Genomic DNA, 137,845 nt, shown 5'->3' with positions numbered 1-137,845 from the left:
GTTATTGGCAAGAAGCTCTCCGGTAAGACTAAGGTTTGCGGTTCTGCTGCAGGAAACACCGTGAATTCCACCCCGTGACCATGTGTGGGGCTGCCCTGCAATGCGGGGCACAGTGGCTGGGTACTTGGCAAGGACCCTAGACAGCCTGGGCTCACATCCCTGCTCCGTGAACTGGTTAATCTCAGAGCAAATTACTTCACTTCTTTGTGCCTTAGTTTCTTCATCTGTGAAATGGGCAACAGAGGGCGGCTGATCTGGGAAGAGCTGCTACACAGGAGAGGATATTAAGGATCAGCACCATTCTCAGGTGCACGGTGAGAACCTAATTTCCTTATTGTCTGTTTGTTATAGGAAACTGAATTTACTCACCAGTGTTGGAACATTCCATCCGCTGAGTCACACTCACTTCTCTTATCATCATTAACCCCACGTAGGGGCTCCTGGCGCCAGGAGGAGCCACCCAAAGCTCTTCGTCTTGGTGAGGCTGATGCAAGTAAAAATAAGTGGTGATTATAAGTGATTCATTTGTCAAACGCAAGGTCAAGGGTCCCAATTTGTACATGTCACTAAGGCAGCATCAAGAAGCTCCCCACATCCCAAACTGTCTCCCCTCTGACACTAGTGGAAATTTCACCATCAGAGCCAGAGAACTCCGAGGAGGAGAAGCAATTTCAGAGCACAGCGCCTTAGAGTAAATGCACATATCGAGGTCAGCTGTGGCGGGGTCGGGGCGGGGCGGGGGGTGTGAATCATGGCAAGGAAAGGGAAGGAAGGCCACGGGCAAGTATTTGGACCCTCTCAGGGTGGTTGAGGATTCCGCAGTGACTAAAGGCGTGCGTGCGCGCGCGCACACACACACACACACACACACACACACACACACACACACACACGCTGGTAATCGCTTTACCCCAGTAGTAGAGGCTTAAGCCTCTATCTAGGCTAGCCCCACCCCCACCCCCAGCTGCATTAGCCACCTCTGTCCCAAGGCAGGATCCCCAGAGGTTCAGCAAGGAAACCCTGCAGGGCTGGAAGCCGAATGCAGCCACCAGTGGTCACACACAACTCACACGCATACACACTCATGCACTCATACACACAGACAACACACTAGACTCAGACACCCACCGAGCTGTCCTCCCAAAGTAGTGACAAATCCAGAGAGATGTCCACAGAATTGTCCTATCCCAGAGAAAGTCACAGAAACACAAGAAGCTGGGCACCGAGATGCTCATACTCTGCCCCCGGGATCTCTCTGACTGGGTGCCCCCATTCCTGCCCCTGGATAGACATTCTGCCCCCGGGAGCCAACCCCAGTCAGGGTTTCTTCTCCCCACCTCTCCTTTCCCAGGTACGCAGGCCCCCAGTACCTTTTCGCCTCCCATACCTCCATTCGTGCCCCTCCTCGCCCAGGGACTGTGAGAACCCAAGAACAAGGACAGTCTGTCATTTTCCTGCGACCTCCCCAGCCCCCATGGCAGGAGCCGCAAACCTCCCCCAACCCTTCTCAGGGTTCACGCCTCATTCCAGCTCCTCAGAGAAGCTGGTGGCTCTTATTTTCCAGTGAGTGCGTGAAAATACAGATTAGACCAATTAGGGAAAAGCCATCAGAGGGCAAGGCCAGAACCACCACTGCACCTAATCGTCAGGTCCAGCAAGGCACGATGAGGCAGAGTCACAGATTACAAGTGCACACAAATTCCGGAGCAGGAAGGGGGTGGCAGGAGGGGAGCGGGCGAGCTCCATTTTAGATTCCCTTGTTTTTGTTTAGATGGCTCTCCCCTATTGGCAACACACTTCCGCGTTCATGCTCCCAGGAGAAGCAGGTAGGGTGGGAATGATTTCAGTCCCATCTTGCAGAAGGGGAACATGAGGCCCAAGGGACTGGTAAAGGACAGTTGCAGAAGGCCCAGGCCACCTGGACTGGCCTTCTCCTGGCTGGGCTGGAGGTGGGATTAAGGGGGCCAGTCCCCAGGAGAGCCCCCATTGGCCCAAAGTCCTGCTCTCTGTCCCACTCCTCTCCCTACAAAGAACCAGCATATGCCCAAGAGGCAACCTTGGCCTTCACCAAATGGCAGGATTATTTAACTGATGGCTGCTGTCCCCCAGATGGTCATGTTTGTTAAATCTGGTAAGGAGATGTGCTGTGTGTTTTCTTCCCCCTGGCTGGGGAGGATTTTCTCAGAATCTGAGTGCAAGGGGCCCACTTTCATGCCCTTTTATCCCATAAGGCCCCTCCCAAGCCTGGCCTGGTACCCCCCAGCGGCACCCCAATCATCTTAACCTTCCAGCCAGGCCTGCCTTGCCCTGGCCCAGGTGAGAAGCCAGTGGTGATACATGAGTGCCCCCTGCTGGTGATATTCTGCACTGTCCACTGGGACACCAAGCCCGGATCCAGCCAGGTAGCAGCATTCCCCACACACCCCTCCAGGACTGCCTGGCTGGCTGGAAGGAAAGGGTGGGCACCTGTGGGAGGAGCACAGCACCCTAAGACTGTGCTTCCTAAAGGCCCGAAGAATCTGGGAACAGCTCCATTCCTGTTCCAGCAGCAGGGAGTGTGACTGTGGGTGGCAGGTAGACACTGAGCATTTTCCAGCAGCGGGCAGGGGAGGGTCCCTGTCATTGAGTATGGACTGCCAGAGAGCCTCAGGATATGTGGGATGGATGAAGGAAGGAATGAGTGAATGAGGAATGAATGAACTCATTATTTCCTAAAAGGTTGTGTGAATAACACTAGTAAACGATCAGGGTAATTTTTAGATAATAGTGATGAACTTCTGTAAGAGTTATGTATCTATTTTGATTGTATCTGACCCATCACATTCATTAATATTTAAAACAAATGTCTTTAGATACAAAAGCATCCATGTAAAGAAAGACATTAGGTAAATAACATGTATGTACTCTCAGCTCCTAGCATAGGTATTCAATAAATGCTAGTAATGAATGAACAAAGAAGAAACAAATGCATGTACAGCTGACAAGGCAGATCATGGATGATCATTACAGGGCAGTCGGTCCCACACTTAGCTGTACCTTGATATCACCTGGGGAGTTTTAAAAATTATCTATGGGCGACTCTGTCTCTGAATCTCAGGGGGCGGGGGAGGAAGATGGTGTACCCTGGACAACCCTCAGAGGAGGAGAAAATCACAGGCACCCAATTTGGGCAGCGAGTCAGAAGCAGCATGGATTAACTGCCTTTTGAAATAGTGAGGCCGGGGTGGTGGCTCACGCCTGTAATCCCAGCACTTTGGGAGGCCGAGGCGGGTAGATCACGAGGTCAGGAGATAGAGACCATATTGGCTAACACGGTGAAACCCCCTCTCTACTAAAAATACAAAAAATTAGCCGGGAGTGGTGGCAGGCGTCTGTGGTCCCAGCTACTCGGGAGGCTGAGGCAGGAGAATGGCGTGAACCCGGGAGGCGGAGCTTGCAGTGAGCCGATATCGCGCCACTGCACTCCAGCCTGGGCAACAGAGCGAGATTCCATCTCAGAAAAGAAAGAAAGAAAGAAAGAAGAAAGAAGGAAGGAAGGAAGGAAGGAAGGAAGGAAGGAAGGAAGGAAGGAAGGAAGGAAGGAAGGAAGGAAGGAAGGAAGGAAAGAAGGAAAGAAAGAGTGAAACTGCCGTCATTGGAGAAAGGCAAACTCTGCTGGGAGAGAGGTTGAACTAAGTGAACTTGAAGGTTTCATGCAAGGAAAGAGAAGTGAGCTCATATTTATGTAAACCAGCTTCTAGATTGACACTAAGTATAAAGCTAATGTGTATTTACTATGGCTTTAATCTATACCAATTAAGAATGTCTCATTTGGCCGGGCGCGGTGGCTCAAGCCTGTAATCCCAGCACTTTGGGAGGCCGAGACGGGCGGATCACGAGGTCAGGAGATCGAGACCATCCTGGCTAACACGGAGAAACCCCGTCTCTACTAAAAAAATACAAAAAACTAGCTGGGCGAGGTGGCGGGCGCCTGTAGTCCCAGCTACTCGGGAGGCTGAGGCAGGAGAATGGCGCAAACCCGGGAGGCGGAGCTTGCAGTGAGCTGAGATCCAGCCACTGCACTCCAGCCTGGGCGACAGAGCCAGACTCCGTCTCAAAAAAAAAAAAAAAAAAAAAAAAGAATGTCTCATTTATTCACCTGCACATCATGTTTTACTTGGCGTATGTCTTTATTATAGTTAATATAAATATTACATTAGTTGCTTACAGAGCATATAGAATTTGCTGTCCTGAGTTTATTTACAAGTTAGTATCTCGCTTATGATACTTTTTACCCCTTGAGAACATCCACCTTCTTCTTGAAAACTGTGACTGGTTCATTATAAACATATATTCATATAATGGAGTTAATGTGGTTATTATCTGTTTATCTCTTTTAATTAGGCCCTGATTTGCCCATAACAATTTCAGTTACTTTCTTGATTACAGTCGGAGGAGCATGTGGTTTGGTGTGGGCTTGGTAAAGAGCTGCTGTCTACTTCTCTAAATCCACATATAGCATACTACGTGCAGGTTGAGTTAATATTTGATACGTGAGTTATTCCCTTATCTTGCTAGATACTCCTGATAAAAGAATTCCCACTCATGAATTTTCATGGCTATACCTCTGGGAAGGAATTGAGAAAAATAAATGTTGTGCTATTTGGAAATATTGGGAGACACGTTGCAATTGAGTCTGAGTTTTGATATCAGCTTAATGGTATTTAAATAGTAGCTTTTTTTTAGCTTTGAGCGGATTTTTAAAACATAAAGCATAAATAGATTTGTCACACTGCAGGGTCAAAATTAGTTCTGTCGATGGCAAGTTATGCAATATTAATTCTGTTTTATGAACAAATGCAATTAAGTTGCAAATCCCTTGACAGAGTGAAATGTTAGGCCAATGTTTTCATCAGTATGAGGAAATGTCAGATTAGCCTCCCCAAGGAAGACAAAATCTTTGGCACGATCCCGAAAACATACGTGTTTGTTTTGTAGCTGTGCCTTGCTCTCTTACATGGCTGGTGGGAATAAAAGTGGACATATTCACTCTCAAGGACAATTGGACAGCGTCTACCTAAATGATAAATACACCTCTTCTCTCTGTCTCTCTCTCTCTTTTTTTTTTTTTTTTTAGACGGAGTCTCACTCTGTCACCTAGGCTGGAGTTAGTGCAATGGTGCGATCTTGGCTCACTGCAACCTCTGCCTCCCAGGTTCAAGTGATTCTCCTACCTCAGTCTCCTGAATAGCTGGGATTACAGATGCACACCACCACGGTTGGCCAATTTGTGTGTGTGTGTGTATTTTTAATAGGGACAGGGTTTCACCATGTTGGTCAGGCTGGTCTCGAACTCCTGACCTCATGATCCACCCGCCTCTGCTTCCCAAAGTGCTGGGATTACAGGCGTGAGCCTCCGCACCCGGCCATAGATGCACCTTCTTTTTAATCCACCAGTCCTCCAATGGTACTCACACCTGCACTTAATAACACATGTATGAGAAAATCCACTGCAGCATTGTTGGGACAGCACATGATCGGAAAAACCATCCAAATGCCCATCCGTAGAGGACTGGTCAATAGAAAACTGTACATCATCTATTATATGGAATGCCATGTGGCTGTCAAAAAAAGAATGAGGACTCAACAACAACAACAACAAAACCACCTGAATAAAAACTGGGCCAAAGAGTTAAATAGACATTTCTCCAAAGAAATTATACAATGGGTGGCCAGTAACACCTGCAAAGATGCTCAGCATCCCTAATCATTAGGGGAATGCCAATCAAAACCACAATGAGGTGCCGTTTCATACTCAGGACAATGGCTATTTTAAAAAAGAAAAACAGGCAAGTGTGATGACTCACGCCTGTAATTCCAGCACTTTGGAAGGCTGAGGCAGGCGGATCACCTGAGGCCAGGAGTTCGAGACCAGCCTGGCCAACACAGTGAGACCCTGTCTCTACTAAAAATGCAAAAATTAGCCAGGTGCCATGGCACGCACCTGTAGTCCCAGCTACTTGGGAGGCTGAGGCAGGAGAATCACTTGAACACAGGAGGTGGAGGTTGCAGTGATCTGAGATCATGACACTGCACTCTAGCCTGGGTGACAGAGTGAGACTCCGTCTCAAAAAAAAAAAAAAAAAAAAAAACACAGAAAATAAGTGTTGGCCATGATGTGGAGAAATTAGAACCCTTGGGCATGGCTGGTAAGAATATAAAATGATGCTCTGCTATGGAAAACAGTATAGCAGTTCCTCAAAAAAAATTAAACATAGAATTCCCATATGATCTAGCAATTCTGGATATATGCCCTGAAAAACTTGAAAGTCGGGACTTAGACAGGTATCTGCATACCCATGTTCATGCCAGCATTATTCGCAATAGCCAAAAGATGGAAGCAAGCCAAATGTCCATTGATACGAATGGATGAGCAAACTGAGACATATCCATTCAATGGAATAGTATGCTGACATAAAAAGGAATGGGGTGCTGATGTATGCTACAGCATGGATGACCCTAGAAAACATTATGCTTAAACATTACAAAAAAGTTGTTGTGATGGTCACACAACATTGTGAATAAAATCAATGCCACTGAATTGTACACTTAAAAGTGGTTAAAAGTCAAGCACAGGAGGATTGCTTTGGCAGGAGGATCGCTTGAACCCAGAGTTCAAGCAAAATGGTGAGACCCTGTCTCTACAAAAAAAAAAAAAAAGAAGAAGAAGAAGAAGAAGATTTAAATTAGCCAGACTGTGGTGGCATGCCCCTATAGTCCCAGCTACTCAGGAGGCTGAGGTGGGAGGATGACTTGAACCCAGGAATTCAAGGTGGCAGTGAGCTATGATTATACCACTGCACTCCAGCCTGGGCAACAGAGTGAGAACTTGTCTCTTTAAAAAAAAAAAAATGGGCCGTCGTGGTGGCTCACGCCTGTAATCCCAGCACTTTGGGAGGCCGAGGTGGGCAGATCACGAGGTCAGGAGATCAAGACCATCCTGGCTAACATGGTGAAACCCCGTCTCTACTAAACAAAATACAAAAAATTAGCCGGGCGTGGTAGCGGGCGCCTATAGTCCCAGCTACTTGGGAGGCTGAGGCAGGAGAATGGCATGAACCCGGGAGGTGGAGCTTGCAGTGAGTGGAGATCATGCCTCTGCACTCCAGCCTGGACAACAGAGCGAGACTCATCTAAAAAAAATGGCTAAAATGGCAAATTTTGTTATATATATTTTAAAGCAATTTTAAAAAATTAATCATGTCATTTTTAAAAGTGTGGAAGTCTAGGGCTGAGCACAGTGGCTCACTCCTGTAATCCCAGTACTTTAGGAGGCCAAGGCGGGTGGATCACCTGAGGTCAGGAGTTCAAGACCAGCCTCGCCAAGATGGTGAAACCCCTTCTCTACTAAAAATACAAAACTTAGCCGGGCATGGTGGCGTGTGCCTGTAATCCCAGCTACTTGGGAGGCTGAGGCATGAGAATCGCTTGAACCTGGGAGGTGGAGATTGCAGTGAGCCGAGATGGCGCCCCCGCACTCCAGCCTGGGCGATAGAGCAAGACTCCATCTCAAAAATAAATAAATAAATAAATAAATAAATAAAGTGGGAGTCTAAATCCCTTCCCTTCGAATATGGGCTGACCTTGGTTACTGGATTCTAATGGTATGATGCTGCCTATCTTCCTAGACCAAGTCATAAGAGGCCCTTTGGCTTCCACCGAGCTCTCTTAGCTGGGAGCCCTGAGCCAACATGTAGCAGTCCAGCTACCCTGCAACAAGATACTAGAGAGCACTCATAGTCATAGGAAATGATGCCTGCCCAGTGCTGGCCCGATAGGACCAGCTGTTCCAGCCCCAGCTATCAGGGTCTGCCCCACCTGGGCCTCAGACAGGTGAGAAAGCCTCCTGATTGTCCCACCCCACTTGGGGCCACCTCAGTCAACACGGTGCAGAGGTGGATGGAGCAGAGACGAGCTTTCCCACGGAGCCTGCCAAATTGCGGGTTCATAAGCAAAATGAGCGCTGGTGCTGTTTTATACCATGAGGTTTTGGGGTGGTTTGTAATGCAGCGGTAGATAAATGGAACAGTGAACATATTACTTATGTATTTGAATTTGTTTCAATTTAATTTAAAAAGCATCAGATTTAAAGAAAGTGGATTTAAACTACATAAATGTCTCTTGCAAACCAATTGGTAAATTGGATGGTTTTCATTCTCATGGTTTGCATCTTGCCTCTATAAAGCTATTAAAGGTACAAAAATGTTTTCACCTGATTACTGAACAAAGCTTGCAGTTGGGGGGCGTCGTCAGTGAGGTGGAGTGAGGGGGAATATAGTTCAGAGGGCTCTCTACCCAGAAGGCAAGGGCGGGAAGGGGAAAGGTGGCTGGGGTTACATACCATGAAGGGGCAGATTTCCAACCCAGAAAACGAAAGACAAACCTAGTCAGCAGGTGCTTGGAATAAAACCCAGAATGTGGAGAAGTTAAGTGAGTGATTGACACATCACCTGAGATGGGGTTCCAGGAGGCTTGAGAAGGGAAGGAAGTTATATGGCCTAAAACCAGGACCCCTGAGGAGTTAAAGGTTTATTCGTTAAGCTTAGAAGAATTTAAAAGAAATCCAGCTGGGCGCGGGTGACTCCCACCTGTAATCCCAGCACTTTGGGAGGCCAAGGCAGGTGGATCACCTGAGGTCAGGGGTTCGAGACCAGCCTGACCAATATGGTGAAACCCCATCTCTACTAAAAATACAAAAATTAGCTTGGCATGGTGGCAGGCGCCTGTAACCCCAGCTACTCAGGAGGCTGAGGCAGGAGAATCGCTTGCAGTGAGCCGAGATCGTGCCACTGCATTCCAGCCTGGGTGACAGAGCGAGACTCCGTCTCAAAAAAAAGAAAACAAAGGAAATCCATAATATATCCTCCCCAAGGATTCTCCACTGTCCCCTTCCTGTGTATTTCCTCCATCACCCCATCATCTCTGAAACTCCTGCTTGTTTGCACCTGCTTGATGTCTGTCTCTCTGTATTTGTCAGGACAGGCTAAGTGCTGCAACAAACACCCCAAAATTTAGGGCCTCAACTCAACACTAGTATGTTTCTGCTGCTCGCAACAGTTCAGTGCCACTATTTGGTGAACAGACTTCCTCCTGCTATTTCTGGTTCTGGGCCCCTCCTGTCTTTAGGCTCTGCCCTTTTTGCACCCGAAGTCTTCTCTCACCAGCCAGGGATGAAGACGAAAAGAGATCATCTCATGGGGGAGGGTTTTATGGGCCAGCCCTGCAAGTGGGGCACATCCATCAGGCGGAACTCAGTCACATGGCCACCCTCACTGCAAGGGAAGCTGGAAACGTCGCCCAGCTGGGGGGGTACAGGAGCAAAAGAGAAGGAGCCATGTCTGCCTACTCTCCCAGTATCAGATCCCTGGGTGCCAGTTCTCATCCGCCTTATTGTCCGTGTCTGGCACTGTACCTGGCATATAATGGATCTTCAGCAAATGTGGAGTCTATGAATAAATGAATGGTGCTGAGGTTGGGTCCTGGGAACCAGGCCAGGTGGGCACTTTCCTAGTACATGCTGGGGGGTGGGGCAGGGATAGAAGGAAGGATGCAGTCACTCCCAGTTCTCAGATCAGGAAACTGAGGCTCTGAGAGCAAAGACACATGCACAAGGTCACACAGCTTGTCAGTGCCAGTTCTCAAATGCGGGAAGCCTCTGCCACCAAATGTCTGTTCTCTCCACTCCCCTGGCTGCCTCTCTAACACGTACACTGACCGGACTCAGGGTCTGCTTATCTTCAAGGCTGCTCTCCTTTCTAACAACCAGTGAACCATGTTTGACAAGCTGCAGGTGGCTTAAGGCGGCGGCTGTATCTCTCTCTCATCGCTACATGCCCTATGGCTACCAGCACAGCCCTTGAACACAGTAGGTGCTCAAACCATGTTTGGGGGATTAATTTGTTCACACAGGCTCAGGCTTCATGCTTTGCTGCTTGCACAGTATGGGGGTCGCTTACAACTTACAAAGGAAATCGAGGGGATATTTATTATACGGCTCCTCCCTGCGCAGAGTCGAAGCTGTCTCTGCAGTGAGACTGTTGTCCTTCCTGAAATTTGCTCCCGAAGCAGGGACCGAGGCTGTGTCATGCGGGGGTCAAGACCACAGGTGTCACCTGGCCCCCATCAGGATTAGACTGTGGATCCCTGCCACATACAGAGACTGACCTTCCTTGCCCCCAGCTAGTCAGTCCCAGGAGAGTCGATGGAGGCGGCAGTGTGGCTCTGTCCACGGTGCTGAACTCTATTCTAATTCCCTCACCTCCTTCTCTAACCCAGCAGCAACTTACGACCTTCTGGGTGGGGGGTGGGGGGGGCAGGTAAAAATACAGATTCCCTGGCCCTTTCTTTTTTTTTTTTTTTTTTTTTTTTGAGACGGAGTCTCGCTCTGTAGCCCAGGCTGGAGTGCAGTGGCCGGATCTCAGCTCACTGCAAGCTCCGCCTCCCGGGTTCACGCCATTCTCCGGCCTCAGCCTCCCGAGTAGCTGGGACTACAGGCGCTGCCACCTCGCCCGGCTATTTTTTGTATTTCTTAGTAGAGACGGGGTTTCACCGTGTTAGCCTCCCTGGCCCTTTCTTTAAAGACTTGAGCTCTGAGGGTCTAATATGGAGCCCTGGGATCTGTTTTAACCAACTATCCTAACTGCCTGTGATTCTATCCAGCCATTTTGGTACTGGCCTGAGTTTGAACACTGACCTCAATAATCAGTTGGTCTTCATGGATTGCCTGCTATGTACCCAGCACTGTGCCAGATACTGTGAGGCACAGAGCTGCATCAGGCAGGGTAGACGTGGGGAGGGAGGGACAGAGGGAGCCCCTTCTGTTTTGTGTAGACACAGCACCAGGCACATACCTGGTCTTTATCCTTCGAGATGAGATACAAAGGCACATGAAAACAGTAGTTATTATAACCATAACCAGCATCTGTATCTTTCCTTGGAGTCTCCATGGCCCTATCTGCAAGACGGAGTATGACACAGTCTGCTCCTTCAGATCTCCTCGTGGCCTAGGACCCAGACACAATGCCACTTCACACAACAATGTGCCTGATTCCTACCACCCTGAACCCCCCAGAATGTAGTCCACCCTCCCTGCACCCCACGGTTGCTGATTATCATTGTTTACATGATGTGCTATTTATTTATTTGTTTGTTTGTTTGTTTGTTTGTTTTGAGATGGAGTCTCGCTCTGTTGCCCGGGCTGGAGTGCAGTGGCATAATCTCGACTCACTGCAACCTCTGCCTCCCGGGTTCAAGCGATTCTTCTGCCTCAGCCTCCTGAGTAGCTGGGATTATAGGCATATGCCACCATGCCTAGCTAATTTTTGTATTTTTGGTAGAGATGGGGTGTCACCATATTGGCCAGGCTGGTCTTGAACTCCTGACCTCATGATCCACCCGCCTCAGCCTCCCAAAGTGCTGAGATTACAGGTGTGAGCCACCGCGTGGCTGCTATGTTTTCAATCATGTCCCAGCTGGGACTGGGACTCCCTACTGAGAGCAGGGCTTGCACCTGATTGTCCCGTGTAGCATCTGACACAGGGACCCATCCCATCCCCACTTCTGCCACCCTGACCCCTGCCAGAGAAGGTAAGCAATTATTGGAGGATGAGTGGGGAGAGGAATGTGCCCATGGGCAGTGCTCGTGGGTTACAGAGCAGCTGAGACAAGTGCTCAGAACCCAAAGAAATCAGGGTGGGCCTCCGGGAAACCAGGCAACAGGCCAAATGCAAATCAGGCAGAGGCCAGCATTGAGTCAAGGCCTGGCTTTCCTTTCTCCGGGTGTTTGGGGCTAACGGGAAGTGGGGCCAGGACAGCTGTGCCTGGTGAAAACAGATGTTCTCTGGGCCTGAATGTGGGGCATGGAGGAGGGGAGAACTGGAAGGGGACGGCCACAGCCAGAGAAATGAAGTATGTACAGACCCACTTTTATTTATTCCATTTTACTTTTATTGTGGAAAATCTCAAACCCCTACAGAAGTAGAGGGACTGATATGAGGCACTCCCACGCACCCCTCACCCATCTCTAACCGCCATCTCCACTTTGCCATTCTCATTCCATTCCTCCCTCAAGCCCCTTTTTAACAAAAATGTCAGACATCAGATCATTTCACCCATTAATATTTCAGAATGTATCTCTCACACATTAGCACATTTCTAAAAATAAGTCCAACATCATCACCACACCTAATAAAATGAACCATTCCTTAAGATCCTCTAATATGCAGTCCATCTTCAAATTTTCTCATTGTCCTGAAAAATGCCATTTTAGGGTTTGTCTGTTTGAATAAAGATCTAAACAAGGTCTTGTTGGCCAGGCTGGAGTGTAGCGGTGTGATCTTGGCTCACTGCAACCTTCGCCTCCCAGATTCAAGTGATTCTCCTGCCTCAGCCTCCCGAGAAGCTGGGATTACAGGCACCTGCCACCACGTCTGGCTAATTTCTGTATTTTTAGTAGAGATGGGGTTTCTCCATGTTGGCCAGGCTGGTCTCAAACTCCTGACCTCAGGTGATCTGCCCACCTTGGCCTCCCAGTGTTGGGATTACAAGCATGAGCTACAGTGCCTGGCCCATACATTGTATTTTGGTGCTTTATTTCTTAAATCTCTTTTCCTCTCTAACAGTCCTTTCTCTCTTCCTTTTTATGCCCTTTTACTTGTTGAGGAAACCAGGCCCTTCATCATGTGAGACTGTCCTCATTGTTGATGTGGCGGACCGAACCCTCATGGTGTCATTTAACATGTTACACTGTCCTCCTGCTTCCTGTGGACTGGCGTTTAGGTCCAGAGGGTGGATGTGATGTAGTGTCAATTATTCTAGCTAGCAGACTTCCTGGGAAGTGTTGCATCCTTCCTATGGGATCACATCTGAAGCATACTAAGAATGCTTTCTGGGCGATACTAAGAAGGTGTGGGGCGCTGGTGCACTGCTCACCCTTAGGGAAGAATGAAGGCAAAGGGGCTCAAGACGCCGGCCACGGCCAGCACATGAAATCATAGGATCAGCCGGGTGCAGTGGCTCACACCTGTAATCCCAGCACTTTGGGAGGCCAAGACGGGTGGATCACAAGGTCAGGAGATCAAGACCATCCTGGCTAACACGGTGAAGCCCTGTCTCTACTAAAAATACAAAAAATTAGCCAGGCGTGGTGGTGGGCGCCAGTAGTCCCAGCTACTCGGGAGGCTGAGGCAGGAGAATGGCATGAACCTGGGAGGCGGAGCTTGCAGTGAGCCGAGATCGCGCCACTGCAGTCCAACCTGGGCGACAGAGCGAGACTCCGTCTCAAAAAAAAAAAAAAGAAGAAGAAGAAGGTTTGGTGCATTCTGCTATTGCCAGTCTGATCCCTCCATTAAGAAGCCCCCATTGCATTGCCTCAGTTATTTCAGTACCTTTCACAGAATCTTAAAATACGGACAGAGATGGAAGAGATCTGAGAAGTCCATTCACTTACGTTTCTATTTGTTCCTCAAATATTTGTTAAGCATCTACTATGCCAGGTCACGAGCTGCAGGGAACAGAAGCAAGGGGATCCCTGATCATGGAGCTCACAGCTGGGTGGGAGTAGACAACAAACAAATACCTGGAAGGCAGGTCTGCAAGGGTGACGGGTTATGAGTGACTGTAACAGGAGGTGATTGATGACCACGAGTGGCTGCTCTGTAATGGGAGTGGGGAGCCTCCCTAAGAGATGGAACATGGGAGCTTGACAAGAACAAGCCAGCTGTGCAGGAATGGGGGGTGCAATACAAGGAGAGGCAAGAACTGGTGCTGGCAGAGAACGTGGCACCTGCCACAGCAAGCAAGGAGGCCCTTGTGCCTGGAGCCAGTGAGCAGTGGAGAGAAGACTACGGGAGCAGTGAGGAGGCTGCTGTGATGACAGCCCAGGCAGGGAGTGGAGGTGATGGCCAGCCCAGTACCCCTACCTCTTACTGCTGAGAACGTGAGCTCAGCAAGGACAGAGAGGTGCTACTTACTGAGCAACTACCCCGCATCAGGAGCTTTCTAGGCAGCATCTCAAAGCCTCACATCCTGCTGCATAGGAGTCACTGTGCCCATTTTACAGATGAAGCCAGTGAAGAGTGAAGCCACCTGCCTAAGGGCCTAGAGCCACAGGTGGGCAGCAGGGTGGAGCCCAGGCCTGAGGAGGTTCTCCAACTCTTCAAAGTCGTCCCACAGCGAGATGACCACTGCAGAGTCAGGCTGCCTCCAACCTTGGCTCTGGCACCGAGGAGACCTGTGACCTGGCCCAAGGACCTTCTCCCCTTCTGTGCCTCAGTTTCCCAATCTGTAAAACAGGAATAATGATTGCACCTACTTCAAATAGGTGGGAATGAAATGAATTAATTTATGTCAAGCACTTAGAACAGTGCCTGACCACCAGCATGCCCTTGATGGTAGCTATTTACATTTACAGTTCTGTTGGCATCAATACTTACAGAAGGGCAAAGCTGAGATGCTAGTTCACCAGCCTCCCGGGGTGGAGTCCACCTCACTCACAGCAGGTGCAGGTGCATCAATTAAGAGGTTGCCAGGGCCAGGCGCGGTGGCCCACATCTATAATCCCAGCACTTTGGGAGGCCAAGGTGGGCAGATCACTTGAGGTCAGGAGTTCAAGACCAGCCTGGCCAACTTGGCAAAACCCCATCTCTACTAAAAATACAAAAATTAGTCAGGCGTAGTGGCACATGCCTATAATCCCAGCTACTCAGGAGGCTGAAGCACGAGAATCGCTTGAACCCGGGAGGTGGAGGTTGCAGTGAGCCAAGATCACACCACTGCACTCCAGCCTTGGTGGCAGAGTGAGACTCTGTCTCAAAAAAAAAAAAAAAATTGCTGGGAGGTGAGGAGGTTTACCTTGGGCCCCCTGCACACTCCTTGCTGGGGATAGGGGCTGGATGAGGAAGCCATAGACCCCTGGAGAAGATCTCCAGGCTCCTTCTAATGTCTGCCCCAGGCCAGGGCTCCTGTTCTGGCATCACTCTCTGTCCCTGTTATCATGGGGGCCTACCCTCAGCCAACCAGCCGAAGGATCAGTGACCACCCATGGTCCTCAAAGTATCCCATCCACATGCACCCTAAAATGGACAGGCAGGGCTCAGGCTAAACGCGAGGACGCTGAGCGGCAGCTATGTGCCCAAGGGGCATGGCAAGGCCAAGACTAGGTGGCCTAACCTTGCTACCCCACCCCACACTCAGCCCCTCCCTCTGGGCCCCAGATGGGTCACTTCGGCACAGGGCACAGGGAGCTTCCTAACTTCCCAGGCAGACACGCAAAGGGTTAAACTCAGACTCCCTCCTTCCTCCATCCCAATTCTGATCCTTGCTGACTCTGCTCCCCCTCCCTACCCCCAGCTATTCTGGGACAATGGAGGCAGCAGATGGCCCAAGTCCCGTTCCCTCCACCCGACCCTCAGGATCTGGGAGCAACCCGAAAATCTGCTGCTGCGTCTAAATGTGGGCCGACGAGCAGCCTTCCCTGGGTGGGGTGGGGAGGACGGCGGCTATGGATGGCACCATTCCAGCCCTACCGGGCTGCAGGGCCAGAGGCTGCCCTCACTTGACTGGCATTCCATAAACCCAGCCCTGGGCCAGCCCAGAAAGAAACGGGGCTTTGGAGAAGCACAAGAGGCCGGCTGCACCCAACTCACTGTGTGACCACAGCACGTGGCAGTCCCTCTCCGGACCTCTCCTCCCTGGAAAACAAGGGGCCAGCTTCAGGTGCTCAGTGGTTCCAGATGTCCCCAACACAGATGTAGCCAGAAGACAGTTCCTGATTCTTCAGGGGTGGAGCCCCTGGCCCTAGCTCCCTGTGTCAGGGCCCCTCTGGCCCTCAGGATCCCTCCTCTTCCTTCCCCATCTGAGAGGCCCACTGTGACTCCAACTCCTAGCATCACTGGGCATGATACAGACCTGTCCTCTCTAACCCTTCCCTGCCTACATGCCGCCATACCTGAAATTTCACCATGATCACTTTCACTCATCCATCCACCTCCTTGGGATCTGACATTCCAAGGGCACTTGTGTTTATTCAGTTCCTGCCCTTTGCTGTCAAATCGCCCTTTGGCTGATACCTGAGGCTAAGTCCCTGAGCCCGGAGTCTCCATTCCGCCTTCCCTGATTCTCTGACCTCCCCCAACCCAGGGGCAGAGAAAAGGAGGAACCACTCCACACCTCACAGCACACACGCTTACATGTACACATCATGTACACATGTGCAACACAGCCACAAAAACACACACCACAGGCTGGGCGCGGTGGCTCACGCCTGTAATCCCAGCACTTTGGGAGGCCGAGGTGGGCGGATCTCAAGGTCGGGAGATTGAGACCATCCTGGCCAACATGGTGAAACCCTGTCTCTACTAAAAATACAGAAATTAGCTGGGCATGGTGGCACGTGCCTGTAATCCCAGCTACTCAGGAGGCTGAGGCAGGAGAATTGGGAGAATTGCTTGAACCCGGGAGGTGGAGGTTGCAGTGAGCCAAGATTGTGCCACTGCACTCCAGCCTGATAACAGAGTGAGACTCTGTCAAAAAAAAAAAAAAAAAAAACACATGTACATCTTTATGCACAGACACATGTAGAAGGTACATGCCACACACACACACACACACACACACACACACCTGCGCACTGCCTCACACACTATGACTCACAAACACACTAGTAACAGTCACCATCCACTGTGCCCTTCCTTTCTCTGTGCCAGGCTCTGTAACATGGTCTTTGCACGCATCATATCACACCACCAAAAGTGACTGCCATCTCCACTGTGATAGACAGATAAAGACCCTACCCTCGTCAGGAACATTTTGGCTGCATGTAACAGAAAACCAGACCAAGAGAGACTTAAACAAATAAGCATTTAATTTTCGTACAGAACCAGATGCTGGAGGGAATAGCTGGGATGATTGTCTTGGCCTTTCCTTCATGGTAGCAAGGTGGCTGCCCCAGATCCAGCCATCACACCCACATTCACAGCAGGAAGATGGGGAGTGGGCTGCAAAACCTTCCCCAGAAATGTCTCTATTGGATTTGCTTAGTTCCCTCTGGCCAGAGCTGGTCCCATGGTAACCCCTAACAGCAAGGGAGGCTGGGAAATGAGCAAAAAGGATCATCACGATTGGCTGGGACCCATTATGCTCCATCATCTGGGTCCTAGCATGCTGAGGATCCAAACCAAATCTGGTCCTGTTAGCAAGGGGTGGGGAGCAAGGAGCTTTGGGAGACTGGTTGGCAACAACAGCAGGTGCTTCAGAGCCTGGATTCCGCCATCATTTCCATATCCCTTCAGGAACCCAGGACCCAGGCGAGGGAGGCAGGAGTGGGCGGCCCAGTGCTTGAGCCCCACGGGAATGACTGAGAGACATGAGCCAGGGCCAAGGGCCAGACCCCACCCAGAGGCCATGTCACTGCCTAAAGGGTTAGGACCCCTGAGCCCCAGGCCAGCTAAGTGCCCCCTGCCCTTTTTCAGTTCAGCCTCCTGAGGGAGTCTGGCCCCTGGAGCTTCTCTGGCCATCACCTGGTCCACCTGGTCCCCTGGGCTGTCTAACTCACCTCCCAGGGGCCTGGGGTGCCTTCAGTGCCAATTGTCACCCAGATCCTGGGCTTGCCAACCACCCGAAGGCCCTGCCAGGGACTGCCTATCACAAGACACTTGCCAGGGACCCTCAGTGCCACCTTGCGAGCCAAGGCACACCCAGAAGCCTCTGCCCAACCTTTGCCCAGCAGTTCAGGATTCATCGGGCACCCAGCTGAGGACACCAGGGTGTATCTGGGTAGAGGAGACAATGGAGGGAGCGAAACCTGCAGAGAAACCAGAAAAGGAACAGGATGGTCACCCCCACTTCTGCTCTCAGCCCGCTCTCCTAGGTGGACACATGCCACAGAGACGATTTGGAGCAGGGTTTCTCTAACTCAACACCACTAACACTTAGGGCCAGAGAATTCTTTGTTGTGGAGCCGTCCTGTGCCTTGCGAGATATTTAACAGCATTCCTGGGCTCTATCCACAAGATTCCAGTAGCATCTTCCCGAATCATAATAATCAAAAATGTCTCCAACATTGCCACATGTCCCCTAGGAGACAAATCACCCCCACTTGAGAACTGCTGGTTTGGAGAAACTTCAAAAGCCAGAGAAGCCATAAAGAGACCTCAGCTAAGGCCAATCATCTGACCATATGCATCTGAATCTCTAAGTGGCTCCAGACCCATTTGACAGTAATCTATGACTTCTAAAATCTGTGGGCTTTGAGGAAATTTAACAGCAATTCTTAAACCTCTTGTCAGTATAGCTATGGCTTACACACTTCTGCTGACGGGAGCTCATTCTATTAGAAGGCAGCTTCATTCATCTTGGAATTTTGAATTTTTGTTCCTATATCGAGCCAAATTCTGTCTCCTTGTAATACCCAACTTGTTCAATGCAGCCTTGGCCGCAAGGGCCCTCAGCATCGTGGGAGCCCTCTGCCCCGGGAGAGGCAGCACTGCAGAATGTCAAGGCCAGGGGCCCTGGTTCCCCCAAGCATCGCAAGCGTCCAGACAGAGCCTACAAAGGCCTTGGAGAGGCCCCCTGCCACGTCCCCAACTAAATCTGACACCATTCCTTCCTCTTCTCCACATTCTGGTCACACAGGCTCCCTTTCCTACCTTGAGCAGGTCAAGGCCTGTCTCCTGCCACCAGGTTTTTGCATATGCTGTCCCCTCTGCGGGAGCGATCTGCCACCTGCTCTTCTCCTAGCGAACTCCTGCTAGCCCTTCAGGTCCCTCATGTTACCTCCTCAGAGAAGCCTTCCCCGGCCAGCCACTACTCCCCAGTCAATATCAGGGCTCTGGCTTACTCTCCCATAACAGCCTGTACCTGCATACTCACCCTCATCCCCTACACACACAGTCTCCTGGACTCCCCATCCCCCAGGAATCCGTCTGGATAAGTCTCTGTCACTCAAGTGGACCCAGAGTTCACCCATGCCCTCCTCTACTCATTACCTCCCTGAGTCCCTGCTCAGTCCCCAAAGGTAGGATCAGGCCTCCTTCCCCAGTTTCTAGACCTACTGCATGTCACTACAGGGAGCAGAAATGGAAATAGAAGGGCTGGGGCCAGTTCAGCTGCCTAGAGATGGAACAGACTGCCACAGGAGGGAGGAGCTCCCCATGGCTGAAGGCATGCAAGGTGAAGCCAGCCCATCAGTTGGTGGAGATGCTGGGAGGGGTCAAGCATCAGTTCTGGGGTTGGACTGATGGGCCCAGAGTCCATGTGTCCCCTCCCCCTACTCCTCTCCACCCCCATCCCACCACCCCTGGCCAGCATCACAAGCCATAGCTGGGCCGGGGGCAACGGCTCATGCCTATAATCCCAGCACTTTGGGAGGTCGAGGCAGGTGGATCACTTGAGGTCAGGAGTTAGAAACCAGCCCGGCCAACACGGTGAAACCCCACCTCCACTAAAAACACAAAAATTAGCCAGGCATGGTGGTAGATGCCTGTAATCCCAGCTACTTGGGAAGCCAAGGCAGGAGAATCGCTTGAACCCGGGAGGTGGAGGTTGCAGTGAGTTGAGATGGCGCCACTGCACTCCAGCCTGGGCGACAGAGTGAGACTCCATCTCAAAAAAAAAAAAAAGAAAAAGAAAGAAAAAGGAAAAAAAAACAGCCATGGCTGGCAGGTGCTGGTGTGTGGAAAGGAAGCTGCATATCACAGGCTATGTTCCAAGACTGCTCTAGACCAGTCAGGAGCGGATTTGAGTGGCCCATCTTCCCGTGGCCAGTTCTGGGCAGTACTGGAAGGCATTATTCCAACCCTTTACCTACCTAAAAGAAACATTTAAGAGTATCAAAGAAACAATAAGTCCAAAAGAGATAAAATAAAAATCCCCCATTAGAACCTGAAGTTCCACCATGAGAGCATTGCCTGTGCTCAGGGAAGGCATTTCAGCCTTCCAGGGACTCCTGAAGAACCCAGAGGATTGGGGCTGAGAGAGCTCTTCAGATCCACGATGGCCAGCGTCCAGGTGTTACTAATGGGAGACTGAGTCCCAGAGAGGGCAAGACACTTGCCCAAGGTCACACAGCAAGCCAGTGGCAGGGTCAGAAACTGAAATCCACTCCGTCCACTCCTAGCTCTGCGCTGTCAGCCACCAAAACCTGTCCAACTCCGCTCCCTCACAGCTCCCCCATGTTTGGATGCCTGGACTCAGCCCCCACTCCTCCCATCCAAGGTTCCAGCCCTCAGACCCACCTGGAGGGGTCCTCCTCCGCGGAGAAGGGGCCCTGTAGCTTAATGACGTTGAGTTTCCCCTCAAAGACACCGTAGCTGAGGGTGACCTGGGCAAGGAGATAAAACAGTGAGTGTTGGGGTGTCGCACTGGGGATCCCCACAAGGGGGCAGCATCCTGGCACTGGTAGAGGAGGGCGTTTAAGCTGCAGGGAAAGCTGCCCCGGAACCTGAAATTCCCCACTGGTGGTGGGAGCCCACCCCACGCCCCAAGGCACTTCACAGCTGGAAAAGCACTGCCATGCCCTTAATCTCATTTGCTCCTTCAAGAGTTGAGCTCCCCTGAGAGGCTGGAACAATACCCCATCTACAGATTTGGAAACTGAGGCTCAACAGAAAAAGGCACCTTTCCAGTAAGCTGCATGCCTGGACTAGAATGGAGGTTTTCTGAGACTCACTGGAGGGCCCTGGCACATCCCTCTTCACCCGGAGCCTGTACTGCACCAGTCAGTGACGACATGGATCATGATTTCAGCTCAGAGGCTGCAGAGCACAGTGGTTAAAGACTGCGGGCATAGGGACCACCCAGCTAGGGTTCCAGTGCCCCTCTGCCCCATATTAGCTGTGTGCCGTGGTCAGTTCAGCTCGCTGGGTCTCATTTTCCCCATCTATAGAATGGGGATAATGTTAGTACTGACCTCATGTAAATACTGTGAGGAAACAGAGAGTTAAAGAAGGGTGGCTGGGCTCGGTGGCTCATGCCTGTAATCCCAGAACTTTGGAAGGCTGAGGCAGGTGGATTACTTGAGGTCAGGAGTTCGAGACCAGCCTGGCCAACATGGTGAAACCCTGTCTCTACTAAAAATACAAAAAATAGCTTGGCATGGTGGTGGGTGCCTGTAGTCCCAGCTACTCAGGAGGCTGAGGCAGGAGAATCACTTGAACCCGGGAGGTGGAAGTTGCAGTGAGCCAAAATCGTGCCATTGCACTCCAGCCTGGGCAACAGAGTGAGACTCCATCTCAAAAAAAAAAAAAAAAAAAAGAAGAAGAAGAAGAAGGGAAAGCCCTCAGCGTGGTGCCTGGCATTGTGGGTACTCAGGATACCATAACCAGTAGGGTGCCCTGGTTTGGGCTGCCTCAAATCTGCCTCCTTTTCCTGGCTTCAGGCCCTGCCATCTTAATAGGACCAACCTCACACCCCAGTTCCAGGCCTGGCCAATCAACACTAACTCCAGGTGCTGGTAGGAGATCGGTCACGTGACCCAAGCTAAGTCGTCAGACCCATGAATGCCAGCCCTGGGATCTGAAGGAAGGAGACGCTCTCCTCCGATGGTGGGGGAACGCTGGGGCTGCCATCTTGCCAACATGAAGGCTGAGCCCGCTTGAGGACGGGCCAACTTGGGGGAGAGCGGACTAGAGTGGAGAAAGTGGGAGGCCATCTGCACGCCTAGACCCCGCCGGACCTAGCCAGCCAGGCCCTCAGCTTCTCAGTTATGTGAGCCAGCCATTTCCTTTTCAGGTTAGCCAGTCTATGTTGAGTTTCTGTCACACTGTTAGGCAGGAGATTCCGGGCACACTCCCAGCCAGGACCATCTACAGCGTCAGAGGGCAGCCTCTCCGAGGCAGAGCCAGTTGGACCTGTATTACCTGCCAGGTGGTGGGATGGGGGTCCCCCTTCTCCCCCAGCCTAACGTAATGCTGCGCATCCCCCCGAAGACCCACTCCATCCCGGTAACCTCAGGGTTGGCAGGAACAGCACTGAGCAATGGATAGGGGAGTTTTGATGAAGGAGGGGGCTCCCAACGGGGAAAATCAGAAAGGGCCAGCTGGGCTCCCCGGGAGGAATGTGGGGAGGATGGAAGACTGAGTAGAGGCAGCGGTGGGGAGCAGGGTGTTGGGAACCTGGAGACAGCCTCATCTCATCTGTTCAGGTCCTTCCGGCTGGCATTTGAGGACCAGATCAAAGAATTTCAGCTTCACAAATGCTAATCCTTGAGGGTTAGAGGTGAAGGGGTTGAGTCCCTGTGTACCCTTAGGGGGTCCTTTGCCACCCTAGGCCTCAGTTTCCCCATCAATAGGGAACAGCCAAGCCCCATAAGCTGGAGTTCCAGGTTTCTTTCACACACCAGGAGGGAGGGTTGGGGAGACCTCACGTTCCTTTGGTTCCCCCTTCCCATTTGCCACCTGCCCCAAGGCCAGCTCACCTGTTCTGGGAGCTGCGCAGTCCTCAGCAGCTGCAGGGTCTCCAGGTGGGAGTGGAAGAGGGGGCTGGGCTGCAGGCGGCCGCCCAGCTTGCACTCAATGATATAGCCCATGGTGCAGTCATCAGGCAGCCGGATGAGAGCGGATGTGTCCATGAAACGGGAGCCGCTGAGGGACAGAGCCAGACTGTAGACACTGGCCCAGGCCCTCCACACCCAAAACCGTGGGCTACCCTATGAAGGCCCTCCCGTGGGACAAGCTGGCAGAGTAGAGCACCTGCCTCCTGCTTACTGTATGACCTTCAGCAAGTTGGGAACCTTGGGGAGCCTCAGCTTCAGTCTCCTGTTCTATGAAATGGGGATGCTAATGGCCCTGTCTTCACGGGGCTGTTGTGAGGATTAAACAGGGAATGGGAAGGTGAGGCCCTTTATAAATGTAGCCTTTCCTTCTCTCCCTGTCTTGTTATTCATTCATTCACTCATTTATTCATTGCTGATGCCAGATACTACACTAGGGCTGAGGATACAGAGATGAGAAAGAAACGCTTCCTGCCCCCAACAGCAGTCCCTATTCTGGAGGGAGACAGAGCAGGGAGCAGGTCTTTCAAAGAATGGTGCTAAGTCAGAGGGAAGCACGCTGCCTGGGGGTATAGGAAGAATCAGGCAGGCTTCCCAGAGGAGGTGGTAGCTTTTTTGTGTTTGTTTGTTTGTTGGTTGGTTTTTGAGACAGAGTCTCCCTTCATTGCCCAGCTGGAGTGCAGTGGTGCAATCTCGGCTCACTGCAACTTCCACCTCCCGGGTTTAAGCGATTCTCCTGCCTCAGCCTCCTGAGCCCGCTGCCACACCCGGCTAATTTTTGTATTTTTAGTAGAGACGGGGTTTCACCATGTTGGCCAGACTGGTCTCAAACTCCTGACCTCAAGTGATTCACCCACCTCAACCTCCCAAAGTGCTGGGATTACAGGCATGAGTCACCTAAGCAGTCTTGCAGGATGGGCTGGAGTCAGCCAGTGCTGAGGGAAGAGAGGAACAGAGTCCCAGGCAAGGACTTCAACTGGCCGCACACACCTCATTTATGCTGCCGCCCTGGATGCTTGGCCAAGGGGCAAATGGGTGCAGAAATCCAGCCTGTACTCCCCTCCCCAGCCTGCGAGCCCTCAAGCTGCACCTGCAGGATTTGGAGGCAGTGGGCTTTTTCTAATTCACACAAAGGTAATTTAGAGGTTGGCAGAAGCCTGGGTGGGGGCATCCCAGGCACAGGGATGACCCTGGTCATGTGTACACACACAGCTCTGTGGACAGGCCCCAGGACAATGAGCCCACTCGTGTCCCGGGGGGCCCCTCCCAGCCAGGCAAGGCAGGGCAGGCTTGGGTAGTAGCAAGGCTTGCAGACCTTGGAGCCAAACCCAGCAGCTGAGTGACCTTGAACCTGGCTGACCTCAGACTGGCTTCATCTCAGCGCCTCAGTCGCCTGAGATCTAGAAACACAAGGCTAAGGCCACCTTCTCCCTGAGGCATTGTGATCCTGTTGATGGAGCACAGAGCTGGCTCAGAGTCAGCCTCAATACAAGAGAGTGGCCGCTGATGGTGCTGTTAATAATAACAACAGCCCGGAAAGACCTCCGGAGGCCAGGCCTTGCCACTTCTGGAATACCAGTGTCCCACCCCCACCCACACTGCGGCCTCCACTACCCCTGAGATCCCCTCATGATATTGGGAGTGATATCATCTCCCTTCGATGGTATGATGAGTAATATCACAGGGTGTACACCCACTGTGATATTAGGAGTAACATCATCTCCCTTAGATGGCCCAGTGTAGTGTACGTGGGGCTGACCCAGCTCAAATACCACCTCTTCCTGGAAGTCTTCCCTTCTGCCCTCAACCAGAAGGCCCTTCTCCCTCCTCTGAAGGCCCTTACATTCGGCCTTCGCCTCCCCTACGGCACTGACCAGTCAGAAAAGGGCAGCAAATAGCACCTACCAGGGCCAGCCCAGACATTTTCTCATTGAACCCTTACCACACCACTGGCCATTGTATTATCAGGCCCATAGGCAGACGGAGGCACTGGGGCTCTTGGAGATGATTGACTCGCCTGTGTGTGGCAAGTCATACACTCGGCCGCGCAGCCCCGAGGGCAGGTGGCAGGTGGTTTGCTCGCCACTAACTGCCGCACTGTGACACACATGAATGAGGAGCAGCTTCTCCTGAGCTCACTCTCAAAGCCCTTCCTGCTGCCAAGGCCCCTCCTGTACCCCAGCCGCCACCCCCCCCCCGCCTTCCTGCCCACCTCGGGGTCTCTGCTTACCTGGCCCACGGAGCCATCTTCAAAGCCAGTTTGCGATTGATGCAGAAGCCAGCACCCCCGGTGGCGAACCAGAACTGTACCAGCCTCTGAGGGAGAGGAGGCCAAGGGGCAGAGTGAGCCTGGTGGGATTTGTGGGGGAAAGGGACAGCCAGGCTACCTTTCACCCCCAACCCGCATGGCTCAAAAGCTCTTTATTTTGAATCTCACTAGAATCTTGCTACGGTCTGGCACTACTGTGCCCATTCTATAGATAAGAAAACAGAGGCCCGAAGTCACATAGTTAATTAGGAGTGATGAGGTCACTGATCAGACTCAAGTCCAGCTGGATTCCAGTTAAAGGGGACGAGTACTGGTTTACCCACTTGCCCCTTGGCCAGGCATCCAGGGCAGCGGCATTAATGGGGTGTGTGCGGTCAGTTGAAGTCCTTGCCTGGGACTCTGTTCCTCTCTCCCCTCAGCATTGGCTGACTCCAGCCCATCCCGCAAGACTCTGTTTAGGTGGCTCATGCCTGTAATCCCAGCACTTTCTTTGGGAGGCTGAGGTGGGTGAATCACTTGAAGTCAGGAGTTCGAGACCAGCCTGGCCAACATGGTGAAACCCTGTCTCTACTAAAAGGCCACTGTGCCCCTTTCCCCTGAGAAAGGTTTCTACCTCACTCCATGTGGCTTGGGAGGGGCTGCCAAACACTGCACCTGCTCTCCTGGGCCACAGAGGTGGGCCTAGGTTGACGGGGCCTGAGTGTGCAGAGGAAAGATGTGGCTGGGAAACGAAGGTCAGGCTGTGTCCAATACGGATCACTAACACTTCCTTTCTTTTTTTTTTTTCAGAGACAGAGTCTTGCTCTGTTGCCCAGGCTCAAGTGTAAGTACAGTGTTGCGATCTCGGCTCACTGCAGCCTCCGTCTCCCAGGTTCAAGCAATTCTCCTGCCTCCGCTTCCCAAGTAGCTGGGACTATAGGCGTGCGTCACCACGCCCAACTAACTTTTGTATTTTTTAGTAGAGATGGGGTTTCACTATATGTTGGCTGGCCAGGCTGGTCTCAAACTCCTGACCTCAGGTGATTCATCCACCTCGGCCTCCCAAAGTGCTGGGATTACAGACATGAGCCACCGCGCCTGGCCTCAGATCACTAACACTTTCTAGTGTTGACTTTGTGCCAGGTCTCATTCCAAGGACTTGGATAGATGACCTCATTTCATTCTTTCTTCTATGTTCACAACCACTCTTTGAGTACGGGCTATTATTACCCATTTCACAGATTAGGAAACTGAGGCACAGAGAGGTGAGGTGACTTCATCAAGGTCACAAAGCCAGGAGATGGCAGGGCTGCCATGTAAACCCAGGGAGTCAGGCTCCAGCGCGCAGTTCTCCACCCCAGAGGCAAATGGCTTAGGCAGAGGTGAGTGGCCAGTAGTGAAGTGGTATGGGAGCCTGGGGGACCCCCTGGCTCCCCTGGAATCACTCACACACAGAACCCCAGGGCCCAGAAGAATTTAATTAAGGCTCAGAGGCTGATTAGCTACTGATAATTAAGGTTTTGTGTTTTCTGCTCTTGTTTTTTTCCTAATGAAGCAGATGGTGACCTGAGAAGGGAGGTTGAGCCCTGCTGTGTGCCCAGCTCCTGCACCAGGCACTGCCTCTAGAGAGGGACCTCCCAACCTGCCTTTTTCCTTGGGCCAAGGGAGCCCTAGGTCCTGGACCACTCTAACACCTGATATCCAGTGGGTCCTGGGGACAGGGAAAGAACCATGCAATATTTGGGACATACTTATACTAAAAAATTCCTCATTATTTATTTGAAAGTCAAGTTTAACTGGATGTAGTGGTTTTTCATTTATTTGTTTAATGAATCTGGCAACCCGAATCAGCATCCATCCAGGTCAGGAACTGAGGTGGGTATGGAGCCCCCTGTTGTGCCAGGTGTCAACTCTTCAGTCACAGGCTAGTGGAGGTGTCTGGAGAGAGAGGGTGCCCAAGGAGGGGAAGTGGGGGAAGGGTTCTGGGGCTCAGGCAGCAGCAATTGATCACCCAGCCCCACAGTATTCCAGCAAATTTTTTTTTTTTTTTTTTTTTGAGATGGAGTCTCGCTCTGCCACCCAGGTTGGAGTGCAATGTCGCCATCTCAGCTCACTGCAACCTCTGCCTCCCGGGTTCAAGCGATTCTCTCTCTCAGCCTCCCAGGAAGTTGGGACTACAGGTGCCAAACCCACCTGGGGCCAAACCCACAACCCAGAACCCCTCTCACCTCTCTAGCACACCCCCGCCCCTGGGACTGGCCTGGCCCTGGGACCAATGGGCCAAGAGGCAAAGGAGGAGGAGAGGGACCCACCGTGCGGTTGTGGGGCTGTGGCTCTGAGGCGCGGATGGGCCGGTTCAGGCTGGGCCTTCCCACGTAGACGTCGCTGTCCAGCGGGAAGCCTTTCAGCAGCTGCAGTAGCGCTCTTGGGTTCACATAGTTGTCATCGTCCACGTGGCAGAACCACCTGTAGGGATGAAATGGGGAGAGTGAACTTGTTGCGGGGTGGGGAGTTCCAAGCCAGGGTCCCCAAGCACCCCCACAGTCGGTCAACAGTGACAGAATGGGGGTAGGGGTGGGGGAGGCTGACATTTAAGGCATCTGTTTTGTGCCAAGTTGCATATTGTGTAAGCTCGTGAGGAGGGTACCCACTTCACAGTTGAGGACCAAGACTAAGAGGTTAAGACACTCGCCCTGGCCAGGTGTGGTGGCTCACGCCTGTAAGCCCAGCACTTTAGGAGGCCGAGGCGGGTGAATCACCTGAGGTCGGGAGTTCGAGACCAGCCTGGCCAACATGGTGAAACCCCCATCTCTACTAAAATTACAAAAGTTAGCCAGGCGTGATGGTGGGCATCTGTCATCCCAGCTACTCGGGAGGCTGAGGCAGGAGAATCGCTTGAATCCAGGAGGCGGAGGTTTCAATGAGCCGAGACCGCACCATTGCACTCCAGCCTGGGCGACAAGAGTGAAACTATCTCAAAAAAAAAAAAAAAGTCATTTTCCCAAGGTCACATATCCAATCCTGAATGGCAGGACTGGAACCCAGCTGGACTTCATCTGCCCACTGCCTGCTAGGGGAGTGGGGGCTAAAGTCAGACCCCAGGAGGCCCACGGGTTATTTTCACTGGGCCCAGACCACACCTATCCCCAGAGACCCAGGAACACTTGCCTAAGCCCACTGGCCAAGAAGGTGTCGAACTCAGCAGCCATCTTGCAGGACAGAGCTGGGTGGCTGTGTTCCGCGGAGCAGTTGGTGACCACAAGGTGGGACCCTGGAGAAGTGAGGAGTCAGGGGACCCTGCCCAGCTCCCCCCTTCACAGCCCTGAACACAGAATACAGAGCAAGGCTGGACTACAGGGAGGCTGGAGCGGCCCACCCACTCCCATTTTACACATGGTAACACTGAGGCCCCGGGAAGGCAGACCTGCCCAGGACCACAGAGCTAGTGGACAGCAGGCTGGACTGGCACTCAGGTGTCCAGGGCCTTGTCCAGCACAGCTCCTCCCCTACCCACGCCCACACCAGTTTCCAGGGAAGAGGCCCACTTCCCTCCTGGGCAAAGGGGGATCCCCACATGCCAAGGGTGGGCAGCCCATTTCCTGGAAACCCTCAGGCCAGGACACAGCCACCCCAGCTTTCCTGGGCAACAGCTAAAGACCCCCACCCAGGCAAGGCAGAGTTACCCAGTCTCTCCTGGAGGCCTTTGTCTGGGCTGTCGGTGAAGACGAATGTCTAGGAAGGAGAAGAAGGGGTCAGGACTCACGTCGGCCCAAGCGACACCCCAGACCAATCCACAGCCTGCCAACACCAGGCCCCAGATGGACTCTGTACTCCTCCAGTGACACACACACCCCTCTCATGGTCACACGCTGCTTCAGGACAACATATAACACACACAACTCAGCCTTTATAGACACACAACTTCAGGGTGTACGCAGCCCACAGTCTAAACACATACCCTCGCCCCCTTTCCAGAGCAGCCACAGGGACCCAACCACAACCACACACCTGGGCAGCATCTCACCCTTTTCTATCTCACACACACACACGTGCGCGCACACACACGTGCACGCACACACACACGCACGCACATATGCACGCACGCACACACACACGCACGCACACACACGCGCACACACACGCACACACATGCACACACACACACGCGCACACACACGCACACGCACACACAGCTGCACTCGGCTCCTCCACAGTCACGTAACACAACCTTAAACCCATTATCAGGACACAAACTGTATGTGAACAGACCCACACCCAGGCCCTGGGACACCGCGCCACTAGGGAGACGTCACACCTTCACAGCCACACAAACCCCCTGTGAAAGCCATCTCGGAAATGCCGCCTCACAGCCCAGTCCAGCTCTCCCAGATTGGACATGCACCTGCCCCCAGCGACCCTCAAACCTCACAAGGCAGGTGTTTTCATCTGTTCTCTTCCCAGACGACGAAAAGGAGGCTGAGCGATGGACCAGGGTTGGCAAGTGCCAGGCTGACATTCGAACCCACGGACCTCTCCCCGCCGCCTCCCAGGCAGCTAAAGCTGCTCAGCCCCTACATAATCCAAACCCAAACTCTGAATGAGAGGTAGAGGAAGCACATGGATGCGACAAAGACAAGCCAGGCTGGGGACAAAGACACGCCAGGCTGGGGACTGTTGTCCTTCCCATTTCACGCCCGGCCCAACACGGGCAGAGCTTCTCAGCTGCCCAAGTGGGTCCTCTCACCCAGTGAGCACCTCAAGGGCCTTCGAGGGCCTCCCCGGCCCTGGGACTGCCCGGCCCAGGACTCAGGACAATTCTGGACCCTTCCCAAGTGCCCCACCTCTTTAAAGCCCCCAGACTCTCTCTCAGCCCCCACTGGGGCCACACTCGTGGCTTAGCCCTTTCCTCCCTCGAAGCTCAGGGCCTCCAATTGCAATGCTCCCCTCTGCTTATCCACAATCCCCTCCCTCCTTTCCAGGAATTAGCCCTTCAGATCAGAACAGCCCCCGCCTTGAGCCTCAGTTTACCCATCTACAAAAGGGGTAGATGGCTGTGAGTAGTGGCTGTGAGAATAAAACAAGATTGTGTGTAAAAGAGCAAGGAAGAGTTGACAGTGAAGTCAGGCTCACCTACTTGTATTTCAGGGGAAACTGAGGCATAGGAGGCCAGGAGGCCAGGAGCCAGGTTTGACACAGGAAGGGGCAGGAGGGAGCCAGGCTGTCTCCCAAGGCCCATGGCCACAGCCCTGCTTCTGAACCACTATCACCTCTCACTGGACTATTGCAAGACTGCCTCTATCCCTCAGATATGTTTTCCTGCCAGGACCAGAATCGGATAACATCCACCTCCACCACCAGCCACTAACACCTTCCATGGCTCCCTACCACCCTTGGGATAAAGGCCAGCCTCCCTGTGGCCAGTGAGGGGCCACCTGGCCAGCCTGCCTGATGTAGTCTGATCTCATTACTTCCTGCCCACTCTTGGGGCTTCTCTCTCTCTCTGTCTCTCTCTCTCTCTCTCTCTCTCTCTCTGTCTCACACACACGCACGCACGCACGCACGGGCCCACACCTCTGATCCTCTGCACATGCTGTGCCCTCTTTCCACCCTCTAGCTCCCAGCTCAGGCATCACCTCCCCCAGGAAGCCTTCCCTGACACTCCTCCAGCTACTTTAGGGGCCCCTGCTATGTGTTCCTCAGCCCTCTGTTCCTCCTGTCACTAACAGCAGTTAGCAAAACTCCCTGGTTACAGAAATTTATCTCTCCGTCTCTTCCACCAAACAATGGCATCCTGGAGGCCACAGGCTGGGTCCAATTTGTCTCCTTGTTCCGGCACCTGGCTCTCCTCGGGAAGGCCTGGGCAGTGTCCACCCTCTGAGCCTCTCTCCCTGGGGTCTGTCTCCCACCGTCAGATTTAGCAAATGCTGGAGGTCTCCGGATTTCCGCAGGGGGAAATGTTGGTGGTCCCAGCCTAGGCCCTGGTCCGCTTCTCCATGACGCCCACTCCGTCAGTGATGCCATGCAGCCTCTCAGCTTTAAACACCATCAGGGAGCTGGAGACTCGTGGACACCACCAGCCCTAGCCTCTCCCTGAGCTCCAAACTGTCAAATCCCCTGAAACCACGACGTCTCCTGGGGGCTGAACGCATCAAGACTGAGCCCCCGTGCTCCCCAAGAACTGCTCCTCCCTCTCACTGGTTGGAACCCAAAACCTCAGACTCTCTGCTCCCCCACTCTTCCTCTCACACCTCCCCCTGAGCCTATCATCAATTCGGCTCACCAGCCTCCAAATAGTCTGGGACGCTGCTCTTCCCTCCAGCCCGCCCCGGCCACCCGGGTCCCCTCCACTGGCCACTGTCATCACCTGCTGCCTGCTTTGCCGCAGGCCCTCCTGCTCCCACCCCAAGACTGTTTTCAACACAGCCTCAAGGGATCCTATAAAAGAAGCCAGGCCTTTCCTGCCCTGCCCTCGGCAAACTTTTGCCACCAAACAGCCACCAGATACCGAAGTACTCTCAAGCTTGGAGCATGGGCCAAATGGGCCGAGGACCGTTTCCGGGTGAAGATCTAGTAACCCGAATAGAACAGAATAGGCACTTTGGGAGGCCAAGGCGAGCGGATCACCTGAGGCCAGGAGTTCAAGACCGGCCTGGCCAACATGGCAACACCCCATCTCTACTAAAAAGAGAAAAATTAGCCAGGCGTGGTGCACATGCTTGTAGTCCCAGCTATTCAGGAAGCTGAGGATCGACTGAAACCAGGAGAAGGAGGTTGCAGTGAGCCGGGATCGCGCCACTGCACTCCAGCCTGGGCAACAGAGTGAGACTCTGTCTCAAAAAAAAACAAAAACCAAACCAAAACTAAACAAAACACAGCAGCCGTGAGCAGAGTGAAGGAGGGAGCCGGGAAGGCGAGCCCAGGTCCAGAGGGGGCGGGGGCACGGGAGAGGGCGGTGAGGCTGGTGCTTTCAGTCCCTGGGAATCCTAAGGTTGGCACAGAGCAATGGGCAGAGTTTCCTCGGAGCCAAGGGCTGTATTTGACTTGTTTAAGGAGGAGACCTGACAATGGGGAAAACTTCACAGGTAGCCGCGGGAAACAAAGGGATACGCAGGCTGCTAGGGCAGGGGAGGGGTGGCCGGGGACCATCTGCTGCAGACGAGGGGAGGTGTGGGGCTGCTGCCACGTCTCCTCCCAACAAGGGAGGAGAAAGGCTCCCCTTGAGCACAAAACCCGCTTCCCCCAGCCCACCCCTCGGCCCAGGACAAAGGCCAGCACACGAGTCCCGGCCCCTGCCACAAGACCCACCTGCCACCCGACTGCCCTTAACCAGCCAGGCAGGCGCCCAGCGCTGCAGTTAACCAGCTCAGGCCCGGTCCAGACACTCCTGCCCTGTGCAGACGGGGAAACTGCGGGCTGAAAGGGGAGGGCCTTGGCCGAGGTCACAGACAGAAGTGAGCCAAAGGGTGAGAGATGTGGGGTAGCGAGCGAGGGCCTCCCTGTCCTCCCACCTCCTCCTCTATCTCAGCATGCTTCCTTCTTTCAAGGACAAGATTTCTAGAGTCTGCCCCTCGCCCCTTGGGTCCAGCTGAGTGGATTCATCTCCCACCTCGGCCGAACCCTGCTCAGTGTTTGCACTGTAAGGCGGGAACATCACGGTCATCACAGCCGATCTCTGGGGCTTACTGTGAAGGTGAAACAAGCAACTCGCCTGATCTACAGCCCTGAGCGGCGGTAGAGCTGCCAGCACCCCCACTCCCACCCCACCGCCTGATTCGCATGTGGGATCAAGCTTGGGACAGGGAAGGGGATGTTCTTGCCTGCCTCTCCTGGCCTGGTACTGCCAGGCACAGCTGCCCAGGCTGAAGGCCAAGGACCCTCTCCTGTAGCCCAGTGACCCAGGCCTCACAGGGCTCCCAAGTCTCAGCAGGCAAGAAAAGCACCCAGCCAGGAGCAAGGTTCTAGGTCCCACTGGGCACTGCCCCCTCAGGCCTTCTGCGTGACACCACGCCAGCCAGCACTTCCTCCTCTCTGGCCTCAGTTTCCTCATCCGGGGCAAGGGCAGCACCGCAGTGATGGGGACAAGACAGGAAAGGGCCGTGGGCCACGTGAGGCCACGCTCCCGGGTACACAGACGCATAAACAGGAAGGCCTGCGGGAGGGCCCGCCTTGGCGGCTTCCGCAGGAAGAACCAGGATCTCCCCAAGATGAGAAGCCGTGTGGGGCCCAGAGAAGAGCTGGGGTGCTGGGGGCCAGTTGGGGAAGAGTTAATCCTGAGTATAAGGGCAGAAATCAGGGCAGGGTGCCCCTCCCCAGGAGGGCCTGGCCTCTGCCAGCCATCCTCTCCCCCTCCTTTTGGTCTTCCAGGAGGCCTCAACTATCTCCAAAGACTCAGTCACTTCCTCCCACTGAGCCAGCCGCCAAAGAGGGGACGGATGTGTGTGTGTGTGTGTGTGTGTGCGTGTGTGTGTGTGTACCCGTTTTCCACCTCCCCCATCAACGGTCCCTAACACCCGACATCACTGACTTTGCTTAAGGAAGATACTGGATGCGAGGAGGGGAAAGGCTGGAAGGGACTTGGCTTGCCGGAGCCATGCAGCCATGTGACAGACACGCCTCTTGTCACGCACATCTAGCACACTCCAGCTCCGTGCGTGTGAGCACGCGTACACACACACACAATCCCACCTACTGCCTCACTAAGGCCTCCCCGACCTACTGCCCACCACTGCCTCAGGCACCACCCTTGTGGCATGCGCTCTCCTTCCCTGCCTCGGAAGCAGCCCACAGGAAGCCAGCGCAGGAGACCAGACATGGCAGCCTCGGCACACCCAGGGCAGCAGAGGCACAGCAGGAGGGGCTGTCGGGAAGCCTGAAGGGATGCCTCCTCCAAGAACAGACCCCACCTAGAGATTCTCCCCCAGTCCCCCACCCTCAGAGCCTGGGCAGGACAGCACCTAAGGCCTGGGTGGAACAGCCTGGCCTGGGCACGGGTCAGGGTCAGGACCTCTTGGAAGCCTCCACCCCAGCTGCCCAACATCCACCATTACCCCCGATGCCAGGCTGGGTCTGGGTGGCTGGGGGTGAAGCCCTCACGGGAGCAGCTAGGAATAGAAGGACCCCCAGGAAGGACCCGGGAGCCTGGAGCAGGGGCCCAGCCTGGCCCCCAAAAGTGGTGGAGTGGAGGGACCTGGATGGACCTGGAGTCAGGACCAGTACAGGGCACAGGCAGGACCACAGGCAGCCCCTGAAGCCCGGAATAAGGAGAGGGGAAGAGGGTCCCAGATTAGGCAGGTAGCAGGCAGCTTCTCCCATGAGGCAGTCAGGGACCCCAGCCCAGTAGAAAGGCCTCTGAGAACCCCTTAGGCCAGGGGACACTCCCAGGGCCCAATGTCACCCACTTGTCACCTGTTCCCTGGTCCTGGAAACCCACGTGTCAAGCAGCAGCTCCAGGCGCAAGCGGTGGAAGGCCCGGGTCGTCTTCACTGCGATGAAGACATCGTGTAGCTGCAGCTCAGGGGGCCCCGGGCTCGGCTGGCTCAGCTCGGGGGTCTCCTGAACCCGCTGCGGGGACAGGTTCAAGTGGTACCGCAGACACAGGAGCCCCATGCACAGCAGGGTGAGGAGGGCTCCAGCCAGGCCCCGCGGGAGCCGGCACTGCATTGGTTGGCCCTGGGACCCCAGACAGCTCAGCCCCCAAATCCCAACCAGACAGGGAGGGGAAGCTGGTCAGGCAGGGGCTCCAGCAGAGGCAAAAGTCTGGCAGACATCAGGGGCTGGCAAGGAGGGAAGAGGTAGGAGCTGAGGCTCTGGACCCAGAGGCTGAGCCATGGCAGCACGATCTCGACCGCCGCCAGCCCTCCACCTGCTCCCGCTGTCCGGCCTGCCGCAGCCTCCGGGACCGCCTGGCCCCGCCCCGCTCAGCCCGAGGGGCGGGGCCAGACGAAGGGAACCCCAGACAGACGCGGCTGAAAGGAGGCACCAGCAGAAGGGGCAGCCCCGGCTCTGCCAGCTGCTGCGGTGGGAGGAAGTCACAGCAAACCCTCCGTGCCTGGTGGAAGAGAGGGTCCTCCGGCACCGTCCACTCCTGCAGAGAGCTGTCAGCTTGGCCCATTCAACACCCATTATTTTGGTGTCCTGCTTCATCCAGCCCCCAGCTTTTGCTCACCGGTTTCCTCCGGGATGCTCTCCCATCTTCCACCAGTCTCACCCACATCTCACCCACATTCCCTCCGCTAGGCTGAATTCTATCTGGACTTCAAAGCTTAAGGGTTCCCTTCTCCAGGAAGCCCTCCGTGATAACCTCTTAACCTTTGGGGCTCCCACAGTTGTTTGCTCAGTTCCTGTGGTCTTCACAACAGCACTAGGACTGTCATTCCCAGTTTATAGCTGAGGACATAAGGCACAAAGGTACAGAATGAACAAAAACAATCCAGCAACTCAGCCACAGAGCTGGTGGAACCCAGGTGTCTGGTCCTCTTCGGGTTCACAGGAGGTCCCCTGAGGGTACCTGTCAGCTGTGCCCCAGCCCATACCTGACTTCACTCCGCAGTCTCTGGAGCTGCCTCTCTCCCAGCATCCAGCCAGTGGACAGACAGAGGGCCTTCTCCAGCCACCACCTCCATCATGTCTCGCACAAGCTCACTCACACCTCCTCCCTCCTCCACTCAAGGCCTGCACTGGCTCCCATTTTCTTCAGAACAAAAGCCAAAAAGCACACAGCAGCCCACAAGGCCCTGTGTGAGCTGGCCTCCAAGTTACTCCCACCCCATCTCCTGCTACTCCACTCCAGACCCCTGGGATCCTGGCTGGCCCAGGCATGCGGCCGCCACAGGACCTTGGCACTTGCTGTTCCCACCTGGGCCCCTCCCTAGAGACCTGCACGTCTCACTCCCCCACTCCCTTCTGGTTTTTACACAAAGGTCACCATCTCTGTGAGGCCTTCCCTGACCACGTTGTTAACACTGCAACCCCTCGCCGCCTCCTTCCCAGCCCCCTAGGCCTGTCCCTCCCAAGCCACTTCTTCACTGTTTTCTCCATCACGCTTTTCATCTTCCAACATTCTGTATGTTTAATTTACTTATTGTCAGTCCTCCCCATAAGAATATCAGGGCAGGATTTCTTTTTTGATCACTGAGTCCCTAATCCCCAGTGCCTAGAACAGTGCTTGGCAGACAATAACTCAATCAATGTTAATTCAACACAACAAAGTACCAGGTGGCTGGCGAAGTGAACTGGCCCTGCTGGGCTCAACCCTGCATGAGGACAGCTTGGGGAGAGGAAAGGAAAACCAACCCTTTGAATCACCCTCTCATGGGCCAGCCCCCAGCCAGGCCCCTTCACAGGCCATATTCTCAGAATGGTGATGATGCCAGCCTTAGTGATGATCCCAGGCTCTGTGCTCCACAGACCAGGTTCAAATCCTGACTGGGGGCTGGGCGCTGTGGCTCACGCCTGTAATCCCAGTACTTTGGGAGGCTGAGGCAGGCAGATCACTTGAGGTCGGGAGTTTAAGATGAGCCTAGCCAACATGGTGAAACCCCGTCTCTACCAAAACTACAAAAATTAGCCAGGCATTGTGGCAGGCGCCTGTAATCCCAGCTAGGAGGGAGGCTGAGGCAGGAGAACCACTTGAACCAGGGAGGCGGAGGTTGCAGTGAGCCGAGATGTTACTACTGCACTCCAGCCTGGGCAACAAGAGTAAAACTCCATCTCAGAAAGAAAAAAAAAAAAAATCCAACTGCGCCACTCACTGGCTGTGTGACTAGGCAAGTTACATCATTTCTGAAATGGGGACCAAAATATGACTTGGCAACGATTACAGGATGAGTGGGCTTCTCCACCTCATAGAAAGGGTAACAGCCAAGTCACAGGGCCCTTGCATGTCCCCAGGCCAAGCACTGGGCCAGGCTCACTGTGGGGCAGGGGGAGGTTCATGTACCCAAATGCGCACAGCCCAGTTTCCATGCCCAGGGAGCCACAGACGTTGAGAGACAGCCACACAGATGCCCTCGTCCTGCCACAAGGCAGAACATGGCATGGCCCAGGAGAAGTCCCAAGGGCTGGGAGGACCTGGTGGTGGGCTTCATGGAGGTAGTATCTCAGCCAGGCTTCAAAGTTCAGGAAGATTCAGGCAGGGAGAGCAGCCCAGGCAGGTGTCAGATGAGCAGAGGAGCACAGCTAAGGGTAAATTGAAAGCCCACTGCCACCGCCTGAGGTAGAGAGGACGAGGCTGGGGGAATGGGAGGGTCAACACCTGGGAAGGCCTGGAGTGGAAAGGGGCATTGCCACTGACTCCCATGCAGGGAGGCTGCCCTTCCCCCACGGCACTGCCTTTGCCACTCAGGGTCCAACTCTCCAGCCCCTACCCCAGTGGTGACAGACTGGCAGGCCTCAAGGTCCAATCTGCACCTTGTTAAAGACACCCTGTCGTGGAGAGAGTGGGAAGAGCTGTTTCCCAAGCAGTGGCTCAGCCCCAGCCACACGTGCTCACCGAGCCGTGGCCAATCCATACCTCCACGCTCACTCTACCATCCTGGCCTCCACTTCACGGGGTGGGGCCCTGGGCCCAGAGAGGTCATCCGAGTTGCCAGGGTCACCTGGCTGACCAGAGCTTTGGTTTTCAACCAAACTACAGTGCCCTGCGCAGCCTGTACTCCATCCTGGGAAAGCCTCTCTGAGTTCCCGCGACAGCCTGGGCCCACCGTCCACCCTGGCCTCCATACCCAGGCACCGTCATCCTGCGTGGTCCAGTCTCTGAGACCCTCACCACCTCTCCTCTACACCCATTCCTTGTCTCCTCCCACTAAAAATGGAGCTGTGGCCCCCCAATCCCCTCTCTCAGCTTCCCCATTCCCTTCTCCACCCACCACCCCAAATCCCAGCCCTGACCCCTTCTTAAGCATTTTTCTTGTCAAACATGGAGATCCAAACCCATCCCTGGAGGCCACAGAGCCCCTCCTTCCTGTCTGCTCCTCTCTCCTCCACTGCCCCTGCCCCCCGTCGGCCTCAGCCCTCTCTGTGTCAACTCCCACAACCCTGCTCCCGCATCCCCAGAGGCTCCCATAGCCTCCAGGGCACAGCTGAAGCTCCCCTGTGCTCCCAACCCTCCACCCCTGGACTTACCCTTCCCAACCTCATTTCTGACCCCATCTAAGGTAGCCAGATCCAACCCGTGCTGCCTCTGAGCTTCTGCCCTTGAGGCTACCCTACGTAGTTAGTACACCCACACCCTAAGCCCCAGGGGCCTGCCCAGGCTCCTCACTGTGGCTGAGGACAGTCACCTGCACTTGGACACAGAGGTCCAATAGGTGGTTCTGGAAGGAAGGAATCCCAACTCCCAAGCTCAAGTGGCACCTCCTCCAGTAAGGCTGCCTGGATTGCTCCCAGTGGGAGCAACCATCCTTTCTCTAGTAGAGCTGTCTCAGGAACCTGCGTGCATACCGAGGGTTTGCTCTTGAGCTCCCGGGCTCAGCAGCCAGGTCCCTTCAGTCTGAGGCCACACGCTGCCAGTTTTGGTGCTCCACTCCGGGGGACACTCCTCTGATGGTCAGCTGTGGGCAGGGCTGAGCACTGGGGTGGCCCATCTGTGGGGCCCTACTCTGGTCATTCAGGGGCAGGTAAGGTGACGCCAGCACAGATGGCAGGCGGCCCTGGAAAGAGGCAGGCAGGAAATCTGACCCTCCCAATGGGCAAGCGGGGACCTGAAAGGTGGTATCCACCTGAGCTGGGAGACAAATGAGGAGAGTGGCGGGGGCCCAGGCCAGGGATACATGTGAGCAGAAGGCCACCAGCATCTATGACAAAAGTGTTTAATGTTCCATAATGTGCAGCTTCTGAGTGAAAAAGGCCCGTTAATCACCCACGGGCCGTACATTCTCATGACAGAGCAGCCGCCCTCCCCGGCCCCACAAGAGGGAGGCATAGGCAGGGAGTGGGCCCTGTGAGGCACGGTCCTGCGTGTGCCCACCAGGAACGCACGCGTGTTAGGGCCCACATGAAACGGGGTGGGGCGTGACATTTACACAGGAGAGAACCACAGACACCCACGTGAGGAGACACGAGGGGCACCGTGGGCCAGGGAAGCCCCCAGTCCATGCATGGCTGAATCCATGAGGAACCTGAGCTGGATGGCAGGAGTCATGCGGTAACAGGCTCGGCGCTCCTGGGAGCAGAACAGGCCCAGGTCCTCGGGAGATCTCGTGCCCAGGGCAGCGGGACAGACCTGAGCCTGCCCGTGAGAACTTGAGTGTGCAAACCTGTGCACAGGTGTGAGAACAGACTCCAGGGTGAGTGTTTAAGGAGAAGACACAGACACACATGTGAGACCCACTAGTGGGAATGTGGAGACCCCAGGACATGTGGGGAGGCCCAGAGCAGCAAGTAGAGGGGAATGGGCGCTCTGTCCCGGGGCTCCTGCAGGCTCGGCAGGGCCAGAGACAGTCTTGGGGGTGAGATGCCAGAGCCAAGGGCCCTGTGTCTGAGAGTCCAAGGGTCTAGGAAGGCTCAGGGTGGGAGGGCCCAGCTGCACCGCAGACACCAGGGTCCCCCCTGACTTGGGAAGAAGCTGCAGGTATCAGATGAACCTCAGGCCTCACTGCTGCCGGGGCAGCCTCTGCTGCTGCCGCGCTCCACCCACACGAGGCGGGCCTGCTCCTGCAGGATGCGGCCACGCACCACCTTGGCCAGCTCCTCTGCGTGGCCCCACTCATGGGCGGGCACCTGCACCCAGGAGCAGGGCAGCCCCCAGAGCACCTGCTCTGAGCCACGGCACTGCCTCAGCAGCTCTGAGTCCCGCCAGCCTGGCCGGCCCAGCAGACCCCTGCCGAGAGAGGAGTGGGCGGTGGTCAAAGTGGGGGACCAAGACGGACACAGAGACAAGGAGACAGGGACAGACAAAGGGGGAAGAGTCAGAGAGAGAAGACGGACAACTCAAGAGAGACAGATGGCAGATGGAGATAGAGAGAGGTGGGGGGAAGGGAGAGAGGGGGGTAGGGGAGGAGGGGGGGAGGAAGGGAGGAGCGAGGGGGAGGGGGGAAGGGAAAGAGGGGTAGGGGAGGAGACGGGGAGGGGGAAAGGGGGGAGGGAGAGAGACGGGGGAGAGATGGGGGAGGGAGAGAGGGGTAGGGAAGAAAGACCGGGAAGGGAGAGAGATGGGGGAGAGAGAAAGGGGAGGGAGAGGGAGGGAGAGAGGGGAAGGGAGGGGGAAGGAGGAGGAGGGAGAGAGAGGGGTAGGGGAGAATGAGATGGGGGAGGGAGAGAGGGGTAGGGGAGAATGAGATGGGGGAGGGAGAGAGGGGTAGGGGAGAAGGAGATGGGGGAGGGAGAGAGGGGTAGGGGAGAAGGAGAGAGGGAAGAGGGAGGGGAGAGGGAGGGGGAGGGAGGGTGGGGAGGGAGAGAGAGGTGGGGAGGGAGACAGAGGGGTAGGGGAGAAGGAGGGGGAGGGTGGAGGGAGGGAGAGAGGCAGGGAGGGAGAGAGTGGGGGAGGGAGAGAGTGGGGGAGGGAGAGAGTGGGGGAGGGAGAGAGTGGGGGAGGGAGAGAGTGGGGGAGGGAGAGAGAGAGGGGAGGGAGAGAGACATCCTCAAGGCACAAGCTCTGGGGTCTGAGTGCCCTGCCCGCTGCCCCACCCGCCCACCTGCCTCACCTGACTTCCCGGACATTCTTCTCAGTCACCTCCACATGGATGACGATGGGGTAGATCTCGTTCTGCACCAGCTCCCGCACACCCCGAGCGCCCAGCTCCAGCAGGCAGTGCTTCTGCTTGGAGGATCGAGGCTACACTGTACTCTCGGGCCAGAGACATCAGCCTCCCACGCTGTGCTCCCAGAAGGGTCCCCTATCACCGCCTTCCCAGATGCAAGTCCTGCCTCCCCACCCAGAGGGACCCTGGCAACGAGGAAGGAGCCCAACAGGACAGACAAGAAGCCTGGGCTCATGGAGCAACCTGGAGATACAGACCTCCCCCTCAGGACCCAACCTCCCCACCCAGAGGATGAAGCCGACCCAAACCCACCCGCCAGCCAACCGCCAGCTCCCAGGAGAGTGGCAAGTTCAGCGACAAGGACGTGTAGGTGAGCTGTGTCAGCCGGACACCTCAAGGGGGGCCCACATGCAGTCAACTGCCCCCACACACCCAGGCCACAGGTGAGGAAACTGAGGGCCACAGGAGGGAAAGGACTTGCCCAGGGCCGCCCTGCCAGTGAGCAGCAAGAGCACGGCCCGCACTCAGACGCCGGCGCTCAAGCCCAGCACAGCAGCTCCCACTCTGGGCCACCTCTCTGAGCACCCCAGACCAGCCCTCAGCACCCACCTTCCCAACAGACTCCTGGATGGCCCGGATCCTGCTGCCCAGCCCAGGGGTGGCAGGCTGAACCTTGGGGGCTCCAGGCGCTGAGGATGGGCACAGTTCCTCCCCGGAGAGGCTCTCTGCACAGGGAGTGGAGAGGGAGAGATGAAGGGTCCGTGGGCCCAGCTGCCCAGAGGGCCCCCCAGCCCTCCCCTCCACGGCACACGGTCTCACCCGCTGGGCACACTTGGAAGTCCAGCCTGGAGCTGGGCAGGTCTAGCAAGTTGCGGATGAGCCGGGGCGCCAGGCACTCAGGCAACAGCACCACGGGCCGCAGGGCAGACACCAGCAGCGGCCGCACCAAACTGTAGGGTCTGAGGCTCCGCTCTGGCTCTGTGGCAGGGGAGGGGCACAGAAGAGATAAGGGCACAGGCAGGCAGCATACCAGCTCCTTGATACCCCAAAACCCACACCGCCACCCATCCCTTCCTAAGTCCTGCTGCTGCTCCTCCTACACACACACACACACACACACATACACTCTCCCTTAGTAGGACCCACGGTGGCAGTAGGCTCCTCCCTGATTGTCTGCCTCATCCCTGCCCCCTACAGGTCATTCTCCACCCAGCAGCCACAGAGGCTTTAAAAAGCAAATCAGATCATGTTAACTCCCTTGCTTTCAACACACCAGTGACTTCCCAGATTCTCAGGAATAAAAACCACAGCCCCCACCCAGGTGACGCAGTCTTGCCTGAGAGCCTGGGGAGGCTGCCAGCCACTGACCCCACACCACCACCTCCACTCTCCCTTCAGCTGCCTCCAACCACAGGGCCTTTGCATGACCTGAGGCTGCCCAAAGCCCCACCCCCGCGCCACTCAGTCCAGTTAACCCTTGCCCTCCCTTCAGAGCCTAGGTCACACCTTCCCTGGTCCCCAGACAGCAGGGCCCCTGGCATGTGCCCCATGGCCCCCGGTTCTCCTCCACTGTACACCTCACACTCTCTAATTGTGTTCACAGGTGGGATTATCTGACCCCCTACCCCCGAGTTAGACGGCAAGCTCCATGAGGGCAGGGACAGTCACATCCCCAATGCCTGATGGAGCTGGTGCTCAATACTCACCTGCTGTACCCAAGACCCTCCAAACACACCACACACAGCCATGCCTCTGTGCCTTCTGCCTGGAACGAACTCCTCTTTATCTCTGAAGGCCCCAGCGGAAACTCCCTCTCTTCCAGGAAGTCTTCCCTGACTACCCACTCCTCTTGCCCAGATTTGCCACTCCCTCATCTGAGCTCCCACAGCCCCTTCTCCCTGTCTGGCCTGAGACCTCACCCTACTGCCTCCGGGAACCCCCCTGGGTCCTCACAGCACCTACCACTACACACACTCTGCCAGACAAGAACAAGCCCATGTTTGTCTGAACCCACAGTCGCAGTCACGCCTACATGCACCTCCCCGCAGGGTCTCCCTCAACCTTGGCGATCACCATGGCAGCAGGGTGGTCTTGTCTCTCAGGTCACCAGCATGACCCCCACCCCTGTTGGAACCCTCACAACAGGCCCTTCCAGGCCAAAGAGGCCACCCAAGCTAAAGGACACCCAGCTGCACACATCCCTGGACACCAGGAGCAACACGGATACAGCTTTGCCCCCGCGCACTCACCTGCACAGGGCTCCAGCAGCAGCTGCTCTGGGGAGTCCCCTGCGGGCGCCCCCATGGGCTTGGGCCTCACCAACCGCAGTTGGTCCAGGGCTCTCTTCTTCAGCTGGGAGGGTGCAGGGAGAGAGGAGCATCTGAGAGCTCAGCCCCGCCCGCTCAGGGAGAGAGGAGGAAACGGGACCCCTGGCAGAGTGGACCCCACAGCCACTGTGGTCCAGGCTTGCCGGAAGAGCCTGGGTCAGCAAAGATGTCCTCCTCAACCAGGCCCTCTCCTGCCCCTCCCTGGCCCAGCGCAGTCCCCCAGGCAGATGAGAGCAGCCATCCCTGTGGCCCCAGGAAACCAGCCCATCTGAGCCCGGTGGAGGAGCCTTAGGTCTAACCCCTAAGTTACAGATGGGGAGACTGAGGCCCAGAGACCAAGAGGAACCAAATGTCACATACGAGGCAAACTTTAGGGTCTCTTCCAATGAATTAGCAATGTGACCTTGGTAGGAACATTAATGAAACCAATAACGACATCTGACAGGTCTCCAATGCCTATGACATGACACTCACTCACTAAGCCCTTGAGGGGCAATAACTCACGGAGGCCATCTCCCGCCATGCACACAGCCTGAGAGGCAGTGCAACCCCCGCATTTTACAGATAGGGAAACAGCCTCAAGGAAGGCTCAGGTGATTGTCCAGTCACACAAGTGATAGTGGCAGAGCTGGGGTCGAATGCAGGCTGCCTGGCTGGGGCCCTGCTCTTCTGATGGTTCTGAGCCTCACTTGCCCTTGTGCACAGCAGGGCTGGCCAGTAGCCCAGCCACCATCCAGGCGTTGGAAAAGGGTATGGGACTGCTGTTTTTTGTTTTTTGGGTTTTTCTGAGACGGAATCTCGCCCTGTCACCCAGGCTGGAGTGCAGTGGCGCGATCTCAGCTCACTGCAAGCTCCGCCTCCCAGGTTCACACTATTCTCCCGCCTCAGCCTCCCAAGTAGCTGGGACTACAGGTGCCCACCACCACGTCCGGCTAATTTTGTTTTTGTATTTTTAGTAGAGACAGGGTTTCACCGTGTTAGCCAGGATGGTCTCGATCTCCTGACCTTGTGATCCGCCCGCCTCAGCCTCCCAAAGTGCTGGGATTATAGGCCTGAGCCACCGCGCCTGGCCTATCAAATGTGCTAGGGGTACTCCTGAGTATTAGGCACACTTTACCTCATTTCATCTCTAAACTACCCCGGATGGTGAGCTCTGCTGTTCTGTTTGCTGGGCACATAGTAGATGACCAATTAAATCACCAGGGAAGGAGGGAGGGAGTGTCTTCCTAGGTTGCCAGAGAACAGAGCCTGCTAGCTCCCTTTTGGGCTCCACCCTTGGGGCCCCCCCACCCACTTCCCGCCCAGCTGTGCTCACATTACTGCGGGGGCCTCGGTGCCGGCTGGAGGGCAGGCATTTCTCCTGAACTTCTAGGAGCTGCTGGGCTCTGTGGGACGGAGTGACATCATGTGTGTAGGAAGAAGGAAAGCACCGCATCTCTTCTCCTTGAATCCCCCGCCCTGTCCCAGAGGATGGTGAGGGACTGCAGGAGGAGGGAGAGCACCCCCATCTGGGCCCTGGCTCCCAGGAGGACCCCATCCCCAGCTCCTGGCTCTGCATCACCTCTGATAATTGGGTACGGTGCCCCGGTCCAGGTCCCGCAGAGTGAGGGGGTCAACCCGGGTGCAGAACCATTCCTGCCTCCGCTTGTAAGCCGGGTCCACAAGCCGAAGGATCTCTTGGGCTTTCACACAAAGGGCATGAGGATCTGCCCTCTCAGGCAGGGTGAGGTTGGCACGAATGTAGAAGGGCTCAGCACTTGGCCCCTTTGCCCAGGCTTCTAGGGCCTCGTGGAAGGACTGGCAGGCTGGGCATGGATGGGGCAAGGGGCAACAAGGAGGACGAGAGGAGGATGGTGAGGTCCAGGATCGGCCTCGGTGGGGCCATAGTCATGGCCCTCTCGAGGCCTGAGCTCCCAGGACTTCACCTTCCCCTTCTTAGAATGAGAGACTTAGGTCCAGAGGGAACAGGGACTTGCCCAAGGCCAGTGCCTTCTAGGAGAAGAGCCAGGACTCAAACCCAGGTCTCTGGACTCCTAATGCAGTGCTCCTTTTCTGTAAGCTGCTTACAGAGGGAGACAGAGAGAAAGGGCACAAGGACAGACAGAAAGAGGTGTCAGCAGCGGGAAAGCCAGGAGAAGGGCAACTGGGGCAAGGCTGGTCCCTTCTCAGGTCCTTGATCCCCCTGCCCCCATGCACCATGGGTTAGAGGACCCCTCTAGGGCCATCAGCTCCAACTCCCAAGCCAGACTTACCCTTCGAGTCCATCAGGAAGGGGAGGGTGGATCCCTGGTTCCAGAGCAAGGTTCTCTGCTGGGCCTCGGCTTCCAGGCACGCCCCCTCCAGACCAGCAGCTTCCACCCTTTGCTGGGAGAAAACCCAGGCAGGGAGGGAAAGAAGTGAGACTCTGAGAGCAGAGCAGCCCAGGGACTGGAGGAAGACCGGGTGTGGGGGTGATCATGCCTCACAACTCAGATAGCGCCCCCTCAGAAACTGCCATGCCCAGCCCAGTCAGACCCGCCCTCATCCACAGGACTCCCCAACCCACCCAGCTCATCCGACTTGAAGTGCAGGGATGTAACGTGCTGTCAGTTGGCTCCACCTCCCAGTCCCCGCCCAATCAGACTTCAATTAACCCTGGTTGAGCGGGCAACCGCAGCTAATCACAGCCCGCTTCTGCTTTGGCCAATCCCCAGAAGCTCCGCCCAGTGATCCTGATCCACCAACTAGGCGGTGTCCAGCCCGGGCCAAAGCACTGACCCCGCCCCCCAGCTCAGGGGGCGGGGCCTCACCTCTCTTGGTTCCATCCTGGCGGACCCAGGCCCAGACAGCACCCTGCGCACCACAGCCCCAGACCATCTGTCCCCATAAAATGACAGTCCATCTGGTCCCTTGTCCTGCGGCTCTGGGCCCCCTGGGGGGCTCCGGCCAGACACCCGAATAGCCAGAGACCTGAGAAGGGAGAAAGGAGATGAGAATTAGAGTCCAGTCAGTACTTGGATTCAGTTCAGCATTCTTGGAAAACCACAGTGATTCCATTTCCCAAGTATGCCATGACTGCCACCCCCAGGCCTCTCCATCTTCTGTGCCCTCTGCCTGGAATGCCCTTCCTTGCCTTCTCCACCTGGGAAATGTTGACCATCCTTCAAAGCTCAAATCACAAGCGGCCTCTCCCCTGAACCTGGGCACACGGTGCAGTGGAGCCTGCCACAGGAGCACTCCCAACTTTGCCTTGCCACGGCCCTTTCGTTTCCTCCATCACAACGAATGCCTCCAGGACCAAACTTCTATACTGTTACGCTCTGTATCCCTGGCACCAAACCCAGTGTCTGGCACATAGCAGATGACTAATAAAAGCTTGTTATACAGCCGGGCACGGTGGCTTACGCCTGTAATCTCAGCACTTTGGGAGGCCAAGGCAGGTGGATCACGAGGTCAGGAGTTCGAGACCAGCCTGGCCAACATAGTGAAACCCCATCTCTACTAAAAATACAAAAAAATTAGGGAGGCGTGGTGGCAGGTGCCTGTAATTCCAGCTACTCGGGAGGCTGAGGCAGAAGAATTGCTTGAACCCAGGAGGCAGAGGTTGCAGTGAGCCGAGACCGTGCCACTGCAGTCCAGCCTGGGCAACAAGAGTGATACTCTGTCTCAAAAAAAAACGCTTGTTATGCTCACAGTCTGAGGAGGGAGGTCGCCATTAGCACGTGGCACAGATCTGAAGGTGGTTACAACCAGCCATAGAAGCAGAGAGAGGCTTCCCACGGAAGAAGTACCTGGGCTACACACTGGTGAAGAATAGACGCACTTTGGTGACAGATGGAGGAAACGGAGTTCCAGGCTGAAGGAATATATCAAAGCAAAGGTGTAGAGGACAGAACACACAATGTGTGGAAGAATTTAATAACAACAACAGCAGCGAACACTTCCTGGGTGCTTTCCATGCACCAGACACCATGCTGAGCTCCTTGTCCTAATTCTCATTTTACATCCTGGGAAGCAGCTCCCAGGAAAGGCAAGCTGGAGCCACCCTTTGGAGAGCGTGGAACAGAGGTGTCTGGTTTTCCTCCCATGGGCAGGGGGACCACTGACAGTTAAGACATCACCAAAATCCCCTTCATGGTAGGGTTCTGCCTGTCCCTGGATGAGAAAAGGTGAGGCCTTGTGGCCAGGCTCAGAGACAAATGGACCCAAAGTCCCCTGCCAGACACTTTGGCCTGGAGGAGGTGGGGAGACCAAGGTCAGCAGGTGTGCTGGCTGGAGAGGCAGCAGGGCAAAGCATCTACATCCACCCAGGAACTGCAGCCCAGACACAGCTGCACTGCCCCCTGCTGCCAGCCTGGGGAGGGCGAGGCTGCAAGGACCTTCACCCAATCAGCACCGTTGGGGAGCAGCCCTGCCCCCTCAGGTAAGACACAGAACCAGGCCGAGGGGCTGGGCAGATGCAGGCGTGGGAGGCATCATTCAGTGCTCATGTCCTGGCTGCATCAAGGTGGCATGGAAAGGTGGCAGGCCTGAGACCCGGCCTGGCTATGCCGGCCCTGGGTGTGTGGCTGGAGCACACGGTCCGCTCCAAACCCCAGGGCAAACTGTACCCTAGCCTGGGCAAATGAGCCGGTTGCTGAGCATCAGTTACCGCATGCATAACACGAGGCTGACAGTGGCACCCCCTGCCCTCTGTGGGTGTGGGTGGGGGGGCACATGAATAAAAGATAATGCAGGGAGAAGGGGAAACCAGAGAGCTCTGGGGCCTCCAAACTGCAGGCCTGGCCCTTAGTGGGTGGTGACATTCACTGGGTTGTGACTGGCACAGCTAGATAATGCGATGGAATAGAAAGTACAAGGCTATCCCCCACCCCAGGAAAATCCAATTATTATCTCATGACCTTTTTGTTCCAGGCGTGTGTACCAGGTTTCTCTCACTGTGGGTTGTGGTCAGATGGTCTGAGAAGCACAGCACGCAGGGCGCCAGCAGGAACTCTGGGGTCAAATGGCCAGGCCGCTCAGCCGCTGAGCCTCAGCTCCACCTACCTCCCTGGCTACTCGCTGAGTTTAGACATGGGCAGCTCTCAGAATAGGGCCCAGGAGACACTAAGTGCTCTGTCAAAACTAGACATGGACTGGCACCAGATGTAATTCATAACAAATCACCTCTCTCGCCTCAGTTTCCCCACCTGTTTCAAACCCACAGACAACTGACCATCACGGCCTCCCCAGACCAGAGCCCAGTGAGCAGCCGGCACCCAGGCTCTTCCGCCAACCCCACCCACCCCACCCACCTCTACTCGCTCCCTCCCCCACACCCCTCCCCTCTGCAATGCAAGTATCAAGGCTGACCCCAGCCTTGACCACAGGTTTTTCAGGCTCTTCTTGACAACTCCTACAGATCCCTGAAGACCCAGCTCAGGCACCCCCTCCTCCAGGACACCCTTGCAAACCTCCTCAAAGGACCAGTGACTTCTCTGAGACTCCGCAGATCAGGAATACCCACTCCCAGCATCCTCGGAGTCTGCAGAGCCCACCTGGGGGCTTGCCAGGAGCAGGGTCCAGATAGGGTCCCTCCCAGCCGCCCCCCGCTCCCGCCCCGCCTCAGCAGGAGAGGTAGAGACAAGCAGGAGGGGTAGAGAAATAACATGGCAGGGAGAGGGGCTACCTGCTCCCCGCTCCTGGGACTGGCTAACCAGCTGGCTGCCTGTGGGGTGCTAGGAAGCACGGTGTCCCCAGCCACCCGCTCCCGGTCACCCGCCCCGAGTCAGGTCAGGTCACAGGCAGACAGGAATGGGGCAAGTCTGCCAGCTCTGCCAGCTCTGAGCAGTGACGGGCCACATGGCCTCAGTGAGTGTCCCCCAGGGCCCCGTGGGAAGATGTCTGAGTAGTCTGCATGCCTGCTTGGTACCAGGTCAGGGACCTGATGCTTACACTGAAGCATGCCACACAGATCACCTCAGTCAATCCTCCTGACAACCCGATGGTTGAGATAAGGGAAACTGAGGCACAGGAAAGTTAACTTGCCAAGAATGGCACAGCTAGTAGGCCATGGAGCCAGGCAATGACTTATGGGAACCTTCTCTTTACAAAGACAGAAAGTGCCAGAGATCCCCTGGGGCCACATGAGCGAGCTGGGGCAGTGGCGGGGCTATGCTGGGGAGACGACACCCCGAAACCCTCCAGTGCTCTCCATGCCCTGCCCCTCTCACCCAGCACCTCACTTGCCCCATGAGCTCTCCCTTGCTGTCTCCCACCTGGCTATCTGTTAGCCCATCCCCCTGCCTGCCCCAGCCCCTCACTATCCACCATCCCCCTCCCGGCACTCAGGCTCCAGGAGCTGGGAAAGACAGGGCAGAGGCTGAGGGCAAGAGATGGACAGGAAATGGGAAAGAGGAGAGAAAATGCCTAACATGGTGCCCAGCACACAGTGGGCACACAACACAGATGTGAGATCTCCAGCAGCTGAGACAGGGGGAAGGCATGTGGGAATCCCCAAACAGCTCCGAGGGGCCTATGACTTGGGACCAATTTCTTTTTTTTTTTTTTGGGACCGAGTCTCGCTTTGTCGCCCAGGCTGGAGTGCAGTGGCACAATCTCGGCTCACTGCAAGCTCCGCCTCCCGGGTTCGCGCCATTCTCCTGCCTCAGCCTCCCGAGGAGCTGGGACTACAGGTGCCCACCACCACGCCCGGCTAATTTTTTGTGTTTTTAGTAGAGACAGGGTTTCACCGTGTTAGCCAGGATGGTCTCGATCTCCTGACCTCGTGATCCGCCTGCCTCAGCCTCCCAAAGTGCTGGGATTACAGGCGTGAGCCACCGCGCACGTCCCTTGGGACCAATTTCTAACTGTCTCTGCACTTCAGTGTCCTGATCTGTGTAACCAGGTTAAAATTCCAGCCTTGGCCGGGCGCGGTGGCTCTCTCTCTCTCATTCTCTCTCGCGCTCTCTCTCTCTCGGTCCACCTCTGCGCCCTCCCCAGCCTGTGTTCTTTCCCAGAATCCTCTCTCCTCCCCAGGAACAGCATGGGCAGCAGAAGTGGCCCCATGTGACCGTGGGGCCTGGGCGGGACTGGGACAGAGGCTCCTGCCCCCTGGCTGCATGCTGGCGCCCCCTGGACAGCAGCCAGGACCCCTGCTGCAGCCCAAACTGGAGGAAGGGAGGAAGGGCCGAGACGAGCAGGAAGGGAGGCACCTCCACCCCTTCCCCGAGAAGCACGTCCTGCACAGGCAAAAACAATGTCTCGCTGGGCCCACTGCCGGGGGCCTGGTGGGGGCAGGGCCTGGACACTGGCCTGACAAAGCCGCTCCAGAGGCCAGAGGCCCCGGTCCAATGCTGCACTGATCTGCTGCGTGACCCGTCCCTCTGCAGCCAACACCCCCACATTCCAGCGCTGACAATTCACGTTTGCTACGCCCTTTCCAAAACCCAAATCTCATCAGGTCACTACGAACCCAGACCTGGTACTTCCCAACTGTGGGACCCTGGGCAAGTTGCTTAACCTCTCTGAGCCCCAGTTACCTCATCTATGGAACAGAGATCATCGTAATTATGCCTACTCCCAGGACAAACAGCATGCTGTAAAACGGCCAGCAGCTGGCCTTGCAGTTAATAACTAAACCCTCCCACATTTCCCAGAGTGTACAAGCCAAAGTCCACACTTTCCCGGCCTGACTCAGGAAGCCTTGATTTTCGCCCTTCCCCCTCACTCCTCCTCCACAGTCACCGGATGCTCTCCCTACCTGCCCTCTGCTCACAGCTGAGTTCCAAGACCACAATGGCAGTGCAGCCCCCGCTGTGCCTCACCCCTCCTTAGATACGCTGGCAAGTGTGAACAGCGGCCACGCACCGGCCACACCGACAGCATGTCGCCTACAGTGCACTCTGTGCTAATGGGCTTTGTGACTCCTGTTACGGGCCTGTGGCTGGCCCAGTCACAGGGGCTCCTGAGGAGACCCAAGCCCACCCACAGCATGAAACTTTGCTGGGTGGCTCAGTCCCAGGGACTCAGAGCCAAGGGACTGACAGCCAGGACACTGGGACAAGGATAGCTTGTAGTGACAACTATCACTAAGCACCTGCTATGTGCCTGGCAGAGCTGGGTGCTTTGCTTCTGTGAGCACAGCCCTCAAAAGACCTCCATGCAAAACGGGTCATTATCTCCCTTTAGCTACTCAGCAAATGGAGGCCCACAGAGGTGAAGGGACCACCCAAGTTACAGGGACAATCAAGAGCGGCAGCAGGATTTGAATCTAAGGGCTGCCAGTGTCTACAGACCTTAATCTTCAGACAGTTGCATAAAACAGGGATGAGGCAGTTGCTCCTCCCACCTCACTCCTGTTCCCCTCTCAAGCAATCACCCCAGCTCCACCCACCACAGGCAGCTACAGTACCTGTTGAGGAGGTCCAGGCCACAGCCCCGAGCCAGGAGGCCTTCCGGCTTTCCCAAAGGCCACACGCTGTCGGAGGACGAGGATGAAGAGAGGCCAGGGGACCAAGGCTTAAGTGTCACACTCCCTGGGGAAAAAGAACAACGTTCAGGGGTCTGGGACTGGGAAACAGGGATGGCCGGGGTCCATGACTGGGGCTGACCCCCTCCAGCCCAGGACCTGAGGGGCCTTGGCAGGTTGGAGGCCCCAGGAACACATCAGACCCACTGGGCTCAGAGACAGGTCAGGGCCCACCAGGCTGACCCCACAGTTTCCTGGAAGAGGGTGAAAGGTGGCCCAGAACTGAAGAGCCTTGTACATCACAGCCAGGAACAAGAGTGAGGCCCAGGACTGGGCTCAGGGTGAAAGGCCAGAACCAAAGCCCCCAGGGGCCTCCCAAGCACAACCTTCCTGCCTGGCAGGGGCCACAGTGGGGCTTCAGGGAAGGGGATGCAGGCCAAGGGTAGCGCGGGTGGCAGGCTTCAGGTGGACTGCAAAGTCACCTCCCCCCTCCCCAGAGGAGCCCTCCCCATGGAACCCAAGGGCTGTTACCTGTGATGTCTGACATGCTGCTGAAGGATCTGGGCAGAGAGAGGGCAGGGAGGGGGGGCAGGGAGGGGGCAGGAGGTGAGGCATGGTGGGCACTCTGCCCTGTTCCCTCGTCCTGCCCCCACACCAGATAAAGGTCTCACAGCCCCCAAGCAAATGCAGGCTGGACTCAAGGCAGGGTCCCAGGTACAGGGCATCCATGCCACCTGGCTCCCCTAAACTCACAGGGCAAGAAGTTAATGTCCTGGCCTCTGTCCAGTGTTGTTCCACCTACAATGCCCTGGCATGCCCTTCAAAGCCAGCTCTTTCGATGCCACCTCCTCCTGGAAGCCACCCCTGATCTCTCACCCCTCACCTCACCCTCACTTGCCACCTTTGTGGTTTGTGGCTCCCAGGTACGCCTCCTAAACTAAACCATGGCCTCCTCATCAGATGCCTCCTTGGGACAGATTCACACAGACCAAGGCCATACTGACCACAGCCTCCCAGGCCCAGCCTCTCACCAGTAAAGGAAAAAATCAAGGGCTACTTACAGGGGAAAAGTAGTGACAGGGATCGCGCCCCAGGAGGCAGGCTATCTCCCGCCCTTGGTCTTGCTACCAGAGGGTACGCCTTGGTCCCTATTTTCTGGTCCCTATTTGCTGCTGATGCCCAAACCTGAGGCCTGGCTTTCTTGCTCGAGGTCCCTGACACCTTGAAACATTCTTCACGCCCCCTAGTCCTGAACCATCAAGCTTCTCCTTGGGTATAGGATCTTCGAGGCTTGACCCCCAGTGACTCCCCTGCCAGGATGCTTGGCTAGGACTGAGTTCGCTCTGCCCATCGGCCTTGTCTTAACCCTAACCTTGGTCGCCCCTGTGTCTCACAGGGCCTGGGTTTCCAGAGCTCCAGCCATCTGAGGGCAATAAAGGGAAGTGCCTGCCTGGACCTGATTTTGGCATTGCAGATTCTGGGAGGTGGCTGTTCAGGACACAGCAGCCCCACCTCCCTGGGTGTCTACTGCTATCCCCAGCCATCTCACCTCTTAGGGGGTGCGGGGTCCTCCTCACGCTGCCGGCGGAGGATGGAGCCAGCACTAGGGGGGAAAGGCAGGATGGAGAGCCGGTTGATCTCCTTTTCACTGTCTGTGGCTTCCTCCTGCAATGCCATGACAGGGCCTGGGTCACCCCCACTGCTCAGCACCACCCCAGTCCTCAGCACACCTGGTTTGTGCCCATTCCACAGATGAGAACTAGGGCCCGGAACAGAGGAATGGGGTCTGCAAGATTACAGTGTGTGGGTGGCTCCCCAGGCCTCCTGGCACCCAGGCCTGGCAAGGAAATGGTTCTGGGTGAGCTTCAGTAAAGTACTTGGCCTCCCTGCGCCTCAGTGTCCTCACCTGTGAAATGATCCTTCAGAACGCACTCTCTACGTTAGTAATAATGCTACAGCAGCGTCCCCCCTTATTTGGGATGGGGCAGTTGTCTTACCGAGTTGTGAGGTTCAGGTCCCCCCATGACAGCGGCCTCCCCAGGTGCTTCTGGGCCTCCCAGAGGGGAGGGGAACTCGCTCAGGCTCCAAGTGCTGCTGAGGTTGGAGCACAGGGAATGGGAGGAGGCACAGGCCTGGAAGAGGGAGAGGGGAGGAAGGAGGTGAGCAGTGCTAGGCCCAGGACAGTCAGTCCTTTACTGAGCACCTGCCATGTGCCAGCACAGGGACAGATCCCTGTCCTCAGGGAGCTCACAGCCTAGACAGGGAGACAAACTGTAAACCAAGAGACATGTGAACAAAATAGCCTCAAGCTAAGACGACAGCAAAAGGAAGGTGCCTGGGGTGTGGAAAACATACAAACACCCCATCCAGCCTGGGAGTCCAAGTACTCTCCAAAGAAAGTGTGGTTTGAACTGAGAACTCAAGGGTATACAGGCACTAAGTAGGTCCGGTTGGGATGGTCCAGGCAGACCAACGGCATGTGCAAAGGCCCTGAGGCAGGACTGTGATGCATTCCAGTTGAAAAGCTGAAACCTACAGAACCAGGCGAGAGGACAAAAGGAATCCCATCCGCAGGGCCTCTTGGCCATGAAAAGGGACTCTGTCTTTACCAGATAGCAAAAAAGCCACTGGGGGTTTAAAAAAAACAAGTCATGGATTAATGCTGACTTTTCCTATATATTCCTCCGGGCCTCAATGCTTCAAACACCAATCCTGCAGAGCTCACTGTCAGGCAACTCAAAATAGGAAAAAGCAGGCTGGGGCCGGGCGCGGTGGCTCATGCCTGTAATCTCAGCACTTTGGGAGGCCGAGGCAGGCGGATCACGAGGTCAGGAGATCAAGACCATCCTGGCTAACACGGTGAAACCCCGTCTCTACTAAAAATACAAAAAATTAGCCGGGCGAGGTGGCGGGTTCCTGTAGTCCCAGCTACTTGGGAGGCTGAGGCAGAAGAATGGCATGAACCCGGGGAGGGGAGGAGCCTACAGTGAGCTGAGATCGCACCACTGCACTCCAGCCTGGGCGACGGAGCAAGACTCCGTCTCAAAAAAGAAAAAAAAGAAAAAGAAAAAGCAGGTCCCAGCACTTTGGAAGGCTGAGGTGGGAGGATCCTTTGAGGTTAGGAGTTTGAAACCAGCCTGGCCAACATGGTGAAACCCCCATCTCTACTGAAAATACAAAAAACTTAGCTGGACGTTGTGGCAGGCACCTGTAATCCCAGCTACTAACGAGGCTGAGGGAGGAGAATAGCTTTAACCTGGGATCCAGCCTCGGTGACACAGTAAGATTCCGTCTCAAAAAAGAAAAAGGGAAAAGCAGAGCTCCCAGCAGCAGCCTGAGGACCACGATCCAATTTACAATGGGTCTGGGACTCCAGCTCCAGTGCCAGCTGGCTGTGTGGCCTTGGGCAAGCCCCTGACCCTCTCTGGGCCCTGTGCAATGAAAGGATTAGACCAGCTGTTCTCTGAGGGATGCTTAGGCTCATGTTAGTCCTGACTAGCCGGTCTCTGAGGCCCAGGCTTTGCATTCTAACAAGCACACAGGCCTTCGGGCAGCCAGCTTTCCCCACCTAAATGCAAAGACCAGCTCCAAACTATTCTTAGTGTCCCAGAAGCAACCCCAGAAACTCAGAGACCAACATGCCCCCTGCCTGCTCACCAGCCCACACCCAGCCCAGCCTGGGTTCAAGTTCCCACTTGTAACTGAGGGCTCTTACCACTTCCCCCAAGCTTCCTACCCTGGCTGAGGTCTCCCACCAGGGCCGGCACGTTCCCAGCCCTGGCCAAGAGCTCCTGCCAGGACCCCAGCCTTCCCACCAGGACTCCCACAGTCCTGACCCGCTCACCTTGAGGCAGGTGCCACCCTGGGCCCGCTGCAGCTGCACCTCCAGCAGAGCCTTGGTGCCCTCCAGGCTGGTGAGTGTCGTCAGCAGCTCATCCCGCTCTGCCTCCAGGCCCCGCACCTGCTTGCGGTACTGGTCCTTCTCGATGAGGCTCTGTGAGTACTGCAACTGGATCCGGTCACGGCTCTGGATGGCCTAGGGTTGGGGGAGGGGAGGCAGCAGCTGAAGGAGTCACCCTGGCCCAGCTATCCTGGCCTATGACTTGGAGAATGGGGACAGTAAGGAGAACGGCAGCTATCACTTACTGAGCACTGTGTGCCGGGCCCTGAGCTAAATATCAGCTCATTTAAATATCTTCATACTAACTGGCTTAGTGAGATACTATTAATATCATTATTCTCATTCTGCAGATTGGGGAAACCAAGCCAGGAGAGAGAGAGCTGGGATTCAAATCGGGCAGTCCATTTGCAGAATCCAGGCTCTCACCATTTCACCAAGAAATGAAAACTTTTCCACGAGACCTGCTGTGTGCCAGGGGCTTCACTCCCAGCATCCCAGTTGGTGGAGAAGCTGGGAGTCAAACCCAGCCCATTGCATCCACAGTGGAGACCAGGGGCTCTAGATCTAGACCCATGGTCCAGACTTGACAGCCATGCCTCAGAGAGAGCTGAGGGCAGCCCCATAACATGCAGATTCCTGGGGCCCACCCCAGACCACCTGAATGAGAACATCTGGAGAATGAAGCCCCAGTTTTGCACTTTCAAGCTTGCCAGGGGATTCTGAGGGCATTTCTAATATGTAGACTTCGGCTGGGCACGGTGGCTCACGCCTGTAATCCCAGCGCTTTGGGAGGCTGAGGTGGGTGGATCAATTGAGCCCAAGAGTTCAAGACCAGCCTGGTGAATATGGTGAGACCCTGTCTCTACTAAAGATACAAAAATTAGCCGGGCGTGGTGGCATGCCTGTAATACCAGCTACTTGGGAGGCTGAGGCAGGAGAATCACTTGAACCCGGGAGGTGAAGACCGCAGTGAGCTGAGATCGCACTATTGCACTCCAGCCTGGGCAACAGAGCTAGACTGAGTCTCAAAAAGTAATAATAATAATAACAATATGTAGACTTCAACTCCTCTAGTGGGATTCACACTTGGTCAAGAACAAAAACCTCCCGCCCTCCCCCACTGCACATGGAACCTGGTGACACTGGCCAGAGGTCCTCAGCCCACCCTACAACCTTGGCAGGAGACAAGGCTCATAGTGCCCAGGGACGGAGAGCCAAAACTTTTGAGAATTTCTTCATCGGCTTCTATTTGTAAGCACCTCCTCTGTACTGGCCTTGTCTTTGAGATGGACAGAACAACGGATATTCAGAAATGAAGACACCAGGACCAGCTTCTGTAACTGCCATAGGAGCTCAGACGAGGCCAGTGGGTCCAGGGTGTAAGGTTGGTATCTCAAGGGCTCCAGGTCCCCTGTCTGTTCCCCCAGCCTTTGTGCCCTGTGCTAACCCACCAGGGAGCTGCTAACCTCTCTTTCTACCCTTCTAGTCCCCTCCATTGCTTCTCATCTCCTCCCATATGAGAAGCAGCAACTGGCCCAGGGCCTCGTACACAGCAGGCTGGGCTCACCTGGTCTCGCTCCTTCTCAATCTCCTCCAGCTGGGCCAGGACAGTGGCCATGCGGTGCTTGTACAGGTCACAGTCCTTCTGCAGTGTGCGGTGCTTGAGCCGCAGGTCTTCCATCTCCTGCAGGTACTGAGGGTGGCACGGGGGCGGGGTCAGACCACAGGGCTGGGGACCACCAGAAAGTTAACCAGCAGGTGCCCAGGAGGGCCAGTGAGAGCCAAGAGCCTGAGACCCGATAACAAGTCCCCTCCTGCCCAGTGGAGTGGTCTGAGCCACTGACTTTACCTCACGGGCCCTCAACTGCCTAATCTGTAAAACCAGAAGAATGATCATCATTTCACCCATCTGGTCACCCTTGGCCTCCCCACTGAAACTGCAACCGGCCCCTTCCCCAGCTCTGCGTCTCCCACGGTGCTCATCGCCTTTGGCTATATGACGTGGGACTGTGTGTCTCACATACTGCCGGTCTCCCCTGCTGGAGTTCCCCCTAAAGGAAAAGGCACCTTTGTTTTGCTCACTGCAGCATCCCAAGCGCCTAGAAAGGTGCCTCTGTCAACATCTGAGAACGAACGAACGAATGCAGTTCTCAGTAAGGCACCTGCGTCAAGCGGATGCTCAGGGAAGGTGTGAGCACACTGGCCCTGGCTGACACCCTCTCCCACCAGGGGCAGGGCATGGGCAGGGCCCCACCTGGTCGCGCAGCTCCTCGGCCCACTGCAGCTCCCCCTGCACGGCGTGCAGCTTCTGGCACAGCTCCTGCCTGCTGTCCTGAGCTTCCCGCCAGTCATGCTCTAGGATGTCCAGCAGGATGCGCTCGGAGCCTGGGGCCCCTGGCCGGCTTGCCTCCTGGGGATCACAGGGCAGGGCCACCTCAGGGTCTGGCTTGGGGCCCACCCTGGGCATGGGAAGGAAGGGGACACACGGCTGTCAGCCCTCCAAACCCACCTGACCAGCTCTGCCATGCTGGCCTGGGGACTGGACCCTCTCTGGATCTGTTTCCCCCTCGGCAAAGTGGGCGTGGCCCCACCAGCCCTAGCTACCCTCCAGGGAGCATCTGGCTAATAAGCTAAGTGAATAAGGGTGTGACTGGACAAGTTCAGCCAGGATCTTATTCCTAAACAAGCACCAGGCACACACTTGTGCTCTGGCCCTCACCCACCATCCGGGGCGGCAGACGGTGGCCATTTCCAAGGCCTATTCCCACCCCCATGACTAGGGGCCTTCAAGGGGCTGAGCCTGGCCCATACAGGTAGACCCTGGGCCTAAGATCTTGCCCCCAGACCCACACTCCAGCCAAGTGCCCCAACCTCATGAAACACACTGGTTTCCATCCCCCACTTCCTGTGTGGAACAATGGCCCGGAGGCAGGCCCATGCAGCCGCTGACCTGCCACTGACCTGCCACAGGACACTAAGCAAGCCCTGGGACCACCAGACCACACTCTCTACAAATCAAATGAAAGCTGGGGCCCTTTCCCCAGAAAAATGCTCACACTCAAAATCAGGTGGACAGTTTTAGGGAGTTCGGGGGCCTTCTGGAGGCTGCTCACACACCTTAGACCAGACAATCAGGGACAGCCACGTGCTAAGGGCCCTCAGCTCAGAGCTTCAGGCAAGAGGCTGCTGGGACTCCATCCAGATCTCAGATCCCTGGTTCTGAAATCCTCAGCTTTCCAGGACTTGGGAGGATGAGCAAGCAGCAAGAGGGCCTGTTTTCCGGGTCTAACCCCCACCCCCACTCCATGTCCATGAACCCCAGCCGTGAGAGCTGTTGCAGGTCCTCCTGACCGCCCCCCCAGCCTGTGCCCACAAGCCTCGGCCCTGGTACCTGCTGCAGGCCCTCCTGACCCCCCACCCCGCAGCCTGTGCCCACGAGCCCTGGCCGTAGTACCTGCTACAGGCCCTCCTGACCACCCCCCCAACCCCCATGCCCATGGGCCCCAGCCCTGGTACCTGCTGCAGGCCCTCCCAACCACCCCCCACCCAGCCTGTGTCCACAAGCCCTGGCCCTGGTACACGCTGCAGGTCCTCTCAACCCCCAACCCCACAGCCTGCACCCACAAGCCACAGTACCTGCTGCAGGCCCTCCTTACCACCCCCCAGCCTGTGCCCACGACCCCTGGTCCTGGTACCTGCTGCAGGCCCTCCTGCAGCTCCCGCAGCGATGCCATCAGCCGCTGGTTCTCAGCACGCAGCTCAGAGACGAGGTCCATGTTGTCCGGCTCCTTCTCCTTCTCCTTCTCTTCTGCCCCAGGAGGCGATCCTCTGGCCCTTCGCAGCAGTGCACACTCTTCCTCCAGCCGACTCACCTTGAGCTTGAGCTGATCCACCTGGAGCCCAAGACATGGGTCAGCCCAGAGGGGGACACACTGGGAGCCACAGGTCACAGGGGTGGGAAGTCCTGCTCCCTCACTCCTGGATGCCTTCCAGATTCCCAGAGAAGCCGAAGCAGGGGTCCTCCCCAGACTTGTCTATGAAAACAGGAGAGGCTGGGCAGATATAAAACAAACAGGGCTGAGGAAGAAGCAGTGGGCAGTAAGGCCAAGGACACCGCCCCCAGGGGAATCCACTCTAAGAACTTGTGGGTGGACGTGCTGCATCACAACATGCTGTCTGTCCCGCAGTTCTGACACTGACTCCCGTCAATTTAGCCCAGTATCCTCATGGCAGAAAAGGAGGAGGGCCACATCCAGAAGAAGGGGGGCCAGGCACAGCGGCTCACGCCTGTAATCCCACCAGCCTGACCAACATGGTGAAACCCCGTCTCTACTAAAAATACAAAAATTAGCCGGGCGTGGTGGCACATGCCTGTAGTCCCAGCTACTAGGGAGGCTGAGGCACGAGAATCGTTTGAACCCAGAAGGTGGAGGTTGCAGTGAGCCAAGATTATACCACTACACTCCAGCCTGGACAACAGAGCAAGACTCGGTCTCAAAAAAAAAAAAAAAAAAAGAATATGGGAAACCAGGCCAGGTGCAGTGCTCACGCCTGTAATCCTAATACTTTAGGAGGCCGAGGTGGGCGGATCGACACTAGCCTAGTTAACACAGTGATACCTCGTCTCGACAAAAAAAATTTAAAACATTAGTTGGGTGTGGTGGTGCGCGCCTATTATCCCAGCTACTCTGGAGGCTGAAGCAGGAGAATCACTTGAGCTTTGGGAGGTTGAGGCTGCAGTGAACCATGATCGTGCCACTGCACTCCAACCTGGGCAACAGAGCAAGACCCTGTCTCAAAAAAAAAAAAAAGAAGGAGGGAGGAGGAGAAGGGAGGAGGAAGAGGGAGGGGAAGGAGGGAGGAGGAGGGGAAGGAGGGAGGAGGAGGAGAAGGAGGGAGGAGGAGGAGAAGGAGGAGTAGAAGAAGGAGAAGGAGGAGAAGGAGAAGGAGGAGGGGGAAGGAGGGGAGAAGAGGCTGGAGGAGGAGGAGGAAAGAAGGAAGAAGGAAGAAAGAAGAAAGAAAGAAAGAAGAAGGAGAAAAAAAACAAAAAATGAAAACAGGGTCAGACTCCAGCTCCGTCTCTAGCTCAGTGTGACCCTGGACAAGTCATGGTCCCTCTCTGTGCCTCAATCTTCTCATCTGTACCTGGGGTGTGAGGGGAGAGGAGAGGACAATGGTTTTAAGAGTTGAGGGTCTCATCCAGCCCAGGAACCAGACGTTCCCCCTACAAGCCAACATCTCACCTCAACATACTCTCAGTGAATAGACTTAGTCCGGTCCACCCTGAAAGGAATTCCTAAGAGAGCCTCTACTCCAGAAGATTTGGCTTTTGGTTCATGCTCCCTCAAGAGCTCCATGTCCAGGGTTCAAGTTTCAATTTTGCTACTTCTGGGCTCTGTCATCCTGAGCAAGTCACTTACCTCCTCTGGGCCTCAGTCTCCTCATCAGTAAAATGGGCCCAGTCGATCTCCTGGCCTCATCATTTGCCTTCCAAAGGTGTTGCAAGAATTAAACAAGACAGCAAGTGGGCAGAGGCCTCTAAACTGTGAAAGGCAGGCTACAGAGCTGCCACAGTGTGACCGTGGCTGTCTTCACAGCGTTAAATAAAATCCCATGCCCCTAATCGATCACCAGTTTGGAGTGTGCAGCCAGAAGTTGGCCCAGTGTGGTGAGTGGGCAGCTGTGGGGTGACCACCAAGCTGGGAGCAGACGTGCATGGTCAGTTTGCTGGACTATGAGTGCACTCAGCCAACTGTGACGCATGTGGGGTCTGAGGTGGCCAGACAGTGACAAGAGTGGCAGCAGGTGGCAGGCTATAAAATGAAGTCATTGTTGGGAAAAGGTCACTATGACTTCTGGTGCCATAGTCAGGCATGCAATATTTGGTGCCCCAGGAGTCCCCTGGCCTCTCTTGGAAAATGACTTGCTACTCCCCCAGCCTTGAGAGGTTAGAATGGCACCCCCACCACACACACACACACACACACACACATACACACACACACACACACACGGGTCTGGAGGCTGGGTCAGGCAATTCCACAAATTAACAGTCCACTCCTCCTCCTCCGCAAGAGACTCAAAAAGAAATTCATGACTCCCACATTCCTTTCCACTCACAAAACATGCTTTGTGAATAGCCAGAGAAAGACAGCTCGTTACAAGGACAACTGTGGTCACACCCTCTCAGCAAACCGCAGCCACACACCAGGGCCTCCTGCCTGACCCCTGGCCGGCCGGCTTCCCTGATGAGCTCAGAGGACAGGACACCTGGGAGTCTCCGACGAGCAACAGGAAATACGGATGCATTTAATCCCGGTGCACAAACACACTGAGCACAAAATTATAGCGTTCGTTCCTTCAGTTTATGTTGCTTAGAAATAACCGCTCATTAAATTTGCACCTCATAAAACAGGGTATTAAATCCCAGCCGCCACACACCTGTACATGGGAGGTGACGACAGAAGCTGCCAAGTCAGGCACGATCAGGTGCTCTGTTCAGATCCATCTGCAACACCTTTGTTAATTTTGGAGCAGAAAAGCTCTAAACATAAATTATACATTAAGGCAAACTTATAGTAGCTAAGTTTAATTTCACTTCCTTTTTTTTTTTTTTTTTTTTTTCAGATGGAGTCTCGCTCTGTTGCCCAAGCTGGAGTGCAGTGGCTCAATCTCGGCTCACTGCAAACTCCACCTCCTGGGTTCAAGCGATTCTCCTGCCTCAGCCTCCCGAGTCCCTGAGGCTACAGGTGCGTGCCACCATGCCTGGCTAATTTTTTGCATTTTTAGTGGAGACGGGGTTTCACCATGTTAGCCAGGATGGTCTTGCTCTCCTGACCTCGTGATCCACCCGCCTCAGCCTCCCAAAATGCCGGGATTACAGGCATGAGCCACTGCGCCCAGCCAATTTCACTGCTTAGGCCCCTAAAATAGGAAAAAGCAGTCACTCTGCCTAGAGGTAGATGACCTGCAGACTACAGAGGCACCTCCAACCATCTCTTTTCCATCCCCCTCCCCTGTCGCAGCAGCCCCCAGATGGCCACACACACAGGACATCTCCTGATCCCATCACACCCAACCCAAAGAAGGGACAAGCCATGCGGGCTGCAGCCTCTCCCAGAGCCCCCAGTCCGCAGCCCTCACACCGTCCTCTCTGAGCAGCAGATTATTTCTTCCGAGAAAACTTTACAGCAAGCCCATGTCTGTTTCAGAAAAAAGGGGAAGCTCTCTGGGTAAAGAAAGGGGAGCACTCCCACCTCCCAGCCACCACCCCTCAAGCAGCACTGAGAGCCAACTCAGAAATCCTTTAATCCGGCCGAACACAGTGACTCACACCTGTAATCCCAGCACTTTGGGAGGCCAAGGCGGGCAGATCACCTGAGGTCAGGAGTTTGAGACCAGCCTGGCTAACATGGTGATACCCCATCTCTACTAAAAATACAAAAAAAAAAAAAAAAATTAGCCAGGCATGGTGGCACACACCTGTAATCCCAGCTACTCAGGAGGCTAAAGCAGAAGAATTGCTTGAACCTGGGAGGCGGAGGTTGCAGTGAGCAAAGATCTCGCCACTGCACTCAAGCCTGGGTAACAGAGCAAGACACCATCTCAAAAAAAAAAAAAAAAAATCCTTCAATCCCGAGACTTTGGGAAAGTGCTCTAACCAACTTCTCTGTGCCTCAGTTTCCTCCTCTAGAAATGGGGAAGATGGTGTCCACCCCAGCGTAGGGTGGCTGGAAAATTAAAGGGGTCTATGCGTGGCAAGCACTTAGGATGGTACCTATAAAGCACAAGGGTGTTTTATAATTGTCACATCATCTTTATCTGTGATGAGGATGAGGAAACTGAGGCACAGAAAGGAAAGCCTTCCCATGCCACATGATTTTTCGCAGTAGAGCAGGCCTGGGACCTGTGTCCCTGTCCCTGCCCACCACTCCTCAGAAAGCCTCCATCTCATGCCACACACCAACCAGGCCCTCAAACGATGGCCTCAAGGTCATCTCACAACCTGAAACCAGCCCCCTTCATCCTCAAGCAGGACCAGCGGCCTGGACCCTTCAACTGGTGGCCTCAACACCCCCATGAGGGCTCAACCTCTCCAGGATATCGACCCACCTGGCATGCACAAACCGAGGACTGGCACACCGCTGCACCCACATCTACAGCTTCATGGCCACCTGCAACGCTGTAGCCACAGCCCAAGGCTCCTGGGGTAGGGAGGCTTCAAACTCCACGGTCAGAACCCACTGTGGAGCCTTGAGCAACATGGCTGGGGAAAGCCTCCTGCGTGCCATGCGGCTGGCACTGCTAAGCCCGTGACGTGGATGAGCTCATTAAATCCTTGGAACAATGCCCTGCGGCAGTCAAATACCAGTATTATCCCCCTGCTGAGTCCCAGTCGGAAACCAAGAAAGTGAGATGCAGCAGGAGGCACGACCTCACTTGCTGCTGGAGGGAGTCGGGTGAGACTTCCCCACACAGGGGGCAGGCGGAACAGCAGCGTGGGAAGCGGGCTGGCACTGGAGCCAGCCTGACCCGGTTCAAACCCAGGCTGTGCAGCTTCCTGGCTCTGTGACCTTGAGCAAGTCCTTTCACTAAGCTGAGTCTCAGAGTCTGTATTTGCAAATGAGGACTTGGCGTATGGTGCTTTGGGAAGGATTAGAAGACACGATGTTTATAACCTGTGTGGCTCTTGATAATATCAACAATGACTATTGACACAAGCTGTGAGCAGTGTGCTAGGGACTGTACATGTTTGAAACTCTGTGTCTTAAATGGAAACTCACCGGGCCGGGTATGGTCTCCCACGCCTATAATCCCAGCACTTTGGGAGGCCCAGACGGGCGGATCACCTGAGGTCAGGAGTTCGAGACCAGCCAGGTCAACTTGGTGAAACCCCATCTCTACTAAAAATACAAAAATTAGCTGGGTGTGGTGGCACATGCCTGTAATCCCAGGTACCTGGGAAGCTGAGGCAGGAGAATCACTGGAACCCTGGAGGCAGAGGCTGCAGGGAGCCGAGATCACACCACTGCACTCCAGCCTGGGCAACGAGGGTGAGACTCCGTCTCAGTAAAAAAAAAAACTCACTGAATCCTCAGAGCCCAACGTTTCTCGGCCCCGGCCCTACCGACGTTTTAGGCTGGGTAATTCTTTGTTGGGGACTGTCCTGTGCCCTGTAGGGCGTTTGACAGCATCCCTGACACCAGATGCCAATAAATCCCCACTAATTGTGACAACCAGAAATGTCTCCCAGACATGGCCAAATGTTTCTAGGGGGTCAAAATCACCCCCCATTGAGAATTACAGTCATAACCCAATGAAGTAGGTACACCGAGCACTAAAAGGACTTATCCATGTCAAAGAGCCAGCAATGGTTGCTCTGGGACGCAGGCTGGCTGGCTACTATATTGCAAAAGCTGCCCCTTCCCTTGCCTCCCTGACTCATCTCCCCAGGGCCTACCGCCAGCTGCAGGTCACGGCTGCGAAGTACAGCCGAGTTCTTCTCCTCACTGAGCTGTGCCAGGCGCATGGCGATCATGTAGTTCTCATCCTTGAGCCGCAGCAGCTCCAGGCTGCTCGCCTCCCAGTCCTCCCGCAGCCGCTGACAGCGCTCCTGAGCCTGCTGCTGGTCCCGCAGCCGCTGCTCCAGCCCTGCCCGCTCCTCCTCAAGCACCCGGCCCCGGGCCTGCAGTTGCTGCTCCCGCTGCAGCTGGCTCTTGCGAGCTTCCCGCAGCCGTCGCACCTCTGTCATCAAGAATTGGGTCAGGCCCTCAGGCCCCTCCTCATCTGCCAGGACAGAACAGGGGACAGAATAGGCAGCTCAGGCAAGTAAAATCCAGGAGATAGTAGACTGTGTCAAAACACTCAAATCAGAAAAACACTAGAGGGAAATTCTAGAATATATTTGTAGAATTTGGGAGCAGGGGAGGTCTTCCTAAACAACACACAAAATCCAGGAGTTGTAAGAGAAAAAAGATGGACAAATCCATATAAAAATGTTTACACCGGCCGAGCGCAGTGGCTCATGCCTGTAATCCCAGCACTTTGGGAGGCCGAGGCAGACGGATCAAGAGGTCAGGAGATAGATATCATCCTGGCGAACACGGTGAAACCCTGTCTCTACTAAAAATACAAAAAAATTAGCTGGGTGCGGTGGCGGGTGCCTGTAGTCCCAGCTTCTCGGGAGGCTGAGGCAGGAGAATGGCATGAACCCGGGAGGCGGCGGAGCTTGCAGTGAGCCAAGATCGCGCCACTGCACTCCAGCCTGGGCAACAGAGCGAGACTCCATCTCAGAAAAAAAAAAAAGTTTAAACTTCTGAAAAATGAAAGATGTAACAAAGTTAATAAGCAACAGAGTGGGAGAAAATATAACAAAAACTCAGAGCCATAATATATAAAGAGCTCCTACAAATCAATAAGAAAAGATCAATGACCAAATAAAAATATAGACAAAAACTATCAATAGGCAAGTCCCAAAATAAAAATGGCTAATAAATACAGGAAAATATGCACCAACCTACCAACAATAATTACAGTAGCTACTAATATTTGTTAACTTAATTCTTTGTGCTAGATACATCTTATTTAATCTTTATGACAACACTATAAGGTAGGTACTATTATTGTACCCATTTCACAAACAGGAAAACTGAAGCACAGAGCAGTTATTTACCCAAAGTTTAATAAATAGTAACCTGGGAACTGTATCACTCAATGAAATATAAACTTAAAACAGTAACATTATTTTTTACATATCAGAATGGCAAAAATATTTAAACATGATCCCCAGGATTTAAATGGGTACTTACACACTCCTGGTAGGAGGTATGTTGATTTAACAGTTAAAATACACAGACTCTTTGAGAAATTATTCTCAGAACCTCTTTGCCTGAGACGCATTTGCACAAAGACACACATACAAAGATGTTCCCAGCATCGTTGTAATAATACAAAAATGGAAACCTAGGTATCCATTCAACTGGAAATGGGTTAAATGAATTATGTCCTAACTTCACTAATGAATAGTATGCAGTCACTTAAAACAAGTGTATGTAACAGACGTGAAAGAATCAATAAAATCAGTTGTTCTAAAAAAAAAAAAAAAGCAAAATACACATGTAGGCGTGTGTGTGTGTTTTATATTAAAAAAATTCAGCTGGGCGCAGTGGCTCACGCCTGTAAACCCAGCACTTTGGGAGGCCGAGGCAACCGGATCACAAGGTCAGGAGATCAAGACCATCCTGGCCAACATGATGAAACCCCATCTCTATTAAACATACAAAAATTAGCAGGGCATGGTGGCTCATGCCTGTAATCCCAGCTACTCAGGAGGCTGAGGCAGGAGAATTGCTTGAACCTGGGAGGCGGAGGTTGCAGTGAGCCGAGATCACACCACTGTACTCCAGCCTGGTGACAGAGCGAGACTCTGTCACACACACACACAAAAAAAAATTCAAAGTCACCTGAAGCCTCTGTATTTTTTACATTAAAAAAACTGTACATCTGCGTATGTCAGACATATGTCTGAAAACAGCATCAGGGAGAAAGAGCCATCTTAAGCATGTGGCTCCAAACTTGGAATAACAGCACTAGCATCCAGCCCCACCCTCAGCCTACCGTGGGGCCCTGCGCAAGCCCCTTCAGCCGCTCCATGCCTCAGTTTCCCTTACTGTGGGAGCGCCTCCGTAACAGGGATGGGGGAAGGAGCCTGTGCAATGGAGGCCGAGGTGCCAGCATCCACCGCAGGTCCACTCACCGAGGATCATGGAGCACCGCTGGGCAGGTTCCTGGCCCGTGAGCAGCGTGAAGTGTTCGGGATAGTAGAACTCCAGGGCTTCCAGGAAGGCCTCATAGCCCCTCTTGCCACGGCAGCGCAAGATGTCCATCAGGCGCCCTGGAGAGTAGTGGGGGGATGCACCCAGGGTCCAGGGGAGGGCCTCCCCAGGTGCCTGGTTGCTTCTGTCCCCACCATGCTCCAGGCCCACGTTCCCCAAATTTTTGAGCCAGTGACACACACAGGGGCCTGTCCCAACACATCAGGGAAGAGAAGAGAGCCAGTCTGCCATAGCCAGGGGAGCATACTCCCTCATGACTCCTGGGCTCCCAGAGCTCCCCAGCACCCCCCACAGACACAGATGCGGGCCCGCAAATACAGCCTGCCTTTTCAGCGGCACAGAGAAGCCCCTCTATCCCCAGAAGCAAAGAAAATACTTCTCCCATTGGCCATGCCTGAAATTCCACCATTAAGACCATTCCATCATGCCTTTGTGAGCTCTGGTTCAAAGGCACACCCTGTGGGAGAGGGTCGCGGACCCTCGTAAAGCTGAGATGGGTCTTGACACTTGAAAAATGACTGCCCCAGGAGTGTGTGGCGCACAGAGGAGGGGACAGACAGAACTCAGACATCAAAGAGCGCAGGAAAGGTGCCAAGTCCGCCAGCTGTGACCGGCAGGTCCCAGGCCCAGCCGGCCCTGGCAGCCACATCCAACCCTCTGCTCTAATGTGGACCCAGGAAGTGGGAGAGAACCCCGAGACAAAACTCTGACGCCGGTGTGTGCAACGCGGACCACCAGGGCGCAGTGGTTGTTAGGGAGGAGGCAGGCTGGTGGGCATACCCAGCCGGCCCACTTTACGGATGCAGAGACCGAGCCTCAGGGCAGCAGAGCCCTAGCTTCGCGCTCCACGGCTCTGGGCGCTGCGCCAAGGGCATGGCCGGCCCGGGTAGTGACCCACTCGGGCCTCGCGGCTCACCGGTGCGGTTGACGCGGCACGGGAAGCGGTAGGTACTCAGCACCTCCTCCTCGTCCTGCTCGTCGATGACCCGGCACTGGCGCAGATACGGCGTGAGCTTGGCCGGGTTCAGGGCGCGAGCCAGCCGGTGCCGGACGCCCTCGATCCGCTCCCACAGCGCGTCCTCCTCCGCCTCGGACCCCGAGCCGGCCCCGGCCTCCTCCTCGGCCTCCCCCGCCTCCGCCTGGCCCGGCATGGCCGTGTCCTCGGGGTCTGCGGGCAAGAGGCGCACGGGGATCGACCAGGGCGCCCTGGGGCTGGGTGTGCGGCCGAGCCCACCCGGGGGCGTCGTCCGCAGGACCTGCCGTCGGGGACGCGCCCCGAGCTCCCCGCGACTCACCTCGCACGCTACAGCCGCCTCGGGCTCCCGGGTCCGCGCTCGGGCGGCGGCTCCGCAGGCGCAGGGGGGCGGTGCCCGCGGTGCCCCCGGCTCCGCCCCCGTCCCCGCCGCCGCCCAGGCTGCCCGGGCCTCCCCACATCGCCGCCAGCCCCGGGCCGCGCGTCCGGCCCCCGGTCACCCCGCGCGTCCGTCCGCACGCCCTCCCTCCCGGCCGTCCGGCCGCGCCTCCCCCTGCTTCCTGTTTCCCGCCGGCTCTCCCAGCCCGGCTCGGCGGGGTCCTGGCCGCCCGCCCACACCTGCCCGGCCTCTGGGCGGGGCGGGGGCGGGCACGCGCGCTCACACCCCCAGCGCGCCGCGACACACCTTCCCCGGGCCACGCGCATCGCCTCCCTACGCCCACAGCGCGCCCGCCCGCGCGAGGCTAGCCGCTCACTCCCGGCGCAGCCTGCGGGCACACAACCTGGGCTTGCCCTTCCCGGGTCCCCACATACACTGCAGGCTTCGGAGCTTCCCTGGAGCGCAGGACAGCCCAGCTGGGGGCAGCAAAGGGCAGAAGTCATGGGCGCCTTTTGCAAGATGGGGGGTCTGAACCTGCAGGGCGGCGCTGCCAACTTCCCTCCTATGCAAACCCCCGTGGCACTTGGGGACCAGGGACCCCACAATTCTCAAAGGGTGTTCCTCCAGATGTTGGTCCTAGAGATGCTGGGGGCGGGCTGTGGCTAGCCATCCATACTCCTGCTCCCGCCTGGGAGGCCCATTGTCGCTTACCATGGTAGTGACTGAGTCTACACGGTATCTGCTGGTGCATGCGATACAGTCTCGCTATGCATTAGAAGCTTCCAGGTACCTGCTGCCAGGGAGGAACAGAGGAGGCGCAACCGGTACAGGAAAGAGGTGTGAGCTCCCCAAACCCCTTCCACAACTTCTGAATTAGATGTCGTGGACATATGTATTACTTATCCAAAGAATTAAGGTTTCAATCAATAAAGGCTCTGAAAAGCCCTGCTTAAATTAAGGCGGGGGGCGGTGACCCATGCCTGTAATGCCGGCACTTTGGGAGACTGAGGCAGGTGGATCACCTGAGGTCAGGAGTTCGAGACCAGCCTGACCAATATGGCAAAACCCCATCTCTACTAAAAATACAAAAATTAGCTGGGCGTAGTGGTGCGCGTCTGTAATCCCAGCTACTCTGGAGGCTGCGGCACAAGAATCGCTTGAACCCAGGACACGGAGGTTGCAGTGGTATCGTGCGGCTGTACTCCAGCAGCCTGGGCAACAGAGTGAGACTCCCCTCAAAAAAAGAAAGAAAGAAAGAAAAAGGCCCAGCAGTAAAGAAACAGATTTAACTTTATATATCCTGCTGTCCTTTTCCAAACTTAATTAACCACAGCCTCTTTTTGGTTTGTATTTGTTGTACACGTGTTTCTGCTTTGGGTGTTACCCGTTTACCTGCAGAAGAAATGCTTTGGGAGAACTGAATTCTAGTGCAAATTCCTCAATTAACAGAGGAGGAAGCAGAGCTCAGAGAGGGCAAGGAACTTGCCCAAATTCACACAGTGAAGCCACAGTGGGAATAGGCCGGAGCCCAGCCCCTGGCCTCTCTCCTCTCCAAGCCTTGAGTCCAGGCACACACCAGGCCTCCCTTTCAGTACGTCCTTTCCCTCTTTGTGGCCTTGGTTGCCCTCCCACGCAGAGTGGCAGCTCCTCCCACCAGCAGCCCTGCTCCTTGTGAGTATCCTTGTGAGTATTTTTAACTTGGCCAGCAGAGCGGGATGGACGCCTTGGAAAATGAGGCTATGGTTAATTATTTTTTCATCAAGAAGCCTAAGCAGGGCTCAAAGATAAGGCACAGAAGCCAAGAGGTCTCTGCAGATAAGTGGACAGAGAAGTGAGGGCACACTGGGTCCGAACAGGCAGGTAGCTGGGTACCCTGAGCTCGCCTGGTGCCCGGCATTCCAGGGGGAACGACAGTGTTCCTGTGGGCACCACACTCCCACGTTCACATGTACAATTATACAGGCATGCACACACACCATCACATATACATGCACACATACACACTCGCCCACTGCGGGCATCAAGCCAGGCAGGAGGCACACAGGGGCGTACCCACTTCCCCACAAACATCTGAGCCTCCTCATCTTTCCCTGGGTGTCCATAGCACCGAGTGTGCTAGTGTGTGATTAGGTACCACGTCCATTATTGTCCTCTTGTGGATTCTGCTACATTCATCTGCTCTCTATAGCTATGCCAGGAAGGCGGGCAGGGACTACAGCAGGAACACAGAGAATCTAGAGTTTGTACCAGGGGCCCTGGATTCTATCATGGGCTCACCACTATGAGTATTGTTCTTCTTTGAGTCTCCATTTCCCTGTCTGCAAAAGGCAGGCGGTGAGTAGTCCCAGCCACACCTACAAAGGCAGACAGTCCAGGAGCAGAGAGTGCCCTGGAGACCAACATTCAGCCTTAGCTGCATGTACTGAGACAAATTCCTCCCCCTCTCAACGTCTACGTCTGAAAAATGGACAATAGTCTCCCATGTGCAGGGACTGCCTCTGAGTTGCAGTCGCTCCGTATGTGATATGGGTACAGGAATGTCAGTCCTCTTCCCAACTCATCAAAAGGCATGCCTCCATGTTTCAAACAGGTCCGTGTCCTACCACCTGTAGCCCCATTGGTCCAAGCCACACACGCCCCCACAAACTCCCACCCACAGGGTTCTGGGCTATGGTATGTTCTCCACTCTACAGCCTTAATGATGTTTGTTTGGTTTGGGAGGTTTTTCTGAGACAAAGTCTGGCGCTATCACCCAGCCTAGAGTACAGTGGCCCAATCGTAGCTCACTGAAGCCTTGAACTCCTGGGCTCAAGCAATCCTTCTGCCTCAGGCTCCCATATAGCTGGGACTACACATATGCATCACCATGCCCGGCTACCTTTTTGTACTCTTGGTAGAGAAGGGTTTTGCCACGTTGCCTAAGCTGGAAAGAATGATGGTTCTAAAAACAGAACAGGCTTTTATCTGGCTTAAAACCTCTTAATGGTTTCCACCAAACTGGAATAAAACGCAAACTGCCCCCAGACCCTGCTGGCTCCCCCGCCTCCCACTTCCCACTGCCCCACTCACTCATCAGCCTCATTCTGTTCCTGGAACCTGTCAGCTTTTTCCACATCAAGGCCCTTGTCCAACCTGTTGCCTCTGCTGGGACTGCTTGTCCCTCCACTCTTGGTATGGAGGGTTCCTTCTAGCCCCCCCCCCCGGCAGGGAGTTCCATACACCCCATCCAAGCCATTCTGTGCTACTTGGGGGCCAAAGGACAGCTTCCCCTTCTCCCTCTAAAGGTTTGCCGGAAATGCGCTGACAATAGGCAGATAAGTAGAAGGAAAAAAGCATAAAAAATGTATTTAACATGCATAGCACAGGGGAGTCATAGGAGAATGATTACCCAATAATCCACTGAGGTCCAGATGTTTATCTCTGCTTCTTCACTGGGGAAGGGGAGACGGGCTTTTGGAGTGAATGACTGTTAGGAGGCATTAATTGGCCTGGGAGGCAGACATTATCTTACAGATGATTTTCTTTGGACATTGAATGGGACCGAAGAAGAAACACTCGTTTGGGACAAAGTTTGTCTGGACTCTAGACGTGATGTTTAGTTTTCTCTTCCTCTGTGATATGAATTTTAATCTCCCGTTAATGAGATTTCCGGGAAGGGATCGAAAGCAATCGTGCTCCTCTTCGGGAGTCCAGTTTCTAGTAGATAAGGGAACTTCAGAGAACAGCCTCCTCCTGTGCTTTGAGAGAAACAGAGGATTGACAGACAGGATGGGGGAAAGGTGGGCAGAGAGACCTTGAGGCTGCATCTTTATTCGGCCTGTCAAAGCGCCATATTTGGCAGGTATTGCTTTCTGAGCCCCGACAGCCATTTCCTCTCTACCTGACATTTTCTTGGTGCTTGCTTTGCTGCACCAGGAAAATGTCAGCAACCCGTGTGTTGCCTACTTCCATCCCAAGAACAGAGCCGTCCTTGGCTAGCAGGAGTGAGCTAGAATGTTCCAAGAGTGGTGAGGATGAGGAGTGCAACAGGGGAGGAGAGGAGGTTGAAGGAGGATTGGAAGGGGGGCAGACAGAGCAAAGGCCTTGAAGGTCATTATGAGGACTTTGGCCTTCGCTTTTCTCGGTAGCAATACCCCGCTATCATTGTCTTCCCCAAATCAGCCACAGAGGCCACAGAAGCAGGGATCCACCTTTTTGTTCATTCCTTCAAGGATGCCCCTGGCGCTAGCAACCCTTCCATTCCCCTTTGCCGGCCTCTGATTGCATCCAGAAATGTGGGTCTGGAGTTATCTAGTCCGTAAGTCTGGGTGCCTGGTGAACCTGTGCTCCCTGACCCAGCCCCCAACCCCATCTTGCCTCCTCTGGCCATCTCTTCACTAGGATCGGGGCCTGGACCGCATGGATCCCAGCACAGGACCTGGCACTCAGGTGTTCAGCAGGGGATGAGTGAGTGGGCTGAAGAGTGGGGTGAATTCCTGTGATGAGCTGCACTACACCACAGCCAGAACACTCATGGTTCAAATTCCAGGACAATGTGTGCCTGTGATCATGGACAAGTTCCTAAACCTTTCTCTACCCCTCGTCTGAGGGGCTCTGGCACAGCCTGAGCACGAGACCGATGCTAAATGCCCATCCTCAATTGAATTCGTCTGGAGATGTCACTTCTCCTCCCCATTGCCAGTGTCCCCCTGGGGCACCTTTACATAGCAGCCTTCCCTAGGTCACATTCCTTTTTTTTTTTTTTTCCTTTTTTGAGACAGAGACTTGCCCTTTCGCCCAGGCTGGAGTGCAGTGGCGCGATCACAGCTCACTGCAACCTGTGATCCCTGGGTTCAAGCTATTCTCCTGCCTCAGCCACCCTAGTAGCTGGAATTACAGGCACCTGCCACCACGCCTGGCTAATGTTTGTATTTTCAGTCAAGACGGAGTTTTAGCGTATTGGTCAGGCTGGTCTCAAACTCCTGACCTTGTGATCTGCCCACCTCGGCCTCCCAAAGTGCTGGGATTATAAGCATGAGCCACCGTGCCCGGCTCCCTAGGTCCTATTCTATGAGACTGGGGAGAGAAGGGGCTAGGGAGGTTATTGTGCCCAATCACAAGAGTCTAGGCTGAAAGGGTACTTAAGACCTTTATTTTATAGCCAGGCACAGTGGCTCACACCTGTAATCCCAGCACTTTGGGAGGCCAAGGTGGGCAGATCACTTAAGGTCAGGAGTTCGAGACCAGCCTGGCCAACATGGTAAAACCCCATCTCCACCAAAAATACAAAAATCAGCCAGGTGTGGTGGCGGGCACCTGTAATCCCAGATACTCGGGAGGCTGAGGCAGGAGAATCACTTGAATCCAGGAGCCAAAGGTTACAGTGAGCCAAGATGGTGCCACTGCATTCCAGCCTGGGTAACAGAGCGAGACTCTGTCTCAAAAAAAAAAAAAAAAAAAAAAAAAAAACCACATATACAACACTATTATTTTATAATTTTATAGATATTGGGGAAACTGAGGTTGCAGTGGCCCAAGTGAGCCCTGGGTTCCCCAAGGCAGAGAGAGCAGAGCACAAGGAAGTGAGATAGGAACAGCCAGAGGGATGGTGTTGGCCCTCCAGTATCAGGTGACTGCATCTGCCTGAGAACCGGGACTCCTGCAGGGGCCAGAGGAAGGGTGGCCCTGTCCCCACCTTCCCTTTCTCCCATGGCCACCTCCAGCAGCCTTGAGAGCACGGAGTAGAAATGCTGACCCACCCTCACCCCAATTCAGACCAATTATAGAGCTATGTGCCTACTGCCTGACCTTGGGCTAGGCAAGGAGCTGGGCTAGGCTGGGGATATCCAAGCATGGGGCAGGAAGCTGTGCCAAGAGGTGAGAGATGGGACTGGGGCAGGCTGGGAAAAGACGGAAAAAAGTGAAGCTGGGCTCCCCTGGCCTGGCTCCCCTCGCTGAGGCTGTGCCATCCAGCCCAGTCCCTGCCCCTCTCTGTGTCTCAGTTTGCCCCTCTGCACCACAAGGTGGTTGGAGGGAGATGCTCACCCTAGCAAGCCCCCTGCACCTGAGAGGGGCTCCCAGGGGGCCACAGGACACAGCCAAGGGCGGCCATGGGGGCTCAAGGCACCCACCAGCATCTCCATGGAGGAACACTGCCTGGGGCCCTGAATTCCAGAGAAGAGCCTGTGGAATCACTGAGGCTGACTCAGAGGAAAGGGCGGGCCAGGGGAGCTGCGGCTCTGAGTCACCGGGGCTGCGCAGGCTGGCGTGCCTTCCTCTGCCGCCCACCCAACCACAGAGCCCCAACCACGGAATCATCCTGACCTGGATTCAAATCCCAGATCGGTGAGGTTGTCAGGTCATGACCCTTGACGGGACTGATGTGTAGAGACAATCATGGTTGTGTCTGATTAAATGAATGACTTTATGTAAAGTGCTTGGCACAAACATGGCACTCAGTGACAAGCACTTTGCTCAGTAGCAAACAGTTTTGAGCACTTTCTATGCATCCAACATATGATGTACAAGCATTTTCCAGGGTTAGCTCCTTAAATCTTCCTAATAAACCCACGAGGTAAGTCCTCGTCTTCTCCCCACTTTTCAGAAGACGGAACAGGTTTGGTGAGGTCCTACAGTGGGCACGTGTGGACCTGAAAGGGAGTTATCACTGATGTTAAGGGTGGGGTGAGGGCCTGCCCTGCCTCACCCCTCCTCACCCCGCAGTCCATATTGTGACCTTCCCCCACCTGCCAGCACAGTCCCCTGCCCAGACTCTGTGCTCAGCCCTGTTTGGTGCCCTGAGGACCCAAATGAATGGACCAACCCAAGCACTGCTCTGAGGAAACAGGTTCATACCCAACCACTTTAAGTTGCTGGCAGCGACGAGAGGAGGAAATCCTCGACTGCCCAGGGGCATCAAAAACTAAAGCAGAAGAAGAGGCAAAAGAGGAAAGGTGCTCCAGGCAGAAGGAATGGTCAGTGCGAAGGCCCAGAGCCCAGAAGTCTCATGCCAGGTTCCTACAGGGATCCTCGTCCTTCGCTTGCTTTAACTTGCACCGTTTCGGTCCTGTTCGTCCTTGTTCCCATGACTCAGGCGCCCCCCACACAGGAGAGGAGGAGCTGGTGAGTGGGCGGTCCCTGCCTGGAAGGCTAGTGAATAATTATCCCACTGGGGTTCACACTAGGACTGAGCCAGGTGCTGAACTCATTCCATCTCACGCTACCCCGGGGGGCGGGGCCTGTGACTACCCCAGGTCCAAGCGAGGAGGCCTAGGCTCAGGTAAGGCCATGGGCAGAGCGCCCCGGTCGCACCCAGTCACCTACATCAGCCTCAACACACACTTGGGAGAATGAGCAGCCTCTGTGGCTGTGGAAACCCAAGCTGAAATCCGTACCCTGCCCCTCTTTTGTTACTGGACTTTGGGGAGTTGACACCTCCTTTCTTGGCCCCATTTTCCATCCCTGTTCAGTAGGGGCAGCCTGAATGAAAGGGACTGCAGCATGGCCGGGGGTCAGGAGCACGGGCTCTGGAGCTGGACCACTTGCATTCACACCTTCTCTCTGGGCCTCAGTCTCCTCATCTGTAAAATGGGGAGGATAGGAGCACTGTCAAATGACAACACGTTTAGTTTAAAGATCTAATTGGATTTTAGGGCTGGGTGCAGTGGCTCACACCTGTAGTCCCAGCATTTTGGGAGGCTGAGGCGGGTGGATTGCTTGAGGTCAGGAGTTCGAGACCAGCCTGGCCAACAGGGTGAAACCCCATCTCTACTAAAATACAAAAATTAGCTGGGCGTGGTGGCAGGCGCCTGTAGTCCCAGCTACTCGGGAGGCTGAGGCAGGAGAATTGCTTGAATCCAGGAGGTGGAAGCTGCAGTGAGCCGAGAGAGAACCACCACACTCCAGCCTGGACAACAGAGTGAGACTCCATCTCAAAAAAAAAAAAAAAAAACTAATTGCCTTTTATTTGCAATTCTAGAATCAGGCAACACCTCCCTCTGTGAAATAGAAGGGAGATTCCAATAAGCTGAACAGAGGATGTTAACTTTTTTATAGGCAGAGAGGCGCTAAAGAGGGCAGAGACGGAGAACGAAAAACGGGATAGTTGTTTCACAGTTACTTTCCTTGTAAAGGGTTAGAGCAGAGACTCAGGTTGACTGGAAGCTCCTGTTTTCTAGAACAACAGACTCATTTCAAAGTTCAGTTTGAGCATGGAGCTCTTAGCACAAGTGACTCCCTTCTGATTTGGTCTGGTAGGATGGGCCTAGTACAGGAGGCTAGTCTGAAACAATGGCCTCCCATGCATTTTATTTAATAGCACCTACCGGATAGGGTTGTTCTGAGGACACAATGAATTAATACACATAAATTGCTTAGCACAGTGGCCTCCACACAGTAAGTGTTCAGCATAGTGTTGGCTGTTGTCATATATGAGTATACTATCTGCTGTGACAACCCTGACCAGCAATCAGGGTGGCAGCAAATTCTGCTCACTCCCCCCAACCCCCACCATCTCATGCCCATCCTGGCCTAAGTCCCACGCACCTGGCCCCAAAGACACCTCTGGACTAGCTCCACCCCTCTGTCTGGAATGCTTTTCCCTCCCCTTTCCTCATGCCTGGTTCCAAAACACCCTTTGTTTCTCTGCTCACAGGTCCTGCCCACCCGGTAGAAAGGAGGTCCTCCAATTATTTTATTTTATTTTATTTTATTTTATTTTATGATGGAGTTTCACTATTGTTGCCCAGGCTGGAGCACAATGGTGCGATCTTGGCTCACTGCAACCTCCACCTCCCGGGTTCAAGTGATTCTCCTGCCTCGGCCTCCTGAGTAGCTGGGATTATAGGCACCCGTCACCACGCCTGGCTAATTTTTTGTATTTTTGGTAAACACGGGGTTTCACCATGTTGGCCAGGCTGGTCTCAAACTCCTGACCTCAGGTGATCCACCCGCCTGGGCTTCCCCAAGTGCTGGGATTACAGGCGTGAGCCACCGTGCCCAGCCCTCCAATTAGTTTTTTTGTCTCCAGTCCCTATTTTTCACTTTGGTACACTCATCGAAATCTGTCAACTCTGGCCAGGCGCCAGTGGCTCACACCTGTAATCCCAGCACTTTGGGAGGCTGAGGCAGGCGGATAACGAGGTCAGGAGATCGAGACCATCCTGGCTAACACGGTGAAACCCCGTCTCTACTAAAAATACAAAAAATTAGCCGGGCGTGGTGGCAGGCGCCTGTAGTCCCAGCTACTCGGGAGGCTGAGACAGGAGAATGGCATGAATCTGGGAGGCAGAGATTGCAATGAGCCGAGATGGCGCCACTGCAGTCCAGCCTGGGTGACAGAGCGAGACTCTGCCTCAAAAAAAAAAAAAAAAAAAACTGTCAACTTTTTAATGTATTTGTCCACTCCCGTCTCTATAGAATGTACAGCCCTGAGGGCAGAGGTGGTGTTCGCACCTCCATCGCTGCATCCCTAGATCCTAGCTCAGTACCTGGTACTCCAGAGATACAGGTAGAATCAATGAATGGATAGTATGTAGTAGGTTCCTAGTAAATCCCACACACTAAGCCTAGCTCATCAGTGCCTGGAATACAGGTGCTCTCAAGAGATATGTGTAAAATGAATTAATTAATAGTATGAATTAGGTTCCCAATGAGTGGGCTCCCAGAGTGCAGGATGGGACCCTAGTGCCTGGGGAAATACAATAATTGCCAACATTATGGCTGGGTGAGGTGGCTCATGGCTATAATCCCAGCAGTTTGAGAGGCCAAGGCAGGTAAATCACTTAAGCCCAGGAGTTTGAGACCAGCCTGGGCAACATGATGAAATCCCGTATCTACAAGAAAAATACAAAAATTAGCTGGGTGTCGTGGCACATGCCCATAGTCCCAGCTACTCGGAGGGGCTAAGGTGGAAGGATGGCCTGACCCTGGGAGGTGGAGGTTGCAGAGCTGAGATCGCGCCACTGCACTTGGGGCTGGGTGACACAGCAAGACCCTGTCTCAAAAAATAATAATAATAAGCCAGGCACGTGGCTCATGCCTGTAATCCCAGCACTTTGAGAGGCCAAGGTGGGCGGATCACCTGGGGTCAGGAGTTCGAGACCAGCCTGTCCAACATAGTGAAACCCCGTCTCCACCAAAAATACAAAAATTAGTCGGGCGTGGTGGTACATGCCTGTAATCCCAGCTACTTAGGAGGCTGAGGCAGGAGAATCGCTTGAACCTGGGAGGCAGAAGTTGTAGTGAGCCAAGGTCATACCATTGCCCTCCAGCCTGGACAACAACAGTGAAACTCTGTCTCAAATAATAATAATAATAATAATAATTGCCAACATTATGAATGTTTGTTATATGCTAGGGAGCATTCTGAGTGCTTTCCATAGATTAACATCTTTCCTCCCCACAACGAACCAGTGAAGCAGTCACTATTTCTATTTTTTTTTTTTTTTTTTTTTTGAGACTGAGTCTCGCTTTTGTCACCCAGGCTGGAGTGCAGTGGCGTGATCTCGGCTTACTGCAACCTCCACCTCCTGGGTTCGAGCAATTCTCCTGCCTCAGCCTCCTGAGTAGCTGGGATTACAGGTATGCACCACCGTGCCTGGCTGATTTTTGTATTTTTAGTAGAGACAGGTTTCACCATGTTGGCCAAGTTGGTCTCAAACTCCTGACCTCAGATAATCCACCCACCTCGGCCTCTGAAAGTGCTGGGATTACAGGCGTGAGCCACCGCGCCTGGCCAGCAGCCATAATTTCTATCCAGATTTTATGGATGAGAAAACTGAGGCTCAGAGGCAAGGAACTTGCCCAAGGGCACCCAGCTGTGTGACCTGGAATTTGAACCTAGACACACTCTGGTTCACAAAGGTGACTTGCTTTTCAACACTGCCCGTACTGCAAGCAGGAAGGCTTCCTGGAGGAGATGGGGCAGAAGCTGGGCCTGGGAGAGTGGAACAGATTCCTACAATAGGGAACTGAGTCGCTGGGTGCAGCAGCTGGCAGGAGTGGAGCGGAGATGGCACTGGGGAATAAGGTTGGCAGGTGTTTCAGTTATCTCTTGCTGATAGGAGTCCACCCAAAAACTTGACTGCATTGACTTAGCAACAACCATATACTTAACTCAGGAATCTGCAATTGGCAGGATTTAGCAGGGACAGCTCGTCTCTGCTCACATGACATCAGTTCTCTGTGGTGTCACTACCTGGCCTCTACAACATGGTGGCAGCAGGGCAGCCAGCTTCCTACATGGTGGTTTCAAAGACACATGGCAAGAGACAGCCAGAGGAAGCCATCACCTTTTATGATCTGGCCTTGGAAGTCAGCCAGTGTCACTTCTGTTATATTGTATTAGTCAAAATATAAGTCTGCCCAGGTTCAGGGGAAAGGGAAGGACTAGGTATAGCCTGTTTTATAGTCTGATAGATAGTTCTGGATGCTGAAAAGTCCAAGATCAAGGAGTCAGGAGATTTGGGTCTGGTGAGGGCCCACTTTCTGGTTCATTGATGGTACCCTCTTATTGTGTCTTCATGATGGAAGGGGTAAGGGGTCTCTCAAAGGTCTCTTTTATAAGGACACTAATCCCACTCATGAGGGCTCCACCCTTGTGATCTAATCACCTCCCCAAAGCCCCACCTCCTAATTGTTTTTTAGGTTTTTTTTGAGACGGAGTCTCCCTCTCTGGCCCAGGCTGGAGTGCAATGGCGCCATCTCTGCTCACTGCAACCTCTGCCTCCTGGGTTCAAGCAATTCTCCTGCCTCAGCCTCCCAAGTAGCTGGGATTACAGGCACCTGCCACCACGCCCAGCTAATTTTTTGTATTTTTAGTAGAGACGGTTGCATCACCTTCGCCAGGCGAGTCTCACCTCAGCCTCCCAAAGTGCTGAGATTACAGGCGTGAGCCACCGCACCTGGCTGCCCTACCTCCTAATACCATCACCTTGAAGGTTAGGATTTCAACATGTGAATTTTAGGAAGAAACAGACATTCAGACTGTAGCATGATGAAAAAACAGCATTTAAGTGTTATAAACCCCGCGAAAGCAAAATTAACATCAACAATAATAGTAGGAGGGGAAATAGGGAAAAAATGTAAAAGAACTTTCACCTTTTGTTACAAAGAATCAATTCATACTGATTAAATTGAAACATGTAGTTCTTTTTTAATTATTCAAAATATTCCAAATAAAAGATAAGACTGTCAGGCTGAATAAAAGTAATAAACCCCACTATATGCTACTTACAAGATACATGATTTAAATATAAGACCACAGAAGGCTGGGTGCGGTGGCTCACACCTATAATCCCAGCACTTTGGGAGGCCGAGGTGGGTGGATCATGAGGTTCAAGACCAGCCTAGCCAAGATGGTGAAACCCTGTCTCTACTAAAAATACAAAAATTAGCTGGGCGCGTTGGCAGGCACCTGTAATCCCAGCTACTCAGGAGGCTGAGGCAGAGAATTGCTTGAACTTGGGAGGCAGAGGTTGCAGTGAGCCAAGATCGTGCCCCTGTACTCCAGCCTGGGAGACACAGCAAGACTCCTTCTCAAAAAAAAAAAAAAAAAGAACACAGAAAGGCTGCTGCAAATTAAAAGATAGAAAGAGATATATCACCCAAACAATAACCACAATAAATCTGCTGTACCTGTCCCAAAGTTAAAGAGTAGAATTTAAGGTAGGAAGCATGAGCAGAAACTTCATTTCAGTTAGGAAGGTATCAGAATCCCAAATCTGTATACATCCAATAGCAGAGCTTCAAAATACAACTAAAGCCTAATGGGACTAACAGGAGAAATGGGCAAGTCTAGTCATGGAAGGAGACTTAAACACACATCTCTAAAAAACTTATGTGGATTTAACAAAGTCACGAGATATGGGGTCAATATATAAGATCAACTATATCTCTGTCTACTAGCCGCAAATATAAACAAAGGTTTTTAAATGAACCCATTAAACTCCTAGCAGATAATATGGAAGAAAATCTAGATGACCTTGGGTTTGGCAATGACTTTTTCTTTTTATTTTTCTTTTGTTGTTATTGTTGCTGTTTTTGGTTTTGTTTTTGGAGACAGGGTCTTGCACTGTCACCCAGGCTGGAGTGCAGTGGCACAATCATGATTCGCTGCTGCCTGGACCCTCTGGGCTCAAGCACCCTCCCACTTCGGCCTCCCGAAGCGCTGGGATTACACGCATGAGCCACCACTCCCAGCCTTATTTTTCTCTTTATTTTTTTCCTTCTGGTTTGTCACGGGCTCAGAAAGAGGGTAATGACTTTTAGGTAAAACTGCAAAGCCATGATCCATAAAAGAAATAATTGATGAGGCTGGACGCTGTGGCTCAGGCCTGTAATCCCAGCACTTTGGGAGGCCGAGGCGGGCAGATCACGAGGCCAGGAAATCAAGACCATGCTGGTTAACACGGTGGAACCCCGTCTCTACTAAAAATACAAAAAAAAATTAGCTGGGCGTGGTGGCAGGCGCCTGTAATCCCAGCTACTCGGGAGGCTGAGGCAGGAGAATGGCGTGAACCCGGGAGGCGGAGCTTGCAGTGAGCCAAGATCGTGCCACTGCACTCCAGCCTGGGCGACAGAGCGAGACTGTGTCTCAAAAAAAAAAAAAAAAAATTTAAAACCTGTGCTCTGAGAAAGACACTGTCAAGGCCGGGCGCGGTGGCTCAAGCCTGTAATCCCAGCACTTTGGGAGGCCGAGACGGGCGGATCACGAGGTCAGGAGATCGAGACCATCCTGGCTAACACGGTGAAACCCCGTCTCTACTAAAAAATACAAAAAAACTAGCCGGGCGAAGTGGCGGGCGCCTGTAGTCCCAGCTACTTGGGAGGCTGAGGCAGGAGAATGGCGTGAACCCGGGAGGCGGAGCTTGCAGTGAGCTGAGATCCGGCCACTGCACTCCAGCCTGGGCGACAAAGCATGACTCCGTCTCAAAAAAAAAAAAAAAAAAAAAAAAAAGAAAGACACTGTCAAGAGAATAAAAAGGTAAGACCAGGAGAAAACATTTGCAAAAGATATATCTGATAAAAGACTGTTTCCCAAAATATTGAAACTCTGAAAACTCAACAATAAGAAAATGAACAGTAGAACGTGCCTATAGTCCCAGCTACTCAGGAGGCTGAGGCAAGAGGATCACTTGGGCCCAGGAATTCAAGACCAGCCTGGGCAACATAGGGAGACCCCCATCTCAAAAAAGAAAGAAAGAAAAGAAAAGAAAAGAAGGTCGGGCACAGTGGCTCACACCTATAATCCCAGCACTTTAGGAGGCCGAGGCAGGTGGATCACCTAAGGTAGGAATTCGAGACCAGCCTGACCAATATGGTGAAACCCCATCTCTACTAAAAATACAAAAATTAGCTGGGCATGTTGGCACATGCCTGTAATCCCAGCTCCTCAGGAGGCTGAGACAGAAGAATTCCTTGAACCCAAGAGGTAGAAGTGGCAGTGAACCCAGATCATGCCACTGTCTTCCAGCTTAGGCAACAGAGTGAGACAAGAAAGAAAGAAAGAAAGAAAGAAAGAAAGAAAGAAAGAAAGAAAGAAAGAGAGAGAGAGAGAGAGAGAGAGAGAGAGAGGGAGGGAGGGAGGGAGGGAGGGAGGGAGGGAGGAGGAGGAGGGAGGGAGGGAGGGAGGGAAGAAAGGGAGAGAGAGAAAGAGAGGGAGGAAGGGAAGGAAGGAAAGAGAGAAAAGAAAGCAAATGAACAACCTGATTATAAAATGGGCAAAAGATCTGAACAGACACCTCCCCAAAGAAGATGAATAGATGGCAAATAAGCACATGAGAAGATGTTCCACATCATGTGTCGTTAGGGAAGTGCAAATTAAAGCAACAAAATGCCAGTACAAACACCTTTTAGAATGTCCAAAATCTAAAACACTGAAAACATCAAATGCTGACAAGGATGTGGAGTAACAGAAACTCTCATTCTTTGTTGGCGGGAATGCAAAATGATACAGCCACATTGGAAGACAGTTGGCAAGACAGTAAAGCTTCTCACAAAAATAAATATAGGCTGGTTGCAGTAACTCATGTCTGTAATCCCAGCAGTTTGGGAGGCCAAGGTGGGAGAATCGCTTGAGCCCAGGAGCTCAAGACCAGCTTGGGCAACATAGTAAGACCCCATCTCTACCGAAAAAAAAGGCTTTAAAAATTAGCCAGGTGTGGTAGCATGTGCCTGTGGTCCCAGCTACTCAGGAAGCTGAGGTGGGAGGATCACCTGAGTCCAGGAGGTCAAGGCTGCAATGAACCATGATCATGCCACTGCACTGCAGCCTGGCTGACAGAGTGAGACCTTGTCTCAAAAATTAAATAAATTAAATAAATAAATAAATACACTCTTACCATAAAACCAGCAATCATTGTACTCTTTGATACTTACCCAAAAAGAGTTGAAAACTTACTTCCACACAAAACCTGCACACATATGTTTACTGAAGCTTTCTTCATAATTACAAAACTTGAGAGCAACTCAGATGTCATTTGGAGGGTGAGCAGATAAACTGTGGTACGTCCAGACAGTGAAATATTATTCAGCATTCAGCCTGGGTGGCAGAGTGAGACTCCATCTCAAAAAAAAAAAAAAAAAAAAGAGTTATCAGGCCATGAAAAGACATGGAAGAACCTTAACTGCATATTGCTAAGTGAAAGAAACCAGTGTGAGTACGCTACATACTATATGATATTCCAGAAAAGGCAAAACTATGGAGATGGCAAAAGGATCAGTGTTTGTCAGGGGCCCCGGGGAGGGAGGGGATGATTAGGTGGAGCACAGAGGATTTTTAGGACAGTGAAACTATTGACTATGATACTAGATACTATAATGGTGGATACATGTCATTATCATTTGTCAATTTCATAGGATGTACACCAAGCATGGATGTACACCAAGCGTTTACAATGAAGCTTACTATGGGCTTTGGGTGGTAAAGATGTATCTATCCATGTACCTTCACTGATTATAGCAAATGTGCCACCCTGGTGTGTGATGTTCGTGGAGAATTCTGAGTTAGCGGGGTGGGTGTTATATGGGAAATCTCTGTACTTTCAGCTCAATTTTACTATGAACCTAAAACTGCTCTAAAAAATAAAGAAAGTCTATTTTTAAAATGAAGCCGTTTATGGAAGCATCAAAAACATCAAGTTGGTAGGAATAAACCAAAGATGTGCAAGATCCGTACACTGAAAACTACAGAACGTTATTATGTATGAGTTACTAAAAATGCAGATCCAAACCACAATTCGATACCACTTCGCACCCACTCAGATGGCTGTAATCAAAAAGGCAAACAAAACAAGTGTTCGCCAGAAGGCGGGGAAATTAGCTCCTTCACACGTTGCTGGTAGGAATGTACAATGGCACGGTCTCTTTGGGAAACGGTTTAGCAGTTCCTCAAAAAGTTAAATATAGAGTTACCATATGACCCAGCCGCTTCACTCCTAGGTATAAAATACCCAAGAGAATTGAAAATACATGCCCACACATGATGTTCATTACACATGATGTTCATAGCAGCATTATTCATAAGAGAACAAAAGTGTTAAGGACCCAAATGCATGGGTGAGTGGATAATAAATGTATCATTCCAGCCATAAAAAGAAATAAAGTTCTGATATGTGCTACCACATGGATGAACCTTGAAAACATTACACTAAGCGAAAGAAGTCAGACACAAAAGGCCACAGATTGTATGATCCCATTTATATGGAAAGTCCAAAATAGGGAAATCCATAGAGACAGAAAGTAATTTGCTAGGGACTAGGGGAAGGGGAAACAGAGAATGACAGGAATGGAGGGCGACGGGTGGTGTGTGGGGTTTTGGCGGGAGTGAAAACATATCCGGAAATTAGGTAGTGGTGATGATTGCACAACTTTTTAAATACACTAAAAACCCGGCCAGGCGGAGTGGCTCACACCTGTAATTCTAGCACTTTGGGAGGCCGAAAGGGATAGATCACAAGGTCAGGAGTTCGAGATCAGCCTGACCAACATGGGGAAACCCCGTCTCTACTAAAAATACAAAATTAGCTGGGCATGGTGGCAGGTGCCTGTAATTCCAGCTACTTGGGAGGCTAAGTCGGGAGAATCACTTGAACCCCAAGAGGTGAAGGTTGCAGTGAGCCGAGATTGTGCCATTGCACTCCAGCCTGGGCAACAAGACCCAAACTCTGTCTCAATAAATAAATAAACAAACAAACAAACCCACTAAATTGTACACTTTAAAACAGATGAATTTTATTGCATATGAGTTATATCTCAATTTTTAAAATTAATAAAATGACATTATTGTGGGAAATTAAATAAGATCTAAATACATCACTGGGCACAGTGGCTCACACCTGTAATCTCAACACTTTGAGAGGCCAAGGCAAAAAGATTGCTAGAGCCCGGGAGGTTCCAGACCAGCCTGGGCAACATAGTGAGAGCCAGTCTCTACAAAAAATAATTTAAAGATTAGCCAGGTATGGTGGCACGTGCCTGCAGTCCCAGCTGCCGGACAGGATCACTCAAGCCCAGGAGGTCAAGGCTATAGTGAGCATGAGAATCATCTGAATCCAAGAAGCAGAGGTTGCAGTGAGCCAAGATCACACCATAGCACTCAAGCCTGGGCGACAGAGTGAGACCCTGTCTCAAAAAAAAAAAAAGTAGTAGTATATTCACACAGTGGAGTACTACTACACAGCACTGCAAATAAATAATAAATGTATAACTACAGGCAACATCGTGGATGAATCCCATAAACATAATGTTGAGTGAAGGAAGCCAGACAGAAAAGAGGACAGGATTCCATTTATGCGGAGGACAAAAACCAGGTTAAAATCTGCAAGGTCAGGACAGTCCTTCCTTATGGGAGGAATTGTAGAAATGGGCTCGCAGGGGTTCATGGAGGCTGGTTGCTTTCTGTGTCTTTATTTGGTTGCCGGCTACATGGCTTGCTCACTGTGTATACACTTATTTCATATATACAATATTTCAATCAAAATTGTACCCCTGCTTCTCTGCCATGGGCTGAGGTGTGTTCCCCAAAAATCCATATGTTGAAGTCCTAACCCCCAGTATCTCAGGATGTGACCATATTCGGAGATAAGGTCTTTAAAGAGGTGACTGAAGACTGGGTAAGCTGGGCACGGTAGCTTACGCCTGTAATCCCAACCCTTTGGGAGGTCGAGGCAGGCAGATCACCAGAGGTCAGGAGTTCTAGACCAGCCTGGCCCACGTGGCAAAACCCCATCTCTACTAAAAATACAAAAATTAGCTGGGCATGGTGGTGCATGCCTGTAATCCCAACTCCTCGGGAGGCTGAGGCAGGAGAATTGCTTGAACCTGGGAGGCAGAGGTTGCAGTGAGCTGAGACTGTGCCACTACACTCCAGCCTGGGTGACAGAGCAAGACTTGGTCTCAAAAAAAAAAAGACTGGGTGAGGTGGCTTACACCTGTAATCCTAGCACTTTGGGAGGCTGAGGGGTAAGGATGGCGTGAGCCCAGGAGTTCGAGAACAGCCTGGCACCATAGTGAGACCCTCCTCTCCATACAAATTAGCCAGGTGTGGTGGTGCCTGTCTGAGGTCCTAGCTACCCTAGAGGCTGATGCAGGAGGATAGCTTGAGCCCAGGAGGTCAACACTGCGGTGAGCCGTGATTGTGCCACTGCACTCCAGCCTGGGTAACAGAGTGAGACTGTCTCTAAAAACAAAAACAAAACATAAAGAGGTGACTAAGTTAAAATGAGGGACGGGGCGCAGTGGCTCATGCCTGTAATCCCAACACTTCAGGAGGCCAAGGGGCACTTAAGGACAGGAGCTTGAGACCAGCCTGGCCAAAATGTGAAACTTCATCTCTACTAAAAATACAAAAATTAGCTGGAGGTAGTGGTGCATGCCTGTAATCCCAGCTACTTGGGAGGCTGAGGCAGGAATATCACTTGAACCGGGAAGGCAGAGGTTGCAGTGAGCCGAGATCATGCCACTGCACTCTAGCCTGGGCAACAGAGAGAGACCCTGTCTCAAAAAAAAAGTTAAAATGAGGTCTTAGGGCAAACCCTAATCCAATATGATTTGGGTCTTTATTTGGTTGCTGGCTACATGGCGTGTTCACTCTGTATACACTTATTTCATGTATATAATATCTATCAAAATTGTACCCTTGCTTCTTATAAGAGAGGAGATTTGGACACAGATGTGTACAGAGGAAAGATGAGGGGAAGACGGCCATCTACAAGCCAAAGAGAGAGGCCTAGGAAGAAACCACCATTGCCATAGTTTGATCCTGACCTTCCAACCTCCAGACTGTGAGGAAATCAGTTTCTGCTATTTCAGCCCCCCGGTCTGCTTGTTAAGGCAGCCTACAGTAATACAACCCCCAAAGGTAAATTATATGCAATCATATGGGATAAATGCAAAAATGTCATTAAGTGGCAAAAGAAAGTGCAGAATTGTATATCGTATGCCACCATTTGTTTTAAAAAAGAAGTGGGGGAATGTGCGTGTGATGTGTCTGCATATACTGTATACATGTACATACATACATACACATATAAATCATCCCAGATCATCTCTGGGAGAATATGGAGGAAAACTGCCATCAGCTGTTGTTTTTCATTTATTTATTACTTTTTTTTTTTTTTTTTTTGAGATGGAGTATCGCTCTGTTGCCTAGGCTGGAGTGCCATGGTGCGATCTTGGCTCACTGCTACCTCCACTTCCTGGGTTCAAGCAATTTTCCCTGCTGCAGCCTCCTGAGTAGCTGGGATTACAGGCACCCCCCCACCTACCACATGTGGCTATTTTTGGGGGTTTTTTGTTTGTTTGTTTGTTTTTGAGACAGAGTCTCGCTCTGTCGCCCAGGCTGGAGTGCAGTGGCACAATCTCGGCTCACCGCAAGCTCCGCCTCCCGGGTTCATGCCATTCTCCTGCCACAGCCTCCCCAGTAGCTGGGACTACAGGTGCCTGCCACCACGCCCGGCTAATTTCTTTTGGTATTTTTACTACAGACGGGGTTTCACTGTGTTAGCCAGGATGGTCTTGATCTCCTGACCTCGTGATCCGCCCGCCTCGGCCTTCCCAAAGTGCTGGGATTACAGGCGTGAGCCACGGTGCCGGGCCTTTTTTTATTTTCTTAATAGAGACAGGGTCTCACTATGTTGCCCAGACTAGTCTCAAAGCCCTTGTCTCAAATGAACCTCCTGCCTTGGTTTCCCCAAAGTGCTGGGATTACAGGTGTGAGCCACTGCGCCCAGCCAGCTGTCGTCTTTTAGAGGCGAACTGGAGGCCTACATAAAGTTGGTTTCGTTTTGTTTTATGTTGCTTTTTGAGACAGAGTCTCGTTCCATCGCCCAGGCTCAAGTGCAGTGGCACAGTCTCAGCTCACTGCAACTTCCACTTCCCCAGTTCAAGTGATTCTCCTGCCTCAGCCTCCCGAGTAGCTGGAATTACAGGCACCCACCAGCACAGCCGGCTAATTTTTGTATTTTCAGTAGAGACAGGGTTTCACCATGTTGGCCAGGCTGGTCTCAAACTCCTGACCTCAAATGATCCACCCACCGCGGCATCCCAAAGGGCTGAGATTACAGGCATGAGCCACCGCACTCAGCCCTACATAAAGTTTTAACCCAGTAAGTATGGTTTTTAAATCACCAAATAGTTCACACATATGCAAATGTTTAGAGAAAAACAATGAACACCAAAATATTCAAAAAGACTAATGTTTGGAAAGTACCCAGAATTGTGTTTCCCAAAAATTCATTCCCCCAAGACCCACGGGCCTCAGGGGTCTGCAGGTTTCTCTCAGGGCCAGAGACGGGGAAGGCGCCACCTGGCAGGGGCAGTCGTTGGCACCTTCCCCCCTTTACAGAAGAGGAAACAGGACACCCTGAGAAGTCTGAATGCTCGCACCCAGACCCATGCACAGGTCTGGGTTTTGTCCACAGCATGGCGTGGGTGTGACTTTGGAGTGGGCGGCAGCTGAGGGCTGGGTGACATTGGCAAGGTCTGAGCCTCAGTCTCCTCACCTGAAAATCTGGATAGTAATCCCCTCTTTATATTGCGGCCATGAAAAAGAGGACTGATGTGTGTGGAGTGACTGGTGGACGGCAGGCGCTCTGTAAGTGGCTGTCAGCAGGGCAGACACTGGGCTCAAGCCTGCGACCACACTGCTCCAAGCTGGACACACGGTGGCGCCCTCATCCCGCGTGCAGCACCAGTTCCAGCCTCTGGTGGCATCGGTTACTGGAGGGAGGGAAGAAGAGAGGAACAGAGTTATATCTGCAAACACATTGCCCACTCTGGGGCCTAGGGGTGGAAAGGTGAATGAGGACCACACAGTTCCTACTCAAGGAGGCTGCATTGGAGGGGCTGGGAGCCCCGAGGAGGAGAGGAACATGGGAGAGGGCTCTGCCTGGGGATTTTGCAGTGGGTTGACCAGTTGCCCCCCCTGCAAAAGACAGGTCCACCTGGAACCAGGGAATGTAGCCTTATTTGAAAAAAGAGTCTTTGTGGATGTAATGAAGATAAGGATCTCGGCCAGGCACAGTGGCTCACGCCCGTAATCCCAACACTTTGGGAGGCTGAGGCTGGTGGATCACCTGAGGTCAGGAGTTCGAGACCAGCTTGACCAACACAGCAAAACCCCGTCTCTAATAAAAATATAAATAAAAAATTAGCCAGGCATAGTGGCGGGCACCTGTAATTCCAGCTACTTGGGAGGCTGAGGCAGGAGAATCGCTTGAACCCGGGAGGAGAAGGTTGCAGTGAGCCCAGATTGCACCATTGCACGCCAGCCTGGACGACAAGAATGAAACTCCCTCAAAAAAAAAAAAAAAAAAGGTAAGGATCTCAAGATGAAATCGTCCTGGATTATCCGGGGGGTGCCAAATCCACTGACAAGTGTCCTTACAAGAAGAAAAGATGCTGACACGGAGGTAGCTACACAGAAATGATGGCAGAGGCAGGAGTGAGGCTGCCACAAGGCAAGGACACCTGGAGCCCCCTGAAGCGAGAAGAGGCCAGGAAGGATCCTCCCCTAGCACCTTCAGGGGGAGTGGGGCCCCTCCGAGACCTTGATTTCAGACTTCTGGATTCCAGAACTAATCGTGTTCGTTCGTTTGTTTGTTTTTCAGTGGCAGGGTCTTGCTCTATTGCCCAGGCTGGAGTGCAGTGGTGTGATCATAGCTCACTGCAGCCTTGACCTCCTGGGCTCAAGTGATTCTCCCATCTCAGCCTCCCAAGTAGCTGGGACTCCCAGCTCACACCACTATGTCCAGCTAATTTTTAAAAGTTTTGTGTAGAGATGAGGGTCTCACTATGTTGCCCAAGCTGGTCTCAAACCACTGGGCTCAAGCGATCCTCCTGCATTGGCCTCCCAAAGTGCCGGGATCACAGGCGAGAGTCCTGGACCTGGCGTGGAGAGAATAAATTTTTATTGTTTTAAGCCACCAAGTTTGTGGTCATTTGTTATAGCTGCCACAGGAAACTAATAGAGATGTTTAAATTCTCTTCCTGTCGCACGGTTCACTGACCCCCACTCCCAATAGCCTACAGGATGGTGCCCAAGGCTCCAAACTCCTGGCCCCCCTACTTCCCCCTAAAACCCAAACTCCACCACGCCCACTGCTCTCCAAACACATAGGCTCTTTGACACCTCTGCACTCTTGCTTTGGGGACTCTCTGTCTGGTATGCCCTTCCCTTTCTGATCTGCTGGACAATTCCTAGAGACACTTCAAAGTCCTCCTTCAACATCCCCTCCTAAGTATATTAGTATCTTCTCAATCAGCGGCTTCCAGGACACCCGCACTCCTCCATCTCCCTCAGCCCACTGTGTTCCTCACTCCTTGTTTCATCACCCTTGGCTCAGCTACATGCTGTCCCCCTCTACTAGTCCTCTCCTGTCCTCTCCATCCCGAGAGCTAATGCCCTTGTTCAGGCCCCCCATCTCCCACCAGGCTTCTTTTTTTTTTTTTTTTTTTTTTTTTGAGACGGAGTCTCGCTCTGTCGCCCAGGCTGGAGTGCAGTGGCCACATCTCAGCTCACTGCAAGCTCCGCCTCCCGGGTTTACGCCATTCTCCTTTCTCAGCCTCCCGAGTAGCTGGGACTACAGGCGCCCGCCACCTTGCCCGGCTAGTTTTTTTTTGTATTTTTTAGTAGAGGCAGGGTTTTACCATGTTAGCCAGGATGGTCTCGATCTCCTGACCTCGTGATCCGCCCGTCTCGGCCTCCCAAAGTGTTGGGATTACAGGCTTGAGCCACCGCGCCCGGCCTCCACCAGGCTTCTTGTGCCGACTCCTCACTGGTCCCTCTGCCCTGGTCTGGCCCCTCCAGTCCATCACCACTCTGTAGCCCTGACATTCACCTCTACCATGTCACTCCTCTGCTCAAGAGCCTTCCATGGCTCCCTGCTGCCCTGAGGAGAATGTCCAAAGGGAATGATAGTATCTTCAAATGCTCCTTCCCACCTCGCACCTCATCAGTGTTCAACACATCCATGTGCTACACACCTCTGGGCCTCTGCACAGGCAGTGGCTTTCCCCTGGCATGTCCTCTCCCTGTCTGCCAGGCATGCTCCAACCCATGTCTTGGGCAGCCCCTCCCACAGTACCCACCACTCAGCAATGGCATCAGCTAAAACATCACAAGGCTGACCATACACCAGGTGCTGTTGTAAGTGCTTTACATGTGTTAACCCTTTGGATTCTCGTAACAACCCCAGGAAAAAGGCACCATTCCTGTGTCCAGCTCATAGATAGGAAAACCAAGGCCCAGATGGGAGAAGAACCATTCAGAAGTGGCAGAAGGAGCCAAACCCAGCCTGCACTGTCAACCCTCCTGGTAGGGGTCTCAGAACTGTTGAACCTCCCCTTACCCACACCAAGCCCGAATTCACCACCCTCTCCTCCGTGGATTCCAAATTTTGTAAACACATCCCTCGCTGTGCTCTGCAAGGGTTACCCCAATTACACGGCGGTCTCCCCATCCCCAAAGCCCCCGGAAGACTTCACTGTACTTGTCTAGGTCCCTGGTAACTGGCACAGCACAGGGGTTTAATAAATGAGAACGAATGAGCTCATGAGCAAATGGTTTCCAGGGAAATCGGGCCCTGGGGATTTCTCACCCTCCTCAAAGAACAAATTATGCAAATTCTCTGGGACAAGGCCCTCTGCTTTCCTCCTCCTCACTAGGTTTCTGGGAGGGTGTCTGGGCTCACCAGAAAGTGCCCCGGGCTCTCTAGTGGCCCGTTTCCTGATTACAAATGAAACTAGGGCTTAAAACTGGTGAATCACTAGCAACTGCCAGCCAGGGCGTGCTGGGTGTCAGTGGGGTGGATGGGAGAAGGCAGGCTCGCAACCAGACTTCCTTGCTACTCCTGCCACCCCCAACTTTGCCATCACAGCATGACCTCCCCAGCCACTGGTGAGACTAGCTAGGAAAGAGCCTGGCTCTGGGGACAGACAAGTTTGAGTAACTCCTGGACTGTCCACACTCCTATCCCCGAGCCCACCACCCCTGGGTCCCGAGGAACCCACAGCCTGAACCATCCGCAATCCTCCCTTCCCAGGCCCGGTCTTGGGTAAATCAGGAAGGGTATCCAAGGAGGTACTGTATCCCCATTTTAGAGATACAGAAACCAAAGTTCAGGGTGAGGGAACTACCCAAGACCACCCCAGAGAAAGTAATTAGGGCCTAGGAAGTTGAACCCCAGTCGTCTGCCTTTCCAGCAGGGTTTAAAGCAGACTTGGCCTTTTTTTTTTTTTTTTTTTTTTTTGAGACTGGGAATTGCCCTGTGGCCCAGGCTGGAGTGTAGTGGTGCAATCATGGCTCACTGCAGCCTCCTGGGCTCAGGCGATCCTCCTGCCTCAGCCTCCTGAGTAGCACCACCATGTCTAGCTCATTTTCTTTTTTTTTTTTGTTTCGTTTTGTTTTTGAGACAGAGTCTCTCTCTGTCACCCAGGCTGGAGTGCAGTGGCATGATCTCAGCTCACTGCAACATCCACTTCCCAGGTTCAAGCAATTCTCCTGTCTCAGCCTTCCGAGTAGCTGGGATTACAGGTACCTGCCACCACACCCTAGAGATGGAGTCTCACTGTAGACTCACCCTAGAGATGGATCTCACTAATCAGGCTGGTCTCAAACTCTGGGCCTCAAGCATTCAGCCATTTCTTGATTCAACTGTCGCAAACTTAAAGGGCAAAAGTGAAAAGTAAGGATCCCAGCTCCTATCCAAGACTCCTGGAGGAATTTCATCAAGTGTTCAAGGACCCTGAGGCAGGTTGGGAAACTGCAAAGCAGTGGGTAAGAGCCCATGTCCAGGTTCAAATCTCAAGTGGACACCTCACAAGTCACAGGGTTTTTGTGATGTTGGACAAGTTTCTTAGCTTCTGTAGGTTTCAGTTTCCCCATCAGTGAAATGGGAACAAATCTAAGTGCCTACTGCAACATAGGATTGTGGTGAGGATGATGTGAATCAACACGGATGAGGCTCAGAGCAGTGCCAGGTGGGCAGTACATGCTCAATAAACAGCAGGGTTTTTAAAAAGTATTTTGAAAGATTCAGGCCGGGCATGGTGGCTCACGCCTGTAATTCCAACACTTTGGGAGGCCAAGGCGGGCAGATCACCTGAGGTTGGGAGTTCCAGACCAGCCTGACCAACATGGAGAAACCCCATCTCAACTGCAAATACAAAAAAATTAGCTGGGCGTGGTGGTGCAGGCCTGTAATCCCAGCTACTCAGGAGACTGAGGCAGGAGATTAGCTTGAACTCGGGAGGCAGAGGTTGCGATGAGCCGAGATAGCACTATTGCACTCCAGCCTGAGCAACCAGAGTGAAACTTCATCTCAAAAAAAAAAGGAAAGAAAGGAAGAAAAGAAAGAAAGAAAGAAAGAAAGAAAGAAAGAAAGAAAGAAAGAAAGAAAGAAAGAAAGAAAGGAAGGAAGGAAGGAAGGAAGGAAGGAAGGAAGGAAGGAAGGAAGGAAGGAAGGAAGGAAGGAAGGAAGGAAGGAAGGAAGGAAGGAAGGTTGATTCACTTCCCAAGGAGGAACCATTTGGGTGAGTCCTTGTCAACAGAGAGGAATGTTCCCCATACCTGCCTGGTAGAAGGCTCAGGCCTGGGGCCTCCTTATAAATCCAAGACCTGTTCCACCCAGACCTGCCCAGTCAGAGACTTGGACGAGGGGAGCTGATATTTTGGGTTTGTTTTTTGTTTTTGTTTTTTAGACAGAGACTCACTGTATCACCCAGGCTAGAGTGCAGTGGTACAATCTGGGCTCACTGCAACCTCCACCTCCCGAGTTCAAGCAATTCTCCTGCCTCAGCCTCCTGAGTAGCTGGGACTACAGGCGCACCACCACATCTGGATTTTTTTTTTAGTAGAGACAGGGTTTCACCATGTTGGCCAGGCTAGTCTCGAACTCCTGACCTCAGGTGATCCACCCCCATCTCGGCCTCTCAAAGTGCTGAGATGACAGGCATGAGCCACCGCACCCAGCCAGAAGCTGATATTTCAAACCACAGCCCTGGGGAGTTTCTTGGATCAGGCAAATCTGGGAATCCTAGAGGCTGAGTATCAGGTCCTTCTTTGAAGACTGTTCTGGTGAAATACCTTCCACCCACCTGTCAACATGTCCCTGGGGTAAAGCCAACTTTCTCTTCTTCTCAATTAATAATAACGCTTCCTAACTGGAATTGAGTGCTCACTAGTGCCAGGTGCTTTCTAAAATAGAAATTAATTAATTTCATCCACCAGTAGCCCTCTGGGGCAGTTATTTTTAGCTCCATCTTACAGAGGGGGAAACTGAGGCCAAGGGAGTTCATAACTCACCCAAGGTTACATAGCTGGAAACTCAAAGAGCCAGGACTCTGTTCCCCATCACAGAACAGCCTGCCTGAACTGCCCCAGTGCCCCAGTCAAGCGCCGGGAGGCGCCGACCCAGAGCGGGTCTCACAGGGCTGAAAACCTGGGGTCTTCCCAGGGCAGTAGGGCAGCTTCACAGAGCTAGAGGCTGTAGTTCCAGTCCCAGTCCCCAGGCCCGTCCCCTCCCCAAGTCTGCCTAGCCACATTAAATTGCAGTGGTTCCTTTACCAGGCTCCCTCTGCCTTCCTGCCTGGGGCAAAAGAGGGCGCTCCACAGCCACAGAAAGTCCACTGGGACGAATGACCTCATCCTTCCACCCCAGCCCTACACTCCCTAAAACCTCCCCTCCTTCCCTCACCTGTGCCTTTCCCCAACCCTATCATGTCACTAGCATTTCTCTAGAAGTGCCATGCCTTTGGCCAAGTTATTTCCTGGGCCAGGCACACTCTTTCCCGGTTTTAGGCTTCTAAATTGAGAGGGTGGCCTCCTTCCTCCAGGAAGCCCTCTCTGACTGCCTCCTCTGAGCTAGCTAGCTCCAATGTGACCCCACGGCCTCTGGGGGATGACTGCCCCAAGCATCGACCATGTTGTGCCCTAAGGGGCCGGGGTCCAGAGGGGAAACGAGGACTGGGGTCACCTACCTCCTTTTGGGTTAGGTGAGGGAGGGTGTGGACGATGGGGCAGGCCTCCCTCTGCCCAGTCTCTTCTGCGCCAGCGACCCTGACCCTCAGGCCCTCGGTCAATACCCATTGGGCAATCACAGGATCGATTGGCTGGGGCTGCCTGGAGGGGGAGGTAGGCAGGGTTGTTTGCTTCCCCAAGGGCACCTTTGGCCAGCCCCACCCCTCCGTGGGGGTCTTCCCTGCTGGTCCCAGCCTCTTGATGTCCTCACCCCTCCTCTGGGATTGTGGAGGCAGCAGGGGGGAAAAGAGGGAGGCAGCAGCAGATGGGGGCTGACCCGTGAACTGGCTCAACGCCCTGCCCTAGGGATGGAGAGATTTAGGCCGCCAGAGCCTGGTCAAACCAGAGCTGAAGCTTCAGGCCCCAGCGGGACGGGAAGGAATCTGGTCTCCTCCTTCCTGGCTCCCTCAGCCCCGCCCCCATCAGAGCTGGGGAGGCCCCGGGATGGGAGGAGAGGACTGGGGCGGGGCACCCAGACTTGGAGTGGGGCCTGGAGCCAGGGATGCTTCCTGCGGACCTTCAACTCCCACATTCCAGGCTGTTCCCAAGACTCCTCGCTCCTCCTCCCTTCTCTACCCATCCCATGTTGCGGGTGGGGGCACGGGTGTTAGTGGCCTGGGTCTGAACTAGCTGCCTGGGGCCTGTGGGGGTACTCAGGGGGCCCCTCCTAGGGAGGGATTAGATCTAGACTAGAGGGGCTGCCCTGGAGGCCTGTCCAGGCACCACCCAAGGGTACTTGTGATTGTCGTAAACAGGAAGCTGCCCTTTCCCCACCGCACCATGTAGACAGGCCCTGTGTGTGCAGACGCTGGGCTCTAGAGGCCGGGGACTCTTGACCTCCCTGGCTGCATTTCCTGTTAGCTGGGCCAGAGGAGAAAGAAGGGGACTGAAATGGGCTGGACAGGGGAAGTGCCTGAGGGAGTGAGAGCAGAGGGGGAAAGAACCCAGGAGGCCGAGAGTGAAAGACCAGAGCCGCCTGGCACACAGTAGGTACTCAATAAATAGTCTGTGGCCTGAGGTTGGGTAAGAAGGGAGGGACCCCTCTGAGGAGAGCCATACAGTTGCGGGGAAGAGTGTCTGGAGGATTCACCCCACTGCCACCAAGGCCCGGCACATAGTAGGTGCTCGGGAAATATTTGAGATCCATGTTTAGAGTAGGCTGGGAGGAGGTGTTCTTGGAAGAGAGCAGCGTTTCTGGAGGAGAAAATGAGGCCACCCTGGCCTTGCAGCCTGCTGCGGGCTCAGCATTCCCCCACCATCCCTGTTTGGGCCCTGCCCCGCCCCGTGGCTGCCTGGGCCAGGCCACTGTCTCAAGGCCCTTTATTTTTAAAATCCCTGTGGTGTTCCTGCCCCAAGCCTAAGCAGCAGTGCCAGCCAACAGCTCAGCCTGCGGCCTGGGCTCAGGGCCCAAAGGCGCCAGGGGTGGGGCATCCGGCCACCCCACAGCTGCTGGCCCAGCCGGACTGCCTGAGCAGGGTGAGGAGGCCCCTGGAATGCCCCTACCCTGGGCCCGAGGCATTAGTCCTTAGTCCCTGGTGAAGGGACAGAGGCCCATAAGGATGGCAGCCAGGCTTTGCATGTTGAATATAGTAGCTTATTCCTCCCACATCCTCCAAAGAAATATGTGCACAGCACCTACTGTGTGGAAGGAGGAGACACGAGCTGGACCTTGTGGGGTAACAAAGGAGTGAGACATGCTTTCTCTTTTCCAGGGAGTCAGGGCCTGCAGAGCAAACAGGCATTGCAGTTGTGGGCATTTCTTGAAAGAGCCACGGACTGGAATCTAAGAGGCCTGGGCCCCAGTCCTGGCTCCATTCCTTCCCAGCTGTGTGGACTTGGGCAAGGCATTTGGTCTCTCTGAGCTTCTCTACGAAGGAAGACAATCATAGCTACTGTGGAAGGCTGCTGTCTGTCACCAGGCACAGCAATGAGCAAGGCAGTCACCATCCCTGCCCTCGCGGAGGTTAACATCATGGGGGAAGATGATCCCCTGAACAAGGTCATGGCAGTCACCAGAGGCACAGAGCAGCGGCATGGAAGGGAGGGTGCTGGGGGGTAGGGATGGGAGATAATTTATTTGTTTTGGTTTTTTGAGACAGTTTCATTCTTTTTGCCCAGGCCGGAGGCAATGGCACCATCTCGGCTCACTACAACCTCCACCTCGCTGGTTCAAGTGATTCTCCTGCCTCAGCCTCCCAAGTAGCTGGAATTACAGGCACACACCACCATGCCCAGCTGATTTTTTTTTTTTTTTTTTTTTTTTTTTTTTTTGAGACTGAGTCTGGCTCTGTCGCCCAGGCTGGAGTGCAGTGGCCGGATCTCAGCTCACTGCAAGCTCCACCTCCCGGGTTTACGCCATTCTCCTGCCTCAGCCTCCCGAGTAGCTGGGACCACAGGCGCCCGCCACTTCGCCCGGCTAGTTTTTTTGTATTTTTTTAGTAGAGACGGGGTTTCACCGTGTTAGCCAGGATGGTCTCGATCTCCTGACCTCGTGATCCGCCCGTCTCGGCCTCCCAAAGTGCTGGGATTACAGGCTTGAGCCACCGCGCCCGGCCCTCAGCTGATTTTTGTATTTTTAGTAGAATCGGGGTTTCGTCATGTGGGCCAGGTTGGTCTCGAACTCCTGACCTCAGGCGATCTGCCCACCTCAACCTCCCAAAGTGTTGGGATTACAGGCGTGAGCCAACGCACCCAGCCAAGAACTTAATTTAGATCCCCGGTCCTGTAGGCCCCTGAGGAGGGGGCATTTGAACTGAGCAGAAAACAGCCTCTCACTTCTCTGGGGAAAGAGTATTCCCTGTAGAAGGAAGGGCAGCGCCAGGGCGACAGGTATGGAAATGAAAGGACTTTGTAAACCCTGGAGGGCTGTGCGCCTGGCAGGAGGTGCTATTATTATTATTATTATTTGTTTTTTTGAGAGGGAATCTCGCTCAGGCACCCAGGCTGGAGTGCAGTGGCGCAATCTCAGCTCATTGCAAGCACCGCCTCCTGGGTTCATGCCATTCTCCTGCCTCAGCCTCCTGAGTGGCTGGGACTACAGGCGCCTGCCACAGCGCCCAGCTAATTTTTTGTATTTTCAGTAGAGACGGGGTTTCACCATGGTCCCGATCTCCTGACCTTGTGATCCGCCCACCTCGGCCTCCCAAAGTGCTGAGATTACAGGCGTAAGCCACAGTGCCCAGCCTATTATTTGTTTTTTGAGATGGAATCTTGCTCTGTCACCCAGGCTGGAGTGCGGTGGTGCAATCTCAGCTCACAGCAACCTCCACCTCCCAGGTTCAAGCGATTCTCCTGTCTCAGCCTCCAGAGTAGCTGGGATTACAGGTAAGCGCCACCACGCCCGATTAATTTTTGGATTTTTAGTAAAGATGGGGTTTCACCATGTTGGCCAGGCTGGTCTGGAATGCCTGACCTCGTGCTCTGCCCACCTCGGCCTCCCAGAGTGCTGGGATTACAGGTGTGAGCCACCGTGCCTGGCCAGGAAGTGCTATTACTATCAGTGTCACTATGTCCAGCAGGGAGGAGGCAGGGATGTCAGGCAGATAACACCACAGCTAAGGGTTGCCCCTGCCTCCCCTTCCCTTCACTTGCTCCCCTAGAGAACGCCAGGCTGGCCAGCTAGCATGTGTGGGCCTTTGCTCTACAAAGGGCGTTCACTCCGGCCCAACTTGTTTTTGCCTTTGATCCTCCCAACAACTGTGGAATAAGGCAGGCAGGGTATGTGATCACATATACCCATTTGATGGATGGGGAAACTGAGGTGGGGTGCAGGATGGTGGGGGCGTCTCACTAAGATCACCCAGCTCATTCATGGCAAAGCTGGCCAGGTGTAGTGGCTCATGCCTGTAATCCCAACACTTTGGGAGGCTGAGATGGGAGGATCACTTGAGCCCAGGAGTTCGAGACCAGCCTGGGCAACATAGCACGACCACGTCTCTACAGTAATTTAAATATTAGCCAAGCTGAGCATGGTGGTAGGCACCTGTGATCCTTGTTACTCAGGAAGCTGAGGAGGGAGGATTGCTTGAGCCTGGGAGGTCGAGGCTCCTGTAAGCCATATTCATGCCACTGTACTGCAGCCTGGGCAACAGAGCAAGACCCTGTCTCAAAAAAAAAAAAAATAGACCAAGCTGAGCCATGTAACCAAGTAGCCCAGTTCCCAGGCTAATCCATTTGCTCTGAGATGGTTCCTTGGGAAGCCATCCTTGACCCTCCCAAAAAACATTTTCTGCCTCACCCCAGCATCTGTCCCAGTGCCCACAAACCAGATGAGCTTCTCTCCAGCACACAGACTCCACCAGGAGGTGCCAGCCACCCCTCAGGCTCCAGCCAGAGAAGAATGTGGCCTGACCCTCCCCGTAGGAGCTCTGGCCAGCAGGACTTGGCAGAAGAGAGGCCGGCTGAGTCAACAAGAGGCTGGCAGGGGCTCAAGCTGCCCACTGAGGGGGAGTCAGAGATCCAGAGGGGGCTGCCCATTCTCCAACTCTCACTCTCTATGAGATCCCCCCTCCTGCTTGGTAGGCGCCAGCCAGCCGGGTTAACCCCTGCAGACCCAATCGGGGAATGGCCTGGTGAGAATCCACTGTCAATCCCCTTTGGAACGGTGGTGTGGGACTTCAGACAGGTCACTTCACCTCTCCGGGCAGTTTCCTTGCCTGTGAGATCCTCCACTTGCCCATGAGGATGTTGTCAGAGTCTTTATGAATTCATAAAGATGACTCTGCACATAAAACCCTAAACCATTGCGTCCCCTCTTCTGCAACCTGGGAGTGTGAACTTCTGAGTTCAAAGGCGGCGGCTGGGCCAGGCGCGGTGGCTAACGCCTGTAATCCCAACACTTTGGGAGTCCGAGGCAGACAGATCACCTGAGCTCAGGAGTTTGAGACCACCCTGGGCTACATGGTGAAACCCCATCTCTACTAAAATACAAAAAATTAGCCAGGTGTGGGGGTGGGTGCCTGTAGTCCCAGCTACTCCAGAGGCTGAGGCACCAGAATCGCTTGAACCGGGAGGTGGAGGTTGCAGTGAGCCAAGAGCGCACCACTGCACTCCAGTTTGGGCTACAGAGTGATACTCTTTCAAAAAAAAAAAAAAAAAAAAAAACACCACAAAGGCAGTGGCTGTGCCCTGCTGCCAGGTGCTGAGCTGGGGCTTCATGAGCGTTTGCTGTGAAGTGAAAGTTAAGTCCGTGAAACAAATGAGAAAAGTACAACGAGCTTGAGCCTCTGCAATGATTACAACACACCCCCAACCTGTTTCTAAAGTTCCTTTCGCAGACATGTTTGATCACAGGCACTTTTTATTTGTTTGTTTTTGGGTGTTTTTTTGTTTGTTTGTTTGTTTGTTTTGAGACGGAGTCTTGCTCTGTCACCAAGCTGGAGTGCAGTGGCGCGATCTCAGCTCACTGCAACCTCCACCTCCCGAGTTAAAGTGATTCTCCTGCCTCAGCCTCCCGAGTAGCTGGGTCTACAGGCGCCCGCCACCATGCCTGGCTAATTTTTGTATTTTTAGTAGAGACGGGGTTTCACCATGTTGGCCAGGCTGGTCTCAGTCTCTTGACCTCGTGATCCGCCCACCTGGCCCTCCCAAAGGGCTGGGATTACGGGCATGAGCCACTGCGCCTGGCCAACCACAGGCATTGTTACTCCCACTTGACAGATGAGAAAACTGAGGCACGGGGAGGCTGAAGAACTTGCCCAAGATCCACAGCTGGGACTACTTGGAGCCAGGTCTTCTTCTGACTTTCGGCAAAGGGAAGCATCTGGGGAACTCTGTTCTCAGAGGTGGAAGGAGGAGCAGTGAGCAGAGGTTATGAGGAGTTGATTTCTGCTCCATTTCAGGGAGAAATTCTTGGCTGGCAGAGCTGTCCTCTTGGGGCAGTGGTGAGCTTCCAGTCACCAAAGGGATGTAAGTAGAGGCAACAGCCATCAATCAGGGAAGCTTCTGAATAATTCCTGCCCCAGAAGGATGTGTGTACAGGACGTAAGTTTCCTCCTCACCCGTGGAGACCAGGGGAGATCATGATCCCTCCGAGCATGGTCCCAGAGCCTTTGCCCTCAAGGCAGCAGGCCACTGAGGGGCGACAGACCTGGACTCAAATCCAGCGTGATCATTTCCAAGCCATGAGAGGTTACTTCACCTCCGTGGCCTCAGTTTCCTCATCTGTACAATGGCGTTGTGAGGATCAGAGTAAACATAAGTGGAACTTCAAGTTCTGAGCTGTGTCTGGCAATCAGGAGATGCTCAGTTAATGCTCCTCCTGCTTCTGCTGTTCTTCTTATCATCAGTCCAGGAAAGAGAGGAGGAAACCAGGAGCTAGGAAGCAGGTTTGGGGCATAGGAGGTTGCTGGATGAACCCAGGACCTAGAGCCAGGAGCGCCAGGTCCGACTCCCAGTCTTTGATGAACAGGCAGGTGCCGTGGGCAAAAGGTGTGTTCGCTTGTCCATTTCTGTCCATTTCTGTCCATTTCTGTCTCTGCCACACAAAGGAGATCATGAACATGGAAGTGCTTCATTAACCAAAGTGGACGGGCTTTTGTTAGAAGAAAACAGAGAGATCCATGTGTCCAGGAATGAGCACATGGCCATGGGGTGAGGAAGGCGCCCCCACGGCCCACCCAGGCAAGGCCACGTGAAGCCCCCAGGGCTGGGCCAGGCTGGAGGAGGCCATGCAGGAGATGGTCAGGGCAAAGCAGGACTGGCCTGCAGCCCATGGGCCTATCTCTTAGGCCAGGCTGAGCCACAGAGAATAGGCCATTGTTTCTGCTCCTCAAACGCTTTTCCTGTCCCCCCTGCATGCCCCTCCTCTCTCCACCCCACCCACCTCAGAGTGAGAACAAAGGTCTCCTGGAGGACCCCTCCCCACCACCCTTCCATCCAGGCCTCAACCACCTGGCCCAGGTCTGGAGAGCGCACTCTCATCACCCAGGGACAACAGGATCACTTGGCCCTGACCCCTTCTGCTGCCCCTCCCACCCCCTCGAACTACAGCCGCGGACCCCCACTCCGCCCTCAGTCCATCCATCTGTCTGTCCTCCTCAGGGGTGGGGCTGGAGGAACTGACCCCACATCCTTCCTCAACCCCCCTCCAACTTCTTGCTCTCCAGGAGAAAGGGAGCCAGAGGGGTTGTGGGGGCCTCCCCACCCCCATTTCCCTGCAGACCAGTGAACAAGAAACCAGAGCTGGGTCGGCCTGGAAGGCTCCGCCTGAGAAAGCTCTTCCACAGGCCAGCTCTTTTCCCAGAGCCTGGAATTCCAGAGGCGTTTCCGGCTCTGACAGCTGTCTCTTGGAGACGTGCCCTCCCCGTGGGCCTCACAGCCACGCCCTCCAAAATGCCCCTGGGATTAACTCCCATCCTGACCCTACTGCTCCCAAGAATCCTTTCGCACCCAGACACCACCTCAAGGAGCAGCTGGGTGACACAGATAGGGACGAGGAGCAGCTGGGTGACACAGATAGGGACGCATCTGCCATCACTCGGCCCCCAGGCTACTCCCTAGCCTCAGGCCAGGCTCTGACTCCCGCATGTCTCAGTCATCACTGTGGCTGACACACCTTGGCCGCGTATACCCATGTCAGACACACACAGTGTTCCCAGCCTGGCTTTCACTGTTTGCACACAGCGTCATACATCTATAGAGCCTCGCTCATCCTACCTCCTCCAGGCAGTCTTCCTGGAAGCCCTGCCAAGTCGGTGCTGAGCCTTACCTGTCTGTGAGCCTGTTTCACCCTGTTAGGCTGAGAGATGGCACACACTCAACAGATGCTCACCCACACTGAAGCCAGCCATGGAGTGTGTGGCAGCCCAGGACTCCACTGCACACTCGCATGCAACCCCGACAAGTCTATCGTCTCCGGGCCTCAGTGGCCTCAGAAGCCTTATTATTATTATTATTATTTTCAGTTGCCCAGGCTGGAGTGCAGTGGCACATCTCAGCTCACTGCAACCTCCACCTGCCAGGTTCAAGCGATTCCTATGCCTCAGCCTCCCTAGTAGCTGGGATTACTGGCATGCGCCACCACACCCAGCTAATTTTTGTATTTTTAGTAGAGACGGGGTTTTGCCACATTGGCTAGGCTGGTCTCGAACTCCTGACCTCAAGTGATCTGCTGGCCTCAGTCTCCCAAAATGCTGGGACTACAGGTGTGAGCCACTGCGCCTAGCCCCCAGGAGCCTTCTGAGAACCCTGAAACCGCCCCCACTCCCGATCAAGTGTTGACTTGTGGGGATCTAGAGTCAGAGGAAGGAGCCAGAGAGCCAAAGGGTCCTTCCAGGAGGGTCTCCATCTCCTGGCTCTTTCGGAACACATTCCTGTCATCAAGGGCCACAAGGGAAAAAAAAAAAAAAAAAAAAAGCAAAACTAAAAACAGCATTAGAAAGGGTTGCCCCCAGCCTCTGCTAATGAGGAAGCCCCATCAAGGATCCTGAGTCACCCCCGGGGTCTGTGATCCCCGAGGACCACCATCACTGGGTGGGGCAGTGGCCCAGCCTAGCACCCAACACTACCCTCCCTGTGTGTGGCATTCAATGCCTCTCCTGCGTCCTCCACAGTAGACCCAGCTCAACTTCTAGCCTTCCAGAACCAGATCATGAACCGCCCTCAGGTGTACCCATTCCCACTTCCACCTCTCTGCTGAGGGCGGTTCTGTCCCCAACTTCACCTACAGACAATCTTACCCCAAGACAGAATGCCCAACTCAAATGCCACCTTCTCCAGGAAGCCTCCCTGGCCCTCCTCAGTCGGTCTTCTGCCTCCCTGGTCCCTTCAACGGCTGCTTCGGCCTTTCATCACCACCAGTCTCCTGGGCTCTGTCTTCCCCAGCAGACTCTAAGTGTCTTGAAATTAGGGCCCATGTTCCTTACCGCTGCCCCCTCAGAAGGCACCTAGCCCAGGGCCTGCTGCAGCCGCTACCCATTTACCAGGTGTTCAATGAACCTGCCTACCGGTAAAGGGAAAATAATAAAGTCATAACAGGCCAGGCGCTGTGGCTCACACCTGTAATCCCAGCACTTTGGGAGCTTGAGGTGGGTGGATCGCTTGAACCCAGGAGTTTGAGACCAGCCTGGCCAACACGGTGAAACCCCGTCTCTACTAAAAATATAAAAATTAGCCGGGTGTGGTGGTGGGCACCTGTAATCCCAGCTACTTGGGAGACTGAGGCACGAGAATCACTTGAACCCGGGAGGCAGAGGTTGCAGTGAGCCAAGATCACCACTACTGCATTCCAGCCTGGGTGACAGAGCGAGACTCCATCTCAAAAAAAAATAAAATAAAATAATGGTCGGGTGCAGAGGCTCACGCCTGTAATCCCAGCACTTTGGGAGCTAAGGCGGGTGGATCACCTGAGGTCAGGAATTCAAGACTAGCCTGGCCAACATGGGGAAACCTCGTCTCTACTAAAAACACAAAAATTAACTGGGCGTGGTTGCGGATGCCTGTAATCCCAGCTACTTAGGAGGCTGAGGCAGGAGAATCGCTTGAACCCAGGAGGCGCAGTTTGCAGTGAGCCGAGATGGTGCCATTTCACTCCAGCCTGGGCCACAGGGCAAGACTTGATCTAAAAAAAGAAAAAAAGAAAGAAAAGAAAAGAAAAGAAAGAAAAGAAAGAAAGACATTATAACAGCTACCCTTCCTTGACCATAACTACAGGTCAGGCAATGAACTTTATGACTTATTACAGATAATGGAGCTGAGACCAATGCTGAGAACTGACTTATCCAAGGTCACTCTGCTAGTGAGAGACAAAGTCCTGATTTGCACTCACGTTTTTCTGACTTGGCAATGCACACTGGGTCGCAGAGGGGAGAGCATGGGGTCAGCCTCCTTGGCCCATTGCCCGTCTTCCCTAGGTGTGAGGTCACCTCTAGAGAACTAGGTCACAGCACAAACCTCTTGAAGAGTCCAAAGCTGCCCCCTTCCCCTGCAGTGCCCAGGTGTGCCTGAGCCCCCGCAGGGGTCTAGCCAGTGATTATCCCTGGATTGGTCCCAGGAGGAGGGTACCTACTCTCGGTTGGCTCAGTCAAGGAACGAGGGACAAGGATTCCTATGTTGGTCCTAATCATCCATTTCCCAGTGTGCCAGGAGCACAGAGCATGCGCAGACATCACTGTCTTATCAGCGATCTCACTCAGAAATAGACACCAACATGGAGGATGGACCAGATGCAGTGGGGAGGCTCATTTTGAAGGAGTTCTTCCAGGAGAAGGTGACATTTCAAAGCAGTCTTTGGCCGGGCATGGTGGCTCATGCCTGTAATCCCAGCATTTTGGGGAGGCCAAGGCGGATGGATCACCTGAGGTCAGGAGTTAGAGACCAGCCTGGCCAACGTGGCAAAACCCCATCTCTACTAAAAATACAAAAAAAAAAAAAAAATTAGCTGGGCTTGATGATGGACACCTGTAATCCCAGCTACTCAGGAGGCTGAGGCAAGAGAATTACTTGAACCCTGGAGGCAGAGGTTGCAGTGAGCTGAGATCACGTCATTGCACTCCAACCTGGGCGACAGAGCAAGACTCTGTCTCACAAAAAAAAAAAACAAAAAAAAAAACCCAAAAAAAAAAAGCAGTCTTCAAGGGTATTTTGCCTCCAGGTAACCCACTGATGAGGTGAGTGAAGTGCATGTATGTGAGAAAGATGGAGACGTGCTCAGACACCCACATTGGTCAGCAGGGACCAGGTATGAGTCAGTGTGAGGGCATTACAGGATGGAAGTGGAAGGCGTAGATGGACAGGTGGGTGAGTAGATGGCCACGGGTATGGGCAGTGGATCAAGCGATGCTGGATAGAGTGGGTGGGTGGGTGTACAGGTGGGTAAATGGATGATGGAGTGGAAGGATGCATGGGTGTGTAGGTGGCTGGATGGGTGGGTGAGTGGATGGATGGATGAACGGGGGGATAGGCAGTGTGTCAATGGAGGGGTGGGTAAGTAAGTGGTTCTGTGCTTGGATGTGTGTGAGTGGCAGATCAAGACATGGACAGGAAGTAGGTGGGTAAATGGGTGCATGGAGGGGAGGGCAAATGGATGGACAGGAGAGTGGGCAGTGGTAGATGGATGAATTAGCAATCGCATTGGTGGATGGATGGACCAGTGGATACTCAAGAACTGGAGAACAGGAAAGACCAATCAGTGGGTCAATGAGCAGATGCATTAACTGACCAAAAGCCCAGCCAGACTTTGGGGGTACAAAGGGGACATGCACCCTAGGGAGGGGCTAATAGTTGTGGCCTCAGTTCAAGGCTCCCATCCCAAACCTCCCTGGAACCTGGAAGCAGCCACTAGCATCCCTGGGTCCCCAAGGACGAAATACTTCTCCCTACCTGTGGCCTGCCCCCTCCTCCCTGGCTCTATAGACTGCTCCCTGCCCAGGACCTGCCTCCTTCCCTTAGACCCCTTGCCTTGGCCAACCCAATCTGCTGGGCTGAGTGGAGGGGGCAGCTGAGCTCTGGGACTGTAGCCTGAGGAGCCTGGTTCCTTCAAGACAGGGAGGTAGGGGATCCTGAGCTCCGGGCAGTTGGTTCACCTAGCAGCTCCCAGTCCCCAGCTGGGAGGCATTTGTTCTGCATTCTGCATGGTGATTACAGTCCTGCCGAGGTTAACCCCTGCACTCCTGGGCACAGCCTCTCAAAGGGAAGTAAGGGGACTGCAGGAAATTGGAGGAGGAGAAAAGCATGAGAAAGGGAGACTACTCAACCCTGGATCCTTCCTGGGGATATTGAAACTTCTCCCTTTCTCCCGTTTTCCAGAGGGAAAACGTGAGTCAGATCCTTAAATCAGGAGTGGAGCCAGGAACGAGGGCACAGCCTACATGGAGATAGATTTCTATCTGGAGACAGGCTGCAAAGGAGGGAGAGGGCTCCTCTCTGCCTTAGCTTACCCAGATGTAAAAGGGGGCAAGAATTCCTGATTCACAGGTTTCCTGTCAATGAGCTGGAGAAGACAAAGCATGTGGCATATAGTAGGGAGGTTCTCAACCACTTTTTCTTTCCTGCCGGCCCTCCCTGCCCACGGGTGAAGAAGATGGAGCAAGCATGGGGCAGGTTGTAGCCACTTCCATCAGGACTGCTTGCTCGGTCATCTGCCTGGGGCTCACAACACCCAACTAGTAAATACCCACACTGCTATTATACCCATTTCAGAGATGAGAAACTTGAGGTTCACATGGGCCAAGTGCTTTGCCCACGGTCAGCCACTAGGCCGGGATTTGAGCTCAGGGCCTTTGACATTGCACCAAACTGCCTCCTTTACCACCGCTCTAGGGATCCTCTGACTAGAGTGACGTGTAATTGATTGTCTAAACAGGTCACCTTTGAGAATGAAAGGAAGTGCTATTAATAATTACGCTGGAACAGTATGTGTAATCTGGGCTGTCCTAGGCAAACTGGAAAGTATGGCCATCCTGTCAAAGTAGGGGGTTTTACGCAAATCACTTCACTTATCTGCAAACGGGACACCATGGCAGGACTTTCCCCATGGGGCTCTCACAAGAATTAAATGTCATAATGCTTGTTAAGGAGCTACAGGACTTGGTATGCATCAGGTGCTCATTAAGTGCTGGTTACTGCTGATGCAATTAATAGTAACAACCACAGCATCACTAGTTATTTGCTTCCATCACTGTCCTTCCAGTCCATTCTTCACTCACAGTCAGACTTCTGTTTTGTTTTTTGTTTTTTTGAGACAGAGTCTCGCTCTGTCGCCCAGGCTGGAGTGCAGTAGCATGATCTCAGTTTACTGCAACCTCCATCTCCCAAGTTCAAGCAATTCTCCTGCCTCAGCCTCCTGAATAGCTGGGATTACAGGCGCCCACCACTATGCTTGGCTAATATTTGGTATTTTTAGTAGTGACATGGTTTCACCATGTTGGCCAGGCTGGTCATGAACTCCTGACCTCAAGTAATCCGCCCGCCTCAGCCTCCCAAAGTGCTGGGATTACAGGCGTGAGCCACCGCAACTGGCACTTTTTTATTTTTATTTTTTAAGACGGAATCTCGCTCTGTTGACCAGGCTGCAGTGCCGTGGTGCGATCTCAGCTCACTGCAACCTCTGCCTCCCGGGTTCAAGCAATTCTCCCTGCCTCAGCCTCCCGAGTAGCTGGGATTACAGGCACCTGCCACCACGCCTGGCTAATGTTTGTATTTTCAGTCAAGACGGAGTTTTAGCGTATTGGTCAGGCTGGTCTCAAACTCCCAGCCTCAAGTAATCTGCCCACCTTGGCCTCCCAAAGTGCTGGGATTACCGGCGTGAGCAACCAGCCTGCCAACAGTCAGTCTTCTAAATCTACACCTGCCAGTGCTGCCTGCTGGCTCACTGTCCCGATGCTGTTTCAATTCTCCATGGGACAAAATGCTCCTGGGCCAGCCCCCCGGGAAAGAGTTCCTACTGCTGTGCCACTTGAGCAAATGCTAGAATGCTTTGTGCCTCCGTTTCCTCATTTGTCCAGCTGCAGGAATAGCTCCTTCCCTTGGCGGCCAGCATGGGGATTCAGGGAGCCCGTGGAAGAGGCCTAGCCCCTGGGTGAACAGTAAAGACCTTGTCTCCTCCACCTGTGGGTAAATACGGCTCCTCGTCCCCTGCCACAACAGCGCTCAGCCAGTCTCCTCCAACCAGGTTTGCCTCCGCTGCCGGGTCCTCCGCTCCCAGCCTTTGCTGTGCTGTCCCCCTGCCAGCTGTGCACGATGCATTTCCATTGCCCTTCCCTCTGCCTACACGTCCTTTAAGACTTAACTCACAACCGCGCAGTGGCTCACACCCATAATCCCAGCACTTGGGGAGGCCGAGGCAGGCGGATCACCTGAGGTAAGGAATTCAAGACCAGCCTGGCCAACATGGCGAAACCCCCTCTCTACTAAAAAATACAAAAATTAGTCGGGCGTGGGCGGGTGCCTGTAATCCCAGCTAGTCTGGAGGCTGAGGGAGAATCGCTTGAACCGGGGAGGTGGAAGCTGCAGTGAGCCGAGATTGTGCCAAGGCACTCCAGCCTGAGCAACAGAGCGAGACTCCGCCAAAAAAAAAAAAAAAAAAAAAAGACAACTCCGGTATCATCTCCTCTAGGAAGCTTTCCTGAGGCCCCAGGACCTCAGGCAGTGTTAGGGACCTCCCTGTGCCCTGACAGCCCGAGGACTCTATAGTCAGAGGAGAGTAGTCAGAGGAGGGCACGACAACAGGAGGCGGGGGCCAGAATCTATCTCCCCTCCTTGATGATGGCACAGGGTCCCGGGTATGGCTGATTCCTTGCCCCCCCCCCCCATGGAGGTGGGGGGGCGGGATCTGTAAAGTCTCTGAGATGCGACCTCATTTACCTGCCAAGCAAGCCTCCTAGGTGCTCTTGGAGCACGGGACACTTGACACAACATCTGATGCTGCTATTATCTATCCCACTTTCAGATCAGGAAACTGAGGCAGAGAAAGGTAAGTAGTGACTGAGGCAGGACAGGAGCCCAGGCTGTCCGGCTCCAGGGTCCCGGCCTTGACTCTACCCGTCGCCCCAGTGTGGCTGTCTTCCTCCTGGGCACCGCGAGGCCTGTACCGGGTGGAAGGGAAAGAGAATCCGGAGGAAAGGAGTGGGCATGTCATGCTTGTAAACATCAAAGTTTAAAGGCCCAGGCATTCAGGGCCTCAGATCGAGCTTCCCGATTCCCCAAACTCCCGCAGGGCGCTGCTGGAGGGCCCAGGAGGGAGGCGAGTTCATCAGGCCTGGACGCCCTAAGGCCACGCGGGGAACCGGTGGAGGAGGGGTTGGCGGCCGGGGACCGGAGTCGCCTCCCCGGGGCAGCCCGCACGTTCCTCATCTGACCCTGGCCGGGGTGGCGAGGAGAGAGGCCTGGCCTGGCCCCCCAGTCGCGTCCCCGCCAGCTCTCGGCGGCGGCGAGGACGGTGCCGAGGAGGGGGCCGGGGAGGGGGCCGGGCCCCGCCCGCTGGCGGGAGGAGAGGGGCGGGAGGCGGGAGCGCCCACACCCCGCCCCCGCCCCCGGATCCAGCCCGCTGAGCCCGCGGCCAGGGCGGCGCAGACCGGCCCAGCAACTCTCCCGGGCTGCCAGCCGGGACGCGCGGCCGCCGCCGCTGCAGAACTAGTCCACCCTAGTCCCGCGTCCCCGGGGCTCGCGAAGCCAGGTAACAGCTGGGGCGCGCGGGTCCTCGGGGCGGAGTCCGTGGAGGCCGGCGAGTCCGGGCGCCTGCGAGGGCTCTGCACCCTCCTAGGCTCTCGGGGCCGGGAGGGGGACCGGACCCGCCCGGGAGAGGCGCCCCCGGGTGCCCACGGGAAGGCCGGGCGCGGCCGAGGAGCCGCGCGGGGAAACTCCGAACTTTCGGGCTTCGTGTCCCATTCCGGGCGGGCGGAGGGGGCAGAGGATCGGACGAAACTCAGCGGCCAAACTGCGTGAGGAGGAGGCGAGCCGAGGGACAGAGCGAGGGCTGTCTCCGCGCCTTCCTGCGCGGGGGAAGGAAGGGCAGGGGCCGGGAGCGGGCGACGCGGCGGAATGTATCCCCTCCGCCGAGGCCCACGCGGAGAGCGGGAAGTGGGGGGTGGGGGACCCGGGGAGATGGACAGGCACCCTGCCCCCTCCCCGACCGCCGCATTCCAGGCTGGAGCCGCGGATGAGGTCATCCCGTCCGGTTCCCCTCTGGCCAAGACAGCTGGCCGTCCCCTTCCCCCGCGGAGCGACCCTCCGCGTCCTGAGCCCCAGGCTCCCGCGTCCCCCCAGGGAACGTTGGGTGGTCGAAGTTTTTCCCGGACTTCCAATCCCGGTCGCCCTCCAGATTGTTCTGCCTTTGCCCCAGCCGTGCCAGACCCGCAAGATTCGAAGCCCCTTTCCTAAACCGGGAAACTGAGGCTTAGAGAGGAGAGAGGACTGGCCGGGAGGCCGCAGCGACACGAAACGTGGCGCGGGAACCCGAGACGCAGCTCGCAGCCGCTCCTCCTCGCCTGGTCCACGGCTGATTTGGCTCTAACTCGGGGCGGTGGGCACGAAGCGCGTCTCCTTTCCACTTTTCCCGTCGCTCCCCAATGGCCCACGGTGCCCCCCTTGGAATACGGAGGACCGGGTCCCCTAGCGCGACTGAGAACAACTAGCTACCCCGTTCTGGCCTGTTTCCCCGTCTCTCCACCTTGAAGCGTCTGGACTTTGAGGGGAAGGAGAAGCCAGCCGCCCGGGTTAACCCCTTAACCCAGGGACCAGAGCAAGTTTGGGGGAGCTGCCGTAACCAAGACAGGGACCCGCTGTCCAGCGGTAGAGGGCGGGGGCATCACCCAGCTGGATGCCCGCAGGAAGGGGGCTGTGTGCACCCGAGCAGTGACCTCCAGGATGAGACGTGGGCCCCTGGCCAGCACTGCGGCCTGCGGGTGACCCCCAGGTGAATGCCAGGCTGCAGCCGTCCCCGCTCTCCTTCAGAGCGGCCCTTGGCCTCCCCGCGACCACATGTGCCTCCACAGCGGCCCCTGTTGGCCGGATCCTGGCTCCAAAACTTGTTCTTGCGTCATTCCCACCATTGAGTGAGCTCAGGCCATGCGCCCAGGCCCTGACTATCCTCTATAGGGTAAATATAAGGACTCCAGGGACACTGAAGCTGTGTGATGACCTCCTTGCCCAGGTCACAGACGCTGAATCTGCAGAGCTTGGTCTCCTGTCTTCCCAGGCCTGCACCTGCACCCCACACCGTGCTCAGCACTGGGCATCCAAGCCCTCCAAATCCTCTTCCCCATTCCCCATCGTCTTCACCCCCACCCTGGGGCATTTATCAGCGATGCTGGCCTGTGATTGAGGGTAAATGTCTCCTTTCTAAGTTTTGTTTTTTCCATCTGTAAAAGGGGTGTTCTCAATACTAACGGGTGGTATTCCTGGGCAGGTGAGGGGAGGTGAGCCTGGCACCAAGACACTTGGAGCCGTGCTTACTCCTAGTGCCAGGTGAGGCACACCTGATGGCCAGCAGTGCCCTGTGGTTGGCAGCAAGTGTCACGTGGCTGCCACCAGGGGTCCCTGTAATGAGAGATGTTAGTGTAAAGGTGTCAGATTTGAACCCATAGCTGCCCTGCTCTATCCAGCATCTGAGGGTTTCATTACATTTTCTACCCTTGCAACTCCCCTGGGAGGGGAACTGTCTGGTGTGCTGTTCCCGTTTTCCACATGGGGAGGCAGGTCCCAGTACCCTGCCCTCAGCTCCACAGGCCTGCAGAGTCTCTATACTGCAGTAGGCAGGGTGGCGTGGGGGATGGGTACTATTGGGGGGTGCCCAGAAACATTTGAAAGATGGGATCATCACAAGATTGGGGAGGAAGCTGGTGCCCCAAGTCAAAAGTGGCCATGGGGGTTCAGGGGGGAGGAGCCCCTTTTGCTGGGAGAAGAGGTGCTGCCTCAAGAAGTCAGGGAGGCCAGGTGTGGTGGTTCACACCTGTAATCCCAGCACTTTGGCAGGCTGAGGCAGCAGGATGGCTTGAGTTCAGGAATTTGAGACCAACCTGGGCAATGGAGTGAGACCCTGTCCTTACAAAAAGTGGAAAAACTTAGCTGAACGTGGTGGTATGCGCCTGTAGTCCCAGCTACTCAGGAGGCTGAGGTGGGAGGATCGCTTGAGCCTGGGAGTTCGAGGCTGCAGTTAGCTGTGATGGAGCCACTGCACTCAGCCTGGGTGACAGAGTGAAACCCTGCATCAAAAAAAAAAAAAATAAAAATAAAAAAAAAAAAAAAATAAAACAGGGAGCTGGGGTGGGAGCAAGTGGGTGAGGCCACATGGCAGACCCTTCTACAGGGCTTTTTACAGAGGAACACCCTCCCCACTCCCATTCCTTCCCCTAGAGATGCATCGTTAATCCCTGCTGAGCAGGGAAACTTGGCCCTGCCATGAACCTGTCACGTAACGTTGGACAGGTCTCCCTTCCCTCCGAACCTCAGCGCTGCCTGTCAGATGGGCCAAGCTGTGGCTTTGCAGGGTTGTTGGAGAATCAGATGACATCATGTAATGGTTGGCCAACTGTGGAGCGCTTCAGAACTTCAGCAAACATTCCACGAGGACTTCTCGGTGCCGGGGGTGCCAGGGAGGGAAAAAGATGATTCAGAAGTTCCTCCCCTCCAAGGGGGAGGAGTTAGGGTTGGGGGAGGATCAGATGGTGGGAAGGGAAGAGAATGTAGTCAGAAAACAAAGCTAGCTTTGTCCTATTGGCTTCTTTGTTCTTATCTTGTTATTTAACCTATTTTGAATTTCAAATAACACTAGAAGGGCAGTATTGAGATGTTTATGCTTGGAGGTGGCAGCAATGGTTTTTAAAAAGGAAGAAGGCTGAGCCGCAGATGTGGGTGTTCTTGTTAAGGATCACTATTGACTTTCATCAGCTGAGGTCCCAGGTCTGTGTAGGTAGGTGACTTGCCCAAGGTCACACCGTGAGGACACCGAGCCCAGCCTGCCCTCCCACTCTCAGAATGGACCAGGGTGATGTTTTGGCATGCAGGTTATCATGGAGATCTGTGATTCAGCTGGCATTGATTTGGCACTTGCTAAGTGCAGAGCCCAAGCTGGATGCCCCAGGGAGAAAGGCAGGAGAATCCAGGCGACTGCCCCACCCTCCAAGTGCATTGCCGATCTCAGGAGGTGAGACAGGGCTCCACAAGCCAGTCAAGGACTTATGTGAGTCAGAGGCTCTGAGTTCAAGTCTCGACTAGCTCTGTGGATCTGACCTTGAGCCAGCTTTGCCCTCAGTGGGCCACAGGAAAAGCATAGGATCACAGGTGCGCTGTAGCCTGGACTTTGTATGATACTAGAAGAAAAGGGGTCAGAAGGAAAGGGGTCAGAACAAGAAATGCTTAAAGAGGCTGGAGCTGGGGAAGATTGTGTGTATGGTGGGGATGGGGAATCAGGAAGGGAGAGATGGGCAAGAAATAGCTTTTGGCACCAGCTGAGCTTTTTCCAAAGCTTGCTCCCGGACAACAAGGCTCCTACATCAATTTGACAAACTGTGATCAAGTCTTTTCCTGCGGGCCTTCTCAGAGCCTTGAATATGCTCACGCATGGAGGATGCAGCTGGAAAAAGCCACTTTTGACCACAGGATCCTTATTCCAGGAAGCTCCTTGAAGGTGGATGGTTCGGAGGAACCTCTGCTCTGGCTGTTTACCCAGCTTCACAAAGCCTTGGTGAGGCATCTGTTCCCTCCTGGCTTCGCTGGGTGGCAGAGATTTTAATGCACAGAGAAGGGAGGTGACTTACTCAGTTACTCAGCAGAAGGCAGAGTAGCCTGGGGCCCCAGGGCTCTGGGATGTGGGGCCTGTTTCACCATGTCTTGCTATGTAGCCTCAGGCAAGTTACTTCACTTCGTGCCTCAGTTTCCCCTCTCTAACTGATACCATGCTGCCCTCAGGAGTAATGTTTTTGTTGTTGTTGTCGTTGTTTGTGAGACAGAGTCTCGCTCTGTTGCACAGGCTGGAGTGCAGTGGTGCAATCTCGGCTCACTGCAACCTCCGCCTCCTGGGTTCAAGCAATTCTCCTGCCTCAGCCTCCTGAGTAGCTGGGATTACAGGTGCCCGCCACTATGCCCAGCTAATTTTTTATATTTCTAGTAGAGATGGGGTTTCACCATGGTGGAGACCAGCACCACCAGGCTGGTCTCTAACTCCTGACCTCGTGATTCCCCCGCCTCGGCCTCCCAAAGTGCTGGGAGTACAGGCGTGAGCCACCACGCCCAGCCCCTCAAAAGTATTATGTGGGTTTAAACGATGAGGCAGGTGAGGTCTTGGCACTTAGTAAGTGCTTCATAAGTGGGCCCTGCAGAATAAGCACTTTTTTCTTTTCTTTTTTTTTTGAGACAGGGTCTCGCCCAGGCTGGAGTGCAGTGACACAATCATGGCTCACTGCAGCCTTGACCTCCTGGGCTCAAGGGATCTTCCCTTCTTAGCCTCCTGAGTAGCTAGGACCACAGGCACACACCACCACACCCAACTAATTTTTTAAAAATGTTTTGTGAAAACCAGGTCTCATTACATTGCTCAGACTTGGAATGAGCGCTTCTATTTTTCCCTCATACATGGTTTAAGTGTATAGCTCGATGAATTCTTCGTCCCCTGTTGAGTCAGTACCTGCTCAGAGGCTGCTATCATTCTGATTGCTAATGGCATCAATTGGTTTTGCCTGTTACTGAACTTTCTTTTTTTTTCTTTTCTTTTATTTTTTGAGACGTAATTTTGGTCTTGTTGCCCAGGCTGGAGTGTCGTAGTGCGATCTCAGCTCACTGCAACCTCTGCCTCCCTGGTTCAAGTGATTCTCCTGCTGGAGGTTCCCGGGTAGCTGGGATTACAGGCGCGCACCACCACGTCCGGCTAAGTTTTGTATTTTTAGTAGAGACGGGGTTTCCCCATGTTGGCCATCCTGGTCTTGAACTCCTGATCTCAGTTGAGCCACCCACCTCAACCTCCCAAAGTGCTGGGATTACCGGCGTGAGCCACTGCGCCTGGCTGTGTTCTTGAACTTTCTATACACAGACTCACTCGGGTCCCCTTGTGCCTAGCTTCTGCCCCATATCAGTTGGGGGCCTCTATCCATGTGGTGGGGTGTGATGATCTATCCTCTTCAGCTACTAATGTTTGGACCCCAGATTTCCTCCTCTGTCCTGGGCTTGCCATCACCTCCCTTTCTGTCTTCCTTCCAGGTCTCCACCCCTGGGCAGGAGAGAAGCCGACCACCGCGGGGGTGCGTTCTCTATGCTTGAACATCTACAGCTGCTTCCGGGGGGCTGGCAGCTGGCCCCGGGAGAGGCGAGCCATGGACCCCCCACAGCCTCAGCATTCGGTGACCTCACTTTAGGACAGCATCATTTACAGCTTCCGCCAGGGCAAAGGAGCTGAGCAGCCATCCCGAGCCCGGCCCACCTCCCTCCCCCGGCCCCTGGTGGACATGGACTAGCAGCTGTGAGCGGCCAGAGCTGATGCCCGGCCCCCAGGGGGGCGGCAGCACCCCCACCATGAGCCTGGGCAAGCTCTCGCCTGTGGTATGGGGGTCCAGTTCACAGGGAAAGAGGCGGCTGACTGCAGACATGATCAGCCCCCCGCTCGGGGACTTCCGCCACACCATGCATGTGGGCCGTGGTGGGGACGTCTTCGGGGACACCTCCTTCCTCAGCAACCACGGTGGCAGCTCCAGGGGCACCCATCGCTCACCCCGCAACTTCCTGGCCAAGAAGCTGCAGCTGGTGCGGAGGGTGGGGGCGCCCCCCCGGAGGATGGCGTCTCCCCCTGCACCCTCCCCGGCTCCACCGGCCATCTCCCCCATCATCAAGAATGCCATCTCCCTGCCCCAGCTCAACCAGGCCGCCTACGACAGCCTCGTGGTTGGCAAGCTCAGTTTCGACGGCAGCCCCAGCAGCTCCATGGACGGCCACTCCAGCTACGGTGAGGGCCTGGGTTATCTTGGCCCACTTTTCAGAGGCTGAGACTGAGGCCCAGAGGGGTTCAGTGGTTCCTCCAAACTCCAAGTGAGCTCTGTTGCCCAGGTCCCTTGGTCTCACCACAGAAGGCAGGCCCAAACCCCACATCAAGGATGGGGAGGGGGTGCAGTGGTGGGAACAAGCTGACTTCCCAGAACACCTGAGGTTGAGAGTGAGGAGGTGGAGTTTGAGTTCTGGCTGCCCCTTACTTGCTATGTGACCTGGGCAAGCACGTCCCCCTCTCTGGGCCTCGACTGAACCACTCATCCACCCATTCTTGCCCCCTTCAACCAAAGCCTTCCCCTCATGTTGGAATGATATCATGGAGAGGTGAAGGGCCTGGGCTCTGGATTCCAATCCAGTTCTGCCTGATTTTCAGGAAGTCAACTGACCTCTGTAAGTTCAAGTCCTCACCTGGATAATGATTCTCTCGGGGTCATTGCTAAGATTCAGTGCCAGGGGAGGCATAGGGGGACTGGTACATAGTAGGTGCTCAGGACACTGGAGCTGTTGTTATCTGAACTCGGTTTCCTGTAACTCGACAAATTTGGAAAACCACTCACAGGGACCACAACTCAGGGGCCTTCTTGCCCAGCCAGAAGTGCCACCTTGGCGGTTTGGGCAGAGTTCACCTGAGCACCATGGGCCCCTGCTGCCACCTGGTGGCCACTCCCTGCCTTGCGGCATTTGGGGCAAATGCTCTAACGCCACTGCCCCAGGCAGCTGCTCAGAAACACACTGAGGACTGGTCCACAGAAACTCCATTCTGTCTCAGGTCTGTAGTCCTGGAAGCATGGGCTGGACTAGATGACTTTGGGAAGGCACATATCTGTCCTTCATTTCTATACAGTCAGACCCTGGCTGCTGGTCCCATCCTGTGTCCACAAACCAGCCCACGTCCTCTGGGTTCACCTGCAGCCATCAACCAGGGTCATGGCAGGGAGCCGGTGGCCATGGCTGAGGTCACAATTGGGACTGAGAGGAGATTTGAGCTCCAGGCTTGATTTCACCTCGTCAGACTTCTATGGCCTTGGGCTAGCCCCTTCGCCCCATCCCAAACTGAGCCTCACTTTCCTCATCTGCATAATGGAAATGAGGATAATGACGATTTTCAGCTTTCAGGGTAGACAGGAAGATCACACAGGTGACCATGGAGCATATTCTATTGGAAAGATGGGAGAAACTGAGGCCAGAGAGGGGAGGGACTAGCCAGAAGCCACACAGCAAGCCAGGACTGTTCCTGTCTCCCCTCCTGAATTCCTGGTGAGGGACCCCAGCTCTGAGCCCACTGCCCATTTCTCTTCTAGGCCTGGACTCTGGGTTCTGCACCATCTCCCGCCTGCCCCGCTCGGAAAAGCCGCATGACCGAGACCGGGATGGTTCCTTCCCCTCTGAGCCCGGGCTTCGCCGCTCAGACTCTCTCTTGTCCTTCCGCCTGGACCTCGACCTTGGGCCCTCACTCCTCAGCGAGCTGCTAGGGGTCATGAGCCTCGCGGAAGCCCCTGCAGCTGAGACTCCAGCCCCTGCTGCAAACCCCCCAACCCCTGCTGCAAACCCTCCAGCCCCTGCCGCAAACCCCCCGGCCCCTGCCGCAAACCCCCCAGCCCCTGCCGCAAACCCCCCGGGTCCTGCTGCAAACCCCCCAGCCCCTGCCACAACCCCCCTGGGTCCTGCTGCAAACCCTCCAGCCCCTGCCACAAGCTCCACACCCCATGGACACTGTCCCAATGGGGTAACAGCTGGGTTGGGCCCAGTGGCTGAGGTGAAGGCCAGCCCAGTGGGAGGGGGTCCACGAGGACCTGCTGGCCCTGCCCTCGGCAGGCACTGGGGAGCAGGCTGGGGTGGTGGCCGCCACTACCCGGAGATGGATGCGCGGCAGGAGCGGGTGGAGGTGCTGCCCCAAGCCCGGGCCTCCTGGGAGAGCCTGGATGAAGAGTGGAGGGCACCCCAGGCACACAGCAGGACCCCGGTGCCCAGCACGGTGCAAGCAAACACCTTTGAATTTGCGGATGCTGAGGAGGATGATGAGGTCAAGGTGTGAGGGGCTGGGACATGGTCCCGGGGCCCCACCTAGGTGCAGAGCCGGCCCCTCACCTAACAGCTGGTTCCTACCAGACCAGAGAGGGGAGAAGCCGAGTTGCCCCTAAACCCCTCTCCACCTCTGCAGGACAGACATGGGAGGGAAGACAGGGAAGGCCAGGATTGCTCTGGGACTTGGATGCTCCCAGAGGCCCTGCCAAGCTGACCACCTCCTCCCACTGCCACTCTGGACCTAATAGCTCTTCCTTAGGCCCCACTCCACGCCACCCCCACCAGCTGGAGGGCCCAGCCTCACAGTGTGGCCTTCGTGCCAGACTAAGCTGCCTGTGGGGGGTGGGGGGCAGGGAGTGTACCACACAGGGCCATTGTCCCACCTCCCAAAGGAACCGCCTGCCCCCAGCTCATCCCAGAGCGTCCCCGCTGTAACCCTGACAGCCCTCTCCCAGGCCGCTTCCCCAACATCCCCGCCCCAGCCTCCCTCTTACCCCAGAAAGGTCAGGTATGACCTCCCGGGGAGGAATCCCACCTGCCTGTATACCCCAGACTTGCCTCTGGGGCCTGATTAAATAAGGCTGTTTTGATAAAAGGTGTCCTGCAAGATGCTTGGGGACCAGGGAGAACAGCATCAGCTCTACTTGCTTCAGTCCCCTCCCCTCCAGGGAGTTTAGAAAGCCAAGGACCCCCCCCAATCAAGGCCCCCAGCAGGGGAGGGAAGTAGACACACCAAGGGGAGGGTAATGAGTAACCAGGCTGGAATGCCCCTGAGATAAGAGACCCAGGTGGGAGCCTTATCTGCAGTTCCGGGAACAGCTCCTGGCCCAGGTGCCTGGGACTGGTGTCTGTCCCATAATCCCACAGAGTAGCGTGGCATTTGCTCTGGCGATAGTGGGGGCAAGTAGACAGGAACAAGTGCGTAGAACTGTTGGGAGCATGTCTCAGCCTCCCAACGTGGCAGCCGGGTGTCCTCGTATCTCAGTTTTCTCCTCAGTATCTTGGAAATGCCAGGAGCATTAAAATGCATAGAAAGAGAAATGCCCTCCTTAGGTATCAGAAGACCAGTTAAATTTAGCCACAAACAGCCAACGTCAGGGAGTGAGCTCCCTGTCACTAGAGGTGTGCAACCAGAGGATGTGTGGCAGGATCACTACGGGACCTCAGGATCCCTGAGAGCGGGACATTCTGGATCATGGGGTGCCTGCATTCAGAGGTCCTCAGACCAGAGGTATCCCATGTTTTGGTAAACTCGAGGGACCCAGGAGAGAAAGAATTCTTGAACCGCAGTTCTTGCCACAGGAAGACTCCATAAAAATGGATTATTTTGTTTGCTTTTAGCCTTGGGGCAGGAACTGCCGGTAGAGATAGGGGGACACACCCAGGACCCAAGGGCTGTTGATCCTGTTGTGACTCAGACCTCAGACGGGGAATCTCGGTTGTTAGTCTTTTATTCTTTTAACTTGAAAGAGGACGTGTTGAACCCGCCCCTCACGCTCAGGTAGCTCAGGTGGCTGTGGCCCAGCCTGTTGGGAAAGGTCAGCTCATGCCCATCTGGCAGCTTCACCTTGAATTTGTCACTCTCAAAGGTCACCGTGAACTGTGGAAAGGAGGATGTCAAGGAGGCAGGAGGCCCTGGAAATGGACCAGGGCAGTGCCTGATGGCTCAAACAAGGCCAGCGCCTGTGTCCAGGCCAGGCTCCCTTCCATCTGGGCCCTCCCCTTGACATCATCCCCAGTGCCCTTTCCCCTCTTGACCTCACCTTGACCTCTGACCCTGGGCTGAAGCACAGGTGATCTTCCCGTTGTTCTTGCCCCCAGTTGCTGCCATCCAGTGAGTTGCAGACAATGGTGGATTCGCTGAAGCGAGGGTTGAAATGCAGGTTCAGCTTGTCTGTCCCCTGGCCCAGGTTAATTACAAAGCTGTAGGAGAAGGGGTAGCAGGTGAGGTTCAGGGCTCAGGCCTGGATAAAGCAGCTTGGGTTAGAGGATCTTGGTTGGCCACAAGCTGGAAGAACCAAAGGTTGTGTTAGTTGAGATCTGTGCCTTAAAACAAGGGAGGTAACAACCTGCTCAGACTTAGCACTGTGGTAGCACATTCCATTTGGAGCAGGGATCAAGTTGTTGAGAGAAGGGTAACTTATATTGACAGCTTCAGGAATTGGGGGTGGCTCTCCTGGGAGAGAGAAATGCTATCTATTAGATATCTGAAGACCTATTAAATTTAGCCACAAACAGCCAACCTAAGGTGGTGAGCTCCCCGTCACTACAGGTATGCAACCGGGGTTGTATGACTTCTAGGCAAGATCACCACAGGATCCTGGCCTCGACCTGCAGGGTTCCTGAAAGTGGGGCATTCTGGGTCATGGGGTGCCTTCATTCGGGAGTCTCAGACCAAGGGTACCACACATTTTGGCAAACTTGAGGGGCCCAAGTAGGAGAAAGAAGTCACTTTTCTCTTAGCTCCTATGATGTGCATCTGCCCGCCCCCTCTCTAATCAAAAGTAGATAAAGCATAGGGCCGGGCGTGGTGGCTCAAGCCTGTAATGCCAGCACCTTGGGAGGCCGAGACGGGCGGATCACAAGGTCAGGAGATCGAGACCATCCTGGCTAACACAGTGAAACCCCGTCTCTACTACAAAATACAAAAAACTAGCCGGGTGAGGTGGCAGGTGCCTGTAGTCCCAGCTACTCGGGAGGCTGAGGCAGGAGAATGGCATAAACCCGGGAGGTGGAGCTTGCAATGAGCTGAGATCCGGCCACTGCACTCCAGTCTGGGCGACAGAGCGAGACTCCATCTCAAAAAAAAAAAAAAAAAAAAAAAAAAAAGTAGATAAAGCATAGTTCCAAGATGGCACTAACATGTTCTGCAGGCGAGACAGCCCTTCACTGGATTGTGACTCACGGAGGCGGTGAGGCCTCTGGTTCTAACCAAGAGGATGCCAGCAAGACCACTCAGCCTTCCCTGGTGGCTGCCCAGGTTTAATGAGCATGAAAGGCCAGCCTGTGGCCATTCCACTGGGTAAAGAGGGTGGTGTCTCTGGGGATTTGGGGGTTCCCTAGAGGCACCTGCCCCACAGGGGGCCAGGCAGAGTTCCAGGGACTTCTCCACCTTCCCTTTCAATGGCTGTTGGGGCAAAAGAACAGAGCATATGGCATCAACTCTGAAATTCTTCAGGTCCCCAAACCTAGCCTCAGACATGAAGTGGGGGCCAACAGGGGTGTGGGGAGAAGGGTGTGAAAAAGGGCCCATTGGCCTGAAGTCCCTCTTGCCTGACCAGTTCACAGGGCTGCCCTGCCCGCCCCTCCCGCCCCTCCCGCCTTGCCTGTTCCAGGCCTGCAGACTCCCCCCACCCTGAAACCTTGCTCACCCATCAGCGCCATCAGCAATCCTGCCTGTGATCTTCAGGGTTGACCCCGGCTTCATGTCCATGTTCTTTTTTTTTTTTTTTTTTTTTTTTGAGACGGAGTCTCGCTCTGTCACCCAGGCTGGAGTGCTGTGTCCGGATCTCGGCTCACTGCAAGCTCCGCCTCCCGGGTTCACGCCATTCTCCTGCCTCAGCCTCCTGAGTAGCTGGGACTACAGGCGCCCGCCACCTCACCCGGCTAGTTTTTTTGTATTTTTTAGTAGAGACGGGGTTTCACCGTGTTAGCCAGGATGGTCTCGATCTCCTGACCTCGTGATCCGCCCGTCTCGGCCTCCCAAAGTGCTGGGATTACAGGCTTGAGCCACCGCGCCCGGCCCATGTCCATGTTCTTAACCTCAAGTTCCCCCTGAGCCAACAGAGAAACATTCCACTCGAGTCCCCACAGAAAATCAATCCCACACTTGCCCAGCACCTTCATCCACCTCATCCCAACCCAGCAGCAGATCTCATAACTCCCCTGCCCACATGAGGATGCAGGAGGCCACCAAGCTGGAAAGTAGCAGAGCCAGAGCGCTCTGATCAAGGCCTCCCAGAGCTTCCCCACTCCCTGCACTGTTTTGCTGTTATCCACCCCAACCCGAGGAGGCACAGGGCCCAGTTGGGGGAGGCTCAGTTTGCCCATCGATGAAATGGACAGAGTGCTTCCTGCCCAGTTCCACAAAGTGTTCAAGTGATTAAATCACGCTGCCCTCTGCAGAACGCCAGAAACAAAAATATGATATGGAAAATGACTGTATCAGAGGCACGAGGTCTTGGCCCATCCAAAACTAAGAATCTGGCCAGGTGGCTCACGCCTATAATCCCAGCATTTTGGGAGGCCGAGATGGACTGATCACCTGAGGTCAGGAGTTTGCAACCAGCCTGGGCAACGTGGTGAAACCTCGTCTCTATTAAAAATACAAAAATTGGCCGGGCGCGGTGGCTCAAGCCTGTAATCCCAGCACTTTGGGAGGCCGAGACGGGCGGATCACAAGGTCAGGAGATCGAGACCATCCTGGCTAACACGGCGAAACCCCGTCTCTACTAAAAACACAAAAAATTAGCCGGGCGAGGTGGCGGCGCCTGTGGTCCCAGCTACTCGGGAGGCTGAGGCAGGAGAATGGCGTGAACCCGGGAGGCGGAGCTTGCAGTGAGCTGAGATCTGGCCACTGCACTCCAGCCTGGGCGACAGAGCGAGACTCCGTCTCAAAAAAAAAAAAAAAAAAAAAAAAAAAAAAAAAAAAAATACAAAAATTACCTGGGCGTGGTGGCGGGCACCTGTAATCCCAGCTACTCGGGAGGCTGAGGCAGGAGAATCACTTGAACCCTGGAAGTGGAGGTTGCCATGAGCCGAGATCGTACCATTGTACTCCAGCCTGGGTGACAAGAGTGAAATTTCATCTCAAAGAAAAACAAAAAAAAAAGACCGGGCTCAGTGGCTCACACTTGTAATCCCAGCACTTTGGGAGGTCGAGGCAGGCGGATCACGTGAGGTCAGGAGTTCGACACCAGCCTGCCTAACATTTAACCTCGTCTCTGCTAAAAAGGCAAAAATTAGCCAGGTATGGTAGCACGCATCTATAGTCCCAGCTACTTGGGAGGCTGAGGCAGGAGAATTGCTTGAGGCTGGGAGGCAGGGGTTACAGTGAGCCAAGATCACGCCACTGCACTCCAGCCTAGGTGACAGAGCAAGACTCTGTCTCAAAAAAAAAAAAAACAAGAAAAAAAACTAAGAATCTATAAAACTATAAAACTCCGCAAGTCCCATGTCTGAATATGTCCATCAAAGTCTCTCTCCAAGCCTCATTTTCCCCTTCTGTAAAATTGACTAATTTGATTTATTCATTTAGAAAACAGTTGCTAGCCTGGGTGTGGAAGTGTGTACTTGCATTCCAGCTACTCGGGAGGCTGAGACAGGAGAGTCCCTTGAGCCCAGGAGTTGGAGACCAGCCTGGGCAACATAGCGAGACCCCCATTTCTATATTTTTGTTGTTGTTGCTGAACGCCAGATGTATGACACACCCTGTCACACCAGGGAGACGCCACCAACCTTCAAGCTGGTTTTGAGAGGATTCAAGAACATGTTTGTGAAATCCCATGCACAGGGCCTCACATAGACCAGCAGCAAATCAAAGAGCCACCATCATTTATTGTTTTAATTTCCTTTTCCTTTTTTGTTTTGTGTGTGTGTGTGTGTGTGTAGTTTTTTTTTTTTTTTTTTTTAAGCAGAGTCTTGCTCTGTCGCCCAGGCAATGGTGCAATCTCAACTCACTGCAACCTCTACCTCTCGGGTTCAAGCGATTCTCCTGCCTCAGCCTCCTGAGTAGCTGGGATTACAGGCATGTACCACCATGCCTAATTTTTGTATTTTTAGTAGAGACGAGGTTTCACCATATTGGCGAGGCTGGTCTCAAACTCCTGGCCTCAACTGATCTGCCCGCCTCAACTCCCCAAAGTGCTGGGATTACAGGTGCAAGCCAAGCCCAGCCTTAATTTTCTTTTTTAAATTTTTTCTTTTTTTTCTGGACAGTGGTCTGCCCGAATGACCATCATTTTGATTACTTGTTGTTATGATTCATCTGCTCCTTATTTTCCACAGGAAAGTAGCATCTGAATTTCTGTACAGCAGAGCCTCCTCTAGCCTCACGTGGTTACTAGGGAAGATTTCTAAGCTGGGTTTTCAAAGCTCATTACCCAAGGCTGGGTGTGGTGGCTCACGCCTATAATCCCAGCACTTTGGGAGGCCGAGTCGGGTGGATCACCTGTGGTCAGTAGTTTGAGATCAGCCTGGCCAACATGGCAAAACCCCGTCTCTACCAAAACTATAAAAATTAGCCAGGCGTGGTGGTGGTGTCTGTAGTCCTACCTACTTGGGAGGCTGAGGCAGGAGAATCGCTTGAACCTGGGAGGTGGAGGTTGCAGTGAGCTGAGATTGTGCCACTGTACTCTGGCCTGGGCGACAGAGCAAGACTGTCTAAAAAAAAAAAAAAAACCTCATTACCGAAGACCAGTTTTCACATCTATGACCAGAGTGCAAGGGTTGCTCTGACCAGGATGCAACAGGCACCAAAGATTTAGAACAACTTATAAGAGGACACTTTTACATTGTAGGAGTTCTGCTCACTGACTTTTTTCTTTTTTTTTTTTTTTCCAGAAAGAGCATAATCTGAGATGCCCTGAATGAGCTCATTGAACTGGGGCAATCTGCCAGAAGTCAAGGACAGTGGCCATGGGAAGACCCTTAGTGCCCTCTCACTGGCAGCCACCGCCTCTCTGCAGAGGAGGAAGTGATACACTGGCTACACATAGCGGGAGACTGTAAGGTATTGCCCAACTCTCCCACAGGCAGTTAAGTTCTTTTGTTTTTCCTTTTTTTCTTTTTTTTTTTTTTTTTTGACATGTTGAGATGGAGTCTCACTCTGTCGCCCAGGCTGGAGTGCAGTGGTGCGATCTCGGCTCACAGCAACTGCCACCTCCTGGGTGCAAACAATTATCCTGCCTCAGCCTCCCGAGTCGCTGAGATTACAGGCCCCCACACCTAGCTAATTTTGCTTATATTTTTAGTAGAGACGGGGTTTCACCACTTTGGCCTGGTTGGCCTCGAACTCCTGACCTCAAGTGATCCTCCCTGCTGGGCCTCCCAAAGTTCTGGGATTACAGGTGTGAGACACCACACCTGACTTTTTTTCCTTTTCTTTCTTGGCTTTTTTTTTTTTTTTTTTTTTTTTTTTTTTTTTTTTGAGACAGGGTCTCACTCTGTCACCCAAGCTGGAGTGCAGTAGCACAATTATAGCTCACTGCAGCCTCACAGCCTCCTGAGCTCAAACGATTCTCCTGCCTCAGTCTCCTAAGTAGCTAGGACTATAGACGTGTGCCACCATGCCCAGCTAATTTTTAAATTTTTTGTAGAGATAGGGTTTTGCTATGCTGCCCAGGCTGCTCTGGAACTCCTGACTCTCAAGTGATCCTCCCACCTCAGCCAGTAATATATATATTTTTTTTGAAAGGTCTTGCACTGTCACCCAGGCTGGAGTGCAGTGATGTAATCATAGCTCACTACAGCCTTGACCTCTTGGGCTCAAGCAATCCTCCCACCTCAGCCCCCCAAATAGCTGGGACCACAGGCATCCTACCTGGCCCAGCTGATTTTTTTTTTGAGATGGGGTCTCACTATGTTGTCCAGGCCAGCCTTGACCTCCTGGGCTCAAAGGATCCTCCTGCCTCAGCCTCCAAAGTGTTGGGATTACAGGTGTGAGCCACTGTGCCCGGCCTGGCAGTACATTTTAGAAGAGAAGCCTGGAGGAGGCAGCAATGCTTAACCCAGAACAGTGGGCCATGACAGTGGGCAGCATGTCAGACACGAGGCTGCTCAGACCAGGGCTTCTCAGCCTTGGGCCTCTGGACGTTTGGGACAGGCATTTCTTTGTTGGGATCTGTCCCATGTGTTGTGAGATGTTGAGCAGTATCCCTGGCCTCTAGCCACTGGATGCCAGTGACACCCTCCCCTGAGCTGTGACAAGCAAAAATGTCTCCAGACAGGATCCATTGTTCCCTGGGGGCAAAACCTCCCTGCTTTAGAGAAAGTGGGGATTGGAGGCTGGACACCTAACCCCCAACGTCTGCACTTAACGTAACAGGGGGTGGTCCAGATTTTGGAGCCAGACAGATGGGATTAAAAGCAGTCTCTCGCTGACAAAGAGCATTACCTCTGGGAGATGAGGTTACCCAGTGAGGACAGTCCCAAAGGGGCTCAAACAAGAAGCAGAACACAGGTGTGCCTGCCACACAGCAGGCACTCACAGACGTATGCCCTGCGCGCACACACGTCTAACACCAAGCATCAGGAGATGGCTCCCTGCCTCCTCCCAGCAGCCTGTGCCCACACCCCGAGCCCTGCAACAGTCAGGCCGGGGTGCGGGAGCTGGGACTGGGCTAAAAGAAGCACCCCCACTCCCCTTGCAGCTCCTGGGGGCTGCCTGGCTGAAACAGCAAAGCTCGAACCCCAAGGTAGAGGTGGGGACTGCTGCAGGGCAGAGGCACTCGGAAGGCCAGGATCGGTGGTGCACTTGGACAAATAGGGATGCTGAGAGCGATGGGAGGGTGCAGGCCTGGGAGCCTTGTCCCCACCCAAAAGAGTCAAAGTCTCAGAGAGAGACAGGCAGAACTTCGTGGGGGTGGGGTCGTCCCTAGAGCTGGGGGGTGGGGAGTTGGGGACCCAGACTCTAGTGCCGACTCTGCCCCTAATTGGTAGAGGGGCCTGGGACCAGCCTAGCCCCTTTCTGGGCCCTGGTTCCCTTATCTATCATATAAGCAATTTGGATGATGTGGCCTCTGGAGACGGAGAGAGAGGAAAGAAAAGGCAGAGGTGGAATGACCAGGAAAGAGAAGGTTGGGAGAGTCTGTGGTCACAGCAGTCCTCCCCGAGAGGCAGAGAGTGATGAGGGCATAGACCCTTCCACGCAGGACCCCTGGCACGTTCACGTCCTGCATCCCCCCTGCACTTGAATAGCGCCCCACCAAAATTCATGTCCACCTGGAACCTGTCAATGTGACCTTTTTTTTTTTTGAGATGAAGTCTCACTCTGTCACCTAGGCTGGAGTACAGTGGCGCGGTCTCGGCTCACTGCAACCTCTGCCTCCCGGGTTCAACCGATTCTCCTGCCTCAGTCACCCAAGTAGCTGGGATTATGGGTGCCCACCACAATATCTGTCTAAATTTTATTTCTTTTTTCTTTTTTTAGTATTTTTGGTACAGACAGGGTTTCACCATGTTGGCCAGGCTGGTCTTGATCTCCTGACCTCAGGTGATCCACCTGCCTTGGCCTCCCAAAGTGACGGGATTACAGGTGTGAGCCACTGCACCCGGCCTCAATGCGAACTATTTAAAAATAGTTCCTTTGCAGGTGTAATCCACTTAAGAGGTCAAACCGGTTTAGGGTTGGTCCTAAATCCAATACGAGCAGTGTTCTCATAAGAAGAGAGAAATACAGACACAGAGACGGAGACACAGAGGAGGTCATGTGAAGTCGGAGGCAGAGATTAGAGTGATGTAAGTCAAGGAATGCCAGGAGCCACCAGAAGCTGGAAGAGGCAAGAAAGAACCCTCCCCTAACACCTTCAACAGGAGCATAGCACTTGGTTTTAGGCTTCTAGTCACCAAAACCAAGACAGAACAAACGTCTCTTGTGTGAAACCACCCACAATTTGGTGGTAGTTTGTTACTGCAGCCCTAGGCAATGAATACACCATCTAATCCTCAGAAGATCAGCCTGTGATCCCATTCCACAGATGTAAGGAAGACTGGGGCTCAGAGAGGGTCAGCGACTTGGCCAAGGCCACACAGTAAAGCTGCAGAGTCAGTTGTAGAAGCAAAGAATCAGAGACCTCAGGCCGGGCGCGGTGGCTCAAGCCTGTAATCCCAGCACTTTGGGAGGCCGAGACGGGCGGATCACGAGGTCAGGAGATCGAGACCATCCTGGCTAACACGGTGAAACCCCGTCTCTACTAAAAAATACAAAAAACTAGCCAAGCGAGGTGGCGGGCGCCTGTAGTCCCAGCTACTGGGGAGGCTGAGGCAGGAGAATGGCGTAAACCCGGGAGGCGGAGCTTGCAGTGAGCCGAGATCGCGCCACTGCACTCCAGCCTGGGTGACAGAGCCAGACTCCGTCTCAAAAAAAAAAAAAAAAAAGAAAGAAAAGAAACAAACAAAATTAACCAATGTGGTGGTGCATGCCTGGGGTCCCAGCTACTCAAGAGGCTGAGGTGGGAGGATTATTTGAGCCAAGGAGGTCAAGTCTGTAGTGAGCTATGATCGCCACCACTGCACTCCACCTGGTGACAGAACAAGATGCTGTATTTGTTGTTGTTTTGTTGTTGTTGTTGTTGTTGTTTTGAGATGGAGTTTCACTCTTATTGTCCAGGCTGGAGTGCAATGGCGCAATCTCGGCTCACCACAACCTCCGCCTCCCAGGTTCAAGCAATTCTCCTGCCTCAGCCTCCTGAGTAGCTGGGATTACAGGCATTCACCACCAGGCCTAGCTAATTTTGTATTTTTTTTTAGCAGAGACAGGGTTTCTCTATGTTGGTCAGGCTGGTCTCAAACTCCCAACCTCAGATGATCCGCCCGCCTCGGCCTCCTAAAGTGCTGGGATTACAGGCATGAGCCACTGCGGCTGGCCCAAGATGCTGTTTTTTAAAAAAAGATTTCTGTCCAACTTGTTTGCTGCACAGATGGGGAAACTGAGGCCCAGAGAGGAACAGCGATGGTTTTCCCTAAAAGCCCCCACCCAGGCAAAGACAAAGATGAACGGAGTGGGGCAGGCATCGGGGAACTGGTGTCCTCACCATCATGGTGACAGCTCCTGGTGGCAGCTCCCAGCGGCTCCTGGAGGCCTGTGCTTAGGGTCTTACCTCGTGGTTAAGCTTGTATCCTAGAATATTACACATTAACTCCCTCAAGTCCCTAAGTGAGGACTTTGCCCCTTCTACCTGGTATCTCCCTGCCTGCATCTCCCAGTACCCAGCACAAACAGGCAGAAGACTCCTCAGCCAGCTCCACCCCACCCAGCCCGGAGCATCCTCCTGGTCTCCCTCCAGCCCAGCCTCCCCCTCCTCAGCGCTCCCAGAGCGGGAGAGGGGAGGCAACCCCACCTCTGCCCCCACACAAACCGCAATGCAGCCGCTTGACAGCTTTCCCAGCCTCCCTCACTGAACCCAGCTTCCTTGTCTGTAAAAAGAGAGATTTGCTTTGCAAGAAAAAAAAAAAAAAAGGGTAAGCTTCTAATTTTTTTTAAACGGAGTCTCGTTCTGTCCCCCAGGCTGGAGTGCAGTGGTGTGATCTTGGCTCACTGCAAGCTCCGCCTCCCAGGTTCATGCGGTTCTCCTGCCTCAGCCTCCCAAGTAGCTGGGACTACAGACACCCGCTACCACGCCCGGCTAATTTTTTTGTATTTTTTGTAGAGACGAGGTTTCACCGTGTTAGCCAGGATGGTCTTGGTCTCCTGACCTCGTGATCCACCCGCCTCGGCCTCCCAAAGTGCTGGGATTACAGGCTTGAGCCACCACCCGGCCTAAACTTCTAATTTTCCGTGATGTCATGATTCACTGTCAGAGAGCATTATGTTTTCTACTTCCCTCCCCATATTATGTATCCGATCGGACATGTAGGTTTCTTTTTTTTTTTTTTTTTTTTTTGAGACAGAGTCTGGCTCTGTCGCCCAGGCTGGAGTGCAGTGGCCAGATCTCAGCTCACTGCAAGCTCTGCCTCCTGGGTTTGCGCCATTCTCCTGCCTCAGCCTCCCGAGTAGCTGGGACTACAGGCACCTGCCACCTCGCCCAGCTAGTTTTTTGTATCTTTTAGTAGAGACGGGGTTTCACCGTGTTAGCCAGGATGGTCTCGATCTCCTGACCTGGTGATCCGCCCGTCTCGGCCTCCCAAAGTGCTGGGATTACAGGCTTGAGCCACCGCGCCCGGCCGGACATGTAGGTTTCAAAACCAATACATGGATTCAAAGAAAAGATTTCAAAGTATTTACAACAAATTGTCAAAAGCAGAGAAGAGCTGGGTGCAGTTGCTTAAGCCTGTTATCCCAGCACTTTGGGAGGCCAAGGCGGGGGAATCACCTGAAGTCAGGAGTTAGCCACCAGCCCGGCCAATGGTGAAACCCCGTCTCTACTAAAACTACAAAAATTAGCTGGACACGGTGGCTCACGCCTGTAATCCCAGCACTTTGGGAGGCCGAGACGGGCAGATCACGAGGTCAGGAGATCGAGACCATCCTGGCTAACACAGTGAAACCCCGTCTCTACTAAAAATACAAAAAATTAGCCGGACGTGGTGGTGGGCACCTGTAGTCCCAGCTACTCAGGAGGCTGAGGCAGGAGAATGGCGTGAACCCGGGAGGCGGAGCTTGCAGTGAGCCGAGATCACAACACTGAACTCCAGCCCGGGCGACAGAGCGAGATTCCGTCTCAAAAATAAATAAATAAAAAATAAATAATACAAAAAGTAGCCGGACATGGTTGCGGGCACCTGTAGTCACAGCTACTCCAGAGGCTGAGGCAGGAGAATCGCTTGAACCCAGGAGGCAGAGGTTACAGGGAGCCGAGATCAGGCCACTACACTCCAGCCTGGGCGACAGAGTGAGGCTCCGTCTCAAATAAAAAATAAATAAAAGTGGAGAAGGACTGGGAGGGCTGAGTGGGGGACATGGAGGATTAAAATGCTTTGCTGTTGACTTCTGTTACTTATGTAACTGGCATGCTTACTATAGACAATTAGAGATATTAAATAAGAAGAAAAATAATCACTCATAATGCCACCGGCAGGACGGAACCGGCTTACTCTATTGGCACATTTCCTTCCAGGCGGTTCTCCACAGATTTATATTATAGACATCCCTCTGTCTGCGCATTTGTTTATCTTTCTTCATTTGGGAAACATTAAAGACCACAAATTTATATTTCAGAACCATACTTTAACGCCTGTGAAATATTCTACCTTTCAACAACTGGATTTATTTAACCAATTTCTTTCTGTTGAATACTCACATTAATTCTAAATTTTTGCTATTAAAAATACTGCTGCATTAAATCTATTTGGACATAAAGTTTGGCTGCATTGTGACAACTTATGGAGGGCAGATTCCCAGAAGAACTTTTCTAGAGCCCAGGATTTGGTGAGCCAGTGCCTTTTCCATCAGAGTTGGCGGTGGCCACTCCGGGCAGGATGTGGGGAGCTGGCCTTGCCCAGGGCCCTCGGTGCCAGGAGTCTGCAGGTGGTTCACTGCCCAGTGCCCATGTAGGACACCACCTTCAGTCCCCTGCCAGCCCGGAGTGGGGAGTGACTTCCCCCTTTCACCCACAAGGAAATTAATCCTCTCTTGGCCTTCCTCCCAGAGGCATGGTAAAACCCCAGTGAGATAAGGAATTTTAAAACGCTTTCTCCCTGGAAACTAATCAACAGAAACTATACCTTTTAAAGGTGGCACTTTTCTGATTATCATAATAATATTATCTCACCATAGAAGGTTCCAGAAAGTACACAAAGTTAAAGGAACTTAAAGTTCACTTGTTTTAAAAGAATGTTCAAAAGCAGGAGAACATGACCATACATATGATTTATATACTTTGCTGTGTATATGTTTTATACCAATGAAAGATTTTAAAAAAAAGAAAAAAGAATGGCTGGGCGTGATGGCTCACCCCTGTAATCCCAACACTTTGGGAGGCTGAGGTGGGTGGATTGCTTGAGTCCAGGAGTTCGAGACCAGCCTGGACCACATAGTGAGACACTCTGTCTCTACTAAAAAAAATTTTTTTTAATTAGCCGGGAATGGTGGTACACGCCAGTAGTCCCAGCTACTTAGGAGGCTGAAGTAGGAGAATCACTTGAGCCCTGGAGATCCAGGCTGCAGTGAGCCATGATTGTGCCACTGCACTCCAGCCTGGGTGACAGTGACGAACCTTGTCTCAAAGGAAAAAAAAAAAAGAACAGAAATCCCGATACTCACTTCTGTAACCTTGTCCTCTTAACAATGGCTACCTTCTGAAGGGCATTCTGCACTTTGCAAACCACTTTCTCCAGCCCTCATCTCTGTTCTCACCCCATTTTTCAGGTGGGGAATTAGGGATCCCAGGACTCATGTGACTGGAAAGTAGCAGAGCTTACTGTCTAGCAGCCAATCCCTGGCTTAGGCACCTGCCAAGGTGTGTGGCACTGCCCTCACTTAGCAAAAAGAACATTTGACCTCCAGTGTGACCTCGAGCCCTCTGTGTGGTGGTCGCCTCTGAGATGGCCCCAATGATCTCCAGCTCCTGGTAATCACACACTTGCCTAATCAGCTCCCTTGAGCATGGCTGGACACGGGACTCGCTTCTAACTAAAAGAATACTAGAATATGGCAAAAGTCATGGGATGTCACTTCCAAGGTTAGGTTACAAAAAAAATGTTGTCTCGGTGTCTCTCTCGCCCTCTGCTCTGCTCTTGCCCTGGGGAAGAAGCAATGAAACCACCCTGTGAGTAGCTCTATGGAGAGGCCCATGTGCCAAGGAACTGACGTCTCCAGTCAACCACCAATGAAGACCAGGACCTGCCAACAGCCACGTCTTGGCATTGGATGTCACCCCACGCCAGCCTGGAGACAACTCGTGCAGCCGACACCCTAACTGCAGCCTTGTGAGACCCAGAGCCAGAGGCTCCCAGCTAAACCCCAGATGGATTCCTGCCCCAAAGAAACCATGAGAAACGTGTTTCTTATTTTAAGTCCCTACATTTTGGGTTAACTGATATATTTTGCCAAGCAATTGTTACTGGAAGGTTGGTAGGAGGAAAAAATATTCCTCCCTCCCTCCTGAGTAAAGAATCTTTGGTCCATAGATGTCCACAGATATTCTATACTACTATGCTGATTTTTTTTTTTTTTTTTTTTTTTTTTTTTTGAGATGGAATCTTGCTCTCGTCACCCAGGCTGGAGTATAATGGCACCATCTCGGCTCACTGCAACCTCCGCCTCCCAGGTTCCAGCAATTCTCCTGCCTCAGCCTCACAAGTACCTGGAATTACAGGCACCCACCACTACACCCAGCTAACTTTTTGTATTTTTAGTAGAGACAGGGTTTCACCATGCTGGCCAGGCTGGTCTTGAACTCCTGACCTCGTAATTCGCCCTCCTCGGCCTCTCAAAATGCTGGGATTACAGGTGTGAGCCACCGTGCCCGGCCTATACTAATCTTTTTAAAGAACCAGACCTTGGTTTTTGTTTCCTTCATATTTTTTTTCTGCATTTTTTTTTTCCAGACAGGGTTTTACTCTGTTGCCCAGGCTAGAGTGGACAGTGGTGCAAAAACGGTTCACTGAAGCCTCGACCTCCCAGTCTCAAGCAATCCTCCTGCCTCAACCTCCTAAGTAACTGGAACCACAAGTACATGCCACTATACCTAGCTAACTAAAATTATTTTTTTCTTTTTTCTTTTTTTCTTTTTTTTTAGAGATGGAGTCTCACTGTGTTGCCCAGGCTGGTCTCAAACTCCTGGGCCCAAATGATCCTCCTGCCTCAGCGACCCAAAGTGCTGAGATTATAGGTTCGAGCCACTGCACCTGGCATTCTTTTAGTTTTTCTTTTATTTAACTGCTGTTTTTGTAGTTTGTTGGGTTGAATGCTTCACTCACTTGTTTTTCATCCTCTCTGTTTACTAGTAAATGTATCGAAGGCTCTAAATTTTCCTCTGACTGCCGCTTTGGCCATTTCTCACAGGTTCTGAGGTGTTCCCCTCAACACTGTAAATGTTACCCTTGAATTAAGACAGAGGGTCAGAAAGTTGTTCTCAGCATTCAGTAACTGTGCTTAATAAATCTTTACTGACTGATTAACTGGATGCCAGTCATCCCCACCGTCATCTTCAGGGAGGAGTTAGAATGTGAAACATCAGTAAAACAGGATTGACTACGTAATAATAAATGATGCTACAGGCCAGGCACGGTAGCTCACACCTGTAATCCCAGCACTTTGGGAGGCCGAGGCATGTGGAACACCTGAGGTCAGAAGTTCGAGACCAGCCTGGCCAAACATGGTGAAACCCCCGTCTCTACTAAAAATACAAAAATTAGCCGGGTGTGGTAGTGGATGCCTGTAATCCCAGCTACTTGGGAGGCTGAGGCAGGAGAATCGCTTAAAACCAGAAGGTGGAGGTTGCAGTGAGTAGAGATCGTGCCACTGCACTCTGGCCTGGGCAACGGAGCGAAACTGCGTCTCAAAAAAAAAAAAAAAAAAAAGCCACTTGGCAGATAGTATGGGACTCAAATCTTGGTTCTACCTCTTCCTAACTGTGTGACCTTGGGCCAAGTCAGTTGACCTCTAAGTTCAGATTCCTCGTGTGTGAAATGAGAACACTAAGTATAAAGGCAGATAAAGTCCAGCCCTTCATTAATACTTAACGGGTGCTGTTTATTATTATCAGAGAGCCCAGTGCCCCACCTGTGTCAGCTATGCAGGAGGCAGTCATCTCCACCTGGCAGATGTGTCTCAGCCCTAAGGACTCTGGGAATGTTCTCCTTACAAGGCCCCAGGGTTCCATTATGACTTTTGTCTGCCTGAGGCACTTCCGCCCCTTCCTACACACATATACATAGTTAATATACATAAATATGTGTGCACATATATGTAATTCTATTTTACAGCTTCATCAAATGAATATATTCATATTATACATTAAAAATGTGGGAGCCAGGTACAGTGCCTTAAACCTGTAATCTCAACGTTTTAAAGGCCAAGGCAGGCGAATCGCTTAAGCATAAGACTTTAAGACCAACCTGGGCAACATGGAAAGACCTCATCTCTACAAAGATATTTTATTTTTTTTAATTTTTATTTTTATTTTGAGATGGAGTTTTGCTCTTGTCGCCCAGGCTAGAGAGCAGTGGCGCAATCTCGGCTCACTGCAACCCCCACCTCCTGGGTTCAATGATTCTCCTGCCTCAGCCACCAGAATAAATGGCCGCGATCCCGCCCCCAGCAGCCGCCCCGGCCCGCCCCCTGCGATCCGGCCCCCAGCAGCGGCCCCGGCCCGCCCCCTGTCGGCTGGGAGCCAGGGCGGACTCACAGCCTGTTTCCGACATTCCGAGTAATGTCATCTCCCCCTCTGAAAATTATGAACTCTTTCACAAACGGGTGTACACCCCTAGTGTGTACACCCTCAGAGAGTGTACAACCGTCTGTATTGGGAATCATATCATCCTCTTCCCCCCGAATATTAAGAACGGTAGCCCAAGAATGTTTCTCCTACATGTGATGTTGGGTGTCCTATCCTCCTCTCCCAAGTGGATATTCGCAGCAATATCAATGGGGGCGTGTACACTTTTTGTGATATTTAAGGTAATATCATCCTCCTTCCAGTGGATATCAGGAACGAATCTATTAATCATTAATATTAATAAATATAATAAAAATTAATAATAATAATAGAAATTAATGATCACAATGAAGATAGTAAACATTCATAGTGGTTTACAATGTGAACGATTTGTAATATTAATTAATAATAATATCACTATTAATAATCAAATAATGATATCAGAAATTAATTTTACTTATATCCATACACAGTGATGCTGGTAACAAACTAATACTTAGTATTAGGGACTAATAAGATTGTTAAATGACATTAATATTAATCATTAATTTTTAGCCTGCATACTCATGTGTTTGAAATGATTATCCGTAATTAATGATGGTATCCTATTAATTATTAGTAAGATTGATAATTATTAAAATCGATCATTAATGTTTAATAATCATATTATTACTCCTAATACCACAGGCAGGGTACACCTACCTGTGATGTTCCTAATATCCTGGGACGGAGAGCATTATTTTAGTTTTAATATCGCACTAGCTGTACACACACCCCGTGACCCTGATCCTAATATCCCGGGGAGTAGAGTACAACATGACTCCCAACATCGCCATGACTGGACAGCCACCCAGTAATATTGCTCCTAATATTCCCGGAAGAAGCCTATTCTATGACTTCCAATATCGCAAGGAGGGTACAGCTCTTCTGTGATATTGTTCCTACTATCCGGAGGGGGAGAGGATGATAATAATGATTCGCAGGCTGTGTTCACCGGCCCTGTGATATTGTTATTAATATCCTGGAAGGGAGAGGGTGATATTACACTCCGTACAGCAGGAAGCGTACACACAGCCTGGGATATTGTTCCTAATATCCAAGGAGGGCACAGGCTATTATTACTTCCAATACGGCAGAGTGTACATTCACCCTGTGACATTCTTCTTAATATTCGAAGGCCGAGAGTTTGATATTACTCCCAGTATGGCAGAGACTGTACAACCCCGTGTGATACTCTTCCTAATATCCGGAAGAGGAGAAGATGGTGTTAATCCCCAAATGGCAGAAGGTGAACACAAACTCTGCGATATCGGTGACGCACCCTCAGCGTCTTGGGGACTAAGAGCCAAACACCATGGCCCTCGGCTATTGGGAGCCACATCGCCAGGGAGTGAGCCAAACCCTGGGATCCGAACCACAGCAGCCGCCCCAGTCCGCCCCCCGGTGGCTGAGGGACCCATCGCCACAGGGAGAGCCACGACCCCCGATCCGGCCTCCAGCAGCCGCCCTAACCCGCCCCCCGGCGGCTTGGGGACCCATCGCCGGGGGATGGTCCACCACCCCCGAA

General features: G+C 53.6%; 4 protein-coding genes and 1 long non-coding RNA gene across 23 annotated transcripts; 1 reads left to right on the top strand and 4 right to left on the bottom strand.

Moving 5' to 3' along the window:
- Positions 1 to 16,882: 16,882 nt before the first annotated feature.
- On the bottom strand, positions 16,883 to 34,781 carry MFNG (MFNG O-fucosylpeptide 3-beta-N-acetylglucosaminyltransferase). Of its 4 annotated transcripts, none has more exons than XR_013399037.1 (8): positions 34,179 to 34,781; positions 28,457 to 28,505; positions 27,942 to 28,044; positions 27,047 to 27,239; positions 24,756 to 24,908; positions 22,451 to 22,616; positions 20,271 to 20,356; positions 16,883 to 17,839 (listed from the first exon to the last, which is right to left on the bottom strand). XR_013399037.1 is itself a non-coding variant. In XM_077949747.1 (8 exons), the coding sequence occupies exons 1-8, from the start codon at positions 34,431 to 34,433 to the stop codon at positions 17,773 to 17,775; spliced, it is 1,056 nt and encodes a 351-aa protein (XP_077805873.1). In that variant the 5' UTR covers positions 34,434 to 34,781; the 3' UTR covers positions 16,883 to 17,772. The 4 variants fall into 4 exon arrangements, 3 of the variants coding, with proteins under 3 accessions (XP_077805873.1, XP_015005772.1, XP_077805875.1); XM_077949747.1 differs by having other exon boundaries at positions 27,063 to 27,239; XM_015150286.3 differs by having other exon boundaries at positions 24,756 to 24,841; positions 27,086 to 27,239.
- Positions 34,782 to 38,567: 3,786 nt separating this feature from the next.
- On the bottom strand, positions 38,568 to 68,457 carry CARD10 (caspase recruitment domain family member 10). Of its 6 annotated transcripts, XR_013399015.1 has the most exons (22): positions 68,257 to 68,453; positions 67,878 to 68,129; positions 66,883 to 67,020; positions 64,588 to 64,913; positions 58,823 to 59,020; positions 57,382 to 57,537; positions 56,695 to 56,820; positions 55,071 to 55,262; positions 53,224 to 53,358; positions 52,776 to 52,891; positions 51,758 to 51,786; positions 51,170 to 51,293; positions 45,588 to 45,747; positions 45,051 to 45,162; positions 44,360 to 44,603; positions 44,114 to 44,183; positions 42,721 to 42,823; positions 41,291 to 41,449; positions 41,081 to 41,196; positions 40,415 to 40,527; positions 38,784 to 39,591; positions 38,568 to 38,710 (listed from the first exon to the last, which is right to left on the bottom strand). XR_013399015.1 is itself a non-coding variant. In XM_015150287.3 (21 exons), the coding sequence occupies exons 1-21, from the start codon at positions 68,393 to 68,395 to the stop codon at positions 39,357 to 39,359; spliced, it is 3,243 nt and encodes a 1,080-aa protein (XP_015005773.3). In that variant the 5' UTR covers positions 68,396 to 68,457; the 3' UTR covers positions 38,568 to 39,356. The 6 variants fall into 6 exon arrangements, 4 of the variants coding, with proteins under 4 accessions (XP_015005773.3, XP_077805728.1, XP_028683577.2 ...); XR_013399016.1 differs by lacking the exon at positions 57,382 to 57,537 and having other exon boundaries at positions 68,257 to 68,456; XM_015150287.3 differs by having other exon boundaries at positions 38,568 to 39,591; positions 68,257 to 68,457.
- Positions 68,458 to 73,987: 5,530 nt separating this feature from the next.
- Positions 73,988 to 81,972, bottom strand: LOC144331699 (uncharacterized). Its single transcript, XR_013399068.1, has 3 exons — positions 81,881 to 81,972; positions 77,285 to 78,286; positions 73,988 to 75,065 (listed from the first exon to the last, which is right to left on the bottom strand). It is a non-coding gene; the product is annotated as an uncharacterized LOC144331699 (long non-coding RNA).
- Positions 81,973 to 109,463: 27,491 nt separating this feature from the next.
- CDC42EP1 (CDC42 effector protein 1) lies at positions 109,464 to 119,837 on the top strand. Of its 5 annotated transcripts, none has more exons than XM_077949745.1 (4): positions 110,817 to 110,921; positions 114,859 to 114,929; positions 116,438 to 117,176; positions 118,519 to 119,837. In XM_077949745.1, the coding sequence occupies exons 3-4, from the start codon at positions 116,714 to 116,716 to the stop codon at positions 119,250 to 119,252; spliced, it is 1,197 nt and encodes a 398-aa protein (XP_077805871.1). In that variant the 5' UTR covers positions 110,817 to 110,921; positions 114,859 to 114,929; positions 116,438 to 116,713; the 3' UTR covers positions 119,253 to 119,837. The 5 variants fall into 5 exon arrangements, with proteins under 5 accessions (XP_077805872.1, XP_077805871.1, XP_077805870.1 ...); XM_077949744.1 differs by lacking the exon at positions 114,859 to 114,929 and adding an exon at positions 112,398 to 112,570; XM_077949746.1 differs by lacking the exons at positions 110,817 to 110,921; positions 114,859 to 114,929 and adding an exon at positions 109,464 to 109,607.
- Positions 119,838 to 120,679: 842 nt separating this feature from the next.
- Positions 120,680 to 130,181, bottom strand: LGALS2 (galectin 2). 7 transcript variants are annotated; one of them, XM_077949775.1, is made up of 6 exons: positions 129,994 to 130,097; positions 123,908 to 124,025; positions 123,002 to 123,016; positions 122,614 to 122,681; positions 121,006 to 121,165; positions 120,680 to 120,842 (listed from the first exon to the last, which is right to left on the bottom strand). In XM_077949775.1, the coding sequence occupies exons 4-6, from the start codon at positions 122,673 to 122,675 to the stop codon at positions 120,693 to 120,695; spliced, it is 372 nt and encodes a 123-aa protein (XP_077805901.1). In that variant the 5' UTR covers positions 122,676 to 122,681; positions 123,002 to 123,016; positions 123,908 to 124,025; positions 129,994 to 130,097; the 3' UTR covers positions 120,680 to 120,692. The 7 variants fall into 7 exon arrangements, with proteins under 7 accessions (XP_077805901.1, XP_077805903.1, XP_077805898.1 ...); XM_077949777.1 differs by having other exon boundaries at positions 120,680 to 120,877; positions 123,908 to 123,976; positions 129,994 to 130,064; XM_077949772.1 differs by having other exon boundaries at positions 123,908 to 123,976; positions 129,994 to 130,051.
- Between the last annotated feature and the right edge of the window lie 7,664 nt (positions 130,182 to 137,845).

This window comes from Macaca mulatta, chromosome 10, assembly GCF_049350105.2.
Source record: "Macaca mulatta isolate MMU2019108-1 chromosome 10, T2T-MMU8v2.0, whole genome shotgun sequence".
Classification (NCBI taxonomy): domain Eukaryota; kingdom Metazoa; phylum Chordata; class Mammalia; order Primates; family Cercopithecidae; genus Macaca; species Macaca mulatta.
The sequence above is the reverse complement of the archived record's forward strand: the minus strand, read 5'-3'. Positions and strand labels throughout refer to the sequence as shown.

Excerpts from the sequence above, each read along its gene's own strand:
- CARD10 (XM_015150287.3), bottom strand. The coding sequence starts at position 68,395 with ATGTGGGGAGGCCCGGGCAGCCTGGGCGGCGGCGGGGACGGGGGCGGA. Across the intron at positions 56,821-57,381 it reads CCGAGGAGCTGCGCGACCAG|TACCTGCAGGAGATGGAAGA; the intron begins GTGGGGCCCTGC and ends TGCCACCCTCAG. Across the intron at positions 51,294-51,757 it reads CAGCATGTCAGACATCACAG|GGAGTGTGACACTTAAGCCT; the intron begins GTAACAGCCCTT and ends CTTTTTCCCCAG.
- LGALS2 (XM_077949772.1), bottom strand. Across the intron at positions 121,166-122,613 it reads ATTGCTGATGGCGCTGATGG|CTTTGTAATTAACCTGGGCC; the intron begins GTGAGCAAGGTT and ends CTTCTCCTACAG. Across the intron at positions 120,843-121,005 it reads GCCCAGGGTCAGAGGTCAAG|TTCACGGTGACCTTTGAGAG; the intron begins GTGAGGTCAAGA and ends TCCTTTCCACAG.
- CDC42EP1 (XM_077949746.1), top strand. The coding sequence starts at position 116,714 with ATGCCCGGCCCCCAGGGGGGCGGCAGCACCCCCACCATGAGCCTGGGC. Across the intron at positions 117,177-118,518 it reads GGACGGCCACTCCAGCTACG|GCCTGGACTCTGGGTTCTGC; the intron begins GTGAGGGCCTGG and ends TTTCTCTTCTAG.
- MFNG (XM_077949747.1), bottom strand. The coding sequence starts at position 34,433 with ATGCAGTGCCGGCTCCCGCGGGGCCTGGCTGGAGCCCTCCTCACCCTG. Across the intron at positions 27,240-27,941 it reads TTCTTGGCCAGTGGGCTTAG|GTGGTTCTGCCACGTGGACG; the intron begins GCAAGTGTTCCT and ends TCATCCCTACAG. Across the intron at positions 22,617-24,755 it reads AAGATGGCTCCGTGGGCCAG|CGGCTCCCGTTTCATGGACA; the intron begins GTAAGCAGAGAC and ends TCTGTCCCTCAG.